Below are 134,662 nucleotides of genomic sequence, written 5' to 3' on the forward strand. Positions count from 1 at the left end.
AGAGGGTCTGTCATAACAGTAACCCAGAATCCACTTTGTTGCACAAACACCTTCCTGTCTCTCTTTCTAACTTAAATAGTGAACTTGGCCCAATCAGGGACTCTGGTGCTCCTCCAGTCATGTCCCTGGGAGTGGTACATTTAGTGGAGGGCAGGGCCGTAGGGCTCTCAATTCTCCAGTCATTACTAGAGCCATTGAGTGGTATTGCGGATGCAGCAGTGGGCCTAGATTCAAGACCTGCGGATCCTCAGAAGGTGGATATATGGAAGTCAGAACTGGTGCAGAGGTACAGGATCACTTGCAAATGGTCCTGGAATCAAATAAATCCCTTAGGATCTGCTAGGTCTGGGCAGGCCCCTTACACTTTCCCCAAGGGGGAAAAATGCTGCTCCTCAAACAGCACAATGTGGGGGAATCTCCACAAAGATCTCCTTCCATAAACTTTTATCCTGTTTCTAAACACAGGAGGGGAGAATAGGGCATTAAATCTGGAAGATTATTTGAGGCAAAACCAGAAGTTTCTGTTCAGAGTGGGAGAGGGAGACTCCTGCTATCTCTGTGATGGCAGAACATCTGAAATTATGATCTGAGTACTGACCTATTCATGTTTACAGCACTGACCCTTTCAGATTGGAAACTGCTTCCAAACTTTGACAAGAATATGGATCAGCCATGAGTGAGGATTGCCTCCTATAGCTTCAAATAAAAAGGTACACAATTTACTAGACAAATGTTAAAGGTTTCAGCTTTGCTTGTATTAAGCCAATAATATTATTTTAAACCATCGCTACCTTTAATGTTTTTTTTCAGTTCTTTTCTTAAGATTTGAAAATCAATTCCACTTTAAAATATAGTAGACTAGGGTTTAAAACAAAATAAGTCACTTTGCTGATCCTCTTTCTTACATGTGTAAATTAGTTCTTTTCTAAAACTGCCTTAAGTGAAAATTAAGACCTAATTTAAAAAAAAGCATGAGTAGAGATTATGATATCCTGTGAATTTTGTTAAAATTGAGCTATTAAAAGGAACTACTAATCTGTACTGTTCTATGAGTCTACAAAAGAGCTAATAATCCATGGTAAAAAATACCATACTTAAGTAGTTCTAATTTATATGGCATTACAAGTACTATTCAAAATGGTAGCCTCTTAATTATGAGTCATTTATACAGGGTGATCTCATAAGCCACTGAAGTGGTTTCTATTCAATCTGCAAGATATATAAGGCATAACTGGAGAACACATTAATTTACATGGGGCAGCTTTCCTAAATAATATCTGAAACCTGCTTAACTTCCATGCAAACATTAAGCAACTAAGAATGCATATTTCATCCTGCATGTTAATACTAATTTTCTCTCTCTTTTCTCAAGGTTTTTTACTTTCAGTTTCGAAGTCTATGCGAAAGGTAGACGATGATGATATGATACTAAATACACTCAATATAGGAAAAGCTCTTCGGAATGGAGGTAAAACAGAGAAGACAGGGGCTACACCTTCTCTTGAGCATTACAAGATGGAGGACAGCAGCTTTCTGGATGAAGAGGAAGACAGAAACCCAAAATTCTTAGTGAGTTTCCATTTTTATAAATTCTAAAATATGAATAAAAGCTCATTTTATAGTCTGTTTAAAAGGGTTAAAACTTACAACTTAAAAGAATGTTGTGGTGGATGATTTCAGTTACAAAAGATCATGCAATTACTGTATACTCATAGGCTAAGTTTTCAAATGTAGATACCTACTATTAGTCACCTAAATCTGAGTTTGGGAACCTAAATAAGTGACCTGATTTGCACCAGGATTCCAGGTGGTCAGAACCTGTAAGAAAATCTGAGTCTACTTTCATTTAGATATCACTGTTTGAAAATTTTGTCCATTCTGTGCTAAGAATATATTTTAGATGTCAGCAGGATTAGCCATTCATACCAAGAGGTTTTCAACCCTACTAAATAATTAAATTTAAATTAATCTGATCATCCACATTCTTTTATTAGGCATTTAGATTTTAAGGTGTTTTAGCCAAAGACTCAATGTATGACATTGTTCGCTTTTAAATGACCGTCTGTTATAATGCCTTTGTTCTGAATGGGGAAAATAAAAATAAAATTAAATAAAAAAAAAGAATTAAAAACAATGTTAACATTAAGCCTCTTTTTTTTTTTTCTTATTTCAGAATATAGGTTCTAAACATAATTTCATAAGCCATGGTCTGCCGCTGAACCTAGGTATAAAACAGCTACCTTATCTTGCATTGAAAGGATCTATGGCTTTTCCATCTGACACTGAAATTCAGAATATTGAATCAATACAGGAAAGGAGAGAGACTGGGGATGAAGAAAACTCAGCTAAATTTCCTATAGGAAGGAGAGATTTTGACAGTAAGTATGTGTATGTTTTTCCACAAAAAGATTATTTCAATTCAACTTAAAACATAAAAAGAGTAAAATGATTTTTTTCTTCAGTGCTCAGGTGTATGTTGGGAAGAGTCTATCGACCTTGTTGGCAAGTTTGAAAACTATTGGCCTCTTCTCTGAAGAAGATTAAATCATTGGTTGCCAATTTAATGAAACTTGACGTTATAGTTTTGGCATTGCTATGTGTACATCTAAATACTAATATCTGTATTTCAAAGTAGAGGGAAACATGATTGATACTTTCACTGGATAACCTAGTTGTAATAGTTACAATGTATTGTTACTGAAATTGAGAATTCTGCACAATCAAGACTTGTTGTTGTATTTGTCTAATAAATAATGTATGTAACCTACTTTCACATAATACATTTGGACACTATGAAGCCAAAATGTGTTTATGCACCTGTTATCTTGTTCTTTCAAAATGTACAATGTTTATTATGGAATAGTACATTTACTATATACATCAAAATAAAAATAAGATTCAGAGTCTAAAAAAGTCAGTTAATTTTGTCTGACCACCAATCAATTTATTCTTGGCTGTAGCCTTTTTGCTTTTTCCTGCACCATCTAGTTTGCTGTTCATTTTCTCCTGTAGTAGGTTTGATTTCTTGGGTCTCTTAATATTTGTGTACTGAGATGGTTCGTTTTCATTATTGCAGATGACCTTCTCAATATTCAAATCCATGTGTTTCCTCTTTGAGCTTTTGTTTCTTGGCTGACAACTTTTTGCTTTTTCACCTTTATTTCCATTCTGATGAACATTTCCAGAACTCGTTCCAAGTGCTGGTCTTTCAGGAGATGACTTTAGACCTTCTATTGTGTAAGAGAATATTGGGAAGGAAAAAAAAGTTACTATTCCTAAAGTAGTTAGCAGGATATTCCTACGATTTAAACAACATAAAGGTCATGTATCTGTAACAAAAGAGTGCTTTCTGAAATAAATGAATAAAAATAATTTGACTGACCATCAACTATCCAACAACAATGAACAAACCAAACCATAGACACACTTCACCATTAAATTTTAAAATGACATTATGCATGCATAAATATAACCATCAACAACTTCAGGAAATACGTTTATACGCTGATCAAAATGCTGCAAAGGATGAATATACTTATGTCCTAACAATACACATCTTGTAATGTATTATTGTTTAAAAAATAAACTTAACAACTAGCCAAAATTTTCCCATTCAAAATATAAATTTTACTCAAGCCTTAGGTCATCTCCATAAAACAGGTAAAAAGAAACCTTACGTGGGATTAAAATGTATTTGGAGGTTATGATGGCAATAAAAAATAAATCATTTAAATATATACTGCCAATTTCAAAGCACTTATCATACATAGCATAGACTAAAAAATATTTTAGATCAGTTTTTACTGACTAACTTGTTCAAAGCTTTAAACACGCAGTTTTGTTTTTTCTTGAAAAAATCCTTTACATTTGACTTTTAATAAAGATTGTAGTAGTTTGTCTAATAAAAATCAACAGGTATAATGCCTGAACAATCAGTAAAATTTTCTCATTCACTCAGACCTAATGCAGTTTACCTGTAGGAGGCTCAGCTTCAAAACAGAGAGCAAGCCTTTGTTTTGGTGCTGGATGTATGCAAGTCGGGATTTTGCTCATACTGAAAAAGTGCTGACTCTTCTTCTCAGTCATCAGGTCATCTTTGTAAGTACAAGCGAACTGAGACCTGATCAAGGGTTGTTTCATCTATGAGAAGTGAATGACATTAGTTTTAATTTTTAATGTTTGTTTAGAAAATTATTTTAAACTGCTTTATTATTGGTAAAATAAAAGGTCATGGGTATCATTATTTCCCCCTCCCTCCCAACCTTAGCTTAAAAGGTAAAATGAATAAAAAAAATTACCTAAAATACCAGGAAAATTAAAATATGCTTTCAACACAACCAAGATGAAGTAAAGTGTTTATGATTTTTGTAATTTAGATAAACTAGTTCTAGAAAACTTGAATTTAACAATAAATGGAGGCATTCTAAAATGAATATTTGTTTGATTTTTTTGATTCGTCTCTTTTTGAAAGATGCATATTTAAGCCTTTTAAAAGCCCCTCAACCTAAGCTTCCCTGTCAGAGATTTTTCTTTTGGCTTGACATTTGGTAGCATCTATTTACCATTTTGAGCTTCTATCTCAGTGAGTATTTGCCTAGAGCCAAATCATCATTTACACAGGCTATGTACAAGATGAGCCCCTCCCCCTTCCCACCATCTCCTTTGAAATGTCAAAAAGCAACCTTCATTGGGATGAGGTTCCCCACCAAAACAAACTATGTAAAAGAGTAGAAAAAAGAAACCTCAGAAAAGCATCTCCTCAAAAAGAGAGACAAATAGCGGTAGTTCAATATAAAATTTGAGTCAAATATACTAAAGACTAGTCTAACAGTAGAACATGCAATATTATTGTATACTTGTTAGATGAAAATTTGAAATTTTAAACTCCCTCATAAAACCAATCATCTCCATACAGAGTGTAAAAGGCAGGCCAGATGATTTCCCCAGGTATATTGTCCAAGTCCCAAATGTGTTAAATGCATCTGCATAGCCTGAGTTGTCAGAATTCTACAATGCCAAAGAACACTATCATATCTACCTCGGCAGTATTTTTAGAGACAATTGATCTTCTCCCCCAAGCTTCCAAAGCCAGAAACCTGGCTGATTAGTACATATCAATCAGAAAGTATGGTTCAACAATAAAAAGGGAATAAAAGTGACATTGTGGGCTGTATCTCCATATTCACTGGCATCAAAGACTCCAGATCAAATTTGTTCAGTTTACATATAAAAATATGGTTTCCCCAGCTACCAGCACTATTAAATCAATCTGGGATTTGAATAAAATATCAAGCTTTGTTCTTTCTGGACTATTTATTCCCAATAATATATGTTCTGCAGATCAAATTTTGCTTTGAGTTCTATCTGTACAATTCAGCAGACTTCGAAGTGATTGACAGGTGACCCTTGGATGTCTGATGGTTATTGTGTTGCTTGCTAAGGATAAGTGAGGGCTATTTCTGTCTTATGTGGTTTTGCACATCTGCAGGAACCAAAGTCAGTGGTTTTAGATAGCCCAATAACCAATGCTTAGCTGACAATATAAATGTCAAGGCTTTTGAGGTTCTGTCCCTGTCTCAAATAGGGTACAACATCTCCGAGCTTAGGTGAGAAGAAGAGCCTTTCAAGCTGGAAACCTTAAATCAGTAATACTCAGACTGAGGCTTGGGAACTGCATCTGGTTCTTTAACGTGGCTCCTGTGGCTCTTTGCAGCACATATTAAAACACTATGTAATTTACCTATTAACCAATCTAAGTTATTAACCAAACAAGATGCTTTTACTATGTTATTAACCAACTGTAAAATACTTGGTCAGTCATTTTGCTGTGAGAATTCTCTCTATATAACTATTGCGGCTCTTTTGGGTAATATTGATTGCTAATTTTGCTCCTGAACCACTAAGATTGGAATATCACTGCTTTAAACAAAGAACTTTAGAATTGTAAAAAAAGCAGCCCTGACAAAGAGGGAGAGGCAGGGTCTGCAGCGAAGCAGACTGTAACTTGGTCCAAGAAACAGGTGTACCTGGGATAATTTGGGTTTACTAAGTCTTGAGGGAAAAGCTAAGCTTTACGTAAGAATATTCATGTAGGCCTATAGTTGTTTTAACTTACTTCTGTCTGATTGCTATGTTCCTCTGGATAAATAAATCTTCCTTTGTTTTGAGGAAACTTTTGGGTGTGTCTGCTTCTGAAGTGTCTGGCAGGCGCCAACTGAGTTGGGCCTGCTTGTGAAACTTGTTTGGTCAACAAGGATATTGTAATATGGAGACGCAGTCTAAAAGCAGGGTGAATCCGAGGAATCGAATTTGAGTGCCCACAGACAGACTGAGAGAGGTCAAAGGTACAGCTACACTTGAACTGTGACACACTTTTATGTGTGAAGAGAAAAAGTAGAAGTGCCCAAGATGAGATCTTGTAAAGCAAATGGACATTAAAATGCAGTTCTATTCAGAAAAGTAGCTGTAAAACAGCACCTTCTTATTCAATAGATCTAGTCCCTTTGTGTATTTAATAGTATCTCCTTACTTTAGCGACAAAAATAATTTGCAATTATTTTTCCCCCTATTGTTAGTACTATAGCACCATTACAGCTAAAAGTGATTTGGATTCAGTTTTGGCTTGTATATTATCAATGGAGTTGTTAGCTGGAGATTCTAATTATAGACTAATTATCTCCCTCATTGATAGTCAAAAAAATATTACAGATCTTTCCCATGTTCTTCATGGTAATGTGGATGAGTTACAATCTGTACAGACCTGACTAAGATATTTCATTTACATGACAGTTCTAGCACATGGAACATCAAAGAAGTCAAAGAAACCACATGGGTTTCTTTTTTACTTTCACAAGCCTTAATGAGGTAAGTCAGCTCTGAAAGTTTGTAAGAACATAGTGAGTCAAATGCCCTGGGGGATGTCCATTGAGATCGCTTCAAACTTGGACACTTTAGGACTTTAACACTAAAGGCCTGACAAAAAGCCATTTGTCTATAGACTTCATTGGGTCTTGGCTCTTGGTCTCAAAGCCTAGTTTCTCTGCAGTATTACACCCTGTGTAGTCATTTCTGACTATGCAGTGTGTGCAAAACCTTAAACAAAATAAGAATTGTCCATTCACTCATACTGATGCTACTGTTTCACACCCATTTTAAATAAGTGTATATGACTGCACAAGGTCCAAGACCATGCTAATCAAGCTTTAAGAGTTTGCTGAAGCACTTGAAGCCAGCTGGTCAGGGGATGGGTATTTACTAGCAATAAGTTATGGTATATGCAGGGTGCAGCAACAACAACAAAAAATGTTTAAAGCAGAAGGCAGCAAGAGCCCAGGACTGAATTAAAGCAGAGGTATTACATGAGCTCAATAGCTTCTGGGGTCATGTGATTATATCATAATCTTGGTTTACACTTTAAGAAAGAAATAAAGACTTTAACCCTCATTGTTGCAAAGAGAGGCACGAAAATGAGACCTGAGTGTATTTGATGCAATGATAACGGTCTGAATTTGTAGTCAGCATGAAACAACAGTTCTTAGAAGTGTAAACTGCCCTTTTCATCTCAATGTGATGTTAAGTCCCAAGATCCACTGAAGCAGATATACCCCACCAGCTGAAGTAAGTACTAAAGAGTACATCTGCTGTCCCCTGAGAGGAAGGGGTCCTGCTGCTGTAGAGGAAGGGGGGATTATATTGTTTTCCCTGCCTCACTAGAAGAGGAGAGGGGTCCCCTGCCACTACCACACCAAGAGGGGAGCAGTACAATAAGCATAGACACCTCGTTTTGTGGTATACCAAAGGCAATGTGGGGTAGCATATTAGGTAGCATATGCACTTACTTGAATTTTTGTACCTTTTTTAAAAAGTGCACTTTATTTACTTTGTTTATGATATGCCAACAAGAAGCCCATATTTTCCCATGTATTAAATGTTACTAATGTATGCCCTCCTTTTTATTTCTAAAAAGTTACATCTGATAATCTACTCCAGATCTCCCTTCAACCTCTGCATACAGACAGAACTGCCAACACTTAGTCAGTAAAAATGCTCAGAGTGGGTTTTTATACACTGGAATAGCATAATAGAATTTAAAAGACTACATCAGTAACAACAAACACATGTTTTTATTTCTGGCCAACCAATCAAGATAGTCTTTGGAGAAGGAAAAGAGTGGGGAGAGAGAGAGAAAAGGAGATAAAAAGGAGGAAATATTTTTCTCTCCCTTTGTAAAAAAAATAAGAAAGGGAGGTTGAAAGAGATTTAAAAGGAAAGAGAAAGAGTGGCAAAATGTCATTTGCTTTGACCAAACCAAAGTATCACTTTATTCAACCATGAAAAATGTCCTGGCTATCCTTCAGATAATAGCAAGTTTTCCTTGTCCCAAATCCATCAAAATCTTTAGCAAGACACTATACCAGCCTTTGACTATCTCAGGTTCACTCACTATTGTTTTGAAAGCATTCAGTCTCAAATCACCACATCAATGGGATTTGAGGATGCCTTGAGACTCTCAGGATTTGGCTATAGGAAAGCTGTTTAGGTGGCTCCTGGAATCACAAATACTGGGCTCTCATATAAGCAGCGTTTATCAGATGCTAACAGAAGTTAATGGGATAGCAAAAAAGGCTAGAATTATTCTTTACTGCAAAATGTCTATCGTGTCAAAAAATAAGTAAAATTGTTTAGTACACTCCTCAGAAGTTAAAATCACTAAGCAAAGATGTTCCTCATAATTCTCCATTAAAAACAAACAAGCCAAATCTTGTTTGGTGCAGTAGATGAGACTAGTATCACAACAAGATTGCTTTTCTTAAGTCAAACGTTGGGTTTCTCTGCACAAGTGTAGTGGATACACAGAAAATCTTAATAGCTTCCTGTTGATGGTCTTCCAAAACTCTCTTTATTTATACTGGAATCACAAATAGGCAAAACAATTCTTGCTAGCAACATCTTTTGGAGAACTAAACAACTAAGAATAATACCCAGCTTCATGCATTGCTGTCAAGTCATTTTACACAGACATAATCAAGTCACACGAGAAAGGCAGATTGAAATTCTCTTCTTTGTAGAGCTTTTTCCTTGGAAGAATTTCCGTGTACAGTAAAATTACAATGAACTTCAACTTGACAAGGTTTGGTCGAGTCCTTTATCCACAATTTTTTTTAAAACCTGAAATTAGTGTTAGGTTCCTACTTGGAGAAAAATAGTACCTTGTATAGGAAAGGTTGTCTCCAGTTATATTAAGAAGAGAAATAAGCCAAACTACTGAAAATTCACTATAGTTGTTGTGGGCTAAATGTACTAACAATGAAGTACAGATTCTAAAGTCATATTACTGTACATTATAATATATATCAGCAGACCAGAAAAAAATCTCTATATAAAATAAAAGTAAGTTTGTTCATTCTCCTAGTATTTTCTGTACTCGTAGCCATCTTGCCTCCATTCCTTTCTGTTGCCCAGCTTCTCTCCCTATTCATCACTAATGGGTTAATGACTCCACCTATGAAATTCAGAGGCTATCTAATGTTGCTGCCAGAAGCTCAAGAACGAAGCCCTGTCTTTCGCTCAGATTTTTTGCTGCGATCAGTGGAACATTTTGATGGTTCAGTTTCTCCTGACCATTTTTTTTAATTAGATAATCTGCATAAAAACGTTCTTCCTCTCCTCCCCTGGATCATATATTTGGCAATGTGGTGGTTTCAACCACCCAGTCCACCATTGCAGCATCTCCTCTCCAGGACTTCTCTGCCCTCACATAGGCATGGCAGGGCTATTTTGCAAACATGGGCTAAATTTAAGTAGTGTTCCCTTTGTGAAGCAACATTTACAGGCTCTACAGAGATCAAATTATGCTGCCTGTTGAAAACCAGCTGACAATTGCACTGCCAGGGAATGGGGCTCAAAGTTGGATCAGCATGTCAGGTTCCCCCAAGAAGCTGTGACTCCAAAGCCCAAGTGGTAGCTTCTGAGCACTCAAGGAAAGAGTCCGGACAAGGAAGACAATATCCAGTCAGCTCAGGGGGTATGTCCTGAAACAGATCCAAGCAGGAGGAAGAATAAACCCTGAAAAGATCCAAATGTCCCCATCCCACAGATAAGAAGAGAGTTCTCAGTTCTTTGGACAAAGAAACAGGACTCCTGCACTGCTCCCTTTCCTCTCACTATGAAGCAGGGGATCCTCATGATCTTTAGGGGTTCATCTTGCAAAACCCAGAGACTCCAAGTCCCAAAACAGCAAAAGCAAACATCTTCAGAAGGCAGCAATTATTATAGATAATGAACAAATGGGATGAAAATCAGGAGCCTTCACCATCCTCCCCTCTGAGGAGTGTTTCATGGGGATTTTTCTCCTCTATGGAGGCTCCCAACAGTGTTCTGTAGCAGGCTCACCACACCCTGCCCACCCTACAGCATGGTTGGCCATGCAGAGAAGCCTGTCAATCCCCTGAAACCCTCCCTCAGATTGCTGTGTGATGGGAACCAGTTAATCAAGTAAAGGTTTTGAACCCAATGCAGAGAATTGCTCACCCAGGAGTCAAAGCAGGCATGTCCCTGGCCATAATTTTACTATAATAGAATCACAGGATTAGAAAGGACAGCAAGGGTCATCATGGAAAAAATTTGTAAAGATCCGAAACTTCATTGCATCAGTCATTTCCTGGCAGCGGTCTTCTGTAGTCAGTTATCTCCAGTGGCTAAAACTCTGAGTGCCATCCACTGACTTCATCCCGAGTGGGTTTTTTAAAATGAACCTGCAGAAATTTCTTCTGACAATATGGAACCACACACCTGATACAGTGCAGTTAGGCATCATCCTGAGATCACATCTTAATGTCTCTTTGTGGGCAGGTAAGTACAAACATGCTGAAAGGCAACCCAATTTTCACTCTGGATTGCTCAGACTTACTATGGAAGAAAGACTCATAACACAGGAAACATACTTGGAAGACAAATTTCCAAAATTTCAGAGAACAAATCCTTTTAGTTCACCTTGCCACTATATCAGTCATATGTTTGAACCATAACAAACAAACCCACATGTAAACATGGTCCTATGGAATTGGACCAGTGGTCCATCGAGTCCAGTATCTTGCCTATGAGAGTGACCAGATACCAGCTACTTCAGAATAAGGTCAAGAAATCACGTACCAGACAATTATGATGCTCATAAGGGATGTCTCCTTCTACCTTCCATTAGAGGTTGTCTTATGATTAGAGCATGAGTGTTTTTATTCCTTCCAAACCAGGGAGAAACCAGAGGTCAAAGTCTCCCCCTGACAATGGAAATAATGTGCTGGGCAGAGAAGAATCTGCTACCTTGCAAGACAGTTCACATAAAGGATACAAGAAAAAGGAAAGTTGAAGAGTTCCTAGTCCCTCCACTGCTCAAAACACACTATGAACTTGCTAGTTAGCCAAGGAACACATATTGTACCTAAAGAGGAGACCAGTCCTCTTGAAGCAAGGACTCTTTCATCCAGACTAGCAACACCTACAGTTAACATCCTGGACATTGGAAGAGAAGTGTACTTCAGCATGGATTCTCCATTAACCTATGATGTATTTTGGTATTCAGACAGAACTCAGAAAGGGAATTTCATTAATTGATTTGGTGAAATTTACATTTCTGATGCAAGAGGAAACAGAAAGCCCTTTGGGGCACAGACTACCTCTTTGTACAGTGCCTAGCACAACAGGGCCCTGACCACTAGGTGCTACCTTTATATAAATATAATAATAATAATCACAAACTTCTGGTGACCTCAGCCACATTAGAATTTCTCCAATACCACTGATTTGAGTCCTACAACCAAGCACCATACAAACAGGAGAACCAGCCCTGGTGGTGTTCCATATGTAGGCACATAAAACACCAGAAGCCAAGATTGGTCTATGACAGATTACACAAACCTGGATGACCTATCTAGCTGCCATTACCTCCGATAGGCAGGTTTTGGAATTAGTTTTCCTACCCATACAAGAACCAAACTGGTGCTGTTTTGAGGAGAAGGCTATTCCTATAGCTCCAAAATCTTCTCTATGCAAGGTAAATTCTTCTTTCCTGGGAAATAGTTCTACCACCATTTTATTCTAACCCTTAACATTCCTAGCACTAAGATGTATCTCAAGCATATGGAGAATACACACACCAATTGTACCCTATTCATCTCACTCTATCCAAAACACCAAGGCCCCAAGGCCTCACGGCTGCTGCAGGCAAGAGGTTAAAATCCTGCACCAGTTGGCATGCTAGGCATCTAGGAGACTATTCACAGAAGTCCCTAGAAGCATGGAGGAAAATTGTGTGGCCCGCATCTAAGGAAGATTTGCAAAGTTAAATTTCCAAAAGAGGCAGTTTTTGATTAGAAAGTGCAGCTGGGTTGGTTCCCACCTTGCTTTATCTTGCTTTATTGGGTAGGGAGAGGACTTCTGCAGCCCAACATCTCCCACAATTCTGTTACATCTGGGCAGCTACCCTTCACTGTGTCTTTCTGGAAGTAGTTTAAAGTTGTAGCACTGCTCATGGTGGCCACACCCCTTCTCCTGATGGCTGCCAAATCTTCTGCCTCTGTGGCTAGCACCAGTTCAGTGGCGGTTTGTTTTACTCCCATCCCTTCCTTTTCAATTATATTTTTTCAACAATTTTTGAGCATCGAGGAACGGTTTTCTGCTCTTCCAAGACCCCTTCTTCCAAGCACCAGGCAAAATCCAAACAATGCTCTATATGTGAGGCAGCTTTTCCAGGCTTGGCAGAAAATGAATTACGTCCTGCCTCTTCTCAGCCAGCCAACCCTCTCTCTGCTAAGAAATGGACTCTGAATCGGACAGGCATGTTGGGGCCCATACTTCTCCAAACAGCTGCAACTCCACCGCAGAAAAACCTGACCAGGAGAGACAGAGCAGAACAGAGGGAGAAATTCTGAGAATGAGGAGGACTTCATCCAACCAATCTGCGTGATAAGTCCTGGGGCGACACAGGACCACAACGGTAAGACTCTTATGGGACTACCAGTTCCCCACAAGTCATAAAATGGGTCTTAAATAGTTTTGGGAGAGAAGCAGAGTTCATATCCAGTCTTCCCCCTTGTTCCCAAATGAAGTCAGAAAACTCTGGTGATAAGACCCCCATCTCCCACTGATGGGGATCGGGGCCCTGAAGGAGAGGACTTCAAAGGAGAACTTTCTAGAAAGCTTCAGGTTCTACATAAAGGCAAGCTGCAAAAGGACTCACCCTGACCAAAGTCAGCCACCCATGCCCACAAAATGCATCAAAAAACCGCAAAAGAACAGAAAGGGAAAGGGGAAAAAAATCCACAAGGTATTTGTCCTCTAACTCAGACCTCTCCTCTTCTCCTGAGGGAGGAGAGTTTTCAGATTCCAAAGCTAAGAGGGAGTTAGAAAACATGCAACAATTTTTGTCCCTCTGAGAAATTTAAGGCAATATGCAAAAAGAGTGTGTTCACAACCCATATCCAACTCGAGCAGGCTCCTGAGGATAAAGTCTGGTCTACTAAATTTAGGTCAATGCAAGGCAGCTTACATTGACCCAGCTGTGCGTGTGTCTACACTTAAATTTGGCTCCTGCCAACATAAGTGCCCCATTATGCTGATTTAATAACACCACCTCCCTAAGTAGCCTAGAGTCATTATCAATGTACTTAGGTTGATGCAGTGTGAGTGTATTTATGTTGAGCATAACTGTCCTCCAATAGCTGGCCCACAATGGCTCACACTGACAGCTCTGGTCACCATTGTGAACTCCACTACCCAGATGTACTAGAGACCGGAAGCCCTCCCTCCTCTTTAAAGCCCCACAAATTTTTGAAATTCCTTTTCCTGATTGCCCAGCTTGGCAAGCACACTTAGCAGTTCTCCATTGTTGTGTGCAACTGCCCAGCTGACCATGCAAGCTACACAGGCTCCAGACATGCTCCTGCTGGAGTAGATAGGCAATACTGGATCTCCTGGGCCTGTGTGGAGAAGACATGGTGCAGATACAGCTACAGACAAGCCAGAGAAAAGTGGATATTTACAAACAGATTGCTTGGGGAATGCAGGAGAAAGAATACAACAGGGACTAGCAGCAGTGCCATATGAAAGCCAAGGAGCTGTGGCAGGCATACCAGATGGCCAGGAAAGCCAATAATCCATCTGCTGCCAAGCTGCATGTCTGCCACTTTTACAAAGAGCTGCATGCCATGTACAGCGGAGACCCCCCGCAACCAACAGCACAGTGGACACTTTTGAGGAGCCCAAGTCATAGGTCCCTGCTCTGAACAGCGAGGAGGATGTGGACAAGGCAGAAGAGGAGGAGTATGGGGGACAGGTGTCAAGCACTGGCAACCGTGAGTGCAGGGGAAGACAAAGTAGCAAGACATCTTTTGACTTATCATTAATTTACTCATGTTAGAAAAAGTAGTGGTACAACAAAGAGAGGTAGAGTTGCTATCTGCTTTTCATTCCCCTCCAGAGTTAGGCAGGGGGTCCATGTGGAGCAATTTGTTTATGTACATAGGGATGTCTCATGAATCCCCATGAGAAGTCTCTGTGAAACTTTCACAAAGGTACTCTGAAATCCTCTGCTAAATGTTTCGAGAGAGGGCTGTCTTATTTCTTCCTCTGTGTTAGAACACTTTCCTATGCCACTCAGGAGAACTTCAGCAGGAACCATTGCAGTACGAGCAGCATATGGCTCAGGCGGCGTCAGGATGCCAGCAGCAGCTGTATTCTCTCAGCCTTTATTATCTTCAGGAGCAAGAGGAGCTAAAATTACCACCACCTATGGAAAATGATGCCACTGTTCGGTGCCATTGCCCTATACTACTAGAATGTTATATGCCTACATATACAGCAAATCACCACACAATTCATACCAGACTGCAAAAGTCCAGGGCCTGGTAGGTAGGTAGGTAGGTACCGACCAACCGACCGAATCTTGTGAGTAAACAACAGCACCCCTTCAAACAACCAAAGGCACATTTAACTGCCATTCTGCACTTGCTGAGTCAGTAGTTGAAGCGTTCTTTGGTACTGTTGAGGTGGCTGGTGTACAGCTTCATGAGTCTGGGGGAGCAAGAGGTAGGGTGGGTCGCTCAGGATCACTACTGGATTTCAACATTACCAGTGGTAATCTACCAATCACGAAAGAAAGTCTCTGCTTACAGCTTTCTGAACAGTTCTGTAATCTTAAAGATGTAAGTTTCATACACCTTCCTTGATCAGCCCACGTTGATGTCAGTGAAATACCCTGGTGATCCACCAAGTGCTTACATAACCATAGAAACATAGCCCCTTCTGTTGATGTGGCAAGGTGGGCTGGTGCCAAATAGGGATATTGTGCTGTCTATCGTTCCATCATAATTCGGGAATCCCAACTGCTGAAAATCCATCCACTATGCCCTGCACATTCCTGAGAGTCAGAGTCCTGCGTAGCAGAAAGCAATTAATGGCCCTGCACATTTGTATAATAACAGTTGCCGCGGTAGATTTCCTAACTTCAAATTGATTCCCAACTGATTGGTGGCAATCTGGCATTGCAAGTTTCCATAGTGCAATCGCCACTCGCTTCTCCACTGTCAGTGCAGCTTTCATTCTGATGTCCCTGCACTGGAAGACTGAGGTGAGGTCAGCGCACAGATTCAGGAATGTAGCCTTGCGCATCCATTCTACAGCAAGTGCTCATCATCCCAAACCTCCATTACGATGCAATCCCACCAGTCAGTGCTTGTTTTTTAGACCAGAAGTATCACTCCGCCATCTGCAGCTGCTCAGTGAACACCAATAACAACTTTCAATTGGTTCTCGCTATGTCCCACAGCAATCTGCCCTCCAAAGAATCACCATGTTCTTTGTAGCTCTTCTTGTGACTCTACAAATACTGCAGGATTATGTGCTCTGTGCTTGAAATGCTCATGACAATAATTCAGAGCTGTGCAGATTCCATGCTTCTGTTGAAGATGGTGGACAGCAAGGAGGGTTGCACAAGTTTGTAGGATTTTGAAAAAAAGGCATGAAAATTATGGGATACAGATAACATTATGGGATGGAGATAGTTGCAAACTGGGACGTTGACCTTATGCTTACAGTCATCCCTGAGCAACTCATTTTGGCCCCATCATGAATTGTCAACACTTCCTAAAAGACAGCAGGCTGGACAATGGTGAGTTGCAGTGGGATACCTGTGCATGGTGCACCACATTCTGCATCAATAAAAGCAATCCCGGTGAGCACACGCACCTCCGACATAAGGAGCCAAGTATGCATGCGCACATGAGATGTACTAACTGCATTGGCTGTATGCCAAAGTAAGTTGAGTCAACATAAGTTTGTAATGTAGACATGGCCTCAGCCACCAAGCAAATAACTTCTCTCAAAATCCTTCCCCAAGGCAGTGATTCCTCTGCAGTCCTCCTTTCTTGGAGGATATGATCAAAAAGGAATTGGAGAAACCTGACAAAGGTAAATTAATTAACTAGCATGACCTTTGACTCCAGAAGCTGCAAAAATCAAAGAACGTTATTACTGCAGTCCCAAAGGCTGATGTCGCAGTGGCAATCCTTACCTGAAGATATAGATTTTTTTTAAAAGAGGAATTCTCTCATAAATACCCAACAGACAGGAAAGTGGAAGCTCCCCACACAAGGGATTTCAAACCTTCCTTGTTTACCCCCAGAGCATCACTAACTGCCACATGCTTTGCAAGAGTTATAATGTCCTTGCTGGAGGACTTTAGGGCTCTGAAGGACAGCGACCACGCTGGCTCCAGCCCTATACTTAAGAAAATTTCCCTAGCAACAGCATTCATGGCTGATGCCTCAATGGATGCAATGAGATTTTCTGCCAGAGCCATGGCATCCAAATCAGTAGCCACAAGTTACATATGGCTATAAGCCTGGAAGGTAGATGCCTTCCAAAACAGGGCAAACAGTGGACTCCAAAAAAGTCCTGTGCTCCTCTAAGTTCACAAGATCTCTCCTCTTTGGAGAAAGAAAGTGGCAAAAAATGCTGCAAAAATCTAAGCAGTCTCTTCCCTCTCCATTGAGTGCTCTCAGAAGGGAGTACAAATCTGCTTTCAGGCAGACAATCCTTTCATCCATCCACCTCATAAAAATATCAGAGAAAGGACAGCAGATATACCAATGGAAAGTTTTGGAACTGATGCTTGGCAGGAAAGCCCAGAGGTGGTTCTGCAGCCCACCAAACCATGTTATGATAATATGACACACAGATCTGAATCTAGGAGGCAGAGTCTCCCATTTCTCAGAGGAATGGTCCGTACTGACCACAGACAAATGGGTAGAGAGATAGTGAGTCAGGGATACTCCATTGAGCTATAAGCTCTATCCCATCCCTTCTTCTAGTCTCCAACCTTCAACAACACTACAAAGATCTGGAATGAGATCTCTAATCTCCTGGATTTAGGACCAATAGAATGACTTCCCTCAAAAGAAAGGTTCGCAGGGTTGTACTCCATCATCTTTATCATCTAGAAACACACTAGGGAGGTCAGAGCCATACTCGACCTCAAAAGGTTCAATAAATGGATGAAGAAAATGAAATTTTGGATGGAGACCCTAGCCTCTATGATGTCATTCCTGTCTCAAGGAGATCTCCTGACTTCAGTGGATCTGGTAGATGCTTATCTCCACAGTCCTATATGACCATGCCACTGCAGGCTCCTAAGATTTGCTTATTGTACACTTCATTACTAATACAAAACATTCGCATTTGGTCTCTCCTCAGCCCCCAGGACCTTTACAAAGGGCTGGCAGTGACACTGGCCAGACTCAGGTCATAAGGTACCTATATATACCCCTTTCTGGACAACATCCTGATCAGAGCCCCACCCCCAAGCTGCAGTCCACAAAGATATGATTCAGATTCTGGATCTCCTACAAGTGCATGTTTGTAATAAACATCAAGAAAAGTCCCTTGATTCCTTCGACAAGGATAACTCACTTGGGAGTTGACAAAGACACCTCAGTGGCAAAAACCTACCCATCACCTGACAGATTCCAGAAGAGCCAGGACCTTATATCCATACTGCACATGTGCAAGAGGCCAACCATCGCTCAGTGTCTTCTGCTATTGAGCCTCCTAGCGTCATGCATAGGAATCACTCAATGGACAAGTTCATACTTCAGGTGTGTTCAAACCTTCCTCCTGAAAGTATGGTACCTCTCCTCAGCACTCATGACAGATCAGGTGCTCAGTTCTCTAAGATGGTGGACAGTCCCAGTGAACATCCAAAAGAACCTCACCATACATCTTCCCAATCTGGAAAGACAGAGGACAGCTCAGTAACCTGGGTCATTACCGAGCTACCATCTGTCCTTCTGCCTTCCTTCCTTCCTTCCTGCACTTCTTTTTTTTTTTTTTTTTAGGACTGGAGCACAGCTTACTATGCTAACTTTATTGCAACATAGTTAATTTGAACTAATATCCCTGTTAACACATGGACACAGTCACTACAACTAATATCAGAGAATAGAGTTGCCCTTTATATATAAAAATAATCCTCCATATTACAATTCTCCATATTACATGGGATGGAAGAAGAAGAGCAATTCCAAAACAAGCATTACTCTTTGTAACCTATATCCAATGGTTCTATTCCTACCAAATACAACTAGACTTCAGACCACATAGCTGTTCCGAAACTGCCAGGGTAATTGCCTGCCATGAGAATTATTACAGATGAAATATCTGAAGTTGTTTTAGAAGTAGTCATCGTAAAATTATCTTATCAGAAAAATAAACAGATTTATAGGACAGGATGTGTGTATGGATCATTCTCTGTAGTCTCCTCTCCACTTTGCCTGAATTCATTTCTACTTGAAGAAATGCGTTAGCCTCTACATAGATAGCCCATTAGGGTTCATGGCAAGAGTAAGAACTACCACAGATCACTCTCATAGATACCTAGACTCTCACTCCATGTTTATTCTGTCTCTGGTAAAATCTCAGCCACAGATTTATATGATGTATGATCCACAAATAGAAGATGAGGTTTTTCTTCAATGAAAGAAGATATCCACTATGAATCTATTAAAAGAAGTCATCCAAGTACAAACCCAATTCAAAAAGCATCATACAGAATTAAGTAAAGAACTAAGTAAAGAACTACAGGTAAGTTTGTGTGACTAAGGAGAAAACCTGGCTTCACAGAGAGTTGCCCTCCCAGCCAAAGGAAACAGAGGCAAGGGTAGCCTGAGGAAGAGGTGAGCAATTTTCTGGTAAGGCTGCCTGTGGTCCTAAGTCTTTGTACACCTAATTGCATAGAAGCCAGACTGTGATCACCTTACTCACACTGATGAGCAGATATTCACACAAATAATCACACTGAAGTCAGGGAAAGTAAGGAGGGCACAATCTGGCCCAAAGACTGGAGCACCTTAACCTTTCTAAGTAACATAGCTGCACGATTCACTGCACTTCAAGAATAGGGCTGAATGAAATAGGCCAGATAAATTAATAATTCTCCTTCCCACCTGACAAAACAACTCCCATCTTTCAAACTGAACCTGAACTTTGAGACCGTTTACATATGTGATCTGCCTTCTTACCTTTTTTCTACAGGAAAATGCAGGAGACCCAAGTATCTCTTACTCTGACCTGCTCTTGCAGTCTGCTAGGGAAAATGAGCAGGAGCCTACTTTTTCCTCTTCCTTCAATGGGTCAAGAATAACAGGCATACTTCCTGACAAGATCCCCTTCTGAGGACTGTTTGGTCTTTATGTACCTCTAATAACTCTTCAGGAATGAGATATGGAAACATTTCTGGGCCTCTGTCCTGAATTGCAAGGTAGCTATGGGACTAACATGCCCCCAAATGTACTGCATTATTCTTCATGGTTTCACTTATACTTAGCTAACTCATTAAGCTGAAATTTGGAACAATGGAAACTCTCCACAGATTTTTACACTAAACTCACAAATTCACAATAGCCTACTTGCTTGCACGCATACTTACTTTGTCCCAGGTTTCAAACTTACAAATCTGCAGTTTTATGCATGACTGCCTATAGAGATGCTTTGGTAAACAACTGCTCTGGAGGGTACAAGATACACTTATAAAAATTAGTGTATGGAAACATCCCACTTTTCATTTATCAGATTTTCTTAGAGATCTTTACTATACAGTACTACATTAAAGCTCAGTAGGGAAATTTTAGTTCACCCCAGCAGGGTCTACATGGACCAAGTAATGCACATCATGTCAGTGCACTTTAGAAATCACACTATATAGACAAACCCATAGATAGAGACTTGCTTGTAGGTAATCTTTAGCCAACAAACTATTTCTGTCTGAACATTTTGCATTATAATTTATGCTTCACAAGTAGACATTGCAATTAAAGGCAAATAAAAAGTCTTCAATAATCTGGATACAGTTAAACTAATTTGAGCCATATGCATTTTTTTTCAAAGGAAAAGATCTTTACAAGTATTAGGCACTAATCCTTGCTTAGCACTGCAGGGATGGGGCAACCATAAAGGAGATAGTTATGGCTCTCTAGTCCTAGGGGAAACTAGGGGTTGGTTTTTACTGGTTGTGTAGTTTCATAGTCTTTCCCTATCCCTTGGCTCCTTCAAAAAAGGTAATCAATCCTGCGCTGTAAAAACAAGGTGGGTGGCAGTCACAGCACCACCACAAGGAGCATAGGCAAGAAAGGGTAGGATCATAGTTTTGCCTCCTCCCCAGTGTGCTCCTGCCACAGGTGTGGTGTCTGCATGCATCCTAATCAAGGTTGTAAAGATTGCAGCTATTGCTGCTGCTACATGTGCCTTTTACCACCTCAGAAGTATTTCTGCTGGCCATATTCTTCAGACTGTCTATGGAAACTGCTATGGCTTCAGTGATTCTCTACATTCTTTGTGGGCGTGGCAGTGGCTTTAAAAGTCACATAAGACTGCTGCCAAGTAATCATCCTCTGCAGCACTAAGACCAATTTTGATTACCCCATAAAACCTCCTTCAACTGAGAATAAAAAAGCCAGTCTACCATTTTTTATATTATTTTTTTGTTCTTACCCTGCTGAAAAAGTGAAAATGTTTTAGTAATCAAGAATCAGCTTCCGGAGTCATATTTTTGGTAAGTTCTGTGATGAAAGCCTTACTCCTATACATCTCTTTTAGGAGACTAGAAAAGGTTTTTTAATTATTAAGAATGATTACTTTTAATAATTAAACACTCTGGACTTTCTGATATTGAACACAAGTGTTAATTGACCCAGTCTTGAACTCTTCATTCAGGCAAGGGAGCTCCTTTGATTTCAATAAGCCCTACAATGTACTTTATTTAACATATTTTCACATTTTGATGGATCTAACCCCAGTTTAATTTGTTATCACTAAAAGCAGACTAAAATCATGGTTATCTGGACTGTCAGCTCACATATTTTTGGTATCTGTTTTAGGCTAAATTTCACTCTTTAATTTACCATGATTGTTCCTTCATTTATTTGACAGCTAAACCTATTTATATAAAATAGAAGTATATTTAGGATACACAGACATGCTTCAAATTTGATGGTTTGCTTGGTTTTAGTTCTACAAGGAATTCTATTGAAAACCCAATAAATCTATCTGGGGCTGAGGCCACTAGTAACATTATGTCACAGAGGAGTACACACACTAGGCTATACCCTGTGAATAATTAAACATTGCCCCAACATACCCAGTTCATTTATTTTGGTGCTAGGAGGGAATGATTGTTTTGTTTCTCCCACACATATCCCAAATTATTTTGTGTAAAAATTATTTCCCACTTATTAAAAGTTCCTTTTAGTTATGCTAGTCTACTGTTTGCTCTTATTGCTAAATAAGTACATTTTACCACAAATTGATAATACTATCATAGTCTTTCCTCATCTATTAAAATTCATCTGATTTATTTCCTAATCTATTTCTAGAACCCATCTGCCAGAACTAGGTGGCCAACTTTCATTTAGCTCCTAACATCCACACACAAGGGATCAGGGTCCCAATATAACCTAAATTTTGCACTCCTGCTAAAAGAGCATTCATGGAGCTTTCAGTACTGTTAGAGACATTCTCCTAAATGATGTCGTTAACAATACCCAACTCACTATTAAAAGTAATTTCTGTCTGAACAACAGAACAAGATATAGAGTTTAAGTTTTTAATTTTAAATATTTAAGTTTCTTGTCCAGAGAGATCTTGTTTTGTGACAGCTTTTTGGAAATTAGAAAAATAAGAAGATGCCCATAGAATGATAATGAAAAACTCCATTGTTCCTGTTTTACAGAGCCCAATTTAGCAGGAATGCAAAATTAAGAGTTAAGGAGCATACATTTGTAATTATTTTTGCTTTTATTATACTTCTCTTTCAATTACACAAACTATGAAAATATATAGATTAATTCAAAAGGCCTCCATTCACTAGTATGTCTTGTCCCCGGTCAAATTTTTAAGCTTCTTTTTCCTACAATCTTTGCTGTATTCATTTTTCATGTCACTCTTCTAGTCAGGCTTGTATCTGTACTGCTCCCTCTTTAAGGAGCTATAACTAATGTAATCACCAATATGCTTCTTCATTTATGCAATGCTTTTTCAATTGGGATTTTTGGTAAAATTTACCAATAAGTATTAATATTATTTACACACACACAAATTATTTATTTATTTGTGTGAGTGAGAGACTGGATGCATACACACAAAATTATTTTATATCTATTACGTTTATATAATATATATTATTATATAAAATAAACATACTACACCTTAATTTTTCTTTCACCAACGGATGTTTTAATACGTTGTCTGAGAGATTTTGGAGAAGACTCATTGGATTGTGTTGGAGATCTACATAAAAAAAGAGAAGAAAAAAAAAAGATAAATTCTTAACTAATTACACTTCAGCATTTTGTAACTAAAATTACTAAGCTTAAGAGCGCCTCAGAAATAGGGGGAATGGAGGAATCCAAGCTTCTGTTCCTCTATCCTTTCTCCTGCCCCTCTCCCCAGCCCCCACACACTGAAAAAAAAGTGTGCGTTTGAAGTAATGATGGGTAATACAATAAAATTTCTGACTTAAGGTTTCAGCAACTGGCATATCCTATTAGGGTTTAAGTATAACCACAAAGTTGTGATTCTACAGGCACATTATTTTTACTTGTGGCATTGGTGGTGCTACAGCAAGTTTCTTCCCATGGTTGTCTTCAAAGACTTCTGGTCAGTCTCCACAGTAACTATTCTCTTATATACACACACACTCACTTTGATGGAAGTTCTCACAGACAGACAAATACAGTTCTGTTTTTCAGTTTGTGCATAGTTCATTTCCATGGACACAAGACTTGGATGCATACACAAGTGGTTTTGCTTTTTGCAGTAAAAAAAATCTGTTCTTTACTTGGAAATATATGCCTAATGATTTCCTCTTTATTTATTATCATTGTCAGCCAATGTGCCTGCACTGACAAATAGCGGTTTCATTTCAGCAGAGTCAGAACCTGACTAGGTATTCCACTGAAGATCTGAATCTCTAAGACACGTTTAGCTGTGTCAAGACTTCTGCAAGATGAGGTACATATTTGGCAAGATGAATTGCCAACATTAGTAGCTTCTCTAGCTCAGTGAGCTAGTTCCTTCCACAATGCCTACGAAAAGTGGGTCTTCAGGAGATTAGTGGCTTTGCAGACCAGTTTAGGAAGGGCATTTGATGAATAGGGGAGCAACATGGAAGAAAGCACAGAAACAGTTTTGGGAGAAGGAAACAAATGGAGCGCCAAAGATGGCATCCTTGACATTATGGAGGGGACGGGAGTAGCAACATAACTGACAATAGAAAATTGGGAGGAGCAAAGATATGTAGGACCTTGAAGGCTTGTCAATGAGGCAGGGAAGCCAGAGAAGAAAGGGTTGTGTACATTTTTAAAATAAATTATGGAAATATTTAGTCTAAGTTCATTCCAAATTTACTCTAAAAACACAGATAGTAGCTTTAACTGGAGCAGTCTCCTTATTTTGATTTTAATCTTCAATGCATTTTTTCTGGTGGCTAAAAAAGAAAAGCCGAAAATGCTATGGGAAACACAGCAGGTAAGCCCTTTCTGCCATCAGTAAGACTTCACAATAATTACAACCACCCCTTATTTTTCTTAAGTATTTGCACTCCAAGAAGATATACATACAAGGTATTGTTTCAGTATTGTTTCCAGTGGAGAGCAGCAGGGATCTGTCTAATAAGCAAAGGATGAAACATCTTCTCTCAGAGTTGCAATATACACAGAAGAGATTGATTCAGTGAGAAAAATCTCACTTTGTTTGGAAAAGTTCTAAATTTTTTTGATGATTTATTGCTAATGTTGGTACTTTCAATGTCAAAAGATATATGGATGGCAGCAACAAAATCACTGTCAGTATCAGATAAAGGAGATTGTAGCCACTTCTTACAAGTACCTCTGTAGAAAGGTTTTTTCATTTTGAACTTCTTGCCAAGTTTTACGATTAAAAGGTAACATTGGAACCATCCAATCTAACCATTTAAACTGAAAGTTCTGACAAAGCCCACACTGGAGCCAGAGAGCTAGGGGAGGGATCAAGAGAAATTATCTGAATCTCTGAAAGTTTCATACATGAGACACTTTAGTTTTCTCTTCCAGCCTTGGCCCTAAAAATAAACAGTCTTCTGGAAAGTGGTCAGATCCCAGGCACAGCTGACCACAAAGTTTAAACAGATTTTTGTGGCTGTTCAGTATAAAAATAATGAAATCTCTGGACACAACAAATAAACTTGTTAAAATTCAGAAAATACTTGGAACCAAGCCTTTTGATACTGAAATCTGGAATTTTAAATTCACAAATCAGATGGTAAACTATAAGTTTAATATTTCCTGTGTTTCTGCCAGTGACCAACCTGCATTTCAAGTTTAGTGGTAGTGATACAGATTAGCAAAATACATTTTTTTTGAGGAAAAAGTGATACATTTCACCATGTAGGTAAAACATTTTTTAAAAATAAGAACCGACAAACAGTGTTATATCCCAGAAGTGCCTGTATTTAGGTGGAGAATTAAGTGATCCTTTACCTACAACACAATGTTACGAAGTTTATTGTTTGTAAAGCAGTTGAGATCCTCAAAATAAAGGTGTTACAGAAGTACACATTGTTAAGAGATTTTAGAGTCTGAAGAGAGGAAAGGAAAAAAAGGAAAGAAATGTGATTTCCAGCAAAAAGAATCCCTCAGTTTATGTAGTTTCTTACCTTTACTTAAAAGTGACCCTTTAGGTGGTAGATTCACTTCTTTGTATAAGTTACTAGTGTTAAAATTATGTTTTTGAGCTATGAACATACTTTTCTGAAATGAAGTGAAAATTAGATATACTGAATAAACAAAAGAAACTGGAAACAAAAAAGTTTACAGCAAATTGACAATACACCTCTTACTTTGCTATTAAGTAATTCGTTTTGTGTAAGCAAGATATTATTCTTGTTTGGGAGGCCATCAATTACAGGGGTTTGTTTTATTTTAAAGATTTACTAGTACTCACCTAAACAGTGTTAAAACAGAGGTGATTCCAAATGTAGTTACGTTTTCATCACCATATAATAGTTCTGCTTTGTTTTCGGTAGGAAGATTGGCAGCTTCTTCATCCAAAAGAACTAATAAGGCCTTCAAAGTTTCTCTGCCACAGTATGTAGTGCCATGGTTTATGGCATGTAATTTTGGCTGAAAGTACACAGACATTTCATCAAAATAAATATTAATAGGTGCATACAGTAAGAAATGTAACAATGTTTCAAACCAACCAATAATGAATCCATCTTCAACAGCAGCCAGATGCTTCAGAAGGTGCAAGAAATCCCACACAGACAATTACGGAATAACCAGCCCAAAGGGAATTTTCCTATTAAACCCAGGCAATTAGTGGTATTTAGCTCATTGCTAGATGGAAGCATGATCTAAATAAGATACACACCTAAATACTGGAATCTGAGCAATGAGACTGCACTACAGAAGTTAGATGGGAAGAAAATGAAGAGTTCCCCATCATGTATTCTTGAGTGCTATGGGGCGCACAAATACATTCTGGAGCAGTCTACCACCACCCCTTTTACCAAGTAACCAACTGCTTTCACAGACCTACAAAAGAAAGGACTTTGACCCAAGTGGTACATGGTACAGCAGTCTCTATATTGACATAAAATGGATCCCTCAGGATTTTCCACAAGAATGGAGAGGTTCTAAAAGGAAATAATCTACATCTGGAAATGCTCAGTTCTGCTGTGAGCAGCACGGACTTAGAACTTCATAGCCACTGTGGGACTGCAAGAATTGCAAGTTTGCTACAAAAAAAAAAAAAAAAAAAAAGTAACAATCCTGCACAGAAGTTTAGGGTTTGGTTTTTTGTTGTTGGTTTTGGGTTGGTTTTTTTTTTAAATGTGCAGTAATAGATTTTTAAAACAACAAGGTTTTTTGTTTATATGTAAAAACTCACTGCTGTATAAATCTGTTCTAAAGGATAGTACGAACAGCAACAGAGTTTATAGAATCAGTTAACTAATCTTAAACAATCCCCTTGAATAGACCAAATTCTAATTCTTCTATCTACCTGATCACACCAGTCAGTGCATCTACTTTTCAAGAAACCATAGCAATATATGTCAGACGTGTACTATAAGTTGTAATCAACTAGTAATTGGAAATAGCAACTACAGCTATGGTTGTCACCTAAAATTAAACAGAAATATCTATTTCAGTACCATTTAACTTCCCTAAAAATTTATTCTGAGCCAGTGCAGTGATTACATTACCACATAATGACTTTTGTACAATATCATGTTGTGTCATGACACATTGTTCTGTTAGGTAAACTGCAAAAAAGTGCCATCTCAACTATGACTATGCACATAGATTAAAAAAAAACTCCTCTACAAATTAAGACATTCAGACTTAAATGGAAAAAGCAGTCACATGCAAGCATCACTACTCTGATGCTTGTTAAAGCTAGGCCCATTGCCCATTTCTTCCTGCCCCCAAAATAAATTGACTGGTCTCTCATGAATGACTTTCTGATACTCCAAATCCTATATTGGTCAATCCAGGTCACATCAGCCAAATTCTGGCCAGAGTAGTAAACTTCTCAGAAAATGATGAAAAATCCCATTAGCCATCAATTCAGGTTTCACATAATTAAAATAAAGCAAAGCTTCCTCCCCTGTGGAATAATTATTTAGCTGAAGCCCAGGGATTCCCACAATACCCAGTGTGACAAAGCTCTTCCTCTACCTCAGTAAGTCTAACACTTCCTTTTAGCGGTAGGTCAGGGAACTGCTTCACCCTTTCGTGTTCTTCCACCCTCTAGTGGTGGGTGAGGGTAAAACAGCTGCTCTAAAATGGCTGCTCCCTGATGGCTCCCAGTCCTGTCTCTGGTTCTCTGTCTTTGGTTCTAGTGCCGAACCAAAAGTTCAGTTTGATTTTCCCCTACTGGCAGGATCTCTTCCCTCAGGCCTGGGAAAGGTCCTTTGCCCTCTTCAGGCAGGGTTTTTTCCTCTCCCAGTCTTTGTACCTGCTGGGTGTTCTCCTGCCAGCATTCTGCTCCTTCTCCAAAACCCTCCTGGCTTCTTGACAGCATCTTACCTACTCAAACTCTCTGGTTGCTCACCTCACTCCCACAACTCCAGCCACACCCTTTCTCTGGAGGGGAGGCTTTTAACAAGTCCTAGGCAGGATCTTGATTGGCTCCAGGTGTAGTAATTAACGTGGAGTAACCCCTGCTCAGCTACCAGGGGAAAAGGGACTTGCTGATCCTGGGGCTGATATATAGGCCTTCTAGCACTCTCCGATAACCATCTGGTCTGACCTTGTCACACCAGATATTGCAAAGAAAAATATTGTCAGGATAAAAGTTTTGTATCTGTTTGCTGTAAAGGAACTGTTTTCAGGTATGTTTTATTCAGAAGTGAATTAGACATACAGCCTTCCTAACAAGATTACATTGTGAAGGCACAAGTTGTGGCTCCATAATTAAAATGAAGTTGAATTTTGTGCTTAAGGGAGGGATTCAACCTCTATAAGATATGAAAAATAAAGCATATCCTCTCCAAAATCACAGCATGACTCTGAATAAAAAAACCCTATATATCTGAGACTTTATAATGAAACCTATTAGCGAGTCTTAAAAGAAATGGTAGCACTCGGTGTCAGGCCTTTTTTTGTCCCAAAAGATCTTCACAGAATAGACACTTCATGTCTCCCATATAGTTAAAAAACCTCACTGAATTCATAACCATAGGCTATATTTGATTTTTTTCCCCAAGGATTAATGGCTATTTTGCCCCTATTATTCTTAATAACTACATATCTTCAGCAGATACTAAAGAATAATTTTCTTCTACAGAGTGTCTCACCGCAAACAGCGCTCTCAAAATGGCTAAATCTCCCATTGTTCTCAAAGAGACTGAAATTACAGGCTGCCCTCAGGAGTCCATTTAGAGAAGGGCCTGTATTTCCCATTGTTCTCAATGGGCCCGAGTATTCCTTTCCACTTCCTCACAATATAGGATGCCACTATCTTCTCTGGCTTCTGTCCCATAGAGCACAAGGGAAATTGTGGCCATGTTGATAGGTGATATCAGCCTATGACATCAGTCCCACTAAGAACAATAGGAGATGATAGACATTTTGATATAGCAATTCTTTGAGAGTTTCTCAGAATGATAAGATTTCATGCAGAAGCCTGTTGGCATAAAAACTTTCAGTTATGAAAATCAACAGTGACAATTAATCTTAAATATTTATTTTCAAAAGCTACCTGTTGCACCAGAATATTCAGAGGGCAGGATAGAGGAGGAAAGTGTTCACATGCAGAGTCAGCGGGACGGAGAAGTAGGATGTGTATGTATGGAGAATGTGGAGGATAGAAGTAAAGGGGAAACTACGCAGGAAAATGTAGGGATGTGCATAAAGTAGAAACAGGGGGGACAGGAGATGGGAGGAAAATGGAATATACACTCTAGCAGCTTTGTGCTGCCTCAGAGTGGCATAAAGCAGCCAGTCCATACAGATGAATGTAGCCATAAAAAGTTAAAACTTTAGAAAATAATTTAAGGCATATCTTCAAATCATTAGGATATCAAATGGTAGCATTCTAACTTTGTTTAGTGCTCATGTATAAAAGCTGAATTTAAAAAAAAAGAAAATTCCCAGACAAAGCTGAAGTGAAGATGAAGTCAGGGTTGAGAGTACATATCAGTAATCTAAGGTGAAATACATTACAGAGATGTTAGAGAGATAAGGTGGATGATATATCATCTTTTACTGAACCAACTTCTGTTGGTGAGAGAGACAAGCTTTTGAGCCACACAAAGCTCTTCTTCAGACAAAATTGGTCCAATAAAAAGCTTATTACCTCACGCACATTGTCTAATATCCTGGAACCGATATGGCTAAAACTACATATTACTACACTGCAACTACACTGCATATTAAGAGATCCCAAAACAAAGCATTATAAACCAGGAAAATTCAGAGTTAATATTAAATTTAAAAGAAATCCAAATATGTTAAATTATGGAAATCACTCAGTTTCACCACCTAAGTAACCCTTTGTAGTGATCCCCTTTTTTTTTTTTTTTTTTTTTTTTGGGGGGGGGGGGGGGGAGGCAGAGAAGGGGAGGGAGAAGAGAGGGGAGAAAGGGAGAGACACAGAGAGAAAATCTAATAAGCCTGTATAAATCAGTTTAAATCACTAATATAATCTGGGACCACAAATAATCATATGATTATTGCATGGTAACTACAAAGCAGAGTTAAGGTTGTTTGGGTATGCATTTCTATACCTTAATAAGTTTGGATTTAATTCAAATTTAGACTTTAACTTAGAATGTCCTGCATTTATATTGATTGATCTTGAGATAATTATGTCATCGATGTATTTTATCCTAAATTACTCATGTGTACTCTTATGTTAACATGCAGTTAAGGTTGATTTTGTCTGAGAATTTAAATTACAATTTAACTGTATTCATATTAGTAGCAGACGAGTTATTTTACAAATATTTAATATTTAACAAACTCTGTTATACATGGGAACAATAAGTGGCATTTTAAAGGTTATTTTAATAGATTTATAATTTTAAATGTAAGAATTTTTTAGTTGAAGTACAATGGCTTTTTGAAAACCACACTATAATCCTAAAGGATTTAAAGAGTCTTTCAACAAATTTAAGTGTACTATGCTACACAGGAAATGACACTATTCTGTATTATGGGGAAAAGATTATACTATATTTCAAGTTATTAAAAAAGACATTGGCTTTCTTTTAAAGCTATATAATAGGAGAACAAAAGGAGGCCCATTACCCGGGCTGGACTGATTCCAGTGGTGCTAGCAGTCACAGCTTCATGTTGAGAATTGATAATATTTTTAATCCTCAAATCCAAATCTTGTAAAACTTCCTCTGCTGCTTGACAGAATGGATCCCCACTGTTCCGGCCTTTTATCAAGTGCATCTTGATTGTTGATAGAATTCGCCCCCCTGCAATTCTGAAAATAGGCATAGAGTCATCCCCACATTAATCTTGGCAATGCTTTAATATACCTATTCGTTCTGAACACAGAATCTTCACAGTTAATCAAAACTGTTCAAAGAACAGCTTTGATCTTTTAAATCAACAGCAGTGTGCAATTAAATACTATCCTGTAACATAATGGTTTACTAAAAAAAATTTAAAGATTAGAAAAATCAAAGGAAAAATAAAAAGGTAATGAATTCAACATTTGTCAATACTCTCTGATCTACAAGACAAGGAGGAAATATCTTGATAGCAAATAAAGGTCTGATAAAAGTATCTTCTGTAAATCCACATCTTTTCTGTTTTGCTCATAATTCATGAGTGTGTGACAAAGTTCTAGGAGAACTGAGCCATTTTATTTGGCATAACACTTTATTTCCAAATATATTTCTGCTTCACATAAGCCCTTCCAGCAACCAATCTATTTTCAATTTAACTAAAATAACAGATTGCCAAGGAGACTAGGTGAGCACTGATATTTGTTATAAAGCTGTACAGTTTCCCATTCCATGACAGAGTAGGAAACATTCCTTCAAATCAGAGGGCACATATAGCAATGCAAATTGACTATGAATTATCCATACACTTTTGACATAACAGATACATACTTTAATCTGTTAAAGTAGGGCTCCAGTCCAGCAGGGTTTTTAGAAAGACCAGAAAAGAAGGCATATTTGTTCCCAATTACACACATTAAAGTTTTGAATTCATGAAAGATGGAAAGCACTCCTTAGACTATGTGCTACAGAAGCTCTGAGGTAGGCATCATATCTTAATAGGTTTGCACAGTGCCTAGCACAATAGATTGTTTCCAATTCTCTTATCACTTCAGGTTGCATGTCCTCCAGGCCTACTGATTTGATTATGTCCCATGGTTTCTCCAAGTATTCCCTTACTCACTTTATAAAAAAATCAACTATTTATACAAAAGTATTCATTACTTCAGAGACAATTTTTAAAAAAGGGATTCAGTAGCTTGGCAACTTTAGCCATTATTTTAATCCTCTGCATTCATTAATATGCCTATTTGTTTTCTAGTCCTTTTCTCTTCAGTATTTGGTCCTCTCATCTTTTCCTTCAAGCCTCAATCAACTTATATTCCTCTTTTGTTGATTTTTTCCCTTCTCAACTTTACTGTTTCCAGTAAAGGGTTATTTTTACCCTCAGATCTTTAATTAGCTCAAAATGGAGCTGCCAGTTGGTAGTGAAGTGTGGGGACACTGGACTAAAGACCATTCCATGTTAACATGGAGCAGGCAGGATCCATTCTTTAAAAATATCTGTAGAAAAATCACTTCAAGATCTCTTGTTCTCAGGACAACACAGGGTAGAACTCCACAACTCAAATTTTTTTGATCCTTTGATGCAGTGGTAGTAGCTAGCACATGAACATCAATACCTCAGCCTCCAAAACCTTTCAGTTGGTACCTTCTCTACCAGACTCTGAAGGAGCAGGTTCGTACTCAGACTTGGTTTGGATGCTGCTCCAGCTGAGTTAATGTGTGGCTTCTCTGTCAAAGAGCTCTTTATTTTGATTTTGCCTTTAATCTGAAACTAGGGTGACCAGATAGCAAGTTTGAAAAGTCAGGACAGGGAGTGGGGGATAATAAGCGTCTGTATAAGACAAAGCTCTGAATATCAGGACTGTCCCTATAAAATCAGGACATCTAGTCAGTTTATCTGAGACTGACCTAAGTCTAAATTTAATTTGCTTTTCACAGTCTTTGATGCTCCAAGCTATGCAGCCTAAGAGTACTTATTCTGTACATAGCTTCCCCCTTTTGGTCACTCCCAACTTCTAGGTTTTGAACATATTTGTCAGTATGTTACATCATGTTGACAAGAAATTACTTTTATCAGCAGATGGGCTAACTACATCTCTGATTTTTAAAGAAAGTTTCACACGCAAATAAGCTTCTGATACATTGAACTCAGGATTCTGAAACACTGGGAAAAATGATTCTACAGAAAACCTGTCAGGATTCAGGATTATATTATCTTGAAGTCCAAGAAAGCGTACAAGTTGGCAAAACCCTCCAGACTACATTTCTTTTGTGCATTCAGTTTCAACAGGAGTTTACAAAGTCCCTGGAAGTGCCTCCATCAAGTGTAATTTAGCATAGTCAGGCTCACACCTTAAACAATAAAAATGGTAAAAAGGCTGAGAGTGAGGGGAGGTGAAGGGCAGAAAGAAAGGACTGACATTGACTAAATATATAAGACCTGATTTATTTATATTGCATGAAGGGAATATGCCCAGTGACTTTGCTGTTTTGAATTAATCCAGTTGAATGAGACTCCTGTAAATAAATTACAAACCCTAAAGAAGCTAACCTGAGTCTCCTACAGCTTCTGTCCAGCCACTCAGGCCCTACTTTGCCACACAATCCTTAGTCTCAATGTTTGTAGATTACAGATTCATTCATTTTATGGTGGTCAAAACTGTTTTATGTATTACATTAAATTGCAAACTTTAATTCAAAATGAATAAATATCTGCTTTGTGGATGTTTAAGTATAATGCTCGGATGTAGACAAAGGGAAACCCCCATGTGAAATCAGTCTCCCCATAGGGCTATTTGATTTTAGACAGAAGAGAATAAAAAAAGTCTCCCAGGTGGCGGTGACCCTTTGCTCCAAAAGCCAGTCATATCGAAGTGCAAGAAATGGAAAATTTCAAAGGAAAAACATCATCCAATGCAGTTGTCAAGAGGTAAGAGCAGAGCATTGCTGAAGAAAATTCTGTCTTTGAAGGAGATACATACTAGGAATGCCAGCCAAGTCTCCTGAAATTTCATGCCAAATTGCATATTCCTTCAGTCTTTAACTGGTATCTCCAGAAGCAATGTTTACTGTCAATGAGAAAGGTGCTATGATAATTGTAGTAACGCCCATTCCATAAATACTGTAATGAACATGGAGATCATAAGGTAGACAAACAGGTCAAGGGACCACTTAAAGTTAGCAGTCTTTATTAGCTGGACTGAGCTCTCTTTCAGAAATCCTGAATTTATGTAAAAACACTATATATTTCTCAAGCATTTAAATGAAGAGTTTGGCTAATTCAAATCAACAAAAGTCCAATATCTATGTATAGAGATACATTTATCACAGGCTGCGATGGAGTGGACTTACTCCACACAGAACAAGAAGGGGTTAACCCTGTACCCTGGGCAGAGGAAGTTATGCCCTCTCACCCATGCTGGACAAGCTCCAACTGGAGCATCACTATAAAAAGGAGCAGACTAGCTCAATCAGGGCAGACCACCAAGGAGGGAGGATGCACATTGTAAGCTCCTGCCCAGGATCAACGGAAGCCCCAGATCCCAGAAGCCAAGCATGACATGACCCAGGAGGATACCTGGCTGCCTGCAGAAGCCCAGGAGGAGACGGAGCAGTCAGGAACTGCCCCAGCCGACAACCCTGGAGACCTGTGAAGCATGGCATTACCAGATAGGGTAGAAACTAGCCCAGGGGGACTAGACATTGATCTGGTTGTATAATCGGAAGCTATTCAGTGTGTTTCGTCTAGATCCCTGCTGCTGCAGTGGCCAAATTATACCTCCTATTGAATGTCCGGGTTCTCAAGACTTCATTGTATCACCCTCAAATGGACAGGCTAGTAGAGTAGTTCAACAAGACCTTGAAGGCAATGCTGCATAAGTTTGTGGAAGACAATCACGGCATTGACAAACACTACTCCCCACGTTGCTCTTTGCCATGCAGGAGGTGCCTGAAGCATCAACTGGCTTCTCCCACTTCAAGCTCCTCTATGGGAGGCAGCCTCACAGCATCCTCAACCTCCTGATAGAAGATTGGGAGGAGCAAGAGACTCAGATCAGGAGGTCGGCCCATTATGTCTTGCAACCACGTGAGGAATTCTGGACACTCAGGGCCTTCACTCAGGAGAACTGCTGCAGGTACATCAAGGGCAGGAATGACACTACAACAAGGGGGACAAGTTACGGTTTCAAACCAGGAGACAGTCCTGCTCCTCCTATCTTCCTCCGAATCCAAACTCCTGGCCATGTGGCAGGGCCCCTTCAAGTACATCCGCCGGGTAGAGCCGGTGGATTACAAAATCTGTTTACAAGGGAGGCAGAAAGAGACCTGCATGTACCATGTCAACCTACTAAAGGCCTGGAGGGCCATGGAAGGCCTGCTCATTAACCCCTTTCTCCTCCTGGAGCCAGAATTAGAATCTCTAGCCGAGGGGCCACTGAAGTCAGGACTGGTCACAACAGGACCTGAATTTAGCCCCGAGCAGCAAGGGCAACTACAGTAGATTGTACAGGCCTTCCCAGATGTTTTATCAGCTCGCCCTGGGCAGACAACGATCACAAACCACTACATTGCTACCATCCCAAGATAGAGGGTGCATGACAACCACCAGCTTCTCCTAAGGAAAATGTGGGATGCCATCGGGACAGAATTAGAAACTATGTTGGATTTGGGAGTGATGGAAGAATCACAGAGCAAGTGGCGAAGCTCGACGATTTCAGTCCCAAAACTGGACGGGACCCCTCGCTTTTGTATCAATTTCTGGAAGGTCAATGCCATATCATGGTTTGACGCCTTCCTGATGTCAGGTGTAGAACTCCTCGAATGAGGGGGGGAGTTTCTATCTTTGCTAGACCTGCGAAAGGGTACTGTCAAATACCTCTGACACCAAACTTATGAGCAAAAACAACTGCTGTTTTGGACCTAACAAAGAAATCACAGCCCCAAAGGTCCAGTGATTCAGCAAATGTGAGATGGCCTTCCAGGCCTTAAAGAAGCAGCTGGCCCAGAAACCGGTCCTGGCACACTCCAACTTCATGAAACCCTTCATTCTACAGACAGATGCCTTGGAGGTGGGGCTCAGGGCCATACTATCGCAGGAAACCGACAGGGAGGAACATCCAATTCTCTATCTAAGCCGTAAGCTGTTCCCTAGAGAGACTCAGTACTCAACCATTGAGAAACAAGCCCTGGCTGTAAATCAGGTAGTAGATGGTCTATGATATTATCTGCAAAAAAACATCTTCCAGCTGATCAGTGATCACATGGCCCTCCGATGGCTGAAAAGTCTAAAGGCCACCAATACCTGCATTACGCGGTGGTACCTCTCCCTGCAGCCCTACAATTTCCACATGCTGCATTGATCAGATAAGGCGCATGCCAACGCAGATTTTTTCTCCAGAGTGAGCAGGGAGGAGGACAAGGGAGGAGGATCACCTACCAGGTACCCTCTTGAGGGAAAGGTAGTGTGACAGGTGGACTTACCCTGCACAGGACAAAAAGGGGTTAACCCCTTACCCTTAGCAGAGAAAGCCAAACCCCCTTGCCCCTGGCTGGGCATGCCCCAACTGGAACCTCAGTATAAAAGGGAGCAGCCCAGCTCAGTCAGGGCAGACTGCTGAGGAGGGAGGACACACATTGTAAGCCCTGAACTGGGAGCTGCTTGGGACCCGACGCCAGGTGCACTGAGGCCCAGGTGGATACCTGGCTTACCACAGAAGCCCAGAAGGAGACAGAGCTGTTGGGAGCTGTGCCAGCTGACATGCAGGAGACTCATAGAGCGTGGCACTGCCAGACAGGGTAGGAAGTATCCCAGAGGGACTAGACAATGATCTGGTTGTAGAATTGGGAGCTTGATCAGCGTGTTTCAGCCAGATCCATGCTGACCCACTAGCGAATACACTCACCTCTGACAGGGCTCTAGGCTGGGACCTGGTGGAGTAGGGAGGGCTTGGGTACCTCTACCCTGGCCACCACCCTGCTGGGTGGTGGCCCATCCTCCTCTGACCATTGGGCCTCATAGCCCTGCAATTCAGGGCAACCCTATTGCTTCTGGCCATTGGGCCACCCAGCCCCATGGCTGGGAGCTGCCCTAGTCCCTGTGGCCATTAGGTGACATGGCTCTGCAAGGAAAGCCAGCTGTGCTGACTCATGCCACTAGACCTTATCACCCTGAGGCTGTGGGTGGTCAGGTGGACTTAGCCACAGGAACACAACACCCTGTGCCCTAACCAAAGGGAAGTCAGGGTGGACTTACCCCACAACGCAGGTTTATTGATACATTTAGTTTCCCACAAATATTTACCTACTGTATCTGACCCTTAATTACTCTGCAGTTTTTCTTCTAGAAAATAAATAAAACCAAATTCAATACTTTTTTTTTTCTTAGCCTCTACCTTAAGCCAATTGAGGATATTTGCTACTTGAAGTAAAGTTCATTTAATCTTTCTGCACATATTCCTCCTTCCTTTCCAGGAAAAGAATTCCAGGTCCCCATCAGATATACACAATTCTAGCTGGAGCAATGAAAGGAAAAGTTTATTCATTCTTCAACTAGAATTTATAAAACCAGGCCAAAGTATAAAGTGTTGATCTAAAGAGTGTGTAGACTATATTAAGACACTGTGCCATAGCTTATTTCATTTTGAACCAGAATACACTATAATAGAATACTCTCTGTTGTGAGATATGGTTTAATTCAAGGCTGGAATACATTGCCCAAATGTTGATTTTACCTCAATAGTTATATTTCATGAACGGATTTAAAATTTATTACAGAAGGGCTAAACTATCAAAAGCGTTGTAGTTAGAGAATATGCCCTCTACTCAGTCCATAAAGGGAAAGGTATTATTTTAACTATAATATTTACCCATATATATATATATATATGGAAGGGGTTGATAAATAAGTTATTACAGTGGGAAGAATGAATGGGAGAATGGCAGCTTTTGCCCAAAATGACAATACACCCCATTGAGTATAACAAAGCATGGGTTAAGAAAAACTAGTTTAACAAAACTGCTCTAGTTACTTTTAATACTGAAAATTGATTTGAAATATTATCTCATAGTATTTTTTTAAAGGGCCACTATCAATAGGATAACTAATATATTTTGGAAAAGCGTGTAAATTTAATTAAGGCTTCAGTGACTGAAATGGCAGTCACACTAGAGTAAACATGTGCATTTTATATATATGACAAATTAATGCTAACAGCCAGAGAACGCTTTACAGCAGCTCCTTCTCTTTTGGTTCAGTTATGGGAGAATGAGTCCTCTGACTGTCACTCAAAGACACTTACTAGCTTCAAAAATTAGTGGTAGGGAAAGGAAAAGGAACCTGGCACTTCCCTGGAGATGCAAACTTGTGGGGCAAAGATTTTCCCCATTCTAGAGGTAAGCTGAAGGCATGATAGAGGAGAAAAAAAACTTATGTAAGAAAGCTGAGGTCAGGAGTCTGGTCACATGTCACTCTGAAAATGGAGCTTGCTATATAGCCAGGAGCCCAAGTGTTTTGAGTCAATGTTGGGAGAGAAGGATAGTCTGAGCTTTGGGTAAGAGAGGCTGCATTGACAGAAAGCTGGAATGGAGAATATGAAATGGTTGAAAGCTGCACAAAATAAAATCAAACTATACATAATACGTTGTAGTAGAAATTAGACCAAACTATGGGTTTAATGAATTTGTACGGAAGAAGTTGTTGGTTAAAGAATGTATAAATGTAAGCTGAAATTCAAATGTCTGTTTAAACAACAGTCCATAAAAAAATTCATTTACCTATCACATCTTCAAAGACGTAAGAGCAGTTCTACAGTATCAAATACCAAATACAATAGAAAATGAGTGCACATAGGTATGCAAAAAGTTCATAAGCATTTTGCCATGTTGCTGGTAAATAAGAACTAGGAAGTTGCTTCATATTTTGTAGTAAGAGAACAGTATATTTGCAAGTCATGCTGTTATTTCCAAGATTTCCCTGAGATTTTAAAAACAGCCCTACATGAATATAGTCCTAAAATCCTGGGCAGCTGACTGACTGAAGAAGACTTGCCTCCTTACCATGAAAGGGCAGTGTACAGATCACATGGAAGGTATGTTGCCAGTTCCCACACCCACCACTCACTCCTGTCTTAGCCATATGATGCTCAGAAGACCGAAGAAAAGAGCAGCTTAGACAGTACAGGGAGCAATCAGACATAGGCCTTGTACCTGCTCTGCCCATTCACTTTCTTCTCCTCACACCACCAAAAAACTCTGCCCCTGATAAGCACAACTTTCGCCATGGTTCAGTGAAAACAAATGAAGAGAAGAGACAGAAGGAGGGAAAAACAAAGCAAGGAGAAGGCAACTGGAGACAGATGCAAAAAGAGAAAGTCAGAAAGAGGTGGGACACAAATGGGGAAGACACAGAAAGGTCATGGGTGGCGAAACCTACTAGTCAGAGCCAAAGTCTGTAATCACAAGACAGGAGTCAAGGATTAGCTGGGTCGGTATTCCGGGAGGTCAGAAGCAAGAGACAAACTGGAGATCAGAACCATGAGTCAGATCAGAAGCAAGAGACAAACTGGAGATCAGAACCATGAGTCAGATGTCAGGAGTCAAGCCAGCTCAGAATACCAGGAGATCAAGCTGGGGGAGCAGAAGAAGGTAGCAGAATCAGGTATCAGGAGCAGGAACCACAAGGCATGCAATCTGGGGCAAGGTGGAGCTCAGGTGTTTGGGCCTGCTGGCTATTCTTAATCCAATCAGTCATTCTGGGACTTCACCAATCGGACCTCATGGGCAGAGCCTCACACTGGGGCTGGGCTATATGGGTCTCAAGTAAGTTATTACCAGCAGGCTGCCAGATAGAGAGTTAGAGTGTGGCTGAGACCATTAACTTTGTGGATTCAGGTTTGAGACCCTCTTCCCTATGTGCATCCTCCAGGCAACAAGGGTCCAGATTTCTCAGAGTGGTTCCTGTGGAAGGCCTGAACCAGAGTGAGAGTGTGAATGTTTTCATCTGGCTCCCAAGTCCGTTCCTCTATGCTGTAATCTTCCCAATCAACAGGTACCATAATTTGCCGTGCTTGATATTATTCAAGGACTTCATGTACAATGTATTCCTCCTGACCCTGTACTTGTGCTAGTGGAAGCAGTAATTGGGTTCCATGGGGAAATGTGTTCTCGGTGTATGGTTTTAGAAGTGAGACATGGAATACAGGGTGCATTCTAAGAGACCAAGGGAGCTGGAGCTTGAAAGTGACTGGGTTGATTTGTTGCTGAATCCAGGACTGGACAAGGAATTGATAGTCTAATTTCTGAGAGGGTCTGTCCGTGAGGATGTGTTCTGTTGAAAGCTATACCTTTTGTCCTATCATGTAGGTGGGATCCTGTTGTTTGTTTGTCCACGTGACTTTTGTAGCCCTTCGCCTTATCAAATTGTCCCTTCATCTACTCTTGGATGTGTTGTACTAGGTCTGAGGGAAATGGATTGGGAGAGGATGTGGGCAGTCACAGGTGAAATGAGGGGTGATACCCATAGTTGATAAAGAAGGGGCTTTGGCTTGTGGAGGCATAGTTTGCATTATTGTACAAGAACTCTGCACAGGGAAACAGTAAAGACTAGTCATGCTGGCAGTGGTTGATGTAGCATCATAAATATTGTTGGAGGATTGTTGGTTGATTCTTTGTTTTGCCATTTGACTGAGGAAGGTAGGCAGAGGATAGGTGTGCATGGCCTCCTAACAAACACAGGGCCTCATGCCAGAAGAGGGCAATAGACTGGGGCCCTGGTTGGAGGTGCTATGATTCAGAAGGCCATAAAGATGGACTATGTTTTCTCTGTGGAAGGTAAACCTATGCAGGGAATTAACTGAGCCATCAACCACAACCAGGATGGTCATGAAACCACTGAATTCTGGTAGTTTCACCACAAAGTCCAAGGAAATCACCTCTGAGAACCGAGATTGGGTGTCTAGAGGTTGGAGGACACTGCAAGGTTTCTGACATGGGATCTTGGTGCAGCCACACAGCTTGCAGGAAGCTACAAAGGTCTCTATCATGGGACACATTCAGAACCAGCAGAAGACACAGGACACTAACCATTGGGTTTTATATCACCCTAAATGTCCCACCAGAGAGGAATCATGGCACAGTTGGAGAATCACTGCTCTCACAGATCCGGAGGGAACACAGAAGCACTCCCTTATGAATGTGATCCCCTCCTGGCTGTTGTGCATTTCTTCGTTGATAATAGCCAACTCACTGGACACAATTCCAGAGAGAAAGGCAAAGCAGATGAGCGTGGGCAGGTCCTGGCAGCCAGTCGGATTAAGGAAATTATGAACTTGAAAATGTGGGCTGGTTCTGGACTGGGGCCTTATGGGTGGTCTTCCAGACACCAATATCTGTTGGCCTGATCATTCCTGGCTCCAAGGTTGTAGGTAAAGGTAAAGTTGAACTGCAGGAGAATAGGGCCCACTGGAACTGTTGTTGGTGTAGGATCTTGGCCCTGTTCAGGTACTCCTTGTTCTTATGGTTCGTAAACATTTGGATCAGATGGCAGGTCCCTTCCAAGTAGTATCTCCACTCTTCAGAGGTGGTTTTAATTACCAGGTTTTCCAGTCCAAGATCTTCTAATTTTGCTCAGCAGAATTTCAGGCCAAATGTTTAAAGTTTAGCAAAGTTGTAAGTAATTGCAAACAGGGTGTTATAATGGGAAATATCAGGCAGCCTTATAATATGAAGCACTACCAGCCCCAGCTATAATAAAATCACACTTTTAAAATAACAACGTAGAACTTAAGTGACAGAACTTCTATATCTACTATATTCTATAGAATCTGGTAGCCTACCTTGCAAATATTTCTTGCTAATAGCAAGGGCAGGTTATAGATATAATAATTTATTTTTATACAGCTGGGCTTTGCTCAAGCCAAGAGAACCACTTGGATAAACACCTGTGTCTACCTACAGTCCCATTGACATCAACAGTAGTCAGTCTGCATGACTCTCTTTATAGGATTTGGACCCAAGAGTATAATTTCAACATAATGGGTAACAATGTGAAAGCATGCTTTTCCATCTTTTGATTTATTGGAGAGCTCTTCCAGCAAAATAAAGAAATTACTTTCATGTTAACTCTTTTGGTCATTGGAGGGAAATATAAGAATTATCAAAACATAATGGATTGTAAGTTTGGTTTTAAAGGGTGCTTATTAGTTGATTTGATGTAAGAAAGATACTCTAATTTTTAGTAAGGCAGGGCTGCAAAAAAAAAAAAAAAAAAAAATTAAAGACTTTACTTGAAGAATTATGATACTCTAATTAGATGTATGTTATGTGACATTCATGGTCACGCTGCTCTGAAAGATACTCCAGGACCATTTCTTTTCCAATTAAAAGAGTTACTGGTGAAATAAAATGGACATAAAACAGTACATAATTTATTTAACAGATTACAACATGTACTCTTTCTGGGAATAAAGCTTTAATGGAAAAAAATTAAAGCCATGTATAGAGAAAGTTGAGGATATGGACAATATTCAAAAGCCTGATTAAAATATAAAACAGACTCCTAATGTCTATTCCAAGAACAGGAAAAAATGTCAAAATTCTATTATGGCAGGGTCAGCATTTTATATTTTATCCAATTTCCCAAACAGGAAAAAAATTATAAACTGCATTTTATGACAAATGCAATTATTTGACTATGTGGTGGGAATCAATAGTTTAAGACAGATTAATAAATGTTTATAATCATAGTGGCTATATCCATAACAGGAAAGTTTTCCCCCTTCATTATAGATTTGATAAACAACTTATTTTAATTTTTTTTAAATTAAGCTACTTTAGGTTAAGATTCTAATACTATTTTCAAATGCATGTACACATGATTTCAACGGGAGCAATGGAACCGGGGAGAAGTCAGATTTAACTTCTGTATTGTTCCTTAAATGTAAGGCACTCAAAGCTCATCCATGTTATAATACTATACATTAAAGCACACATTTAACAATTTAGCTAGGCCTGGTCTACACTAGCAATGGAGGTCAAAGTAACGTCACTTACGTCGATCTCCTAAAGCCTGCATCTACAATGGCACGTTAGTTCCGTCCACTTGAAGCGCGGCAAAAGTTGACCTAATAAAACCACCTCCGCATGTGGTGTAGCACATAATTCAAATTTCATGGGTCGATTTTGCATCAGTGTAGACAGAGTGTAACGTAAGTCGACATTAATGGCCTCCGGGAGCTATCCCATAATGCCCCGTTGTGACTGCTCTGGACATTTGCGCTCTGCTGTTACATGGCCACGCAAACAGGAAACGGCCCCGCCCCTCGTGCCCCAGGAAAATTTGAATTTTCATTTCCTGTGCAGCCAGCGTGGAGAGAGCTTTGTAGCTGAACTCCTCATGGCGACTGCAAGGCCCAAACATGGTCCAGCATGGAGTCGACCAGAGGTCTTGGATCTCATCGGTCTGTGGGGCGAGGAGTCCATTATGGCTCAGCTCAGAGCCAGGAAAAGGAATTTGGACATTTATGGGAAGATGTCCCAGAGCGTGTTGGAGAAGGGCACAACAGGGACACGCAGCAGTGCCGCGTGAAGATCAAGGAGCTACGGCAGGCATATCAAAAGGCTAGGGAAGCTAAGAGCTATTCTGGCTCCTTGCCTAAAACATGCCGCTTCTACGAGGAGCTGCATGCAATTCTCGGCGGCGACCAAACCACAGTGCCGCCACGCAGCATCGATACCTCCGCTGGATCCCACTCCAGGGAGAACAACAAGGACTCCGTGGATGAGGAGGAGGATGAGGCGAGCAGGGTGCAGGAGAGCAGTGTTCATTCTACCAGACAGCTAGGACCTATTCCTGACCCCAGAGCAGTCCAACAACACACAGGACAGCAATAATGATCCCGGGGAAAGCACATCTGGTGAGGTTTTTTTCTTAGCAGTTATGTCCTTGATACGATGTCTGAAATGGCCTTTTTAATGGGGGGAAGGGGATTTCAGGGTCTCAGTGGACTTTACTGGAGGGTTACTCCTGGAACAGATTATGCGTAGAGGTATGCTACGAGAATCATCCATTGATATCTCAAGGAAACTTTCATGTAGATAATCTGTTACCCTTTGCACAAGGTTTCGGGAGGAGCACAGACTTGTTTCTTCCACCACAGTAGGATACTTTGCCGAGTCACGCTGCCGAGTCAAGTGAGCCGGAATCATGGCAGAACACAACCTAGCAGCATAAGGGCCATGCTGGTCTCCCACTGCATGCAGCAAATCTTCCCTTTCCTCCTGTGTTACCCTAAGGAGACTGATTTCGCTCATGGGCACCTAGGAAAGACGGCACATGTTTAACGTACCCGAGCTATACCATCGATACCCTGTACTTCTCTAGTCCCCTTTCTATTGTCCTATTGAGTCAGTTCAATAATTGTCCAAAGGTATCTGACGAGACTATTTACCCATGATGTCCTCAGATCAAGTGTGGCCATCTCGTCCCAAAACGGTCATCTTAATTAAACCATGGCGCCTGATCACCCCTCTCATACAGGACTTTTGAAATGAGCTTTTTAGAGATAATTAAGCCTCTATAGCACAGTAAAGTGCCCCTGGCTTACCATCTCTGTAATGGCAGAGCGAGCCAACCCTTCTGAGATGCTTGGAATGGAATGCGGTTCTGGCTTAGCCTTTTGCACACTAAGGGGACTACTTTTAACATTCTTGCAGTTGCTTCAGTTTTCTCGGTCTGCTAACAAATGCACAACGTTACCATTCTTTCCTTTCTGTAGACACCTTGGCCTTGACTCCCCCCTCTAGAAGTGCTGCAGAAAGACTATCGCAGATCGAGGAAAAAAAATCACGGGAGGACATGTTTGGAGAGCTCATGAACGCCTACGTGGCCATTGAGACAGAGCTCCGAGCGTGGAGGTTGTCCTTGTCCCAGAAACTGGACATGAACAATTGAAGATCAATGCAGGAGCAAGATCGCAGTACACAGCAGGAGATGCTGCGAATCATACAGGATCAGGCAGACATGCTCAGGCACCTTGTAAAGCTACAGGAGAAGTGGCAGCCAGACAGAGTCCCGCTGCAGCCCCTCCACCTATCGTTTTGCTGCCCTCCCTCTCCCCCACCCCCAAGCGGTCTCAGAGGAGACCGGCCAGGCTGCAGTATGTGGTGCACTCCATCCCAATGGAGGCAAGCAGAAAGACACGGCAACCCCACTGACAACTGTCCTGCAAGCAACCACATTACCTCTTGAAACTGTGAATGAACACTTGCCCCTGCCTGCAATGACTTGAATGCTCATAAATAAAAGTTTGCAGCATTTCAATACACGTCTCTTTATTAATTCATAGTTTGTTTGAGGAGGAATTTGGAGGGTACTGATATCGATGGAAGGGGGATGGTAAGGAATGGCACAAAACATACAGAAAACAGTAATGCGTGTTATTGCAGAACCTGTTTTTCAATGCTTCCCGAAGGCGAAGTGCTCCACGGTTGACTGAGTGTATTGCTGCCATCTGACTGCTCAAACTGGGTGGCCAGTCTTTCTGCTTCTACAGCCGAACCCTGGGGGAACCTTCCCCCTTTGCTTCACACACATTATGAAGAACACAGCACGCAGATATAACTGATGGGATGTTTTTTTCACTCATGTCCAGCCTAGTAAGGAGACATCTCCATCTAGCCTTTAAACGCCCAAACGCACATTCCACCACCATTCTGCAAGTGCTTAGCCTGTTATTAAAACACTCCTTGTCGCTGTCAAGGTGCCCGGTGTATGGCTTCATTAGCCAAGGAAGCAAGGGATAAGCAGAATCCCCCAGGATCATTATTGGCATTTCCACATCCCTGATGTTAATTTTTCAATCTGGGAAGAAAGTGCCTGCCTGCATGTTCATGAACAGCCGTGAGTTCCTAAATATGCACACGTCATGCATCTTCCCAGACCACCCTACATAGATGTCGGTGAAACAACCCGTGATCCACAAGGGCCTGCAACACCATGGAAAAGTACCCCTTGTGGTTTATGTACTCTATTGCAACGTGGTCAAGTGCTAAGATAGGAATGTGCATGCCATCAATAGCCCCCTCACAGTTTGGGAAACCCATCCAAAGTCACTACCCTTCATAGAAGAAGTCTACTGATGGCCCTGCACTCTTGAATCACAGCCGCTCCCACTGTAGATTTACCGACTCCGAACTAATTCCCAACCGAGTGCTAACAGTCGGGGGTTGCCAGCTTCCACAGAGCGATGGCCACTCGCTTCTCCACAGATGCATAACAATGTGGTCCCACAGTCTGTGCTTGTTTCCCGGGACCAGAACCAGCGATCCACTGACTGCAGGTGATGCGTAATGACCTGCAGCATCCGGCCCCATGGACTTGTTCATGTCCAGCCTTTCTAAATAGTCCTGAACCTGTTCTTTCAGCACTGAGGGCTTCTCACTTCCTGCCCATTCTGTGCTGGCCACTGCAGTAGTCAACCAACGCTTACATAATAACAGAGTAGTACCCATTACTGTTTATGTACTCACATACCAGCTTCCTGATGGTTATAGCAGTTTTGCTTCTGGACCAACATGACCTCCCTCATGCATGTATCCTGGCACTGGAGGATCGGGGTAAGCTGATCACAAAACTCCAGGAATATCTGTTTCTTCATGAGAAAGTTCTGGAGCCACTGCAGGTCATCCTAGGTTCGCATGACAATCTGATCCCACCAGTCTGTGCTCGTGACCCTGCTCCAGACCTGTTGGTCCACATATGGGGAATGTGTGGTTATGGCAACAGCCATGAGCTGCATCAGCTTGGCCATGGCTGGCTTGTCAGCATCCTCCTCCAAGAGGTGCATTCAGTAGGTCAAATACTGCTGACGAAATGTCCACCAGCATCTCACAGACAGTCTACCTGATTCCTGAAACAGGAGTGAAAGCATCATCTGGAGTTTTTCCATAGTGTCGGGATCCATGCTGATGACTTCAACTGCTGGCAGCACGTGGATCCAAGAAGGCTCAGATGTGTGTGTTGGAGGACTCAAACCAGTCAAACCACTTCTGGTCAAGTCTCGTGGGATGGACGAACAAATTCTTCCACAATCCACTATGAAACAATCCCTAAAGCAGCTACAGCAGGCGAGGGTGCTGGGAACCCTGGGATACATCAGCACAATTGTGAGGCCATGTTTACAGTGTAGTGTGGATGCTCAAGTGTGGTCTTGGAAACACAGAGTCTGCAGGTGCAGGTTCTACAGACTAGGTTTATTATGAAGTGTAGACATAGCCTGAGAGACTGGGTCATGAATGTCCCTTTCAAAGGAAGGGTCTTGGAAGCTGGGAATCCATGTCTGCTCAGAGGGCTGTGCCCTGAACTTTTGCTTCCCAAATCAGAACAGTGTCTTCCCCCAGCACCTGCCTGAATCAGGAAGTTTAGATTGTTATAATTTCCTGTTCCTTTCTAAACTTAGTTAAAAACCAACAGCAACAGTATACAATTAAAGTTTTAGATATTAAACTATTTTTCTGAATTTCTGGGTCAGACCTACTCTTTAAAGCATTAAAGCATTACAATCATAATGCTTTTAAAATTAAAATAATTTACAATACTTTTTGTATTTTAGGTAAGATAGGAAATGAGGCAGTTTTGGTTGCAGAGTTTTATACAGCCTTGCACTGAATGTTTGGATCCACTTGATGGCATTCAGATGGCCACAGAGTAACAGTAACAGTTTTTCAATATTCTCTGAAGCAATTCCGATACTAAACTGGAATGAAACACAAACAACAATCATAATGGCGTCTACTAATGAATAAATCCATCAGCTTTTCCATTATAAACCTCACTTTATCTGGGGATTTAATTTTACTATAAAAGGTTGCCCATGATAAACACTTGGTATTTTTTTTTAAAGAAAACCTACATTAGCTTTGGTATTTATGTTACATGGCTCCTTTTTTAAAAAAAGGATACAAAGCAGTTTTGAGGTACTGTTTTCAAAAATCATTTAAACAGTATTTCTGTTTCAATGAATTGCAATACATTGTAAATGTTCCAAAGTAACTGAAAACAGACTTATCTGAAAGATATCCTTACAATTTTTCATATAACAGTGAAAGTTTAAAGAGTCCCTATAGTAAAGGAAGGTTTACTGAGTATATTGCTTCTGCAGATTCACACATTTAAGAGATGGACAACTCTGGCTACAAGTTTCACATCAGTACAGAATGTAGTTACTCTGTGGCCATCTGAATGCCACCAAGTGGATCCAAACATTCAGTGCAAGGCTGTATAAACCTCTGCAACCAAAACTGCCTCATTTCCTATCTTACCTAAAATACAATATCTAAGCCTTCAAATGTGGGTGTGGCTTTACAATGGCAGCACACAAAGTAAGAGAAATTGACAATCATTCCTTCTCAAAACAAAGTCTGATCCATTAAACCATACTCATGGTCAGCTTCAACCTCAGATTGGATAAACTGCATAAGCAACTGTAGGGATGATGGTTCATGGGGCTCACACAAGATCCTCTCCAGAACAGCATGCTTACCAAAAGTGTTGGATGAGAGTGCATGGAGTGGCTGCTTTAGGTGCTTATTTTTACTTCTAAGAGCTGTGCAACAGTGCCACCTAGTGGCTAGTGTTATATAGTAAAGCCAGGGCCCCACCCAGGTACAGCAACCCTGTTGCTGCTGCCAGCTTACTCATTTTACACCTTCCCAAGATGAGAGATTTATATGGCCCCAGCCAGCACAAACTCCTAGGGGGCATATAGCATGGAGCTACAGCTTAGCTACAGCTTTTAGAAGGCTGGAACCTTCATAATGGCATTCTAGAGAAAAAGTGTACAATACTGAAAGACTGAATCTTGATGTAACCAGAACTCAGGCTCATCTCCAAACTGGTCTGAAGAAACACAAGGATCTTCAGAATTGTAGATACTAGTGGATCTATGGATGTTTTTACATCAGAACAACCAGGAGAAATAGGTTCTCCAAATCCTCAAATATACAGAAAGGTGTCAATTTCACTGGCAATGCAATATTGTGTATATTTGCTTATCATATAATTGTTTAGGTTCATATACTTCACAACTAGACTAGAAGAGTGATGCATGCTGAGCTCTTTGTTACGTGGATCTTGTCCTGTAAGTCCTTTATTGCAAGAAACTGTGGACATATTTGTTAGTTCCAGGCTACATGGCCTCCTCAACCATTTCTGAGCTGCAAGGATGAAGCTTCCTTGAAACTTGGCAATTTTCTGTAGAACCCTACCCAGGCAGGGTTACTGACGAGAGGAAGACAAACTAGTTCAAAGTTCCAGGGAACATACGGGGTCAAATAATATCACATATTCCAGCAAGATTGCCCTAATATAGGACATAACCTACCTTTTTTTATTGCATTATTGTGCCATTTTTTAGCAAACCTACTTAAATGTTTTCATCAACCCCTTTTCTACATGCAAATGCTACCTTTTGGGAAAAAAGTGAAAGTTGGGCATCTTGACTGGCTGCAATCTTCTAGAACGAACACTGTATATGTGTGTTTGTATACCAGGCCATCAATGTACATGGTTGTTTACAAAGCATATTGAACAAGTTAAAAGACATGGTCCCTGCCCTGGAGAGCTTACAATCTAAATTAACCAGACATACAGAAATTAACTCTAAAGAGAGTGGGGGAGGGTTCACAGTCATTAAACCTCCTCCCACAACACAAAGAGAAAAGGTTACACAGTCATTAAGCCTTTCCCTTAACAACAAAATTATCACAGATATTAATGCCCCCATCACCACTTGTTCCACCCTCAGCTAAGCAAACAACTCACATTAAATGCCTATGTAAATAAACCCCCACTCCTCCCCTCTCAACAGATATCCCCTTCATAAACCCTTCGTCCACCTCCCCCATATAGCCCCACAGCCAAACCTTGCAGATAATGTGAAAAGTTCAATGCTAAAGATGGGGCTGTGACATCACATCTCTATTGAGGCCCCTCCTTTCCTGCTCTCTTCCTCCTTCTGCTAAAGCTTAAGAACCCATTGTGTTTGCTACAGGGAGGAGGGATTGCCTACCCTTTCTCCCTCCATGTGACATGGAATCTCTAAGCATCCTAGGAGAGACGGGGCAGCATGCCCAAAAACATTTTAATTGACCCATATCTTCTGGAACAGCAGCAGATACAAATAGAACTGAATGACTACTGGTTGATTAAAATACAAGAGATACTTCATAATCTAGAGAGCATTCCAGAAAGTAGTGAGATATTAATAACAGTGACAATAAACTATGCAGACTTGGAAAGTCAAAATCATTTGTATGGAAATTTTTTTCCTAGACATGAACATGGAAAAACTATTAAAGCTAAAGTACAAATTTTGTTCTTCTGAGTATGTGACATTAGATAGAAATGAGGAAAACTTGCATTCTTGTGATGTGTCCAGCTATGCCAAAAAGAGATTATTGCAATCAAATAGCAGGAAAAGGAAAACTGGTCTACATCAAAATTTGTAGTCTTCTGTGCTTTCTCAGTCTTTGGCAGTAGCCATTTTTTTCAGCATCATTTAGTACAGCACTCAGTTCCATCCACACTGCATAAGGCTTGTTGTACTCTATTATAAATGTCTCAAAGATCTTAAAATATGCGAGGAGACTCTTCACTCAGCTGCTGCTGAAGAAGGGATAGCTGGGTGTGCCTCCCCGTAATCCACACTAACATTCTTGACTATGCTTTAGGATGCACAACTTAAAATTAATTTCATTGCTTGAATCTGTAGCTCAGTCCATTCAGAAAATGAAAAACGATGGTTCTACACTGTCTGATGCCAAGAACAAGTTCCTGAACATTAAGAAACATATTTATGAGAATACTGAACACAGTCCACTTACAGAAGCTGAAGAAAAAAAACCAAAACAAAATAATACCACAGCAAAATCAAGTGATTATTCCTTCTTGATCCATACATCCAGGACCAAGACCTTTTTAACAATTAATTTGATCCAATTTGTGACCTCAGAGTGGCTGCTGCAAATTTTAACGGATATACAAATAAAAAAAAAAAAAAAAACACAATTCTGATGGAGGTAGCAACTTAAAAAGTAACCCGCAGACTGTTCAATCATAAAACAATGTGAAGTGAATGTGAAGAGAAGTCCCAGCAGATGAATCAAAACAGCTTGCTGCCTTCCTCATAGAAAGGGTCATCTCTTTCTAGACCTCTAGCTACAGTGGCAGAAATTCTTTTAACACTTCCGTGTACTATGGCATATGTGGAACAAAACTGGTTGATTTGGGGAATCATCCATTCCAAAACCAGAAATAGACTGAAGACCTCCAGTGCTTGGAAGTTCGTGACTGTGTATCACAATTTAAGAAAATGACAGATGAAGAGTTGATTCAATATTCAGCAAATGAAGAGGAAGGACATACTGATGAATTTGATGATGACAATAAAGATACAGATGAAACACTGAAGCTGATGAAAATAATGAAAAGCAAGACACTTGACAAGTTGGTCTGATGCCTATCTTACATAAGAGCATTTTAAAATGACTTTCCTTTTTGCTATGTGTTTATTTCTGTTTAATTTAATTTTTCTTTTATAATTGTTCAATCTTGAAAATTCACATTTAAATGCTAATCTAACATTGCTAAAAATAAGAATAATTCTTTTTAGAACCTCTTTTCATTATGTTTTACTTTTACTTTAACTCAGAAAAATGCAACTTTTTTTTAAATTAAAAAAATGTTTTGTTACTGTTCTAATAAATTAGTGCTTTAAAATATTTTACCATTTTTGACATTATTTGACCGGACAGTAGATCAATTATTTTAGGATCAGTCAAATGCCCAACTCTATTTTTCCATGTCCCTTGTAAGTTAATGGGTCCACTTAGGGTCTGTGCCATATTTGGTCAGGATTGTCCTACTCTGTGACTCAATTTCCACTCTGTAATACAACTTGATTCCACTCAGCCAATCCATCACTGAGTTCCTTTCTCATTATGTGACTGGCTCACAGACTGGAAATAGATTTTGTTTTACTCAAGACTAGCAGATCTATATTCTTAATCATGTCCGATCTTCAGGTATCCCACATGATAATTTACTTTTGTCAGTCATGACATTGTTCAATTGCCCTCTCAGATCAAATTTTGGACTCTCAAGGTAGAGTAACTAATGCCAAGCTGGGCACTCTGGTCTGTGAGCTGGCACCCATAATTGCTACGTTCCACTCCAGAGCATCCAAAGGGCTGGTTTTCAATGATTGACCAACATTTGGTATGAGTTTTTGTCTCCCAGTTCTGCTTTTCACTACGACAACATGAACAGCTGAAGTGACTCATGAGACTACTCTGATACTTCCTGCCATCAGCCATGCAGCCAACTTCATAATACTATATTTCTTCCTGTAGCATAGCAAATATGGGACCTGATTTTGCAGCTTGGTTACCTTCTACTGGAGGAGGAATACCTTTTAACCATTTTGATGCTAAATACTGCTTCCAGCTAACAGCTCCTATTGTTTGTTAGCTACCTGTGAGCTTCCAAGAAGGAACAGACTTCTGTGATCTCCTGTCTTCGAAAGGTAGAATGGTTAGCCCTTTGGAAGACTGCTGCTTCTTTTGCAAGGACCTCCTAGCTGACATAGCCTGACCTATGAAGCAGAACTAATTCTAATCACATTGTACATAATTTCAGAGATGAGAGACTTAACAGAGGAACAGCAGTGCCTTAACTAGCTTGAACTACTTGCCCTTAACCTTCCAGAAACCTGCAGAGTTTTTGAAGCTAGCAGACTGCTATTCTCAATGCATACACAGTATAATTTGAAGCCTGTTAACAACAAACTCAAGGATTTGAAGCCTTTCATCAGAGAAACCTGTTTTTCTACTCAGTGGATCCTCCAGGGCTGCTGCTTCTACTAGGGTTGCTGCTGTTCTAGCAACTATCAGAGATGGCAGCATCCACTCTTTGGTTCTCTCCATTAGATTCTGTCAATCCTGCCAAGGGCTCTCTGGCCGCAATAGATCACTTGATGCCCATTATTTTAAGTTAGAATTGTCATGTACAGTGCACTGCAACAAGTACAGAGACAAGTCCCCAGGAACTGACTCTCCTACTATCTTCCCTCCTCCAGTAGCAATAGCTATACCATCCTGGCTCTGAGTGGGAAGTTAGAATCTGCCTCTCCTGCAATTGAGAATGACCCATTAACCGATATGAGAGGCTTCTCACAGGGATCCATACCACTATAGATACAGGCCCTATGAGATCCACTGGAGCTGGAATGGTTCCTTCCTTTGCCTGACTAGGTTGTCTGCTGGAATTGGAAGTAAGCAGCACAGAAAAGATGTTGCCACTGGAACAGTTCCTTTGAACTTCCTATGCAGGGGACAGGAAGGTAGCTATTCATGTTGGCAAATCCAGCTAATGCTGGTGTCTGAGCAGACTCTGGGGGACTTCCCAAGTAGCTAGCCTATTCTCTTTCTCTCTGCCTCCCTAAACTATGATGGAGGTGGAACTGAGAGGATCTACTGTATTGCTGTTTCTGGGAGTCAGCTTAACTGCGTGAATCAAGGCATGATACAGCTTGCACATGCTCTTCTTTTCCCTCTTCCCTGAAGTAGGGGTAGCTGTGGAGCCCATGCCCTTGCAGAGGGTGAAGGCTGGAAGAAAAGGACAGAAGGAAAATATCCATGAGAGCAGGTAGCTAAAAGGTATCAATCTGGGGCTGGAATACCTGCCAAGTGCCCTTCTTGGAGCTTGCAGACATATTCTAGAGAGTCTACCCAGATCTAGCAGCCACTTCTCTGCCTCCACAAGATACAGGGGCTCCTGGACTTGAGGTTTCCCAGTTGCCCCATTTCAGGTAAGTCCTGCTTTAGCAGTTATTTCTTCTAACTCTTCCTGGACCTCAGTAACCTCCTGCTTCCTCACCTCCTTAGATATTTCTGTCACTTCAACTGCAGCTCCTCACCCTCAGATCATTCTTATCCCCTCCCATAATCCTTAGGCTTTCTGAGGTTCCAGTGATTCCTTCCTCTCTGCTCCCCATGAAAGCCACACAATTCCTGTCTCAAGGGTTTGATGCAAAGGGACCTGGTCTTCACTGCATCTTTAGAAGGTGCCAGCTCTCTCATCCTTAGAAGGTGCCTTGCTGGAGATCCATTTCCCTGTAAATCAACTGCTCTCCAAAGTCCTGCTCCTTAGCAGCCACCCAGCCTCTCCAGAGTACATGGATGCCTAGACCAAAGACTTCTTCACTGGCTCAATCCCTGATAAACTCAGTTCTTGCAAGTGTTTTCTGGTTCCTTCCCTCTCCCCCAGCCAGGTCCAACATTTGGATAATCCATGGAGCATATTGTGTTTGAAATAACTTCACTTGCTGGAAGCAGAAGATCAAATCCCAGCCCAGACTCCCTCTGTGTTGGAGGTAAACAAAGTACCCTGCAATTATTTTGTGTGCATATGCACACCTCTCAGATGAGCTGTGAAACATAAACTCCAATTGCTTATAAAAACCTCCTGTATTCCTCCTTCTATGGGCCCCCTGCAAAGTCTCTCTCTACATCTGTAGTCTGTCTCTCCTTACAAAGCTGAGAGCACAAGCCAACACTTCCATTTATCTGAGTCAGCAAAGGCGGGGGAGATGAGTGGGGTGTCCATCTGCCCTCCTTAGCAGTAGGTTTTCCTTCCATTTTTACTTCTGTGGCCTAGAAAGTCCAGGATATCTCTGGGTTCAACAGAAACATTGTTTTGTCTCTCAGGGCAGGTTTCATCTTTATGTTGCTCTGGTCCTTTTATCCAGTGTAAGTGGGAAGAGCAAGGGTGAAGTTCTCACTCTAGGGATATGTCTGCATTAGAAATGTAAGTTGACCTATATTAGGTTGCCTTACAGCCACCATAGTAATTACTGAGGTGGTGCATGTCCACTCTATTCTCCTTTAGTCAGTGGTATATGTCCTCAACAGGAGCGCTTCCACTGACCTAAGATGGGCAGAGTGGGGAGCTGAGAACCCAGTCTCTCAACTCCACTGGCAGCTCCCTGATGGGAGCCTGGCTATCCCACAGGCTCCCGGAGCTTGTGGCAGGCTGCTCTCCCTCCCCTTTCCCTGCCAGGAGCGGGGGGAAGTCACCCAGGGCTTCTCAACGCCAGGGAGTGGGATCCAGCTGCCTCAGCTTCTCGCCCACACTCCCTGCAGGGAGCCAGGCAGCCTTGTCAATTCTATGGCTCCACCTGGGCTTCTTGCCCAGCGGAGAGCAGGATCCTGCCATGAAATTGACAAGACAGCCAACAGCTGATGTAAGTAAGGCAGTGTCTATACAGACACTCTGTCGCCTAACTATACCGACAAAAGCCACCTCTCGTGTAGGTGGAGTTACGTCGGTGTAGTAGGGCACTTACACAGGCGAGTGGAAAGCTGTAGTGTAGACACTGACATAATTAGGTTGATGTAAGCTGCCTTACATTGACTTAACTGTGTAGTTTAGACCAAACCTGGGTGTTGGGCCACCTTCAGGGTTGATTGCCCACAGTAAAAATCTAGGATACCTATATATATTTTGGGAGAGCTCCTAGGATACACTTGTCAAACATCTTGTTTTCCTTAAGCCCCCCTCAGCACTTCTGGTGATTCCATCTGGATACTTGTTCTTCCTTGCTTCTCTTACTTACCCTTAAACATGGAAGAGAAGACTGAGCAAATAACACTATTTACTCCCTGTTCAATGGAAGATTCAGCCTCTAGCAACAGTGCCTTTGGGTGCTAGAAGTGCAGCCAAAGTGTCTTTCTCCTCTTTCCTTCCTTGTCTCCTCCCCATAACCTCACTCATCCTTTACACAATAGTACAGAGGGAAACCGCATTGGTTGTTTTCTGTCCAGCAGTAGTGATGACTACCAAAAAGCCCAAAGACAGAGCCTTAGTAAGGTTTTACAATAGCTAACAAAAAGAGGATTCTCCAAAGAAACACAAAACTAGACAGCTGAAATACCCCAACGCTATATGGTTATCAAGCTACATAGAAACCATGAGAATATTTTATATCTTGAGGATACTGCTGGAATGCAAAGGAAACCAGAGACCACCTACAACCCAACAGTAACTACTGGAATAAAAAAGCAGCAGGGGCAGCTAACCCTGAAAGAGACAACAAGATAAAAGACAGCAGTTAAAGGTTCCTCTGGGACCTAATGAACACACCTAAGTCTGGAATTAGAACATTTTAATCCAGAAGACAGCTGGTCCTGCTACCAACAGAGTGAACACAATAGGGACCATGAATAATAAACATTTCCAGAGTTACACAATTTAAGCTGTAAACATTTCTTCCCAGGGGGAAAAAAAAACAAACTATCAATAAGCAATAACTGAATTTAAAGCATATATATAGAATTGAAAAAGAAAACAAAAAAAATCCCTCTCCCAACAGGAAAGAGAAGAGGGAAACTCCATTACCGTGGGTCCAGGACTTCACCAACTATTTCTTCCAGCTTGTCGATAAAATTAACAAAGTCTGAAAGTCCCTTTACATGGGTTCTTAAAGGATCAAATGGTGAAGGTGCATAACCTTTTCCTCCAAGTTCTATCATTCGGATGAAAGATGTTGCCACCTATTATCAGAAAATAATTAGAGAAGTAGAACTATAATGGTAACAGAAGTGTATAGCATTAGAAAAGAGAAAATTATGAATCATTTTGAAGACGACAGTTACTTACCTTATGCAGTAATGATGGTTCTTTAGGATGTGTGTTTCTATGAGTGCTCCATTGTAGGTGTGTCTGTGTCCATGCTCTGCTGATCAGAGAACTTTGGTAGCAGTATCCTTTCAGCCTGTGCATGCTGTGCTCCTCTCCTGGCACAAGGCTAGCCACCGTGCGAAGGCAAACCCTCCTCAGTTCCTTTTCTACCACAGAGTCCATGACAAGAACTCCAAAGTAGAGGGGAGGAGGGTGGGTCATGGAGCAACCGTAGAGACACACCTCTCAAAGAACCATTGTTACTGCATAAAGTGAGTAACTTAGTCGTCTTCAAGTAGTGTCCCTAAGGGTTCTCCACTGTAGATGACTTCCGAGAAGTATCCACCACTGGAGTCGGGGGCTTCAGAGTCAAGCCCATTATAGATGATAGCACCATGACGCCGAATTTGGCATCTGCAGCTGAGTCCCCCAGGATGATATAATGTTCTGCAAAGGTATGTGCAGATGCCCATGTAGCTGCTCTGCAGATTTCCGATATAGGTCTATCCTTGGAGAAGGCAACGGAAGAGGAAATCAATCTCATTGAGTGCATGCCTATTGAAGATGGGATGCTATATTACACATCTGATAATAGAGCTTGATACAGTTCGAGACTCATTTGCAGTCTTTGGGCAGAAATCGCTGTATCCTTTTACCCTATCTGCAATGGAGAGGAAGAGACTCGGAGATTTTCTTAAAGCTCTTGTTCTATCCAAATAGAAGGCCAAGGCTTTCCTCACGTTGAGTGTATGGAGGATGGCTTCCCTGTTATCCCAATGAGTTTTAGGATAAAAAGTTAGAAGCTGAATAAGCTGGTTCATATGAAATCTGGAAGTCACCTTGAAAGTGAACTTTGGATGTGGACTATGAGTGACTTTATCAGGGAAGAACACAATGAAGGGGGGGATGCGCCATCAGGGCTGCTCTCTTCCCTATCCTTCTTGCTGAAGTAATGATGATCAAGAACTTCGCCTTCATTGAGAGGTGAGTTAGTGAACAAGTGGCCCTGGGTTCAAATGGCAGTCTAGTCAGCCCTTTTAACACTAGGTTGAGATCCCATTGAGGAATGGGAAGTCTAGATTGAGGAAAGAGTTTCGCTATGCTTTGAGAAACCTCTTCATGGTTAGATGAGAGAAAATTGAACATCCTTCTACCTGCTGGTGGAAGGTCGCAACTGCTGCTAGGTGAACCTTTAGCAAGCAGATAAAGAGATCCGACTTCTTGAGAGTCAAGCAGTAGTTAGGACTACCGATAGGGTGGCTGCATTCAGACTGATGCCTCTAGGCTGGCACCACATTTGAAATATTTTCCATTTTTGTAGGTAGGTATGACGAGTAGCTCCTTTCCTACTGTGTAATAACACCTCCTGCACCTCCTCAGAGACAATGTCTTTATGTGCTGGAACCACAAATGAGCCAGGCTTTGAGTCACAGAATCCACAGGTTGGGATGGAGAGTGTGTGTCTCATTCTGTGTTAGAAGGTAAGAAGTGATTGGAAGAGTCATTGGTGAATGTAGTGTCAGCTGTGACAGGTAAGGGTAGTACGTCTGTCTGGGCCAGGTGGGAGCAAGCAGTATGATGTTTGCTTTCTCTTTTTTCACTTTCAACAGGACTTTCAGAATTAGAGTGAATGGGGGAAAGGGGACAAGAAGACCCTTGTCACATAGGAGAAGGAAAGTGTCCCTCATGGAGTGTTGTCTGATCCCCGCTCTGGAGCAGTACTAAGGACATTTCTTGTTCTGATATGTAGCAAACAGGTCTACTGCCGGTGTCCCCCAGTGCTAGGCTATGTCTTATAGGATCACCAAATTTATTTCCCATTCATAGTTGAGAGGGAATTTGCAGGTGAGATTGTCTGCAGTTGTTGTGCACTCCTGCAAGATTATGTCACTGAAATTATGACATTGTGGGAAATGCACCAATTGCACAGTTTTAGTGCTTCCAGGAACAGGGAGTGTGATCTGGCACCTCCCTGTCGGTTTATGTAATACATGCAGGTCACACTGTCTATCATGACTTTGGTGTGTGATATCAGCGGGAGGAAGTGAGCACATGTGTTTATGACTTCTCTGAGTTCAAGCAGGTTAAGGACACATCTTGGACGGAAACCATTTGCCCTGCACAATGAGACCATTGAGATGCGCACCCCATCCTATGAGGGATGCAGCAGTGGTCAGGAGTATCAATGGGGAAGGCTGAATAAATGGGATTCCTGTACATACATTTATTGAGTTTTTCCACCAGTCTAAGGATGGCTTGACCTTGGTAGGTACTGATAGTAGTTTGTTTATGCTATCTCTTTTTAGCCTGTAAACTGAACCAAACCAGGCCTGGAGGCATCTCATGCATAGTCTGGCATCAGCTATAACCAATGTGCCCATGGCCATACACCCCAGCAGCTGGAGGAAGCGTCTGGCTGAAAATTGGGGTCTGGATTGTACTGTCTCTACCAACGTGGAGAGGCTGAAAAATCTGATATGGGAGGACTGCCTTAACCTAAATGGAGTCAAGGTCAGCTCCTATGAATTCTAGTCTTTGTACCACTGTTAATGTCGATTTTTGTGTGTTGATTTGCAGGCTCAGATTCTGGAACAGGTTCAGCGTAGTCTGGGTAATTCACTTGGCTTTGGCGAAGGAACACATCCTGAGAAGGCCATCATCCAGGTAGGGATAAATCATGATATCCAGAGAGCATAAGTGGGCTGCCAGTACTGAGAGGACCTTGGAGAATACCCTGGGGGCTAATGAGAGGCCGAAAGGGAGTACTCTGTACTGGTAGTGATCTTGGCCTAGCATGAACCTGAGGTATTGTTTGTGACTTGGTATGATGGAAATGTGGAAGTATGCATCTTGTAGGTCATGAACTGAGAACCAATTACCTTTCTCTAATGCTAGAATAATTGCTGACAGAATGACCATCTTAAATTTCTGCACCTTGACATACCTGTTGAGTGCTTTAAGGTCCAGTATGAGTCTCCAACCTCCCTTTTTCTTAGGAAGTAGCAAGAAGTGAAGTCTTTGCCTCTTAGATGTGAAGGCACAGACTCTATGGCTCCTACTCTGAGGAAATGTTTTGTCCCCGATATAACAGACTCACGTGAGAAGGGTCCCTGAAGAGGGGCAGGGAAGGATGTTTGGTGGGGGCGGGCGTATCCATTCTGGATGATCTCCAGCACCCATTTGTCAGAGGTTATTCATTCCCAGGTGCTGCAGAATGGGGTAAAACGGTCTCCAAAGGGATGGGTAGTGTTTTCCAATGTGAGATGATTAAGAGAATGTTCTATGCAGTGGTCCCCAAACTTTTGGGGTCACACCTCCCTTACTTGATCTGCACCCTCCCCCCTTCAGAAACTGCACTAGGAAGCCAGGACCAGAGTTGAGGCTCGGAGCTGAGGGCCAGTGTGGAGGCTGGGGCTGGAGCTGCAGCTAGGGATCTGGAAATGGGGCCAGGAGCTGGGACCAGCCAGGAGCAAGGCGTGGGGCACGGGGCCCTGGCACTGGACATGGCCAGGAGCAGGGCCCCTTTAAAAGGAAGGTCCTCCACTGTACTTTGGACCTCTTGGGGAAGCCAGATAAATGAAGCCCATCTCTTGACAATGGTTGTGGAAACAGAACATGCCAGCCTGTCAGCTGCATCGAGGGTGGACTGGAGGGACGTTTTAGTTACCAGTTGGCCCTCACTGATTATGGGCTTGAACTGGTCCTTGTGAGAGTCAGGTAGTTGCTCAATAAAGGAACACAGTTTTGTGTAGTTGTGGTAGTCATGTTTTGCCAACAAAGCTTGGTAGTTCACTACAGAGAACTGGAGAGTGGCTGATGAAGATACCTTCCTGCCAAATAGACCTGAAAGTTTCCAGTCCCAGTCATAAGGGATTTGAACTGGTGGTGGTAGCCCCTAGAGTTAACTGCATTCACCATGATGGAATTGGGAGGAGGGTGAAAAAAGAGAAATTCTGTGTCCTTTGCTGGCACATAACACTTTTTGTCTGTCCACGTGCATGTTGGTGGGACAGACGCAGAGGCCTGCCATATGACTTAGGCTGGGTCCAGGAGCGCCTCATTAATAGGGAGGACCAGTCTGGAGGAGGTAGAGGAATTTAAAATGTCTACCAGGCTGTAGTGAGACTGTCACCTCCTGTAATGGTATTTGCCACCCTGGGATTTAGATGGCTTCGGTGCCGTTGGTACCAATGATACCAGTGGAGCTGGATATTGCTTTCAGTTCAATCAGAGCTCACTACAGGGACTCACAGACCTTTTCTTAGAGGCTGTGTGTGAATAGCTCATGGCTCTGGGCTTACCTCCTTTCAAAGTACAGGGTCACGGTGAGAGCTCACACTGGGACTCTGAGGTTGAAGAACCGACTCCATGAGTAGGAATTTGAGTCTTAGCTCTTGGTCTTTCCTGGATCTGGGCTTCAGTTGCTGACACACTCCACGTTTTTGTGGAATATGCTTCTCTCCTAGGCACCGATCACATTGTAAGTGTCCATCAGTCACTGGGATAGATTCCTTGCCCCTGAGGCACTTTTTGAAGCCTGGGGAGCCAGGCATACCCTTGTCCAAGGGGGTTCCCTCCACCAGGGTTGTCAGGAGACAAGCACTTTCTTCTTTTCTCTCTCTCTCTTTGGCATGATCAAATAAAATACAAACAAAGTAATAAAGAAAAAAGGCTTCAAGGGAAACTAAAATTTACAGTTCTAAAAGAGTTAATGATCCACTATAGAGACAGCTATAGTTTCATCTCTAGCCAGAGGTGATTGAGAAGGAACTGAGGGAGGTTTGCCCACGCAGGATGGCTATCCTCACAGCAGAAGAGCAGCGCAGGCTGAACAGACATGGCTATCAAAATTCTCCAATCAGCAGCACAGGGACACAGACACACGTACAGTGGAGAACCCCTATGAACACTACTTGAAGAATTAATCCTCTCCCACCACAAAAGGCAGCTGATTGCTACTACGAACAGTCCTAGTGAAGTCAATGGGATTACTCATGCTGGTAAGCATTATAACTGGTGACAACCATTTGAAAGATCAAGACTTAATAGTGCAGCATTATATGAGGTCTTCAAATAAAATATAAAATTAGGTCCAAGTAATTCAGTATAGATTAGCCTTTTGCCTAATTAAAGTACATTTCAAAATAATATTGTGCATTATTTTATAGATATATGTATGTATGTAACTTTTTGCATGCAAGCTGAACTCATTAGGACTACTCCTGGATATAAGTAGGATCTAGGACATACTGTGCTTTATGAACATTTTCTAAAGTGAGAGTGACTAAAAATTAGTCACTTAAGTGGCTTAATTTTCCAGACACCCACAACTTTCCTTGGGGGGGGGGGGGGGGGGGGGGGGGGAGCTAAAAGGGGGAGAGAAAAATCAGATGAAAACTCAGGATGTGCATCATTGCTGAAAATCAAATCAGTTTGGATGCCTAACTTTTAGGCACCCATATTTGAATATTTTCATATATTCATATAGTAGATAAAAATATTAAAAAACTCATTCAAGCAGAACACTTACAATTTTACAGTAGCTTTCAGAAGAATTAGTTTTCTACTGCTACCTTTTTAGGAAAACAAAACTTTTGACAGTCCTATCTGTTTGCAAGGATGCAACAGTAATTATATATATAGTTTTTAACTTCAGATTGTACAGCGCTCAAGAGCTCTTAGGACTGGAATAACTGGAGTACAACTGGAATAATTCTAGCAAAGAAAGAAAGCAGACCTACCAACATTCATGTCTTTGCTCTGTTAAAGATTTGCTGTGGATTGCGTGTGGTTCATAGGACCTTGCCTCCTCAATGGAAAATATTTTGGCTTCATATAACTTCTCTAGACAAAGATGCCAAAAAGAGAAGGCTTCTTTATACAGTAGAGAAGTTTCCCCTTTGGCAACTCAGAAAGAGAGGGTAATGAATCCAGACCAAACATCTTTTTTTATAGAACATTAATACTACATTAGGAGCTGAAATAATTAATCCTAGAACTGAGGTTTCACAATTTTTTCCATATTTATTCAACCATAAGATCATGGGAGTTCGGCTGCTTCAGCATAAATAAAGAATGGTTACTTACTCTACAGAAACAGTGGTTTTTCACTGGATCAATATATCCCTTTATGGCTGCACATGCACCTCTTGTACACAAGATCAGATTCTTTCAAATAGCAGTATTTGTCGGAGCTACATACGCACACACTATGCCTACTTGTGCTCCCACACAAGGGCCTAAAGGGCAGAGCTGCTGCAACCATCCCTGTTTCTTTGCAGTGTGAAATCCATGGTAGCAGAGGACTCTGAAAAGCAAGGATAGAGGGCAGGTCATGGGGTCCACATTAAAGAACCAGTTACTGTAAGGTACGTAACTCTTCTCTCTTAGTAGGTGTCAGTGTGGTTCCCATCATAGGTGACTGGCAAGCAGTACTCTCCTGGATAATAGAATGAGTAGTATCAGCTGCCTCAGTCAAAACAAATTGTAGTACTGCTCTCCTGAATCTGTCATCTGCTCTAGCAGCTAAGTCAAATGCATATTTGGGGGGTGTAAGTGGGTTTGCAGATCTCAGAAATTGGCACATTTCTGAAGCAGGCAGAGGATGTCATTTGATGGAGTAAGCCTTGATGTTCGGTGGGAGAGGCACAACAGCCAATGGGTAACAGAGACACAGTCAAATATCCACTTAAATATTCTTTGTAATGAGATGGCCTGGCCTTTGGAACAGCTGGCTACAGACAGAAAAAAAGGGAGATCGTCTGAACAGTTTGGTTCTGTCAATGTAGTAGAGTAAGGCTCAGGAAACCTCCAGTGTATAAAACTTCTCTCCTGTCAGCGAGTGGGTTTCAGGAGGAAGACAGGCAGATTGGTTGGTTGATTCAGATGGAATTCCAAGCCCACCTTGGGGATAAACTTGGATTAAGGTTTGAGCACCACCATAATCCTATGAAACATTTTGGGAGGGTCTGCTATAAGTGCTTGGAACTCCCTTATTCTCCTTTGCATCTCCCCTAGACCCAATTGCAACTAAGACGACAGTCTGGAGTAAGAAGTATTCTGAAAGAAGCTCAAAGGGTGGTCCTAAGAGTCTCGATAGGACAAAGTTGAGGTCCCAGGAATAAGCAGGGCCTTGAGGAAATCAGATACCATTGAGTGATGGAGACCAAGCATAACTGTACAGGCAAATGGCAAGCAGAAATTCATTTACCACAGTGAAGCTGAATGTAGGTTAAGTGGAACTTTATTAAAACTTGTGCACTGCTCTGTCCATGTGGCTGACTTGCTTCCAGCCTAAATCTGTGTTCCTGTTCCCCTGGTGTCCCCTCAGTAACAGCCCCTACAGAGAACATGGTCCTTCTGACTCCAGTTCCACTGATCATGATACAAGGTGGACCTCAACAGAGATGAGCAAAAGGCCAATGCATAGTAAATGAGAGAAGTAGTAGAAGATCTGCAGTACTGAAACCTGAATAGAGTCCAGGCCTCACTGGGCAGGCCAAATAAAGAACTTCTTCCAATTTGACAAATAAGTTCTTTTAGTGGACATCTTTCGGCTCTCTATCAGTATATCCTGGACTTATCTAGAGCAGTCCCTCTCTCTGACACTAAATCAGACAACATCAAGACTATCAGAAGCAGGTTCTCAATGAAGTGTCTGACTATAATGCTGCCTTTGCCAGTGTGGAGCTACAAGAACAATCATGTCTGTCTCTTAATTTTGGAAATCACCCTGGGTATCGGGGGAGTCAGTGGAAAGGTATAAAGGAGGCCTGCATTCCACTGCAGAAGGAAAGAGTTAGGCAATGATCCCAGGCCCATGACCCCACTAGAACAGAAATTCTGACAACTGGCATTGTCTGGGTGGCAGATATGTCTATATGTTCACCACAGGACCCACCCAAGCTACAGAATACTGGAGGTATGATGGACCACCACAGAGAGAACCTGTGATTGGCAATGTACTGCCTGTTCAGGAAATCCAACAGGTTGTTGCTGATTCCTGGGAGATGAAGAGACATTGGGGTTATCCCAGGTCAATGGTATCACGTCCATAACTTGAGGGTCCCCCAACAGAGAAGAGAGGAGTAGGAACCTCTTTCCTTGTTGATGTAATGCATAACCGAGATATTGGCCATCAGGATCAGCACCATGGGATTTTGAAGAACAGGTAGTAAAGGCCATGCAGGATAACTTGATGTCCCGGAGTTTCAGGGCATTGATGTGAAGCTGCAAGTTTCCAGGGACCTGATTTAACTAATAATTCCCCATGTAGAACCGTATCAAATGTCTTACTGAAATCTAGGTAAATGAGATCCATAGCATTCCCTTTGTCTAAAAACTCTTATCTTCTCAAAAAAGGAGATCAGTTGATCTGGCATGATCTACCTTTTGTAAAACCATGTTGTATTTTGTCCCAATTACCGTTAACCTCGACGTCCTTAACCACTTTCTCTTTCAAAATTTTTTCCAAAACCTTGCATACTACTGAGGTCAAACTAACAAGCCTGTAGTTACCCAGATCACTTTTTTCCCCTTTTCTTAAAAATAGGAACTATGTTAGCAATTCTGAAGTTATATGGCACAACCCCTGAGTTTACAGATTCATTAAAATGCCTTGCTACTGGCTTGCAATTTCATGTGCTAGTTTCTTTAATATTCTTGGATTGAGAGCTACAAAAAAATAGTTCATTTCACCACACTGATTAGTGTTTGTAGAAGCCTTGATCAATTCTAGATCTGAGAGAGTGTACCTTCCCAGTAACCAATTCCTCTCAATGCAATTGCTATTACGTGGAATAAAAACCAAGCCAATAACAACAGTATGAGTGTGCCTGGGATTGCTGGGCTCTATGTTGGCATGCATGTATGTGACACTGCTTGCCAGACTTCACCTGTGGCCACTCTGATTCTGGCTCAGGTCATATTATTTCCCAGCAAAACACCCACATAAACAAGAATGTTGTGGTTCTGCCTCCTGTCATTGCAAAACAGAGATGGCAGTTCTAGGCTCCACCCCATGACAAGAACTTTTATTACTAATGCATCAGAAACAGGTTAGGCACCCATGTGGATCATCGGGATATCATACAAGAAGATCTGAATGACCTTGTAAACTGGAGTAATAGAAATAGGATGAAATTGAATAGTGGAAAGTGCAACGTCGTGCATTTAGAAACTAAAGAATTTTTGCTATAAGCTGGGGATGCATCAATTGGAAGTGACAGAGGAGGAGAAGGACCTAAGCGTATTGGTTGATCAAAGGATGACTATGAGCCCCCCATGTGATGTGGCTGTGAAAAAAGCTAATGTGGTCCTAGGATGCATCAGACGAGTACTTCCACTAGAGATAGGGAGGTGTTAATACCGTTATACAAGGTGCTAGTGAGACCTCATCTGGGATATTGTGTGCAGTTCTGGTCCCCCCACATTTAAGAAAGATGAATTCAAACTGGAACAGATGCAGAGAACAGCTAGTAGGATGATCAGATGAATGGAAAACCTGCCTTATGAGAGGAGACTCAAAGAGCTTCGCTTGTTTAGCTTAACCAAAAGAAGGTTGAGAGGAGATATGACTGCTCTCTATAAATACATCAGAGGGATAAATACCAGGGAGGGAGAGGAGTCATTTAAGTTCAGCGCCAATGTGGACACAAGAACAAATGGATATAAACTGGCCATCAGGAAGTTCAGACTTGAAATTAGATACAAGTTTCTAACTATCAGAAGAGTGAAGTTCTGGAATAGCTTTCCAAGGGGAGCAGTGGGGGCAAAAATTCTAGCTGGCTTCAAAACTGAGCTTGATTAATTTATGGAGGGGATGGTCTGATGGAACAGCCTAGTTTGGCAATTAACTGATCTTTGACTATTGGTGGTAGATATGTCAATAGCCTGTGATGGGACATTTGATGGGGTGGGTTCTGAGTTATTACAGACAATTCTTTCTTGGGTGTCTGGCTGGTGAGTCTTGTCCATATGCTCAGGGTTTAACTGATCACTATACTTGGGGTCAGGAAGGAATTTTTCCCCAGGACAGATTGGCAAAGGCTCTGGGGAGGGTTTGCCTTTTTCTGGGGCATGGCTCACTTGCTGGTGGTTTCTCTGTACCTTAAAGTCTTTCAACCATGATTTGAGGACTTTAAGATTCCACTCATAGGTTAGAGGTTTATTACAGGAGTGGGTGGTGAGGTTCTGTGACTTGCATTGTGCAGGAGGTCAGATAGATGATCACGTTGGTCCCTTCTGACCTTGGAGTCTAGGAGTCTTCACAATGTGGGTCAGGAAGCCCTGAAAATCTTTAAAGTCAATCATTGGCACTGGAGTCAGTGCCTATTTTGACAATAAGGAAGACTCCATGGGTAGGGACAGGAATTGTTGTGATCTCTCTGTCACTTTTTGCTCTTAGGAGCCATGTCTGGTTCTGGAGACCTGGCTAATGATGCAATCAGGGCTCTCCCCCCATTTCTGTAAACATGGTGGACAGAGGGAAAGGAATCTACTCCTGAATGCATGAGATGACCATCTCCAGTAAGGGCAATATGGCCAAGGTATCATGTCATATGGGAACTGGCCTGACTGGGGCTATCCCAGTGCCACTCATCTGGGGAAGTGCTCTTAATAAGGACTCCCAGGTGCCGTCCTTAGGGTCACACTCTAAAGGCAGAGAAGAGGCTCTCTGCTCAACACCAGCAACAATGAGTACATCAATGATGGCAAGAAAGAGCATATCTTCTCTTTGAATGGCAGTGCCATGAGTTGATAGAGCAGTCACTTCCCATTGCAGGGAACAACTCTGGAGATTATTCAGATTCCTCCAGAGTATTTCTCAGATCTTTGTTGGGTTCCAAAGATAGCAAGGTCAGCATCAGATGTCTCATTCCCTCTGCCATTCCTGGTCTGGTTGAGGACTCATACTCTTGTCCTTTGAGGAATCATGTTTTGTTTCCTCCTTACGGGACTTCCCTTCACATTTGCAGCTATATTTGGGCTTCATTCAGCTCCATGAATGAGCCTCATTTTTATGTACAGGCACAGGTGCTGTCTTTCCTGCCTGGGGCAGGTGCCAAGGCTGATCGTTTTTGGTGCCAAGGCTGCTTTCAGTGCCAAGGACTTTGCCAGCGTTGAAGGGGTTAGCATCAAAGTCACCAGTGCTCTGCTGGTGCTGTCTTCAGATTCTTTCCTGTGCTCCATCTCTAAGTATGATGTATTCTTGAGGAAGTGCTGGCAGATACTGACTTATCTGGCCTTGCTCTAGTAGTGACCGTCTTCTGTAGGTCCAAAGTGACACACATGGACTGCTCCAATAGATGTAGCTTAAGCCAAGTGTCCCTAGATGAAAAGGACTTCTATATAGAGCACCTGCCCAGGCTATATCTTAGTCTAGGCAAAAGATGCATTGATTGTCCATCCTTGATAGGGATCAGTCTGTCACAGGATGGGCAGGGTTTAAACCTTGACAGTTTGGATTCCCCCTTCCTTTTCTGAGGGAGTGTGGGGGGGAGGGAACATCCAAATGAAGGGAGTGTTAAGATGAAGATTTCTTCACAAATCTGATTAAAACATTTTTTTAAAGTATCAGAGAAGAGCTGCACATTCACTAGGTTCCATTTTGCTGTCATGAGCAGAAAGAGGGAAGTGAAGGGGATCACAGTTGCTCCATAAGCCCTTGTAAAGGAGCATAAGAAGGCACAGGGTGCATGCATGGCCTGCAACAGACACTGCTATTCAAAAGAATCTGATCTTGCATGCATGAGGCACATGCCCACCTAGGGTTGAAGACCTTTAAACAAAGTTCTTATCTACTTATCAATCATGTAGAATTAAGGCAGTATCCCTGACAGTGACACCTTATGAGAAAGGACCTCTATATTCATGCCTTTGACAATTATTGTAAGCAGAATACGCTCCAAAACCCTTCCTTCACTACCTCTTTTTAGAGGCAGAAGGTTTTTTCGCTGCTCTGGGATGGTCTGCATGAAATTCCCAGAGAGCCTAAAACATAAAGCTTGTAGTAAAACAATTTTTTTTTAAATAAAAGAGTTAAAACCAAATAAAAGGCATGCATAATATATTTAGCATTAAACTGCAGAACTTAATCCAGTGCCACTGGTGTAGTTACAGGAAAATGAGCAATACCTTATATTTCTGATGCAAGTATTCTCTCTACCCAGCTTGTCACTTTCTGACATACTTGGCTGGAAGCATCTCAGGGACAGAACCTCTAGTCTTGTGCGTCACAGGTCCCTCAGATATACCTTTCAGGCTAATTTAATTTCTTCCCCCATGACCTTACCACAAAGATATTTACCCAATGTACTCTCCAAGGATGAGATGAGTCTCTTATGTGTTCCTGGTATGAATACCAGACTTGTTCAGGATTCTAGGCATTACTTTGGACAGATAGTTTGGTTTCTGTTGTTTCCATATCCTTTATACAACTTTAAAAGTATACACAAACACAATTGTTTCCCTGCCCACATTTTCATCTGATGTCCAAATAGGCATCCACCCTACTCTGCAAGCCCTTTGCTCTGGCCTAAGATGTGCTTTTCCAGGTTATTTGTTTTGACTGGATGTGTTAGTCTGAATTTGTTCTCTGCCTTACATCTGAGTTTAAAGACACAGAACTGACATTTTTATAATTGTTTCATTACTTCTGATCTATTTCATATATGTATTATTGAGACATTAATGCTGATTTGACACATACCAGGAAAATGGACATCTGTCTCTCCTGTGCAGCATGCTTTAGGTCAGTGAAGGCTTCTCTTCCAAGTCCTCGATCAGGAATATTTAGAATATGAGCTAAAGCCAGATCATTCTTAGAATTCACCAACAGACTTAAATATGCATAAACGAACTTCTTCACAATCAATAGCAACTGCATAAGAAAGTGTCAAGATAGTTTATGTTTCCAAAAAAAATTAAAATTAAAAAAAAATTTTAAAATGAATTAGGTACATACCTTAAGAGTTTTTGTACATAATGCTACATTATCCACATGAGATTAAAGCATTCTCATTTCCCTCTCTCTTAACACTTTGATAGGCATCAGTTTCTATTTGACATTAGCTAGGGCTTCCTCCATCTCAACACCACCTGGGACCCCCCTGAAGTCAATGAAAGTTTTGCACTCAGAGTTGCACAGGGCCTAGCACACTTAAAGAAGGCAGTCCTGACCTGAAGAATTTACAAACTAAGCAAAAACAGAAACTAAAAGGAAAACAAAATAGATCAGTGAAGAAGGTAAATAAGATCATATGGTTACTAAGGAAGTTATGCACATCTGAGGGTTTTTTGTTTTTTTTCAATGGGGCACCTGGAATGGAGATGTAGGGAGGAGAATCATGAGAAAGGGAGGATACACTGAAGACAAGAGGAAAAAGTGGTTGAAGACTGAGGTATAAAAGAGGGAAAAAAGAAAGGGTGAGAAATATATTTGTGAAGGAGACCAAGGAAGACTTGTGCTGGTAGCGGAGAGGTAGAATTAGGGGAGAACAAAAGAATCCAAGTTTTAAACATTCAAGAAGTCTGATGTCAGGAAGTTGAGAAGGTAGTTCTGGGGAAGGAAGCAAACATGTTAGACTTGTCCACAAATGCCATGCTGGAGCTGCCTCTTATGGTGATCTTCCAAATACTGGAGGGGGCAAGAGCGCTGGGACTCGAGACTCCTACTAGCTGTTCAGTCTCCCCACAGTACGAGTCAGGAGGAGAAGGGACAGGGGGACATGGGGACCCAGAATTCCAAGGAAGCCCATGCTGGTTCGACTGAGGACAAGCAAACACCAACTTATGCCACTTTGATCTGCTGGAGCTGCCAACACTGCTGTGGGTGAGAGAGTTTCTCTAATGAGTAAGTAGGCTAAGGGAATGGGAGCTAAATAAAATCTGAGATGCAAAGCCTTGTGGAGCCATTACCTCACTGTGTAACTTTGAGCAAATCTCTAGACCACTAGTCAAGGCAACATCTGAGCTGAGTATAAAAGGAGGAGAAAAGAGAAGTAATGGCCCACAACTGCTGCCTTGACTATGCATAAGGAAGGTCAACTTTTCCTGCCGCTTGAACGGGGACCTAACCTTCCACCCCCAAAAAAGGGCTCACTCAGAAGTCTGGTCCTGCTCTTCAGGATTGCAGAATAGGCCTGTGTTCCTGCAAGGGAGTGCTGCATATAGCATGTTTTCTACTCCTATAAACAGGCATGGCCTATCAACAAACTCAGGTGTGATACTGGGGGGTCATCATGTATTCCCTACTCCCACAATTTTGACTAGCAATAATTGAGGAAGAGCAAATTGTGTTGCATTTCATCTATTCACTTTTGCATACAGCTTGAATATTTTTTAGAAGTTGTAATGAAGAAAAAATAAGTTTTACCTTCACATTATCTTGGCTGTGTCCGATTGGTGTTGAGGGTATGGAAAGACTAGGACCATTCTCTTCTGATAACCCAGAGATAAATTCTAATAGTTGAACCTTCAATAAAATATATAGAGTAGGATTAAATATGAAGGTAATTGAAACTTGAAAAAATTAGTAATTTCAGCACTGTAAATAGCCTTATCTCAACAATGGTCTCCGCCGATATTTAAAAGAGGAAGCAGCCTGAAGAGACTTCTACTCTGAAAGTTTTGTATCTTCAAGGGTAGAGGACTGTATAAGCAGGTAACTGAAGTGCACGCCTGAAAAACTAGTTTATAGGAAGAGCTTTTATATGGCTATGCTGAGCAGCAGCACACTCAGGCTTGTGTTGAAAGGTATGTTGTCAGTGTTTCAGCCAATGCCCCCAAATTGAGAATGTAGGACTTCTGGAAACATTTAACCAAAAAAGGAAGCCACAGCGAAAGAAGAAAAGACAAATAAAAAAAAAAAAAACAACCTAGCACACTGGAGGCAGAGTCAACCCCATGCCTAATGATGTGAGGAGGAAAGGTGAGGACAGGGCCGGATTTCTAGTTAGACACAGTAGGCATGTGCCTAAGGATGCCAGTGTTCTAGGGGCACCTAAACAGTGGATGATTACCGCACGGGCCAATGGAACCTGTGCCCAGGGACCCTGGCCAATTTGGGGGCCCTGTTCAATTTGGGGGCCTCCTCACGCGTGCCAGAACTCTGGCCCCACCCTCTATTCCTCCTCTTACTCTTGAGGCTCTGCCCTGGCCATATTTTTGGAGTTTAATGTACCCTCATACCTATCTTGATATATCATTTGAAAGCTCATTTTATGTATGTTTAGATAAGATATGATGTAGAGCGGTCAAGTGGTAGCATAAGCCTAAAGGCAAGGTGAAACAATGGTATCCAAAATGAGAAATTTTTGCACAGTTCCAGAAATACTGAAACATAACTTAAACAGCAAAAAAACTGTAGTCAAAATTAACAGCTTAATGTGGTGTTTATTGGTTAAAAACTATCAAAGAACAGTGTATTCAAAGATGTGTATTGGTTTTGCATGGGTAAGTATTTTTTTCAGATATGATGAAGTTGTTTAGCACGTAGCAAAAAACGGCAAATATCAAAATTATGCAATATAGTAACATGAAATATTTTCACATCACACATTCTTAATTCACAAAGTTTTCATTAGAAAGAATAGTTTTCTATATCTCAATTGAAATTCACTGACCAAATCAGTCTCAGGCTTGGTCTACACCAAAAGGTGTTGTCAACTCAAATGATAGCGCTTTTTGATCAAGGCTATAATTATACTTGTGCCTGTTTACACAGCACTCATTATGTCGTCCAAGTGCGTTCACAGTTTGTGCTCTATCATTGACAGTGAGAGCAGTGCACTGTGGGCAGCTATTCCACACTGGAATTCACCACCTTTGTGCCACTAGGACTTGTGGGAAGGCAGAGTGGATCACAGTGCATCATGGGTGCGGGCTCAATGTCCCATGATGCAATGATTTCCATCTCATCATTCCATGGGTTCCGATCACGTTTCACGACATTTTTCAACAGCCCAATTTCCTGTGCTCCTGCCATCTCTATCTGAAAGGATGGATCCTGCACTGCTTTTCACTGTTGTTGTCAGGGTTCTGAACACACTGCAGCTGCTCATCCAGTATATCATGAGCTCCCAATCAAAAGAGGAATCCAAGGCACCTGACCTTCTGTATGCCATTCAAACAACACTGGATTACTACTGGCATTCATGGAGCATTTGCACAAGGTGCACTGCCGCTTTTGGGCATGTGAAACATGCCCTGAGTGGTGGGATCGCATTGTTATACAGATCTGGGATGATGAGCAGTGGCTGCAGAACTTTTGAATACGCAAAGCCACCTATTTAATATTGAGTGGGGGGAGGGGGGAGGAAATCTGATCTTAATGTCAAAACAAAGACAACTTACTGCTAGAGATCTTGCCAAATTGGAAGACAGCAACGGACACCGCAATTTCTGCAGCAAAAAGTTGGTAGCAATGCTGTATGACCAGAGTAAGAAAAAAGGAGACCCATAGACACTAGAATTGCTTGCTCTCAAATCTAGCCATCAAAAAGGACAAGCCACTGGGCAAACACCCACCCTGTGAAGACAGTTTTGAAGAGCACGTCAAAAGATCATCTTAGCAAACAAAGATTTGGATGTCTTCACACATAGGTAAACCAGATATTGGATCACCATTGCAACATGGATGGGAAAATGTGGATGATGAATTACTTCCTGTATTCTTCAAGAGTCCAAGGCAACTGAGCTTCTATAAGAAGCTTATTTGTGCTTGTACCAGTAGGAGTCACTGCACAATCAACTGTGTCTGTAGTCAGAACAATATTCCCTGCACAGAACTGTGTACATGCCAGTGCCATGAAGACTGTGGTAACCCACGGTGATGCTTTCTTGGGCTTTCCACAAATTGTAAGTCACCCTGTTACTCCCCTGCCACAGCATGAAAGGAATTTGTTGGTGCAAAACTGTGTGACAGCTCCCGTCTATCCAGTCTGTTACCAGCCAAACTCATTAGGACTCATCAGCCCTTACTTGCCTTGCAGGTAACAGTTAGTACCCACAGTTCCCAAACCCCTGGAAGAGTGTTCTTCTGCAGTATCCAGCCCCTGTAACTGTACACTCACTGAAGTTACCAATTCCACTGTCTCCAGAGAAAGACTACACATCAGCCTGTTGACTCAGCTGAGGATCATAGGCATGCGCACGGTGTGTGCCCAGGCACACCCTAATGCAGGGGTGTCACATAGCAAGGTACAGGGAGGCGCCGCCGAAATGTGTGGACCAGCGTGATTTTTCGGCAGTGGACAAGAGGCAGCAGGAAATAGTGACATGAAATTGACAAGCTGCCACCGAAATTGAAGGATTGGGGAATTTTTTGGGGGAGAGAAAGACTTCATGGGAAATTGAAATGTGAAACTGACAAGCTGCTGCAGAAATTGACCTAAATTTAACAAGTTACAATCCTTGTCTAAGGCAGTTTTCTTACCTACAGCCACTTCTTAGCATCATGCAAGCCACATGACTGAGGATCCACTGTTCATGAATTCAAAGAACACTGACCTCTTTTTATCCCTCACTGAGGGAACACCAAAATGTCTTTTTCCTTCTCCTTATATCCAGAGTTTATCATCTGCATCACCAGTCACGATGAACCCTTGGAATTCAGACACCAGTGCCTTTCCATACTGATTTCACATCCACATGTTAATTTGTTCCTCCTATTTATCTTCGATGCAAATGAACTGCCTGTTGTCTCTTGCATTATCATGCTCAATTTACATTAGAGACAGTGAGACAGCTATCCTCCTTGTCTGGAAGAAAACATTTTTCTCTTTTTGTTTGGTTACAGACTTTAATTATGGACACTTTTACTGTTATGCTTTAATTATACAGTATTAATATATATATTTCAAAATTATATTAATGACTAATGAGTCATCACATTTCATTTGATATCTTACATAACATTCTTTATAGATAAATATGATAAAAACCATGTTGGGTGCAATGAGTTTGTCAGGCTTGACAGAAGTTGCTGTTACGTGACATTGAACGGCTATTAGGTTCACACCCACATACTCTCGACAGTGGTAATGATGAACAAGATGATGATGATGTTGACTAGAAAAGTCACCAGTGGTACTGCATTTCAAGGATACCTATATTTTGTAATAGCCTTTAGATTGTAGTTAAGATGCTTTGTGGACACAAAGAAATCCAATTTTATGTCTTGAAATTATACACAGAATCATTAAACTAACAGGAGCAAAAGCAAATATTTAAAAGTGGTCTTTTTAATGTGTTAATGGTGTCATTGTTTATCCCATTTCTATGGTAACGGGACCACTTGACAGCTCCACATCATACTTCATCTTAAAGTAGACATAATAACCTTTCAAATGGTTTATGATGTGCATGTGTGTAGAGAGGGTACATTAAGTCGACCAACTTGGTGGTGTCTGCCACTCATCTATTACATTTCAGTCAGGTGTGTTTTCGGGCCTCCAAGGACTATCAGACCCTTAGCGGGACAATGGTTTCCACGAGACAGGAAGGTGGAGGGGGGAGAGAGGAAATGTCTAGATCACAAAAGTTTAATATTTTAAAACAGTTTAAAATTTACAAAATTAAACTCTCTTTTCCATAGAAAAACTAAGCAACAAGTATGAACAATTCAGGGCTTCCAAACAGATCTTAATATAATAATATTGCATTTCTGAACTGGAGTTAAAGATATTGGTACACAATTTCAAACAAAAAAAGACATACTTACAGGAAACATCTCTTCAATTTCAGATTCGGGTGTTAGTGTCTGACACTTCTGGCATATATCTATTAGATCTAACATATTGCTGCTCCTTAAGAAGGTATCATAAGCTTTTTTGATGTCAGCATAATTTTCAGGTGTTTCCATATTCTCACATGTCAATCCCAGTTTATCATGTAGCAAGTATTTCCAGGTTACAATCACATCACTAAGAGATACCGTGAATTCTCCATGGAGCTAATATAAAAGGGAAAAGGAAAAGAAAAAGCATTATGCTTTGCTGGTAGTGTAGATATCACAAACTTTAATAAAACAATTTTCATATATTAAGACACTGTATATACTGAAGTATTTTAAACACTGATTCAGTTATATTAAACCCAAAGAAAAAAATGTTAGTTGTAACTAGAGGTCTAAAAGTGAACTGTATAGTCAATACAACATCTTAGAATATGCAACCTCTTAGTCTCTGATTCTTTAGATGATCAAAATGGTCCCTTATGGCTTTAAAATCTATTAATTTTTAAAGACCTATGCACATGCATAACTGTATTTATGAGTAATCTCAGACTTAAACAGGAGTATTCCCATGCAGAAAGTTCAACATGTGTATAAGTATTTATAGTATCAGTTTGCAGCAGGGAGGCCATGTGCATCCAAGTGGGAATCTGCGCTAACAATTTTCGGAGGAAAACCCTACCATTAAAGTATCTATTAACAGAATACTTGAAACAAAGTACTCCATGTAGGAAAGAGCATGGATGCCCAAAGAGGTAAACTATTTTGTATATTAGCTACATTGTAGAAAAATAAAAGTCTTCAATGTGAAGCTGTTTGCAAGGGGGGGGAGGGGAAAAGAGAGAGAAAAGGGTAGCAATCCTAACAAACAGACAAAAGCAATAAAACGAAAAGTTAAATCAACTGTGATGAGGTATAGAAACCCCACACTGGGCAATCAAGAGTTAAGGAACTGCTCTGGGCTTAGCCAGATACACTTGTAGGAAATGTTCCAACTGGAGGAGGAGTTAAAAGGCAGGTGAGCAGCTCATTTGGTGGCAGACCAGGGAAGAGAATAGACCTTCAACTCTAGCAGAGGCAAGCTGAAGGAAAGGCAGACTCTCTTCCTATGAGAGCTCAGAGCAAGGCAGAATCTCTCCCCAAGGTCCTTCCCTGAGGGAAGGAAGGACCTGCTACAACTCGAGGGGGAAACATTCCCCTTTCCCTCTCATATGGGCTCCAAGTTTTGTTAATTCCCTTTTACGTTGTTTGGACTACCCTGGCAGTTGCTGCCCAAGAGAGGAAGAGAGCTACCACACTATACATAGCTGCTGGAATGTGCCTTGTGGTGAGTGGACACCCTTCATGCTGCCGAGACCCAGGCAGTGACTTTGGGACAATCGCTGGGGGATTGGGGGTGGGTGATGGGAAGTGGCCCAGGGAGGACAGCCTTAATCAGCCCCTGGCTGTCAGATCGATAGCCCTCAAGCAGCACTGGCTCGGAGCCCAGCAGAATGGGAGTGCCCAGGATCTGCTACCAGCAACCCCCTGCAAGCCCCAGGCCTAAGCCCTGATCACGAGATGCTACCCTACCAATCAATTCCAAAGTAAGAGCTGTCACACCACCTAACACCCTCTACTCCACTGCCCACAAACAAAACACATATGCCGTAGATGATAAATTAAATAAAAGCAGCTTCTTCTATGAAAAAAGTATAAGCACATTTTCTAAAATATTCATTTTAATTTTCCATGTAAACCCCTTCATAAGGCAAGTAACTATGAAACCTTTACCCAATTTAAACAGCAGTAGACAGTGTTTTCTCACTTTGTTTTTAAACAAATTCCTTCAAATGTAACTAGTTAAAATAAGACCTCAATATGATAACTCAGCCAAAACCTTTTCTCACAAGATCAAGAACTTACAGAGATTAACAGTGTTTATATTGCTGTTCTAAAAACATTTTAAATCCAAATAAAAATGCACTTCAGATATCCATTTTCATGATCAGGTGCCCACCATGACCGTATATTCTATTATTCATACAACCGATTGTGAGAGTCTGTGGTAAAAATCAGAAAATGTTTTGCTAGGAGCACATGCCAGCTGGCTAACGTCTGAAGGAAGTTCAAAAAGTTCAGTGCCTTCATTCTGTGATAGACATCAGGAAGATTGTATTTCACAAGCATAAAACTAGGAAAGCAAGGTTTACACATTTTAAAAGCACTTCAGTTGTACTTTTTACTAGTATATTATCACGCGTGCTCTCTTTGGATTTTTATTACAGAGTCTTTGCTCATTCTAGGATTAAATCTTAATTTTTTTGATGTTAGAGTTTTGTTTTGTTTTTGTAAAGAGATTTCACAGATACTGCAGGTTCTTTCTAGGGCTAACTAGTTAGGAAGGCAACTGCTATTATTGTCAAAGTTGTTTAAAGATGGAAAGAGATGCATGTTGCAGCCCTGTCCCTGGCTTAGTCCCCCAAGTAGATGGTCACCACTCTGCTGTATTGGACCCAACCTTTGGATCCCCCATAGTTTCAAGATAATGATGTCTGAGCAGAAGCTAAGATCTGTGTCTAGTTTGGGCCTCTCAGTTACACCACCAAGGTGCAAACTTACCGTCTGGCACCCCACTATAGCATGAAGACTGCAAAATCCCAATTTCCCTCCACTGTGAGACCCATCCCAAACCTCCTTAACCAATACAGTATCTTATTCACTCTCCTACAGTCCACTTCTACAGGCACTCTGGATTATAGTTTAACTTTTGGGGGATCACGTGACATTAAAGCAAGGAACACAAGTTCCTTTGCAAAGCCTCAAACACACAAACACGTTTTACCCAGACAGCCAATGAGTTAGAGATAGGCAAAACAAAACTTCTAAACACAGTGCCACTTAGACTGGTTTCACCCCTGCTGTGATTCTCTGGGTTTGGTTCAAGCCCTTAAGGGAGGCCAGGTCCCTCCTGGCTCAATTCCTTCTGCTGGGACTTCTGGTTCTGGCAATGACATGGCTCCCCTTGCTTAAAGGGCATGTCATTTTTAGACAAAGTGACAATTTTTCTTTGCTCCTGTCCTTCTGCTGGGATTTTCCATGCTGTAACCCTGTATGGGATTGCTGGCAAAGAGTTGTTAGCAGTGAAGAGATCTGCCTCTAACTCCAGGGTAGAGCTATTCAAAGTTGATGACTTGTTATGGCCATGGTTCAATTTCTCAGCCATTGCCCGGTTTCTGCTACAAAAATGGAAGTTAAATTCATTCTGAAGGTTACGGTTAAATGCTATAAAACAGAGGAATTCATATTTGGACACACACACGTTCCCCAAGCTGTCTCATTGCATGATCTTTGAGCTTCATTAAAACACTGCTTTTTAATATTTATTTGTGTTCAGAATATTTCATACCATACTAAGTAATTAAATTATGTACCAATAAAACAAATACAAACATCTATTAAATACATGTTGTAGGATCACACTTTGTGTTTTGGCCCTCATGAAGATACTTAAAAGAAAAAAAGATGAATCCCTAAGCAAGACAAAGTACAGCTCTCCAAGTTCCTTAATGGGAATTCAGCTTACACAATAGCTCTGATGGAAAGGTATAGATTGCAAGAGGATTTACTTCCTTAGCGTAAGAGTGAGGGCACAACAGGTCACCCACACTAATATCATTTAACTAGGCAGTAAAAAAATAAATCAGGAAGACAGACAATATTAGCGGATGGACTGGTCACTCACCTCAGCCAACAAACAGACACCCTTTGGTGAGGAGACAGCTACAGTCCATCCACTCAGCATGAGTGACATTCCCTGGTCAGACTGACCTACAGTGGATTAGGCCAATGAACCATCATTCAGGATACAGTCCTGGCCACAGCAGTAGCAAAGTTCTGACCTCTCTACTGAGGTTCAAATCTGGGGCTTCATGAGGAAAAGTGGTGAAAAGAGGAACAGGAGAAGAGGACAGCAAGTGAAACAAATGCAGTGCAGTCTCCCTTTTAGCATCCAGACCCTTAAGCCTCAGAGTAAGACCTGGTCTACACTACAGAGTTAGGTCGACAAAAAACAGCCGACATCGACCTAATTCTCTAAGTGTCTACACTATAATGTTGCTCCCATCGATGTAAGTAGCCCACTACACCAACCTAATAACTCCACCTCCACAAGAGGTGTAGCACTTAAGTCGATGTAGTAGGGTCACAGTGTCCATGTACACACTGCGTTGCTTACATTGCCTCTTGATGCCTTTTGACAGCTTGAGCCCCGCCGCCTGGGAAGGCAGGGCTCCAGCTGTCAATGCACCCACTAAAATCAGTGCAAGCGCTCCTGGTGAGGACGTGCACTGCCAACAGAAGGAGCACAAAGTGGACAAGAAGAGCTGATTCAATTACTGCAGTGGCTGAAGGTCAACCTAATTTAAATAGACTTAATTTTGTATTGTAAACATCTCCTACCTAATACATGAACTGGGGGAAGACAGGTAGGTGTTCCTCCACCTAACTCTCCTGTGGGGCCAGATCCAGGAAGTGTATTCAGACCTCATCAAAGCATGGGGTGGGGGTGAGGGGAGAAAGAAAGAAGAGGACCTTCCTTATAACTTTTAGACCAGAAGTTAAGTACTCATCTGGGATGTGGGAGACCGCCCAGTTCAAGCCCCCCCTCTAACTGAGGGGTAGAAGGGTTGTGAACAGAAATCTGCTCTCTCAGGTGAAGTGCCCTAACCATTGGCAGCTCCAGGATATTCTGATATGGAGCTCCTTCATTCTCACCTGTTGAAGCGGTTCCAGTTTGGATAAATAATTTTGAAAAATGTTATTGGAGCAGGGGGACTAGATTCTGGGTCTCCCACCTCCTTGGTGAGTGCTCTATCCATCAAGCTAAAGAGTCACTCTTATGCCTGTGCGCTTTCTGTGCGCCTCTGGCCCAATGATACTTTCATTATTTAATGTACATGGGGAGAGGGGACTTGAACTGGGGGTGACCCACATCCCAGGTAAGCACCCTAACTACAGGCTAAAAGATGAGAGAAGCCCTCCTGTTTTCATACTCACTCCAGCTTCTTGCTAAAACAGCATAGGTACCTCACACCAAGAAAGGGTTTGCCACTGAAAATCCCAAGCAGAGATAGGCACTTATCTCCCAGAGAGGAGCAGAGCTTAGCACACACTGCTCAGCTTGGCATCTCAGGAATGAGCCACCTCCCATACTAGCTTTTGTGAATCCCAGTGATTTATTTCTGAGTGTTAGGTGTGGCAACACTCCTCATCACCACAACCAAGCTCCTTTGTGAATCTACCCCCTAGTGGCTAGATGAAACACTGAAGGAAAAGGCAGAAATTGAGAAGTTACATGGAAAAAAAGCAAACCTCAGAAATATTATTTCAATATTGAAGATGAGAAATTAGGCATACAAAAGTCAGAAAATCAAGTCCAATATTTTCAAGTGTGTCTAAAGTTAAACTCCTAAAATCTATATTTAGGCACTAACAAACAGCCTAATTTTCATAAGTGCTGAGCAACCTTTCATTGACAGAGCACTAACCTGTTTATTGACTTCAGCCATTGATAGCTGTAAAGCCATCACCATGCAGTCTGCACCACACACAGTAGTTCTTTCTGAGTCTGAAAATAAGCACCATTGTCTTCTAAAACATTTGATCATATTTAAGATCTTTTTCTGAAAGACAGCCATATTCCTGAAGTGGAACAGAGAGAGTGAATTAAGTCCATAAATATAAATTCAGTGATAAAACCATAATTTTCTAAGTAACAGTTTGGGAAAAGAAAACCCACATTTATCAATCTCTCTCCATTCTCCTTAACTCTATGCAATTGCTGTGGTTTCTTCCTCCGACTTGGCTCCACATAGTGCCCCCTCCCCAACAAGAAATTAGAATACATAGTTTATGCAAACAAAAGACTCTAAGACAGCAGTTTTCAAACTTTTTGAGCTGAGCCACTCCTCTCTTTGAGTTACAATTTTTGGTTGCACCCCAACAGACAAAAAAAAAAAAAAAGAGGTGAGCCAGGAAGTGAAGGTGACACCCCCCTCTCCAAGCCCCACCGCACTAGGCTGAAGCCTGAGCCACATGGCATCACCATTAGGTCCCTCGAATGTTCCTGAGAATCCCCTCTTAGTGGGGTGCATCCCACAGTTTGAAAATCTTTGCTCTAAGGGTAACCACTCATTGTGGCAGGCTAAGTTGTATTTCCTCTCTTCTCCCATCCCCAGAAGAGAATTACTCCTGTTGACAAGGCACAGTACGGTATCATTTATCACCACTCCTAGTTCTGCTGTACAAAATCATCACAGGAACATAGGAACTGCCAGACTGATCAAGTATATCTAATTCAGTATCCTGTCACTGACTGCAGCCAGCACCAGATGCTTCAGAATGTGTAAGAACTCTGTAGTAGGCAGAAATGCACACCACATTAGGTCTCCTCCTGATCTAAATAGTTATCAGCTTAAACAAATCATGGAAGGGATATTAATTATGCTAACTCCACTATTCTTGTTATCCATATAAATAGCCAAACTATTTTTGAAGCTTGCTAAATTCTTGGCCTCAATGATTTCCTGTGGCAATGTGTTCTACAGTCTAACTACACATTGTGTGAAAACAATTTCCTTTTCTCAGTTTTGAATTTACCACCTTTTAATTTTATTCAATGTTCCCCTTTTCTTGTATTATGGATCAAGATATGATTCTTTAACAGAGGTCACAGATTCCATATTTTCCAGGACTTCTTCTAGGACAAGGCTGGAGCAGCTGGCAGCCCCAAGGCCACAAGAGCAGCAGCCCATTGCTGAAAGCAGCAGCATGGGTTTGTTCAGCTCCCTTACCACCAGAGCAGCGGCCGCCTGGGCAGCAGTCCCTGGGCTGAAGCAGCAACCAGAGTTGGGTCAGCCCCCCTGGGGATGGAATAACAGTGGTAAGAGCAGCTGCCAGAGATCGGCACCCAGCAGCACGCACACTGTTAGTTCCCCCTCCCCTCCCTGGATAAATATACACAGGGTATTTTTAATAAAAGTTAGGGACAGGCCTTCTGTGAATTTTTGTTTACTGCCTACAACCTGTCCCTGACTTTTACTAAAATTACTCTTGACAGATCTTAACGTTAATTATGAGACAGGGAAAACAGAGGTTCCTCTACCATTCATTTTTTTAAATATGCTTTTATCATGTCCCCTCTCATTTCTCTCCTTTCTAAGGCTGACGATCCCAATCTTTTCAATCTATCTTCATTAGTATTTCCAGGCCCTTGACCAGGCTCATGCTTCTCTGAACCCACCTCTAATTCTATAATATCTTTTTTGAGAGGGTATGATCAGACCTGCCCACCGTCTTCCAGACAAGGCAGCAGCACTGATTTGTATTATGGCACTATACTATACTCCAAATTATTCACCCTCCCCTTCCTTGTGCATCTCAACATTTTTGCTTTTTTTGAGGGCAGATGAGGAGCCCGTTCACAGCTGATGTCAGGTGCACAAATCAAGCTGCTTTCAGAAACCAATTCACCAGGCAGGTCGGGGCCCATTTACTGGGCAGTTATTCTTTCACACTGGCATAAAGGAGTCATAGAACCCCCCTGAGAAATGAAGAGAGACCAACCAGGGGCGCTGGAACAATTTGCATAAAGGGGGTCCTCAGAGCCATTAAACCAATCGGTAAACCAAGGATATGATGGAAACCACTTCAAACCAGCGGGTGCGGCACCACCGCCCCGCACACCCACTTCCAGCACCGAGGAGTCCCACGTGTGTGGCGGTGGCAAGGGCGGTTCCAGGCCACCCACTGCCTGCAGGAGTCACCGGGGAACTTTCCTGGGGCATGTCAGGAAGAGGACGGAGACGTGTCTGGGACCTTGCTAAAAGTTAGCACAGCCCAAGGGGGGGAGGGGAGGGAGCGGGGAGATCACTGGTGGCCCCACGTCATGTAGAGCGGCCCCTGCAGACTCACAGCCCCCAGGCGAATGAGCCCCGGCCAGCTGGGCCCGCACGAACCCCTAGAAGCCAGACTCCGGGCAGAGACTCGCCTCACTGGGCCCGAGCCAGCAGCCGCGGGGACTGACTAGCCCCGGGGGCAACTCGAGCCCTCAGCCCAGCCCCGGGAGCGCGCCATGCTCACGGCCACCTCCCTAGGGCGGCGGGGATAGGGGCCGCTGGCGGCCGGGAGCAGCGGCACCAGGCCGAGGGAGACGCCAGCCCCGGACGCCCCTTGTCCCGGGGACCCCCCTCCCGCGTCCCTATGGTGGGCCACACCAGCGCCCAGGCTCTATGCGGAGCTGGGGGGTGAGGACGTTACCTGCGTGGCTAGGGCCGCGCGCACAATCCCGAGCCGGCCCGGAGAGGAGGAGAACGGGTGAAGAAAGGGGAGCGGTTGGTTGCTTAGCTACACGCGCACGCCTCCCCTCCCCCTCGGCGCCGGCGGTTTAAATTTAAATCTCCCGCAGCTGCCCAATCGGGGGGGGGGGGGGGGGAAGGAGTTCCTGACCCGGAAGCGCCAGGCGTTGGGACCGGAAGTGCCGGCGAGCTACAAACTCTTCGCGGGAGTGAGGAAGAGGGTAACCGACCGACTGCGCGCTGCAGTGAGTGGGGCGGAGACGCAGGTACTCGTAGGTGCTGCTGGCGGGGGCGCCCCTGGGCGTGCGCTGCTCGGTTGCAGCCAGGGGTCGCCTGCCGGCGCCAGTGGAGAGGCCTCATAGAATCGGCCCCTCTCTGGGCGGCGGCAGCAGCAGCAGCAGCAGCAGCCCTGGGCCTTGTGTGACTCGTGTGTCGTCTATCCATCCCCCCCATCTCTGCTGCTTGTTTCCATCGCCTCCTAAGCGGAGGGCAGGGAAGGGGCAAGGGCCATACAAGCTCCCGGAGGCTGCCGCCGGCCCAGCCCCAGCCAGGCAACCGGGTGTCACCGCCACGCTTCGTCCCTTTTCTCGCTGTGTTTAAAACAGAGCCAGCTGCGTGTCCGCCCCTGCGTGTCCTCCGTGGTGGCCGGGGAGCGAAGGAATCCGCCCTGCTGCCAGCCCCCCACCGTGAACAAATCACGAGTTAGGCCCCAGATCGCCAGCTTGCGGGAGAGTCTTTAAATTCGCCCTCTGGGTTTGGAGTCTCTCCCATGCGTTTGGTTCATGGGTTTTCAATTGTCTCTCTGCAACCAACAGAAACTTGCTTTGGATGATAAAGCCAAGCTTTTTTGTTTGACTCCAGGATCTGGGACCTTAAGAAGAATACCAGATATGACAAGAACAATGAGAATTTTGTAGCACTTGTAAAGACTAACAGCAGAAATTAAATTGGTTAGTCTTTAAAGTGCTACAGAATTCTCGTTGTTTTTGCTGTATACAGACTAACACGGCTACCCCTCTGGAACTCTTCAAATATGACAAGATTTGTCATAAATCACAAGCGGTAGCAACATTGTCCTGCTGCCACTTCCTGTCTCACTGAGATGATGGGTTCCCCATTCTGATAAGGGTAAGAAATGGTATCACCTATAGCTGAGGAAAATAAAGTAGAGGTGACTGAATAAACAACTGAATTGAGCCAAACGTTATTCATAGATTTCTCTCCCAAAGGGTGACTCCTTTACTTGAAGTCAGTGCTTTAAATCTTCTTTCCTTATTAATTTGTTTGCCCTTCTAAATTATGAGATGCTTGTTTTTACTTAGGCTTTGTTTACGCTAGCACTTATGCAAGCAAAACTTATGTTGCTCACGGGTGGGTTTTTTTTCACACCCCTGAGCAACATAAGTTTTGCTGGAATAGGTGTTTGTGTGGACAGCACTATGTCAGTGGGAGACACACTCCCACTGACATAGATACCACCGCTCATTTAGGTGGTTTTATTATGTCGGCAGGAGAGCTTTCTCCCGTTGATGTAACGCAGCTACACAAGCGCTTTTACAGTGGCACAGCTCATGTATTAGCATTTGCCTTTTTCCCTGGGGATAGCGGAGGGGAGCTCGTTAGGCCGACTATAACTCTGTCATTCAGGAAGGTGGTTTAACTGCATTGACATAATAGTGCATTTATGTCTGCCAGAGACAAATTTAAGTGTAGACAGATGCACAGATATGTTAATGCAAGGCAACTTAGGGATAGACTACACTTAAAATTTACAGCGGCACAGCTGTATTCGTTAGCTGTGCCACTGGAAAAGCCCTTGTGTAGCTGCGTTATGTCAATGGGAGAGAGCTCTCCCACCAACATATTCCTTAATAAAACCACCTAAAAAAGTGGCAGTAGCTATGTTGGCAAAATTTGTCACTTGCTGGGGGTATTTTTCCACAGCCCGGAGCGACAAAAGTTTTGTCAGTATAAGTGCTAGTGTAGATAAGGCCTGACATCAGTCTCACTTCATAGTGTAGACTAGGCCTTGCAATTCTGTTTTCTGACATTTATTTTGCATTTCTACAGTATCTTTAATCCAAAGGTGTTCGTAAAATCACACATAAGCAGCAACACTAAAATGCAGTAGTCATCCTCTGCACAGTGGGCTACACAAGAGTGGAGGCAGGAAAGATTTTGTCCTTTATTCCTGTGAAAAGCTCCCTGAGATCTCGAATATCCATTTGTGTGCTTTACTTAGGGATCTGAATATGCTGGAGATGTAAGCATTCTTCCACATCAGTGTTAATTGTCAAATGCCAATGAACTGAGTAAAGAAAACTGTATTGTGAGCCCCCTACAACCACCAGTTCCAAAGCAGGTCTGAACTGGTCACACACACAGAATTCAGTGGACATTTTGATTTCATCTGTTTTTAGAGCTTTATATTTAGGGAGTATCTTGACTGATTTATTGAGGGGTGGAGGTGGAGAGAGTGTTAAAATGTGACTCTGTTCTGAAAAGTGACTCCTGAAAAATTACCATAAATTTTCAAATGTAGTATTAAAAACAAACAAAAAATAAGCAAAATGTTTACATTGATACTGCAGTCATTATTGCCAACACCAGAAGTAAAAGATACAAACATAAGTCTGGGTTGTGCGTATGTGCCAATGACTTTCACATCAAGTTTGCCCAGTTCTTAAGTGAAAAAAATTAATGCTGGGACCTTCAAACTACCAACCTAGCAAAGTCAGCCTGGGAACTAAAATTAAAGCTGAAATTAAAGTCTATGAGTTTATCAATCATCATTGTCAATAATAAAGATTCCGCAGGCCAAGCACCCTCATTTACATCTGGTCCCAACTGTCTTCATGTTCTATCTTTATTTATAGATGTGCAACCTTATTGCCTTTAAAAGGGTTACAGAAGCATAAAGGAGAGCAGAAATTGGAAAACCATGAGGTGGCACAGGTGGCCCTCCAGTTGGAAGTGAACAATTCTCTCAGTGCACAAACCAGAAAAGAATGTGGGGAAGGCATCATCTTAGATAATAATTTCAAGAGTAGAACTGCATTCTAACCTTTAAAATATTGATTCTAAAGACAACTTCATCTGCTTTGTTGTTGTATCTACTGATAAACTGATGTTGTATTTTGATACACTACTGTGGCAAGTTTTCTCAAATATATATATATATATATATATATATTTGTTTGTTTTAATATATAACTCCTTGTCCTACAGACGAAGTTACCTCTGTGCTAACTTGATTTTTACCATTGAAGATGAAGCAAGACTCTTCTCGAAATGCTACCTACACCGTGGATTGTGAGGATTATGTGCATGTGGTGGAATTTAATCCATTTGATAGTGGAGATGTAGGTTCCCTAATTGCATATGGTGGCAATAATTATGTAGTTATTGGGACTTGCAGATTTCAGGTTAGTATGTGTGTTTGTCAAAGATTGTATTAAGTATCAGGAATGAAATGATGATGAATTAAGAGGCACTGATAAAATGGTACATTGGAATCAAAACACTTTTACTCTTTTTATAACGGGCCTGTCTTCTACATTTCATAATATTTGTTTCCCAAGTAGCTCTGCTTTACACAGAAGTTCATTATAACTGAAATTACACATAGTTTACTGTGAGGCTTTCATTCTGCTACTACAAAGTTTCACAATGTCATAGTTCAGAGTGAACAAGATTTACACTGAAGCAATTGTTCTTTTATTGGAAAGCAATCTGTTGCAGCATCTCTTGGAAGGTACAGAACTGGAGATGTGAACTTAAAATTGCATAACTTTCCAGGGAGTAATTACTTACATCGTTCTTTGTGTAACTGGATATCTGCTGTGCGTTTTACCAAGTGGTGTATGTTTTATCACATTCTATTCAACCTTTTCTTTAAGACCAAACTGAACTCTGATCTGTCTTTTGTGTATCTATTATTAATGTTTTATGTTCATATTAAGACTGGCGAGCCCCCAAAATGCCAGAGATTAAATAAATTATTTTTACTTCTAAATAAGTTATATTAATTGCTGCAGTAAATCAGAAAATAATATTATGAAGACAAGAATGAGCTATTATCCTGTATGGTAAAAGTATTTTGCTTTTGTGATTTTTCTTTTGTTAGGCTTTTGCTTAAGAAAGTCCTGAAATCAGGGCCTAATTTTGTGATAAGTCGTGTATTGTTCTTAAGATACAATTTTTGTCACTGAGTCAATGGTCATGAAAAAAAGGCATCATAAACTAGTGATTACTTGCAAAAGGCTCCCGGATAAGAGGGAAAAATTACTAAAGCATTCCTACTAACCGTGTGATAAAACTCCGCAAAATACATCAAATGCATGGCACTCATGTTTAAAATTATCTTATAGTGATTTATCTGCTTTGACATACAGAATTTTACAAATAGAAACAATTTTATTTGACTATCCTCATTCTGGACATCTCTGCATAATTTCTGTTGGCAAATAGGTGGGTAAAATGATAAAACGTTCTGTGAACTCATAAGTATGTAAATAATCAAATAATACAAATGGTTTTTAAAAGGGCACACGGTTTCTTATAGTGTTGCGTTTGTTTTCAGTTTACGTGCTTGAAAACCTATGAGGAAGCTTTTTGTCCTTGAATCAAATTTCTAAAATCCTTGCTGCACTTGTCTGTGTGATAGAACATTGGAAAAGTTGTTAGATCTTCAAATGCATAACAGCAATGTATTCATAGGATTTTTTTTTCTGCTATTAACTGAAACAGTACAATAATACATTTTTGTCAGTTTTTGTAGTTAATTTAGATGTTCTTTACTGCGTGGTTCAGGATTTACCTTTATTTTATCTGCCACGTGATAGCAATTCTCCACACATTTAACAACATTCAGTAATTAACTTGGAAACAAGTTAGCTTGGAAGACATATTGTATTCTATTGACCTTATGCTGCTTTGACTTCTTTCTTAGCTCTTGTCAAAAGTCCTAAATGGACAGCACTTGGAAAAAAAAATCCTATATTTACTTAAAGATCAAATGCAGTGCAGACTTTTCCATATCATTCAGATAATGTGCCTGAAGTCTCTGAAGTTACTATCTCTGAGAGTTACAGGCTCAATGTTTTTGCCCATTCAGAGTTTGTACCTTTCTGCTTAGTCTATTAACAAAGATACCAGTTGTGGTGTTGGTTTTGTGAGAGGCATACTTGTTTACTGGAAACTGGAATGAGACCAACAACTCCCTTTATGTATCCCAAGTCACTGAATGTTGTTATTTATATTGTGGAATCACCCAAAGTGTGATTTTTGTCACTCTACAAGCGTATCAAAAAACATGGTCCCTATCGTGAGGAGCTTACAAGAAAAGAAATTAAATAGTAGACTTTGGTCACCACAAGCCTGGACTTAATTCAAACTAATTTAGAATTGAAAGGCTTGTATCCTATTATTTATCTTCCAAACCAATTTTTAACTTAGCTTATTACAGTGTTTTATGTATTTTAGGAGGAGGATGCAGAAGTGGAAGGAATACAGTATAAGACACTAAGAACGTTTCATCATGGGATCAGAGTTGATGCCATAGCATGGAGTCCAGAAACCAGACTGGATGCTTTACCTCCCCAGATAAGGTATTTTAAAAACATTTAAGTACACTAATAACTTTTTTCTTTTATCTGCCTATATTTTATACCTTAATATAAAGTTAGACTCTTGGGATGAAGTCCTAGTTCCGTTGGAGTCAATGGCAAAACTCCCATTGACTTCAGTGTGGCCAGAATTCCAACTTTTGACTTTAGTTAATTTTTACTTTTTTTTTTTCCATAGAATGATTCAGGTTTGAATTAGTCAAAATAACATGAAAGTGGGTGTAAATAAAATGTAATTAACCTTCTCTGTAGTCTGTCTAGAAGGAACTCTTCTAAACCTCTGTAGACTAGGGCATTATACAACAATCAAATTTGCATTAGGTCTAGATGAAATATTCTCTGATACAAGCCCGTGTCAGGCACGATTCAGATGTTTGTGAAACCACAGAACTGTGGGACAGTAGTAAAAGAGAATAAAAGCATAAAACCAGGTTTTTATAAAGTCTGAAGAGACTGCTGACACTTAAATAATAGTACCTGTTTAACAATTCAAAGTACTTTTAATGTTCCAACCGTGTTTCAAACATGGTATACAAATGCCAAATCTGACATGTTTGTTAAAAATAAAATGTTTAGTGTTAATACTGTTTTTCTGTTTTAGGCATACTGAAACTGCTTTATGAACTAACATTAGGGTCTTCTTCAATTGCTATTATAAATGTTTTAACTTCTCTAGCCTTTTGACCACCACTGGTAACAATAAGTGCAGATGCTAATTATAATTATAATTCCAAAGATTTCACAGTTGATTCATTGTGACTTATTTGGTTGGGCAAAATGGATAGTTTTCATTCAATATAAAGTATCCCTGCCACTTGACATGCAGCTACAATACACTGCAATCCAATTATCGCTGTTAAAACTTATTGGCAAAGGGAATAATAATATTTAGAAGTATTTCCATTTTCAAAAGCATAATCTGAATTTCCTTCTGAAAAATGAAGTGCATCTTTAACTTAAATTGGGATGGAAATATGGCAGGTGGGCCAACTATATTAATGATAAATGATTGAAAGGCTTTTTTTTGGGGGGGGGGTTGTCTGATTATTCTAGATTTTGTACTGCAGCTGCTGATAAGAAGTTAAGGCTATTCACTTCAGATCTCCAGGATAAGAACGAATATAAGGTAAGAAACAAAAATGAATTCTAATAATGTGTCTCTTTTTAGCCCCTAGTGGAATTCAGTCTTTTTTCTGTTTTGTTCCATAACCTGCATACTGTATTTGAAAACTAGCAAACTGTAATTGTACTGTAAAAGAAATATCTATTATCATTTGCTATATTGAGTGTGTCCTAATACCTGAAAGCATTTAATCAACACATTAAAGAAGGAAAGGTATGCATACAGCAAGTAATTGCAGTTTATTCTGATTTCGTACTTCTTAATAGAAAGAAAAATGACTGTATAACTGAATTTAACAGAACTCTAGAACAGCAAGTAGGTAATTATTTATGCTTGACTAAAAATGAGGCAAGGATTGTCAATATGTGAGCTTGAAATGGGAAGTGAAAAGATTCTATTACATACTGAAAGCTGGGGGCAAAAGTTCATATTAATGTTTTTAATATCTAGGCTTTCTTTAGGAATGTTCTATAAGGGAAAGTGTTAGCGAGTGAGTATAAACTACAGCTTTAGCATAAACATTTATTTAAGAATGGTTGAAAAATCATTGCTAATATGTTTTCATTGCAACTTTTAAGCTTCTCCTCTCATCATCAACTGAAAACATTAATACTGAAACCAGTGCAGTCACTTATACCATAATTGCATTTCTCAGAATTCTCTACATTCTTAAATCAGCAATAGCTTTTTTGTGAAGCCATATGAAAACGAACACCTATTTCAAAGCATGTTTACAAATATATTAGTCTCTCCACTCTGCCTTCAGAACTGGGTGGCGGCATTTGTACTTGTGTGGTGGTAGCAGGGGGTGACATAAATTACTATAGACTAAGGGTATGTCTACACTGCAAAGTGAAGTCAATTTAATTTCAGTCGACCGTCACCCGCTGAACTAATGAAGTCAGTCGGGTGTGATTACACCATGCTGATTGCATTGCAAGGGCATCCCCATCAGCTGCGCTTGCGTCGATGGACGAGCGATGTACCGTGGGTAGCAATCCCACAGTACAACTAGCTGCAGGGGCTTTTGGGAAGATCTTCGGACTCCCATGATGCAATGTCCTCCCTTCCTCCTCTGATGTCAACAGCAAACAAACATTTTTTCGCACCGCTTTTTGAAACCCTGCTTCAGCCATGCGTACGCTGTTGCCCTGGAAGCATGGAGCCCACTCAGTTCTGCACTATCGTGAACATCACAAACACCTTGCGACTTATCCTGCAGTATTTCTAAAGCCGAGAGAGGAGCTGCAATGCCAAAAATTGCAACATTACTTAAGCCGCCATGCTACAAGCCATGGAACGAAACAATCCACGGTTGCTGCTGGCTGAATTCTATGGAGAGCCATTTCTGGTTCTGGGAAACAAGCACTGACTGGTGGGATTGCATCGTTATGAAGGTCTGGAATGACAAGCAGAACTTTTGGATGCATAAGGCCACTTTCCTGTAACTTTGCGCAGAGCTGTCCCCAGCCTTGAAGTGCAGAAATACTCACTTGAGACCTGTTCTGACAATGGAGAAGCGAGTGGCCATTGCTCTGTGGAAGCTGGCAATGCCAGACTGCTACCAGTCATTTGGGAATCAATTTGGAGTCAGTAAATCCACTGTGGGAGCTGCTGTGATACAAGTGTGCAGGGCCATTTACAGCCTTTTGCTAAGAAGGGCAGTGAGTTTGGGAAATATGCAGGACATAGTGGATGGGTTCCCGATGGGGTCCCTAACTCTGGTGGAGCCGATAGATGGCATGCATATCACTATATTAGCACCAGACCACCTTGCCACAGAGTACATAAACCCAAAAGGATTACTTTTCCATGGTGTTGCAAGCACTGGTGGATCACAGGGGTCATTTCACCAACATCAACGTTGGGTAGTCTGGAAAAGTGCATGATGCGTGCATCTTTAGGAATTCAGGTCTGTTCAGAAAGATGCAAGCGGGGACTTTTTTCCCAGACCAAAAAATAACTATTTATGATGTTGAAATGTAAATAGTGATCCTGGGAGATTCAGGACCCTTGCTTCCATGGCTTATAAAGCCGGACACTGACACCTGGACAGTGATGAGGAGCAGTTAAATAATAGGCTGAGTAAGTACTGAATAGTGGTGGAATGTGCCTTTGGACGTTTAAAGTCTCGCTGGCGCAGTTTGCTAACTAGGTTAGACCTTAGTGAAAGCAATATCCCCATAGTTATCTCTGCCTGCTGTGTGCTCCATAATGTCTGCGAGACAAAAGGAGAGAAATTTCCACTGGATTGGGTCATGGAAGCAGATCGGCTGGCCGCAAACTTTGAGCAGCCAGATAAGCGCAACACAGAGAGCCCAATGAGGAGCTCTGTGCCTCAGGGAGGCTTTGAAAACCCATTTTTGTAATGAACCATAGCACTGAGCGCCACTTACCTGTGCTTTGCCTTGCCATACCATCCCCTCCATTGCTGTACTGTCATAGCACCTCCCCTTCCCCTACCACCTGCGTGAATTTAATAAATAAAGAGTACTTATTTACAAAGAAGTTGACTTTTATGGCACATATGTAACAGTAGAGGGAAAGAAAAATAATTTACCTGTTAACAACCATTCACGTGGAATTGGGGGGGAGAACACTGCTTGTCTGTGCAAGCACAAAAGCCTGCAGGTTGACAGTTCTTAGAAGGTCTTCCTACTCCCCTCTTCCGGTGTGGAGTGGAGCACATGCTGCACCCTTCCCATCCTTCTCCTGGAACACTTGGGGATGAGGGCTTGGGAAGAGGTCAGTTATTGCTGCAAGTTCTACAGGGGCTGCAGAGTGAATCTATCCTCCCGCTGCTGTTCCTGAAGCTCAACAAGATGCCTCAACATGTCTGATTGGTCCTTCATTATCCGCAGCATCTTGTCCTGTGTTGCATGCTCTTGTTCCTGGACTGCTCTCCTGCTCTCCATGTCCAGATCCAGTTTTTTGGACAAGGAAATCCTCCAGGCTCTGAACTCTGTGTCAGCTGCCCCAGAGGCGTTCATTATCTCCTTGAACATGTCATCCCAAGTTCTCTTTTTCCACCTTCTAATCTGCGACAGCCTCTCCGCAGAAGTGGAGGATGCACTGAAGGCCACACTTTTCACTGCAAGGCACACAAAGCACAATACAACCGTTGTTAATGCACACCATGAGTGAAATGCAAGGTGGCAATGTAAAAATCACTCCTTTTATTATTCTCAAGTGAACAGAAGCCCAGAATCACGATCTCTTCCATGGGTCTGTGTGGTGTGGCAGCCATGGTGAGTAAGGGGCTCGTGCCTCGAGTTTTTGGAAATCCCTGGAGCACAGAATGTGTTTGGGACATTTTCCTCCTTCCCCCAGGAACATGACCAGGGAACATTGTTTAGCCACCCAAAATTCGATTTTTGAAGGATGCTGTCCTAGAGGAAGTGGGGGGAAGAGAAATGGGGCAAGAAAAAACACATTAATATGCAATCCTTGATCCCTGCCATCCAGAACAACCTCAGGTTAGGGAAACTTCAGTTGAAGGAGCCAGAAACCAGCCCGAGGGTGAAATCACACACTATTGTTTTCAGTAAAAGCACATGTATTGTAAACTTGCACCATCTACCCTAGGTGACCCTATGTGATATTAGTCTCCTGAGGGTGACACAGGTGGAAAGAGAGCAGTTACTGCAGGTGTCTGGATACAGACTTGGTCCTTATGCTGCTATGCTGTATTCAGCCATGATGCCAGAAAATTTAATAATGGAGTGGCATGGCAAAGTGTCATATCATGGTGGAAGAAATGAGGCTGCCCTCCCAAGTAACCTGCAAAGAATTGCAGAGTACCTCCATGAAAGTTTCCTGGCGATAACCATGGAGAATTCTGAGCCTTCTCTGTGCACATAAACTGAAATTCCACACTCACCAGAGGTGCCTTCCCTGGCACCTCAGTCAGCCAACATGCTGTCCTGTGTCTGGCTGGGCTGCCCTGGGGTTAAAAACAGCTCCTGACTCTCAGGGAGAATGGATATCCCGCTCGCCTGCCCCCTCTTCTGCTCTTCCTCCTCCTCATCCAGTCTCATCATCAATGGCCCTGGACTCAGATTCCCCAAAGCATCAGTGCTGTGTCTGGGGGCAGTGGTGAGGGTCAGTGCCAAGAATTGCATGCAGCTCATCGTAGAAGCGGCATGTCTTGGTGATGAACCAGAACAACTGTTTGCCTCCCTTGTCTTTTGATACGCCTGCCTGAGTTCTTTGATTGTAACTCGGCACTGCTGTGTGTCCCTGTTGTGCCCCTTCTCCAACAGCCCCACAATATCTTTTCGTAGATAGCGATGTTTCTGCTGCTGTGCCTGAACAGACTCTTTTTCCCACAGACGGAGGAGATCCAACACCTGAGGTCTACTGCAGGCTGGAGCATGTGTGGGGCACTCAGTCGCCATGATCAGTTTACCACTCTGACCAAACAGGAAATAAGAATTCAAAATTTCTTGAGGCTTGAGCAGGGATGGGGCTTTTTTCTGTGCACACTGCTGCGGGGCAGCAGAGTTAAAAAAACATGCCCAGAGCGCTCACAGCGGAGCATTGTGGGACACCTTACGGAGGCCAATGATGTTGATTTATGCATCACTCTGCCTACACTACCTCTCATTCGACCTATCCACTTCGATTTTAGCGCCACGCCTCTCGTGGAGGTTGATTTATTGAGTCGATGTTTCTGCCAAGTTAGGTCAGCAGATCGGACCTGGCAGTGGAGACACATACATTTATGTGGTCAGCAGAAGCCTAAATTCACATTGTAGACCAGAGTCTACTGAATGGAGTCATGATCAAATAAGTTTGAGAACCAATGGAGTAAGGGACCCAAACATCAGTACTGCTATAAGGTGAAGGAACAAGAACTTGTATATCTGCATTAGAAACTTGTCTTGTGAAAATTTTATCTACAGTCTTTTTTTTTTTTTAAATGCCTATGTGTCTTAGGCTCCTAAAGTCCAATTTTAAAAGTGACTTAAGTACATCAGGCTTCTGAAAATTCTACTTTGCATCTTGATGCATAATAGCATTCCATTTCCTGCACTTGTGTAATAAACTGCGCATAATGGTTAGTGCATATAAATGTTCAATTGAAATTCGAGAAAAATTTGCTAGGAAAATCGATACTGCTGAGAACACTTATTTTTTTTTCTCATCAGCATTTTCATTTGTGGTGTATTAACTTGTCAGTCAGTTTTTTAAAATATTTTTTTAAATACGTTATGCATTTTTGCTTTATATTTTTCTTTCATTTTTATTTACTGTATTGCACCTTAATGAGGCGATATCTTCAGCTCATCTATCTTATGTATGATGTTTGTCTGATATTTTTTAAAAAACATAATACTCCAGTTTTCTAATGATACTTGACTGAAAACTGTCGCATACAATAGTATTGAAATTTACAGTGAACATATGGAGGACTTGGATTCAGCATAGCACATGCTTTACATAACAAGGGACTCTGCAGAGATATAAAACATGCAGAAGCAATTAAAGAATGTGATTAGTCTTACTGTAACCACTAAGCAATTTTTGTTTCTTAATAGTAAACTTCATTTGCATTTGGCACTCTTGGAAGGATTTCATAGACTATATTCTAACATTATGGTCTTAGTGGAAAACCTGATTTGATCTAATTGTCAGCAAAGAACTGAAGGCACATACTTGTTAATCTTTCAAACAAGCACCTTTGGGCTTTCTCCTATGCTGCCCCAAGCCCTTGGGAGGAGCTCCCTGTAAACGTCTGCTAAGATACTTCATTATCCTCCTTCACGATCCTAGTTTACTCTCCTTTGCCATGATGCCCATACAAAAAAAAAAACTTAGAACAACTAGACTGCTGGTGTGTGAGACCACTGTCTACCGTGCTGAACACTGTCTCTCTTTTTTCCTTGTTCTCCCCCATCCATGTAGATGTGTTGTATCTTGTTTTATAATTAGATTGTAAACTCTTTGGACCAGAGATTATCTTTCTGTTCTGTATTTATAGAGCACCTAGTACAATGGGGCTCTGGACCGTGACTGGAGCTTGTAGGCACTATGGTAATACAAATAATTAATAATGGCAACAAAAAGTGATGCACAGAAGCTTTACATTACTTTGCATTTTGAATTAGTCAAGCTGGCTAAGGTCAGAGGTTGAGCCCAGAAGAGGATGTAGAGGGAGAAATGTGTGTGATGAAATACGAGCCTGAGTTCGTTTGTTCTTTACGAGCATTTGAAGGTATTTCCCCCCCTCCAAATCTGTTTACATAAAAAGTATATCACAATTCATAGCATCAAAATGTTGGGAAATTGTGGACATAAAACCACAAAAAAAAGTGAATTCAGAATTTTGTCAGTTTTCAAAAGACTGTCCAAACTATTCAGCATCATTTGAGTGTGGTTTTAGCATATGCAGTTTGTTTTGGTCAAAGTAACATAGTATGAGGTGCTGGAAAAAGCAAATAAGTTAGTAAAAATATAACTGTTAGGCGCAGATACAAATTAGTGGTAGGCCTAACTACTAGAGTAGTACTCAACAGTTGTGCTCTAATGGTTTTACATACACAGTTGCAAGCTTTCCCTTTTGGGCAATCGTGTAGCATATTGTATTTGAGGAATAAATATGCTTATGGAATGAATGTAATGGTTTTTGTTATAAACCCTTTGTGGGTTTTTGTTTTTCCCTCTATGCCACCCATATAGTGATCTCCTTTCTCCCGTCTCCCCCAAGGTTCGGGGAGTTTGCAGCATCCCTGTTTTATGAGCTCTTGGGCACAAAAGTGAAGGCAAGGGCAGTGAACGTAAAATCTAGATACACACCAAATATTTATCCCATGATATTCTTTTTCAGAAATGTTATATCAGATTTTAGTTAAAAGATCATAAGTTTAGTTAATGATACATAATTTTAATATTAATCAGATTTTGAGATGAGGCGATCTCCATCATTTAGAACCCAATCACAGAGTTTGAAGCTTATCCATACTAGTTCATATAGCTGCTAGATAGAATTAAACTGTCTCCTCTTACTTTGAAAACCCTGCATCTAAGACTCCAATCATATAAAGATTTATGCATGTGCTTAAAGTTAAGCTTGTGTTTAAGTCTTTGCAAGATCAGAGACTTGTTTAGTATTTGTAAATATTGATATCTCTTTATAGAACAGTACTGCATGTGAAAGTCCTAAAATGAAGCATTTGTGCAGAATTGATCCTGGAAATGAATCTGACTGCTGTGTATGTGATACATAGGATTTTTTGGCCATTCAGCTAACTTTTTATTAATGCCAGAAGTTGTGATTGGGTTTGTTTTTTGTTCACAAATGCTCTGCTGCTAAACAACCAGTATCCTGTGTGGATAAATTACTCTTGTTGTTTTGAAATAAAAATATTAAAACTAATCAGTTACAGACAGGAACAATGGTCTAGTAACACAAAAATAAGCTCAGGATTCATTTATACAATCGTAAGTTTATATTCCTAACTGTAGATCCCCAACTTCTCTTTAAACTTGTGTGCTTTTCCTGTAGCAATTCTTGAACACATTGCAGAAGCTTCTGGAATGCTCAAATATTACTGTTTATCAGAATTATTAATTTTAAGACTTCAGTATGAAAATATTTCTTTGTTCTGATTGACAGATTTTTGATGGCCACTCAGATTACATTAATGATCTGGTATTTGCCCCTAAAGAAGGTCAGGATATTGCAAGTGTTGGTGATGATCACACCTGCAGGTATGTATTCTGTTCACAGCGCGATTGAAATCCTGGATTGCCTTGGATAGCTGCATTGAAGAGGGTAGCTATCCCTTGCTAGCAATTCCTATAGGCTTAAGCAAAGAGCGTGAGTCAAGCTCCTATTCTTCTGTCCCAGGAGTTGCAATAGTACTGCAGATGGAGCAGCCAGAGCTACTCTTCCTCTGTCCCCTGCAATGCAGCAGGCAGACCTCAGGACTGCTGAGCAGCTGCAAGAGGGAAGGGACAGTAGCTGCTCAGAATTCCTCCTGGACTGCAGAAGAAATGATGGCAAACTTATCAGAAGGCAGTGCCTTTACTTTTTCCCTTGAGTGTCAGGGCTGACTCAAACACTTACAGTCAAAAATCCCAGGGGAAGACTCGGGAAACATATTTTTAATGGAAAATCAAATGGTTAGAGCCTCAAGGGCCAGAAGTGACCCCAAAACCACAGGTTGATGCCACTGCACTAATGGTTCAGTGATAAGTGATGCAGTAGAAACTCTTCAAGTGTACATGACAAGGAGTGATGGAGTAGAGCATTCCATGAGGGGGAGGAAAGCCCAAGAAAATGGTGACCCCCAAAGTAGAGGGGAAGATGTCAGAACAGAGGTGATTTGTGTAGTTTAAGATGACTGTGTTGTGTTTTTTAGTTACTGATATAACGATCACTCTTAAATAGATTAGTAGCCAAATAAACCCTACCCCTGATTTCTCCATTTAAAAGAATCAGAGTGAGTTTCCACCTGCTCAGCTAGAAACAAATAAAATTAAAGCTAGGCACACTATATGTGATGTGCATACTCTGGGACAGATCATCATTGCTCCAGTAATTTAAACTGAACTACACTGATTTACACCAGCTGAGGATTTGGCCTATAGAACCCTTGATAAAAAGTTCAGAAAAAAATAAAAAATTAAGCAAAAAATTCATGGAATGCTATATTATACCTGATCCAGCTTTCTCTCACACACAATTAGTCTTTACCAAAAGTTCAGTGTAACATATTTTTAAAATCAGCCATATTGGAAAAGCATTACTCTTTTAAATGGCAAAATAAGACACTTGTAGGGTTTATAAACCTAGAATGGGAGCTGTAAACTTAGGAGAATTTTGTTAAACATGACTATTTAAACAGCTAGGCAATCCCTTTCCTAATGGAATTGGTTTTTTTTTTAATCTTTCACTTTTATTCATAATAGCTGGACTTCCTAATAACATCATTTTGGATGAGATTTTAGTCTTTTAGGGGAAAAAAAACTGAAGAGAAAATTTAATAAATACAGCTCAAAGAATATGAACTCCTTATCTCTGCAAGTAAGACAGATATTTCATATAGAAGGCCATGTTAAGTTAATGCCCATTGGGAATTCAGAGGTGGGTGTGGGTTTTATTTCCAAGCATACAACAAAAGTCTTTGAAGAACGAGTGATAAAATGCAAGAAATACTAAGAGCATTTTCTGGTGCAATGGATGTCCTTGATTTCTTCATTAAAATAGACTAGTACTATGTATTTCTTCAGGAGAGAGTTGTTTAAAAATGTAAATACTGAGTATTTAGGGATGAAAGAAAGAATTGTTTAAACTGTAGTAATCCACTTGACACCAAGAGAATAAAAGATAAGATTTTTTTAAAATGAAAGTATAATACCACTGAAATTTGAACTCAATAGCTGTGAAATATAAGGCAGCCACTTTATCCACTGTGGACTATAAAGTCTGGCTGACAGCCATGGCAAGAAGTAGGATATATGAGAGAGTTCTCATATTTTTCCGTTTATGGGACAGAAATGTGGAGACTGAAGATAATATTTTCATTTAAAAATTGAATATAGAAGCTATACTTTAAAAACCAAAGGAGTGCAATTCCCAGGTCTTGTAAAGGCCATGTAAAAATTAATGGAAATTGTAGTTAATTTGCTATATAATTTGCCTCTTCAACAAAAATGTGAAAACAGCTATCAGTTGAAATGGTTATGGTATGCAATCCTAGAGCAATTAGTACAAGAACACAAAAAGTATAAAGTTTCCAGCATTTGCGGGTATTGTCCGGACATTGCTAGATTTCTCAGTTATGTTCTATATAGATACGAACAGTGCTCTTATTCCAATTTGCCTGTAGTAAATACAGTAACTCTCAGAATTCAGCTTTCATGGACTTTATAGAGCTGTCTCTAGGTTTTTTTTCCTATTTTCATCCCTACAGCACTGGATTTAATGCAGTTTTAAAGTAGTGATTTAAAGGCACTGAGTAATATTATTACATGATGGGAAATACTTGTTAATTCTGTAGAATTATAGAAATATTTTATACACTTAAGACATATTGCTATGATGCTGTCAGAATATCTGGGGTGGACCAGATCAGTTCTTGGAAGGAGGACCTTCAGTAAAAGTCTAGGTGCTGCAGGAAGAGGCTTTGGTGGTTCATTAGGTGGTACTCTTCCTTGTGAGTGAGGGTGGAATAAGTTTTGTAGTTCCACAATTCCTAAACTGTAGCACTTCCTGGAAGTCCGTGATGCAGGCATCCTCTTATTTCCAGCTGCAAAATTGAAAAGAGAGTTAATATACTAATTTTCCTTGAAAGAAATTGAACAAAAGTCATGAACAAAATGAGAGGTGTCTGAGACCGTTTCTTTGTTGAAATATGGTCCGCACTATTTAAAATGTTGAAAATTTCTGATCTAGTAAAGTATTAGGAGGCAATATTCTGCTGGAGGTGCCATCTTTCAGTAAAAATGGGAAACCTGATGGATCGTGGCCATCTGCCTACCTAAAATTCCACCTGCAGATTAAATTGAATTTTTTTTAACTTCCTCTCCTAAACATTTGTATATTACAGTTGATTCATTTCATTCCAGAGGTGCATTTCATTGGTGGATGAATTGATTCATGAGTATAGTTTGTATATCAACTTAAAGGGATGCTGTCAATTTTCAAAATCTCACTTATGTTCTTTTTTTTTTTAACCTAAGATATAGGAAAATAAGATATCTTAGAGTGTGCAGGGAGGTGCACACTGGATTTTTCCAGTTTTACTTTGTGCATTTGGCAGCACGGTTTTCTCTTTATAATATGTCAGGCAATTTCCCATATCCTTTATGTGAGTCTTTCTTTCACAGAACAAGATGAGAGAAAACAATAATTGTTAAAAATTTTGAAAATATAATAGCAAAATCACAACAATGAACAGAGGGCCACAGAGGCAGGTGTCATACCTGGAACAACTACTCATCATAATTATTACATTAATCAAACTTTAAAAATCATTTCATTTCAGTGGTAAACCATGCACATTAATGTAGACGATATCGGAACAAAGTACAATCAAAGTAATTGTGCACAGCTTTTTAAAATTTTATCTCTCTTCAAAGAATATTCAAGTTAAGGTATTGACACGTGCATTTGAAAGCCACATACTGTTGTTCTAATAGAAAATAAAACTGCAGAATTTGATTTTGAATGTGATCTCACTGCTTCACTTGAGTATCATTTGGTTTTTCATGCTACAGCTGCAACTCAAATATATCATAAGGTTCTGACTACACTGTCAGCACCAATTTGCTGGGACAGGATCTGATACCCCCAGGTATCATCAGAACTCTTGCTGGCCAATGGCAGGCCCCCCTTGTAAGAAGGCCTTCAGTTGTTCTGTACTGATGTCTTTGTCATGTGTTAGGATTGGCTGTTGCCATCCAAAGCTGGAGTCACACTCATCACCTTCCTACTCCACCATGCACAGCAGCACCAACTCGTCTTTATTTTTTCTATTATAGCAAAAGATATATATGTAGCAGACTCATTTCCCCTATTTTGTATGTGTATGGTTTTGCTTTGTTGCTATGAATCATAATTTCTCACTTTCATTCATTTTGAAGTATTCATGCCAACATGCAGGCTGTTTCATTGACATGGACTCTTGGAATTTGTGGGTCACAATCAGGTTCAATCTTTTTTCTTTTTGTTTCACGTGAACACAAATTTTGCTAGTACATCCTGACAGCAGGGGTTAGATTACTTTCCAGAATGGAGATATGTGGGAGAAGGATTGACATCAGAAAGATGTGTAGCATTGTTAGAGATTGGATGTGCTGAAATGCCAAAATTTAGTGCAGTGTTCAGTGGTTTCCCATTGCAGTATCATGCACAACACTATGAATCTTGGTAGATCTACTTGGTCTTTGAACAGTTAAGTTGCTCAGCATTATAAGAACCAAAATGAAGGAAAGCCAGTGACTGTTCTTTCTTTCCCTTGCCCTTCACTTTTTCAAACCACTGCCAGGACATGTTATTCCTGGGTGTCATCTTGTTAATTCAATAAACATTGCAGGCTCTTGGCCATAGTGTACACATAATTGCTGCCTGTCCTCATTTGTTCCTGCCTCCTACAACGTTGTACATCTTTGTGTCACCACTCTTATTTAGTCTTTGTACACATGTACAAAGTTACTTTTTTTTTGCCAGAATTAAAAAATGAGCAGACTTTCATTGTACTCTGTATTATTTTATCCTTACCCTATTTAATCTGGCAGAACACCACCTCCAGTATCTGGAATGCATTGATACCTCTCTTTATAATGCTACCTAAACATTTCTTCTTTAAGGACTGAGGCTTTTCAAATCCAAGGCTTGTTGAGCTCATTCACCAAGATAGCTATTATGCATTGTAATGGGTTACAATGGAGAAGGACTTGGAATAAGATTAAAGATTGTGACATAATGAGAATATTTCCTGATTTTTGGATTCCAGAGTCTTATACTCTGCCCATTTTTGTTGTTGTATGCATCCTAATATGTCCCCCAGATGTGATTCTATTTAACTTCTATTGCACTGTTTATGGTCATTATGCAAGTTTAAGCCTGTCTCCTATATACAGTATCTGATAATCCTGTAAAAAGTAAAAGCACTTTCTGAAAATTCTTAAATAAGCTTTAATTATGAAGCTTGAAGAAATATTTTAGGTTCATTTTGTCTTATTAATTGTAATACTAAGTAACTGGTTTTTGTTTGGGTTTTTTGGTTTTTGTTTTTTTTTTGTAAATGAAATGTGAACTATTTTCTGTGTGGCATTGTGATTTATATTGAGGATCATGTAGTAGTGAGAACTTTTATTCTGGACTGTAAATTCCTTAATAATGAAATCACCACATTTGATCCGTTTGAAAACTACTCTGGACTTTTTTCTAAGGTCACTGGCAGAAACAAAGTTCAGTTTCTCAGTATGATCATCTTTCAAAAATAGTTTATTTAAAAGTTTTGAGGATTTTTTTTAGTTCACATTAGGAAGGAAATAGGTTAATATTAGAGCCATCAAAGGATTAAAAAAATAATCGCAATTGTGAGATTTTAACAAAAAGTCATGGTTAATCACTGTTTTAATCGCACTGTTAAACAATAATAGAGTACCAATTTAAATTTATTATAAATATTTTTGGATGTTTTTCTACTTTTTCAAATATATTATTTCAATTACAACACAGAATATAAAGTGAGGATTGTACATACTTTGCATTATTTTTTATTACAAATATTTGCACTGTAAAAAATATAAATAAAATAAATAGTATTTTTCATTTCACCTCATACAAGTACTGTAATGCAATCTCTTTATTGGGAAAGTGCATCTTACAATGTAGAATTATTTTTGGGGTTTTTTTTTTTACATAACTGCGCTCAAAAACAAAACAATTTAAAACTTTTGAGCCAACAAGTCAAAGCATGAAGGGGCATACAAATATTTAGCTTATCTGGCATGTAAATATCTTGCAAAGCCAGCCATAACAATGCCATGCAAATGTCTGTTCTCACATTCAGGTGACATTGTAAATAAGAAATTGGCAGCATTATCTTCTGTAAATGCAAACACAGTTGTTTGTCTTAGCAATTGGCTGAACAAGAAGTAGGACTGAGTGACTTTTATGAGGTGAATTGAAAAATACTATTTCTTTTGTTTACTAATATTTGCACTGTAAAAAAATAATAAAATAGTATAAAGTGAGCACTGTGCACTTTGTATTCTGTGTTGTAATAGAAATCAATATATTTGAAAATGTAGAAAAACATCCAAAAATATTTATAACAAACTTAAATTGGTATTCTATTATTGTTTAACAGTGTGATTAAAACAGTGCTTAATTGTGACTTTTTTTTTTAAATCTAGTTAATTTGTTTTGCATTAATCGCATGCATTAATTACAATTAATTGACATACCTAGTTAATATTTAAGAAGCTCAGATAATATAGCCCCAGCCAATTTCTTGCTTTCTAATGAAAGAAAACGAGTATTCCAAGGATTTTATCCTTGCAAAAGATTTTCTTTTTAATCTTTCAAGTAACTTACTATATTTGAGGTATTCAGTATAGCTGTAGTCGTGTCGGTCCCAGGATATCAGAGAGAGAAGGAGGGTGAGGCAATATATTTTATTGGATTAACTTCTGTTGGTGAGAGAGACAAGCTTTTGAACCACACAAAGCTCATCTTCATGTCTGGAAAAGGTACTCTAAGCATCACAGCTAAATGCAAGATCTGGCCACAGCGCTCATAGAAACCATCCTCAAATCACTCACACAAAGGGCCAGCTTCCTCCTGGACACAACTGACTTACTCCACAACATTAACAACCTCCCTCAGAATACCATCCTCGCCACTATGTATGTCACTTCCCTACACACCACCATCCTTCACAAAGACTGTATAGCTACCTGCCTCACATATTTACAAGACAATGGACAACCCTCAGATATCCACCCCAAACACATGGCCAAGCTCATCAATTTCATCCTCACCCATAACATTTTTACATTCAATAACAAACATTTTGTCCAAACCATGGAAACAGCCATGGGTATTAGGATGGCTCCCCAATGTGCCAACCTTTTCATGAGCCACCTTGAAGAATTTCTGGACAAATGCACCACAAATCCAATGATAAACCTGAGATACATGGATGATATTTGAATCCTCTGTACAGATGTCTTAAGCTGCTTCATAGATTTTCACTGTAACTTCAAAACTGCCACCTGACCACTAAACTCTCTCTGGAATACTCCCACACTAACATCAGCTTCCTGGCCACCACAATCCAATTCAACAATGGAACCCTATAGACAACCATATACAAGGAACCCACAGATCACCACATCTACCTTCATAGATCCATTAACTATCCCTAACACACCAAGAAATCTGTTATTTACAGCCATGCACTCAGACACCACAGAATATGTTCTGAGGAGAAAGTCCAGGATGTACACCATAACTCATTCAAAAGTGCCTTCACAAAACAAGGACATTCCAGCAGAGACGTAGATCAGAATGGCCTACCCAAATCTCCCAAGACAACTTGCTTCAATACAGACCTAAAACCCCCTCTCACTGCACACCCGTAGTTGTCGCCTGCCACCCCAAACTGAAACCCATATGGAGTATCATCAAACAACTACAACCCATACTCGCTGAGGACCCCATCCTGAAAGAAATTTTTCCTGAACCCCCCTACTTCTGGCCATCAAACAATCCCCCAAACTTCTCAAGCTTATCATCAGAAGCAAGCTTTTTCCCCCAAGACACACCAACTCAAAGTGGCACTAGACCCTGTCAGAACAACAGATGCAAAACCTGCAGACATATCTCTGCTGCTACAAGGATCACAGCACAACTTTCAAGATCCATGGATTCTACACGTGCCTGTAACAACATTTTGAATACCTCAACCAATGCACTAAATGCCCCAATGACAACTTTAGGTGAAACCAGAAAATAACTACACTCTCGAATAAACTCACAAGGAAAATAAGACAAAAACACCAAACCAATCACTCTATATCTGATCTCTGTCATCATCCTCAAAGGAAACTTGCACAATACTTTTAAAAGATGAGCCTTGGAGCTTAAATTTTATAACTCCGCTAGACACTAAAAAATATGGACTGAACAGAAAAGCTGGATTTGTGACTTTTCCTTATTATAACAGTTTATAACCCACTACCCCTTCCCTTTTTGTTTTATGACTACAGCTGTGTTAACTCTACCATGAATGGTCCTTTAGAATATGTGCTAACTATTTATGCCAGTAGTTTTCAACCTGGGGGTCCACAGACTGTCTAAGATTTCCGTGGGGTCTGCACCTCCATTTGAAATTTTTTTAGGGATCCACAAATAAAAAAAGGTTGTAAACCACTGGCTTATGCTAAACAATTTGTTCCACATTGTAGTTAGCTGTGACACTCGGAGTACCTTTCCCAGAGTTGAAGTGGTCTGTGTGGCCTGAAAGCTTGTCTCTATCACCAATAGAAGTGGGCCAATAAAAGATATTACCTCACCCACCTTGTCTCTCTGTACTTGAGGTAGTAATTTTATAATGCCCGGACGTTCTTAGAATTATGTTTTAATAGTTTCTTGCTTTTTGCTTTCTCAGAGATCATGATGTCTTTGAAATGCTTATTAGCAAAGAACAGTCAGGTGAGAAATTCAGATTTCTGTTGCTGTAGTCATATGTTGTTGTACTTTCCCTCCATTTCTCACCTCTACACACATCCTTCCTCCCTCCCCTTTTCTCCAAGAGAAATCAGAAATATTAATGGTGGTTAGTGAAGAACAATTTCAGACTTGTATGTAAAATAGATATTGTACCTATAAGCTCTTAATAGTCTAAAAGGAACTGTTTTATTTTCAAGAATTATGTTATCCACCACTTCTGACTTCCCTGTCTGCTTTTGTCAGGCAGAACTTCAACCAAATAAGGAAACAGACTAACATTCATTGATGTCTGCCATGTTTCCTGGTCTTAGTTGGGCTTCTTTCTGTTAGACTAATAGTCACTTAATAGTCAGGTCTGCTCTGCTGACCTGAAAACAAAGTGGTATACATAAGGCAGTTTCTTAATGCCCAGTACTGCACCTTTACTGGTATTTCAGGCAGTTAAGAGTCAGAATTCTCTTCTCCACAACAGATTTTGATTAAATAGTCCCGTGGCAACTGCAATAAGAAAGCACAGAGAATAAGGGGTCAGGCTTTTATTCATGTTACTTCTTGGTACAGGAAAAGTATGAGGGAGGTGTTTGTCCAATACTACACTAATATTAATTAGACTTAACAAATCTGAGCAAGTACATTTGGAAGCTTATGTTCTGTATGTTGACTGGCCTCCATAATCCCTTTGCTGTTGGTCATGGATTGGTTCTTGTCTCTTCATTTAAAGGATGCATATTTTCATACATTGATTCATCACAATCTTCACAAGTACCTTGAGTTTGTGATGGCTGGGCAGTATTTCCAGTACAAGGTGCTCCCATTTGGCCTCCCCAGAGCACCCAGAGTTTTTACAAAGTGCTCTTTTGTGATACCCTGATTCCTTAGGTGCATGGCTATTTTTGTTTACCCCTACTTGGATGATTGGCTACTGAAGGCTTCTGTGCACAAAGACCTATTATACCATATTACCTTGACAATCCATCTATTTTTGGACTTAGGACAGTTGAGAAGGAGCCCAAAGTCAATTCAACTCCTACTCAAAGGATTCCCTTTCTGGGCTACATACTAGACTTTCTGGAACAGAGACCCTTACTACCATAGGACAGATATCTCAAGAGGAGCCTGTATCTATTAAAAATTCAATAGTGTCCCATTCAGAGTAAAATTCTTTTTTGATCGGGGGGGGAGGGGGTCTGTGTCAGCTGCTACTTATGTGACTCCATTTGCGCATCTAAGAATGAGACCTATACAGAACTGGATGTCTCAGGTATACAGTCCAAGTTGGGACAGTCTTCCTGGGTGGAGCACCATGCCTCAGAACATCACAGTCTTTCCAGAATGGTGGTCAGTCAGAGTGAATGCTCAGAGGTGTACAAGTCAATCCCCCGGATCCATCTCTGACAGTAACTTTCCAGGCAGTAAACATGGGTTGAGGGATGCATCTGAATCATTTGACAGTTCGAGGGCACTGATCTCATCAGGAAAGAATCTTACACATCAGTGTGTTGGATGCCCGGACTTTGACTGTCCGCTCCTGAGCAGTCAAGTTCTTCATCTGTGCAGTACATACTAACTAAGAAAACAGCCCTCTAGAAGCTTTTCCTGTTATCAAGTGGACCAGATTTCAGGTATTGGTGAAAGGAAAACCTGATTCCCCTGTATCTGTGTTCTGGAATACTTAATCCCTGAGACAGTAAGTACATTATCTAATTTACATTAAAAGTTAATTGGCATTTATCTCCGGGTATCATATGTTAGTTGATGTTAGATCACTGCTTGCTCATTGTTCGATCAAAAGGTTGAAAGTTTTTTATCAAATGTGTGTCCCCTTGTTAGAGATCCTGTCCCTTGAGTTCTCAATTAGGTTTTCGCCCTGCTGGTGAAACTACCTTGTGAACCCTTCACTGAGTGTTTTTTCTATCAGGTGTCTATCAAAACAGCTTTTATTGTTGCCATCACGTCAGCCAGAAGAATGAGTGACTTGAATGCCCTTATGGGCGATCCACTTTTCACTTTTTTTCATAAAGGCAGGGTAGTTCTCAGAACTGATACCAGGTTCTTACCTAAGGTTGTGTCTGATTTTCACATCAACCCATACACTTAATTTTTCAGGTTTTTTCCCTAACTGCACTTTAAGAAGGGGATATCTGTCCTACACACTCTTGATACCAGAAGATCTCTCACCTACAATTTAGTGAGAACTAAAGGTTTTTCTAAATCATCTAGATTGTTTGTGTCTTATGCTAAATGTCTCATGGATTTTATAGTTTCTTCTCAGATTCTCTTGATGATTAAACAGTGTATTCCTGACTGACACAGTAGCAAAAGTTCCTCTCCCTGCTTCAATTCAATCACATTCCACAAGAGTTATGTCTCCTTCCTTCACTTGTCTTAGGCAGATGCCAGTCCCTGAGACTTGCAGACCTGCAACTTCAACTTTGATGCACACTTTCACTAAACACTATGCTTTGGACTTTGCTGTCTAGGGCAAATGCTGGATTTGGTAAAACATTGCTTCAGTCTCTATTCAGTTAGGATTCTGGTCCTCCTTCTGTTAGTTTCAGTACCACTTATTAGTCTATACTATAAGTGGGACTATGCTGAGACACTCAAAGAAAATGAGTTTCTTACTTGTAACTTGAGTTCTTTAATATATCTTGCCATATTCACATTTCCCACCTGCCTTCCCTTCTCTGTCCGAGTCTTTGTTTGTTCTGTCTCTCTGACTTTGTGGTGGAAGGAACTGAGGTGGTGAGTGCCCCCTATATAGCCTCACTCTCAGGGCCTCAGAAGTCAGTGACACTGAGGGGAGGGGCAAGGAGCGCAAGAGTGCCGTAGCTGACCCTGATCATCATAGCAATGGAGATAGACAAGGACACACCAACTCAACATAGCACCAGACCCTGCCAGGCCAGATGTAAAACCTATGTAGACCTATCTCCACCACTGCAATGACCAACATCCTTCCCACAACACACCTTTCAGCATCCATGGGTCTTACACGTCCCTATCACAACATGTGGTGTACCTCATCCAGTGCACTAAATGCCCTAATAACGAGTGTGTGGGTGAAATGAGACAATCATTATGCTGTCCAATGAACTCGCACAGAAAAATTATAAAAGACTAAAACGCCATATTATCTGTGGATAAACACTTTTTTCACAAAGCAATTACTCTATATCTGACCTCTCAGTCCTCATCTTCAAAGGAAATCTGCATATAAGACCTTCAAAAGATGAGTCTGGGTGCTTAAATACATAACTTTTCTAGATACTAAAATTTATGGACTGAAAAGAAACACTGGGATTATGGTTTATTACAATAATTGGTAAGCCACTTAACCCCACTCCATCCCCATCTTGTTTTTGCTTCCCCCCCCCCCATTGGAGATATGTTATCAGGCCTCTTCAGATTTAATGGTCTCTTGAAATTTGTTAACTACTTAAGCTAAACAATCTGTTACACCTTTTATTTAGCTGTGACACTCAGTGCATTTCCCAGACCTGAAGAAGAGTTTTTGTGTAAGCTCTAAAGCTCGTGTCTCTCACCAACGGAAATTGGTCTAATAAAAGGTATTACATCACCCACTTTATCTTTATAGGGTCAGGTACAAAACCAAAGCCAAGATTGTTGAACTCAATAGAAAGACTTGTACTGAAGAATGGAAAAAAATCAGGAGATGTGGAGAAAACAGTAAAGGGAGAGGAAAAATTTTGTTCTTTAGTATCTGCTGCCAGTTTGGTTGTGATAACTGATTAATTGACTGCAATCCAGTCTGGCCAAAACTTTGAATTTTACATATTTGTTACTTCCATTACTGAACCAAAGAGAACTAATAAATAAGTTTGTAATTGTAAATGGTCATGAATTATCTTGTCCCAATCTTTTTAGTCAAAAGGAACTGTTCTAGTACATGCTGCCTATTTGAGGGTAAATCCTTTCAGATTAAATATGATGGTCCTTATTGTTATGCAGAAGAGATGGCGGTATTGTTCTTCCATAGGACTATTGGCAGATAACATGACTAATCCTACCCTTTCAACATAGAATAAACCAGATACAAGCACAGCACTTTGTTGTTTACAGAATAAAGGGGAGAGCATAAATTTGTCTCTACACCTAATAACCTCATTCACAGCTGGAAAGAAGACACGATGGCATGCTCCCTTAGCCAAAATGATTCACCATCCTCCGTTATATCATAATTCTCTCCGACACAGTAAATATACATGAGAAGTGTTGATTTGACTTGGAAGATCTACAAGGCACAATTTCTGGCAGTGGAAGAAAGTACTGTACATTTTTAAATTACCTAATCAAGTAGATATTCAATTTTTTAAAACACTTGTTAGTTTTTTAAATAAGGACACTGATCCTTCAAGATTGGAAACCCATGATTTCTACAGGGAAAACAAATATTTGGTCTGCTGTGGTTTGGCACTGGAAGCTAACATTGTTCACTAAATGTATTTTCTTTACTTAGTATCTATTTTGTCTAGACTTGTGATGTATTATTTGAGAGTGTGTTGAAATCTCTTAAATTTTAAATGTTAAGCATCCTGGAAATCAGTGAAAGTTGCCCTAGAATAAATAATAGAACTGTAACTACTCAACTCTAAAGACTACATAGAGCATTTTACTTAAAACCTTATTAACTGCCAGATACATAAGGCTATAAAAATATGTAAAGAATATACATAACCATGCAGTACGAACTTGCAGTTTTAATCAGTATAGTTTACAATGTGATGTCACCCCCATATAATTGAACAATTGATTTTGAAGAAAAAGAGTTTGCTGGGCAGGAGCTTTAGATATCAGCCTGTTTTGTGATTTTTATTGGGTCTCCTAAACTAAGAAGGTTATTATTTAGTTAATATTTGGATGGGATACATCCAAAGAAAACCAGTTGCTGCAGGAGTTGTGTTGGAGATTCAGTAATTTTCACTCTTCCCTTTCAGTCAGTACTGATCCAGTACTCCACTACCTCATTATTTTGTACCTGGTAAAGCCCACTTATCTGTTCTAGAATATTTTATCCTTTTCCTTTATTATGGAAGCAGATATTGCTCTTCCTCTGCCAGTTTCTTGTAAGAAGCTCCATTACCCCTGTGTCTGCTGCTGGGATTTATCCATTGCCAACAGGGACTGAATATACGGGCTTGCTGGGCAGATATCTTTTTGTTTCCCTGACGATTAACCCATCAGGCACAATATGCCAAAGGTGAATAGCCATAGGAAATCAAAGACAAGCCAGTGAGCCTGCAGTAAGGATCCTAGACCAGATAACAGGGAGGGATAATTTTTCTACGGCTTGGATTGTTTCCTGTATAAAAACTGCTGCTGTTTAAGAACCATAGCAGACACCTGCCCTGGTATTCTAGGTTGTGTGGCCTTCTGGTTGTTTTGTAATTGTTCTGTTCAGGGCCTTTGTTAATCAGTGTTAACTGTTTCTTTGATGTAGGGTGAACTCTTGATATACCTTTACTTCCAAATATGAGGTAGACACAAAGTGTGCATTTATACTAAGAAGTTACTTACCAATTTTTAAAAAATGGTGCAGCTGCACTGGTGCTGCCAACAAAATAAACTCCAGTGTAGACAGGGCGCATTTGTTCTTACACATTTTACTGAAAAAAGGTGAGAAATTTAGACAAGCCTCTGCTAAGACTTTTTCATCCAATATATTAGCCATTATTTGTTTTATACTTTCCATTTTGAGAGACTCACATTTCACTGTACAGTATATGTATTCCTATCCCAATGTTGCCTATAGAAATTATATAACTATTTTGATTTCATTTCTTCCCAAGAGGTGGTAGGTGCTTCCCAAACATAGAGAAGAGTACAGTCTGGGGCCTAGCCCCTGAAGAAAGTAAGCCAAGACACATAGTTTATTAGTTACAAGGTTGGTTAAGCATTTTGTTGGCTAGGTTTTGGTTTAAAATTCGTTATGTGCCCTCCCACATCCTCAGTTATTCATCCGTCTTGTTTATCTCTCCTTCAATCGTCAGCTTCATTTTTAGTTTCTTTATACCCCTTCTTCCCAATAGTCAACCCCTTCTCGCCGCAAAAAAGGGCAATTCACTTAAAAAGTAAATAAACTAAACATAAGTGGAAGTCTTTGTGAGCTAGTTTTTAGTAGCATGGGTGATCGAGCAATATGTTATTTCACCATGTATTGGTTATGCTCACCAAATCAACAGTTTTCATCCTGCATTATGGTTCTTATTCTTGTTTGTAATGTAGTAGTCTGCAGTGTTGTTGACAGAGTTATGGGTAAGGTGAAAGTAAAAGCAGCATCTATGTTTCAATGTAGCAATATGAAGCTGTTGCATAGAGTGGCTCCCAAATTATAGTTCAGGGTGGATGAGGGTCAAGTGGCCACTGATGATGAGATAACACTTCTTTGTTTCCATTCCCTAGTTGTTTGTGGCAGGAGAGTGGTTGACTATAAGAGTAGAAATTAATAATGTACTACTTTTGTGTGTCCTAAAAATTACATTTTGACACCTGGGTCTGAACCATTGAAGTACTCAGCACTCACAACTCCCTTCACCCTGAGTGAGATTTGTAGGTGTTCAACACCTCTCAGTATCAGGCCTTCTGATAGATACCTTTGGGTTCAAAAGGTGGACCATAGATACCAGATCTCATCTGGTTCTGGCCACCTCTGTAGTTAACAGCTGTCAAAGGGCTGAGGGTTGAAATTAACAGTTTTTGTAAACAGCAGTAAATACTTTTTTTTCCCCATTTTTTTAGGGTTTGGGACTTGGAAGGAAATCAAAAGGCTTATTTTGTTCTACGTTCCCCTGGAATGAGTGTGTGCTGGCATCCTGAGGAGACTTTTAAGGTTGTACTTTTGCAGCTTATTTTTCTTAAAGCAGTATGTAGATGTGTGTTGCTTTTCTAAACCATAAAATTTTGAAACTATCGTAAGACTAGAATTTGTTGTAGAAGTACATTCTGTATTATTCATTATCAGCAGATTCTATAAATTCACTGGTTTTGCAAATGCATACTATCATTAACAGGATTCATTGCTGTGTATAACTTCTTATGAAGTAACAAGAAATTTAAAACAAATGGATTTTTTTTTGTACTAGTGATCTAGTATGTCTCTTTGCCATGCATGGAGGCAGATTCTAAATTGGATTTACCTCTAAATCTTGTAAGGTTAGATACCCTGGTTCTGAGTGACTGAAAGGTATCTCTGTATTTTATTAATTTGGATCTCTTTCCCTATTGTAAATAATAGATGGTTTGGTTTATTGCACCCTTCTTGCTGCTTGGCAAGATATTACCAAAAGTTTGCAGTTTGGGCTGCATCTAATGTAAACCCTCTTCACGTATCCAACACACAAACTTCTGGATTATCTTTTTTAAATCTATCTTTGTCTAGATTTCAAATATCCTTCCTTCCTTTTTTGAGTGCTTGCTCATGTCCATTCCATGTTAGGCGTGCGCGCACTACGTGCACAGTAGCTGGAGACTTTTCCCTTAGTGGCACCCATAGGGCTGGCTCTAGCACATTCTGGAATTGCACACACATTCCCTGGTATAATGGGCACTGCAGGCCCCACACCTCCACAGTTCCTTATTACCACCCATGATGGTTGCTAGAATGACTCCTCTCTTGTTTTGGCAAGTCTCCTTCCTAGTGGTTATTCGATCTCTTCCTCGTTTACTTAATAGTTTTAGTGTATATAGTTAGTGTAGATAATAGCAGGTAAGTCCCTGTCATTGAGGGACTTATCGCCCCTGGAGCCGGACATGCCCCATTCCCCGGGTTTCAAACCCTGTGGCAAGCACATGCCCATGAGCAACCCACATGTCGACTGTGTAAAGTGCCTGGGAGAGTCTCACGTGAGGGGTAAGTATAAGATTAGTCAGGGCTTCAATCCCTGCACTAGGACAGACCAGGATATAAGACTGAAGAATATTCTTGTAGAAGCCGCTTTCCACCATCTCAGAGCCCAGCTGGTCCAATTCCTCGCTGAGCACGTCAATCTCAGTGCAAAGTACACCACTGGCACCGAACTCCTCCTGGCACTGTTCTCCATCTCCAGTGTGGAGGAAGAAACACAAAAAGCAGTGTGCCAACAGAGGGTGCAACAGAGGGCTCTCACCGGTGCAGAAAAAGGACAAGTGGCAGAAGACGTGAGACCTGTGTGGGGCCACTCTGCTACCCCGGGACCCAGGTCGGCACTATCAACTCCAGTGCAGGACTCCCTGCCTACTCAGGTGCTTCCAGCAGTTTGGCAATCCCCTCAACACCAGAGACCTTTCAGGCAGCTAGGGACCTGTTGTCCCTGACAGTTCCCCCAACTCCATTGGGGCACTGGGTGCTGACAGCCTCCTCAAGCAGGAAAGAGCTGGAGGCACCCAGCACCTTCCTGGCACTGGGCCCTATGGCACCCTCCAGGGGGAAGCCCCAGATGACTGGCATCCCAATCTCAGTGCAGCACTGGAACCCTAGCACCCTACAGAGGCAGAAGGTGGCATTGCTGTGCCATGGTTGCAGGGGAAGGATCTGAGGGAGACTCAGATGTGCCAGCAAGAGGCTACCAGAAGCAAGGGCGGAGACTGTACTGGGGCTGTGGGGAAGTGGCCTAGGGAAATCCACTGAAAAGTTGGGGGACATTCAGTGGAAGGCTTCCACACACACAGGGTCCCTGGCCCAGGCTCCAGAGTAGCGGGTGGGCCCAGGTCCACTCCTTTCCCCTCCACTCCATTTGCCATTGGAGTGGTGGCAGGACTGCAGGGGTCAAAGTGGTAGAGCAGAAACTGTGTGCAAATCATCCATTGCTGCCCTGTGATCCCTTGGTATGGGACACAAGGATTGCTAAGGCACATGTGTGAGCCAAATAAGCACCACTGGTGAAAATCTTCAAAGGCGCATGTGCACTTCAAGTGGAGCACCCACAGAGATGTACATCTTGAATGTCAGTTACTGTACAAGGTAAGTAACCTCTGCTTTTTGAGCTCTGATCACATTTCTCTTAAGTCCAGCCTCAGTTCCTACACAGAATGATTTTGGTATTCCCTGATCATTATGAAGCAGATCCCAGCTTATAATACAAATCACTGTATTATTATTATTTATTACTATTTCAACATAATTAAACCATTGCTGTATGTACATGAAAAGCCTACAGTGCACCATGTGTAGCATGTGAATTGATAGATGTCAGTTCATATAACTTTCTCCAATACTCACCCATCTCACAAAAAAAATGAAACACCAGTGACTAGGTTGTCTTTTTGTTGTGTATTAATTGTTGCCAGAATGTTAACATGCATGACCGATTTTCTAGCTCAAAAAGCTAGGTATCAGGCCTTCCATTCCTGTCAATGCTTTGTTGCAGGAGCACTTGGTTTGCTGTGCAGGAATAAAGATTTAAATTGTGGCCAATTACAAAGAATGCAGCGTACAAAGTTTGAGTAAAACCCATGTGTTGTTTTCTCTTATAGTTGATGGTAGCAGAGAAAAATGGAACAATACGATTCTACGATCTCATTACCCAGCAGGCCATTCTGTCTCTCGAGTCTGAACAAATGCCATTGATGTCAGCACATTGGTGTTTAAGAAACACCCTTAAAATTGGAGCAGTTGCTGGAAATGATTGGTTAATCTGGGATATTACTCGCTCCAGGTATCATCATCAAACTGGGGAAGACTTCCCTGCCCCCATCTTTTCCATTTGCATGATTAGAGTTGATATTTTTGCTAGTGTTTTACTTAGCCTAGTTAGAACTTCATTCTAGTTATAGCCAGTGCTTAAAGCCCCAGTTCAGCAAAGTTTTTAAGCACATGCCCAGTGCTTTGCTAAATGAAAATGAACTGGGGCTTTAGTATCTAGTATTTCTATAGTAAACTGCTCCCACCCCCTTCTCCAGGAGATTTATGATTTTACCATTATCATTCTTAAACAAATTCTTATAATTTCATTTTAAATAGTTTATAATGCACTATAATTTCTGTCACTTCAGCTAAATTACTGTTACAGTTGAAATTTCGGTGGAATTGAATTTAGCCTAGTGCCTTTTGATGATTTGAGGGAGAAAGTAATGGTTTAGTAAGGATTAAAGAAGTTGCCTCAGGATCCCCTTCCTCCCCCTGCTTTTTTTCCATCTCCCACTTCCTTAATATGTTTTCCCTTTCTTTCCTTCCTCTTCTCAACGGAGACTCAGCATCTGGCCTTTCCGTCCTTTCCGCTGAGGAGGGCGTGACCTAATTTGTTCCCTGGGCCTGTCTGATCTCAACAATGATATAAGCCTCGCCCTCTCCAGCCATTCCGTACATTCACACTCTATTTTTTAAACATATATTTTACTGGAAGAGTTAGGACTGTAGCGATTTCTGGTGATTGTATGAAAAGCAAAATTCTTTTACACAATTAAAATTCTGAAAATACAGAAAAAATGGCAAACTTATGTTTAAGATTTAGAAGATGACAATTCCTATTGAACTTTTATTTGAAAATTGAACTTCATGGGCCAAATCATGCCACCCTTATTCAGGATGGTGAATGTTTACTTCAGTGGGACTGCTTGTGCAAGTAAGACTGTGATCAGTTAAATGGGACAATTTACAGATCGCCAAGTTAAACATATGAATTCGTCTTTGCAGAATCAGGGCCCAAGTTGTTAGGATTCAGGAGTGTGCTGTACTTTTGACCTCTCCATAAGCACCTTTTTCAAGTGATAGGCCTACACTTGCACATTTAGAATGAAACGCTGCAATTTGCCCCACTTTTAGACTAGATCACCAGTCTTGTTCATCCATTGCATTATCTCACCAGAATCAACTGGCTTTGGTCCCTGCTATTAACTTCTCTCCAGGAGCTGTAACCAGCTGGTAAACACAGTGACAGAGAACAGCTACTTCAAAACCAAGTATTGTTTATTAATCCATAGGACTATGACAAGCAGAGAGAAAAGGATTAAATCAACAAATGCCTAAACACATATTGTTAGAGCCCTGCAAATCCACAGATATCTGCTTTATATCCACGGACCAATTTTTGCGGATGGTGGATCAGATGCAGATCTCAAAGGTGGGGAAGCAGCTGTCTGCAGTTCATAGCCTTTGAGGCTGCTTCCCCATCTTTGAGATCCGGGGGTGGGGCTGACCGCCCATCAGCTGTTCAGCAGCTGCAGCAAGGCTGGCCTGCAAACAGCTGATTGGATGGCCCAGCGCTGTGGGTGCAGATGCCGTAGAAGTGAGACACTGCAGATAGTGGGTCGGATATAAATTGGTTAACATGGATCGGATGCAGATCCACTTTTTGTATACACATAGGCCTCTACATATTGTCTTACCTAAATATAATATTTGCTTCACACAAGTCAGTAGATCTTGAGTTCTCCTCCCTCGCCTCCCCCCTGCCCTCCCTACCATACTCCTGAGTAGCACATTACAGTCTGCTTTTCTGCAAATCCTTAGTCTCTCCAGAGGCTCAGCTTTTAAACAAAGGACTTGAAAGCAGTTAACATCTCCCATTTTAGTTTGTGTGGTCTTAGATTCAATTGATTTATTTTTTTTAGATACATTAGATTTTCCCCATCTCATGCTGTCATTGCAGGGTATAATTATGGCCTCTCAAGGGATGCCACCATTCTTTCACCCTCTTTTAATCAACCTTTTGCACTCCACCTTTTATCAAACTACCCTCTCCCAACACAACCGACTACTCTATGAAACATCCACAGCCATCTGTGTGTGTTGGAGGGGGGAAATAATCTGGTTAAAGAGGAGTATGCAGAAATGGTAACTGAGCAGCAGAATTAAGGTTGCAGTGCATGGTAATTGTGGTAATGGGCTGTGCCTTTGTGTTGAGGGATACAGGATATGTACTCTTAGGTGGCTTAACTTTTCACTTCTTTGCTTATCTAGTTTTGTGTCAGGAATGATGTACATATAGCAACCCTAACTCGTTCACGGCATATTTTTGTACATTAATCATACTGAGGCGTCTTCTAGGGTGTAGGCACTAGTATGTCCTGAACAGAGAACTGGGGAAATCTTTTCATTTCTGTGACAAACTACAACCACCATCAACACAACAAATTCTGTAAGGCCCAGGCCTGAAGAAAATTTTTAAGAACTAAAATCTCTTACTTGTGGGTTTTTGCAGCTTCCCTCTTTTTCCCCCCTTCCTCTCATTCAGCTGTACTACTTAACCTGTCAAGACTCTCATGTGGAAAACAATGAGAGACACGGCCTGATTGTCAAAAGAATTTTTGTCTGTCAGTAGACATCTTCCCATCCCACAACTTGAACCTGCCATTCTTAAATGGTCTGTACTTTTTTGTCTGTGTGATGTGAAGTGCAGTGTATCATTTGCTACAGTTTGTAGAATGGATGCTTACTCAAAATGTCTTTCTTATAGTTATCCACAAGATAAGAGACCTGTCCACGTGGATCGAGCCAGATTATTCAGGTATAGGTTTGTTTTTGTTTTATAGTAAATTTATTTGAAGCAAAAATTATAATAGTAATCTGTTAGTTTTAAAAACTTCATTTTAGTAAGTGTTGGTTGTTTCCAGTAATGCCTACAGTGTGTTACATCTTGTAGTAGTACAGCAATGCTAGAAAGTGATAGAATGTGGCAATTTGTATGTTGGTAATCAGTGGAGCTCCACACCAGTGCAGGGGTCTGCCTGCATGTACACAACTGTGGGATTGGGATCCCTATTCCTTTCAGCATCCATGTCTTCTTTCCATCAATAGACTGCTAGCTTTTAGAGGCCACATCCTGCAAGATTCTGATCTCAGTGGGAATTGGTGATTGGGACTTGACAGGGTAGGGTCCTTAATGAAGTCATTTTTTAAGTCTTGTAGATAGGACTGAATGGGGTGTGTCTTTAAAAAGAAAGCATCTCTGTGCATGTATTTCACATGCATGGTAGCTTCAGACAATAGTTAACTGCAGACAAAAAATCAGATTTGCATAAGCTAGTGATGGTTTAACATGTATTTAAAAGCACCTTGGTTTTATTCATAGGTGGTCCAGAGTGAATGAAAACTTGTTTGCAACCACTGGCTATCCAGGAAAGATGACTAGTCAGCTTCTAGTTCATCATTTAGGACACCCTCAGGTAAAATTGTACAATTCTATGTTTTGGGTTGGATCAGTCCATTCTCTTTAAATCCATGTATAGACATCTATACCTTTAAAAGTTCATCAAGATCATGTAGAAACTTACTACTTCATCTTTTTTTGTGCCAAAAGTTACCAGAGAAAAATCTTCAGAATAATCTCAACTCTGGGTTTAACATTTTTTCCACGTTTTTAGTTTTAATTATAATAAGGCTAAATCAGGGGTTCTGATACTTTATTATGTTTAACATAAGCTTATTAAAAATTCTTGGTGTTCTGGAAATGTGTTCAAATAAAATATTTATAAGGTACAAGGAGGGACTTCCTTTTTTTGTCTTTGTGATTAATGTATGGAATTCTCTGCTCCAAATGATACTGACCGAATCATCTTTAGTGATACTAAAGGCTCAGGAACAAATTGGACAATCATAGTTTATAAATACAATCAGATGATTAACTGTGGTGGCTTTTTGTCACATCCATGCTATTGGACTGGTTACCTAGTTGAGGCTTGAGAAATAATATCCCAGGGCATAATGTTGGGAAGGACCTTAGGAGAAGAATAAGTCATGTGCCTTTGAAGCTCTGAGCAAGAATCATCAGTCAAAATCAAGTGGGCGTATGCCGCATGTTACTTTTTGTACACTTGCAAGAGGATTGAGAATCTGTTGATCTTTGTTCTTTCCATCATTTGTCTCTATTTTCACATGCAAGCATTGTCCGTTCAGAATCTTAGAAAATACCAATCTATATCTGCTTTATTAATGCATCTTGAATCACACCACTTTTGAGTGGTACCTTGCAGAATGCAAATAAAAACTAACTAACCTATAAGAAATGATATCATATTTTGTAATTCATATGTATTCCAATTAAATTCTCCAATAGCACAGAGGAAAGGAACTTTTATATTATGCAGATTTTCATTATCTTGGGCACAAAAAGCATGCTATTTCCAAGCATGCTAACTGTAACCTTGAATAACAGCAGATTTTACTAAAATATCTGGGGTGTACAGACAACCTTTGTAGATATTCTGCAAAGATTCCGTTCTATCACATGTAGAATGTTTTGCAGTATCTTATTTTAACAATATGCATACAATAACTGTCAGAAATAGATAGCAGGCAATGAGATTTTTAATTTAAAAACACTTTTTTAAAGGTAATGGGGCTTTTTGGTTTTCTGATTTGTTTGGGTGTTTTTTCAAAAGTCTCACATTTCAGTTGCCCATTGAACTTGTGATTGCATATTTAGCTCTGGTTTACTAACTGATATGATATGTTGAAAAAATGTCTGTTTATCTCTCTTTTTGTAGCCCATTCTTATTGGCTCTGCAGCTGTAGGATCTGGTTTGACCTGGCATAGGACTCTTCCATTATGTGCAGTTGGCGGAGATCATAAACTTTTATTTTGGGTGACAGAAATGTAAAATAAATGTCTGCTCTGATTATTAAATTCTCAAATACTGTCCCTTTTTGTAGTAAAAAGTGAAGAAATCTGGTCATTCTTGTATATTATATTTATTGGAACAAGAATAAAATAACCAAAGCACACAAAAGAAACTAAGCTTAATCCTCTATCCTTTTCTTAGATGACAATTATAACAAGATTTGTTTAGACAGATATTATGTTTCAGATATTGGTGTAACTTTTGTAATAAAACATAAGTATCTCTTTGCAGTATTTGTTGGTGATTTTTTTTGCCTCCTTTAGACCATTTAATTGACAATCTCAGTTAGAAGAGGCTTATTACTAGAGGAATTTGTGTATTATTTGTCAATATGAGCAGCATTAGCAGAGCTGTTTAAAATTCTCTGCATTGCACCTGCAACCAACATGCCTGGCTCTATTCAGTGTTAATCTTTAACTTTCATGGACAACAATATTCTAAAAAGATAAACAGTTTTATCAAGTTACTGTGGTGAGCTCATTTGCTGGATATACTTGGGATGGATAATACTGAAGTGGATAATCATGATTCTAAACAAAGTAATCATTTTTTACTTTCTACAGCAAAATCAAAGCTGTTTCCCCACAGTTATGCCTATGAGGAATCCAGAAAATTGTCATATTTTCATTGTATTAATGCATGCAAGGAGATGAACAATTATTCTGACCACTATTCAATTAGAAATGCTTGACACTTTATATTAGTAGATAATAGACACACTTGTTTTGCTTTTCAGAGTTAGTTTAAACAAATCTTCTCTTACATTAGGAGGTCTGACCTGGTAAAAACTGACATGAAGTTTACCATCATGGATTTCCTGCTGTTCATACAGCACTCTTCTCCCAGGCTACAGCAGGGACAGTTAAGACTGTACAACAACATTATGGCTCCACCTAAGGAGGCAAGGGGCCCTTTGCCTGACAATTCAACCCTAATTATGAGGCCTCAATCTAATCCACTTTCCTCCAGTTTTTCCTATATGTCTGGTCCCTAGAAGCACAGAATCTGTATCTTGGCCCTCTAACCCAAAACAAGGCTAAGGACAGTGAGAAGAAAAGATGTAGAAAAGCAGAAAGATTGGGCAGCAGAGACAGTTTTCTGTCCTCAGCTGCATTCCATCTCCTTTACACAGCTCCATCAATGTACAGGAGCCTTGCCTATCCAGGCAGTGGGAGGTTCACCCCAGAGTGTAAGGGATCATCATGTAGGTAGAGCTGATGTAACACCACCTATACCAATACCTTTTGTGGCAGGCAGAATGGGGGATATAGGCTGGGAAAAAGGGACATAATGATCACTGCTATAATGGTCAGTTGACGCCATTAGCAGCAGCTATCGTTTACAGCAGCATTCAGGCTGTTCTAATTTATGCTGGGGACCAGCCAGGTGTACAACTAGTCCAGTCTCAGGGGAGCACAAAGTTGGCTTAAAACCACCTTTTAAAATTCAGCCAAGATCTGTATTACTTTCTATCCTTATATCTTCAGTTATTTCCTGAAAAGATGGGTTTCTAGTCTTCCACCAGAATTCATCCAGGAGGCGAATGTGAAATTCCTCACAAATTATCTTAATATTCTCCCCCACTCTGTCTGAAAACTGCTTCTCTTCAGGACAGAATAATTTAATTCACTGAATGTGAGGAAGTTCTGTTTATCTTGTTCAGAAAGGTTCGATAGCTGTTTGTCTTTTTTGAGAGACTACCAGCAATTTGTCCCGTATTCAGAGACAACCAAAGTTTGAGCAGTTGTTTTCCTCCCTTATCCCTCTTTTTCCAGGCACAGCCACCTTTTGTAAATTCTAGTCCATTTATATTCTTATGTCTCATCCCTTGCAGTGATATTTGAGTACCAGTGTCCTATGTACAGTATACTTTTTACATTGTGTTAAGTTGTTGAGCTTTCAATTATTTTGTCCCATCAATTTACAACATGAGCGTCTAACAGAGGCTTTGAAATCTTCATGGGTTCTAGGTCTAGCGTATAAAAAAAATCACTACCACAACTATATTTGGGGATAAACTAATATTAAAAGTCTTTATATGCCAATTGTTGGGCAAATATTGCACACTTATTTATTCCCCCCAAGCTGTTACAAGCAAACACCAATCTGTTTAGAGTCTACTATGCCACATTGTTTCAAACAGTTTCATTTTAATTATTAATAAAAGAAAAATGTTTCTTACAAATTCAATTGATATGTCTACAAACCAGATAGTCATTTTAACCATATGAATTGTCATGTGCTTTCAATTAAGTTTAAAATTGTCCTCTTCTAAACAGGAAAGTCATATGTCAGTGTGTCATCACCATTTTGTTATGCATTCAAATTCTGATTGTATTACTTGCTTGACTCCTTGCCCCCAAAAAAGGTTATGATATCTTAAGTATTGTGCATCTAACTTAGATTGGGAACACTCATTTATACAGCTGTTAATTTTCCTTGCCACCATGAACAGTCCTAAAATTAGACTATTCTAAATTATTTGGAAGACCTTTTAACTTTCTCTCATAGGGTTACCATCTGCTGCAGCTTGAGTTCCAGTTATCCTTACTAAAGAAACAAAAGCTGATGTTATCACAAAGCTTCCTTCTACAAAGCTTGGATGTGAACAATTCCAAAACACAAATTAAAGCAACTTGTCAATATAGAAATTGGAGGAGTTTAAAATGCTGAAATATTAAAAACAGCTCATTTTGCTAGGCTTCCAATGAAAGGGATAATTATTGAAAGGATATCTGAGATCCTTGTGTGGAAAGCAAGGAAATTATTAGCAACAACAGCTGGCGGCCACAAAGAAAGGGTAAAGAGAGTTGGTGTGAGAATAGCTGATAACTAAATATAGATCCCTATTTTGGTAGAACAGTGCTGTCCTGTTAGGATCTGGGCCCCACTATGTCTGGACCCTATAGGGACCCACCCTTTAAAAACAGTCTCTGCCTTGAACAGTTTACAAATTAAAGACAAGATGCCAACAAACAATTGGAGGGAAAAGGATGAGGATTAGGTATAAGAGTAACAGCAACAGGAACTCATGGATACATAGACTAGCCAGGTACATAAGTAGGACCCATTCTTGCAAAGAGTTATGCACATGAATAGTCCCATTTTGGTACTTGCATGCATAACTCTATAAGAATGAGGCCTTCCTTACATGGTTTCTAGTCGTTTAGGGGGTCTAGATCTAGAATGCATTGCACTCCTGAGCTTTAAGTTAACTGACAGGAAACTGACAGGAAGTCTTGGATGGCAATGTGCTGTAAATCAGGCAATTATGAGAGAGAAGTAAATGTACCTGTTTAAAAATTGTGTGTATTTGATTGTATCCCTCTTTCCCACATCACTCTTCATATGTCACTTGCCTTGTTCAATTGTAAGGTATTTTGGGGTAGAGACCATGTTCTTTGTATACATTTGGACAGTCCCTGATTGGGATCTCTGGATGCTACCATAAATTAGATTTGCCATTTTCTGTTAATTATCTATTTTTTCACTGTCTGTCTATGCTAGACAAAACATTGAGCACAATAGGTGAACATCTGAGAGATAAGTATCTAATCAACAAATATGCTAATGGATAGAGCCTCGGTGTAAATTGTGAGAGCTCCATTGATTTCTGTGGAGTTATGACAATTTACAGCAGCTGAGAATCTGCCCCATAAATTTAGTAGGGGAAGAGAGTGTTGTCCAATGATTAGAGGACAGGATTGCAAGGCAAGTGTTCTTTGGCCCAGACAAGTCCAGAGATCCTTACTGTGGGTCTTAAGGGTGTTTGCAGCTTCAAGGGCAGAGTCAAACCAGTCAATCATAAGCAAGGACTACGTTTCTCCTGATATTGGTGGACACACTTCAACAAATGGACTAATGTTATCAGCGGTGTGTGCCTAGGGGGTATTTGCTGAGCTAGCACTTTCCTGTTTTGAGGTACTGCATCATGTGTTTACCTTGCAACTCCAGCAAGTCTCTATCTCGAGCATGGGAGGCAAACCAAAAATCTGTTCCACATATGCATTTCCTCTCATTGAAACAGATATGTCCATTTTTCATCTCCAAGACATAGTCATACCATTTCTCTGCAAGGTCAGGAAGGGGTCATCTAAGATCCACCCACTCTATAGGTCAGAAGAGAAGCAAAGACAATTGGGGGCCTCTGCCAAGAACAGCTCATATAGATTAGCACTGACAGGACCGTGCCTCTAAGTGAAATCGTATACCACCTAAGCCTGTGCATCCTAAACACTGATAAAGTGAGGAGCAGTATAGAAGTGCATAGACAGAGAAATGTCTTGCTGTCCTAGAAATAAATACCATTTTTATTTCACTTCTATATTATGAGCATTTTTATATTGCACTTCTACATGCAGTTGGCAATATCTCTCTCTCGCAATCCAATTTGCTTTGAGAATTTGTTACCACCAAAGTATTGTGGTGTTCCTGGTGCTGCTCAAATCCCATACTACTGGAGAAGAAATTACATTTTACTTTGAATGCTTAAGTATTTAAGTTTTGAAGCCAAGAATTTTTTTATAATTTTCCCTTTCTTTTAAGGACTATCTCAGAACTGCTTTCCGGGATTTGGAGGGGTATTGCCAAGTCTGCTTTTCTTGGTACTATTTGTTTCCTCTACAAAGTATTCGTTTTAAAAAAAAATGAGCAGTCAATATTTGTTCCCATGTTTCTTGTATTCTTTTCTATAAAACAAAATCATTGGGGTTTTTTTTTTAACATAGTTCAGACTGCAGCACTTTTGCTATTTCAGTTTTCATTAGCACAGTCATAGCTCAGATGAAGATAACTACAGTATTTCAATAAATGTTGCAATAATAAAAGGGCTTAAAAAGTCCGCTTGTTCAAGCATGTCTCAATCAAATTGTCAATGTCCAGGAAAAAGAATAGGAGGAGGATTCTATGAGGTTTCCTTAGTATAATACTTGGTGGATTTAAAAACATAACAGGCATATCCAAAGAATTTCAAACCTGCTAATATTCGTTTTTCATTATGTCTTTTCAAAAAGAGATTACATTTGAAATTTGCTTTTGTGAATGTACTTAACTGTGAAGGACTGATATGCCAGGAATCTTTTATTTGTCAAAGCAGTGCATATTAACACATAGCTAAGTCATTGGGATATCAACATTTTTTTATTTGCTTCGGACTACAAAAAAAAATCTGTTGAGAACATATCCATTTCTTACATGTAGTTTTGCCAGAGTTTCCTTTGTAAGCATAGACTTATAGGACTTCATGGGGGGAAAAATTAATCTGCTTGCTGACCTTTTCAGCTTGTCCATTGGACCACCTTAGTAAAAACAACTGTTGCCCCTATGGAGGATCAGGTGACACTATGTCTGGGAAATTTCCTTGGATCAGCTTTTTATTTCTGTTTAATTTACTTCTTAGTTGTATAGCTATTTTATTTCTATGCTGATTATTAACAGAGTACTGTACCTTGGGAACATAACAGTTGTATAACCTTATAAAATATATATGAACAATTGTAAGTTACAGTAGTATTTGCCAGTTTACTAAGAGTGTGCAATTTGAATTACTGATTTTTCATTCTGCTGTTGATTAGAAATTCTATTTTTGTGCAATATAAGCATTTCAGTGCCAACTTAGTTTTTCATATTGTGATTAAGGCATGTAAATCACAATCATTTTTAAAACAGCTGTCCTGAACCTGGACAGCACTTCACACATGGGTGAAGTGATTCTTGTGCATGTGTGTATATAGGGCCATGTTCTGCTTTTAGTTGTCCCGCACATTATTTACTTTAATTTGACCCATAGCTTGTATCAGTTTATAATCATCCAATAAAGGGGATGGTAAAAAGCAATAATTCAAACCATTTACTGTGTAAACTTGGCTGTTATCCCACACTTATTTATTATAAACCTTCCCACTGAAGTTTACTCATTCTTTACTTACAGTATTAATAAGGAAATAATATTTTCAGTTTGACCTAGGGATGAATGAACTAGTTCAGATAAAATAAAAAACACCTTTTTAACAGGTTTTGGAAAAGTTTGGATAATTTTCCTGCTGCTCCAATGTTTATTTCATTTTCATTCCCCTCTGCACTTCCTGGTTCCAGCTGGGAGCAGAAGTACTGTTGAGACAGCTTTTTGTGCAATGTTTTTGGCCTGATCAAAAGCAGGAAGTACTAGAAATCTCACAAGAAAGTCTATTCTTGCAAGATCTTGTCCAATTTTGCAGACCAAAAAGGTTCAGATAAGGTTTGACTAAGCATCTAAAGCTTTGGAAGCTCAATCATTACTAGTTTCCCCAACGCTGCCTGAAAACATTAAACTACAGACATTTCTTTGTTAAGGAGATTCATTCTTCTTCCATATAATACACTATTAAGGTAGTTAAAAAGAGTTCTTTTAGGCATCTTCTACATAACATCGTCCCCAAAAAACACAGTGGTTGCATAAGCTGTATTTAAGATTGACTTCCAACTATTACAAGCAATTGAAAGCCAGGGATTGTAAATGACTGTGAAACATATTCCTTTGGGGCTGAAATTTTCCTGGGTTTGGCTTTTCACAGTGGAATTTTTTTTAACTTTAAACAAAATAAACTATCCTTGTGTTTATATTATATTAAACTCAACGCCAGCTTGCTTCTATCTTCTAATGAAAATGTGCATGCAGAACTCAAAAATGGCATAACTAATTTCTCATTGAGATCTAGGAAATAAGTAAAATGTGTTTAAACACATTAAATAGAATTTGTTGTTAGAATTTGATTGATAAAAAGCTAGAAAGGTCCAGGACTTTGGGGATGATGTGAGGCACTTCATCTTTTGATCTCTCTAAATCCTGGTTTAGATTTAGGGCTTGTCTAGATTCGGTACATTCACACTAGTGTAATAAGGCAGTGTAGTTCCTCTGGTGCCAAAACCTTAATGGCTTAATGGTTCATTGATGCAAGCCTCATTTTGTATGGGCAGAATGTATCTGCAGGGGTTTGCTCTGGTAAAATGACCTTGACGTAGTTATGCTTCTCCAAATTTCCCTAATATAAACAAGTCCTAAGAATTTTTGAGTGGGCTGAATCCAAAAAAAAACCCAATAAAAAACTAAAGTTGTGACTTTATCAAACTGTGAGTTTTTCAACTTTAAATGTTTACAATTTAATGAAGAATGAAAGAATTTTGTTAATATTTCTTTTCCCAGTATGTGAGACTCATTTTACCCACTGACTTTGTATTGCTAGCCACTAGGTATATAGGGGTTATTGGCTTCCCCTGCACAGCGATATGGGCTAGGTTATCTGATTCAGCAGCCTGTCTGAGTTGGTAAGAACGTATCTCCAAGAACTGAATGGAATCACCAAATATGAATGGAAGTCTCAAAGCTCAGGACATTAGCGGACCCCTCTGTCAGTCCCGCCAACGTGCAAGCGGGTGGACAAAAAATGTGTGCAAAAGACAGTTTCTCTTCTTCCACTTGCCTTCCAATTCAATCATTGTGGATGCAGTCAATTCTAAGGGCCGCCAACACCAGTTCAAATCCACTCCTTCTGACTAGGACTGGAAACGCCTAGATCTTTTCAGCAGGAAAACATAGGGAGGACCAGGAACTGCACATAAATATCAGGGAGCTCAGGGTGATTTGTTTGGCATGAGGAATGTTTCTTCCCTTCCTGAGAGGCAAGTAGTTCAGGCCTGATGGACAACACCACCACAATGTACTATATCAACAGGCAGGGTGGGACCCACTCCCCCGCCCTCTGTCAGGAGACGGTGAGTCTGTGGAACCTGGCAATAGGCCATGATCGTCACCTGGTAGCTTCACACTCCCTGGTATCAAGAACGCCACAGTGGACCATCTCAGCAGGACCTTCTAACCTTTCCATGAGTAGTCTCTCCACCTGTCAGTAGCTGACATGATCTTCCAGAGGTGGGGGTTTCCCCAGTGGATCTCTTCACCTCCAAGGTCAACAAGAAGTGCAGTCAGTTCTGCTCCCTTTGGGGGCTAGATAAGAGAGCACTGTCAGATGCCTTCCTACTTCCCTGGTCGGAGAGACTTCTGTACACTTTCCCTCCCATTCCGTTGGTTCACAGGGTCCTGTTAAAAATCAAGAGAGACAAGGCGAGGGTCGTTCTCATTGCGCCCGCATAGCCCAGGCAACACTGGTTCACAATGTTCCTGAAGCTGTCAGTCGCCCCCCACCCTCTCGGAGTTGCCACGGTGGCACGACCAGCTTTTTCAGGATCAGGTTCCCCTCCTGCACCCAGACCTGGAGTCCCTACACCTGATGGCATGGAGGCTGAATGGCTGAGCTTGGAGGAATGAGCTTGCTCGTCACAGGTGCAGGCCATACTAACGGGTAGCAGGAAGCCTTCCACAAGGTCATCGTACTTAGCCAAGTGGAACAGATTCACTTGCTGGGCCACAGCGCAGGCACTCACGCCCCACCAGCTGCCAATCCAGGTGGTTTTGGCTTACCTGTTGCACTTTAAGCTTCAGGGCTTAGCTACTGCATCATTGGAGGTGCATCTGGCCATCATCTCAGCCTTCCACCCCCCAGGTTAGAGGAGGTCAGTTTTTTCTCACACCATGGCAGCTAGGTTCCTGAAGGGTATAGAAAGGCGCCCAAAGGAATGATCTATTTCTTTTTTAACACCAGGGAAAACAGCATACTGTGCTTTCCTGCATTGAGCCAAAGGCCTCTGCACAAACACAATGGTGCTGAACAACACAGAAGATGTACTTCAGAAGTTCTGAAGATATCTGTGAGGATATTAGCTCTACAGCTTTTACTACCTTTCATAATTTCACTGTGGATAAAATGTGAAGGAATCCAGCTGTTAAAATTTGAATGACCATGGCATTTCAATTTATATACATGATCACATAAATAGCACCTTGTTAGAAGAACAGTAAGGTTGTAAAATCAAGCACTCAAAAGTTTGGGAAATTGCAGAAGTCAGGTTATTGTGTGCAACCTCAGTTTGCCTCCCTTGTGCATAAGCACTGTGTTACAATCTTTTATTTACACAGTCACCTAGTATTTTTTTCACAAGACCCCTGCCACATTCAGTAAATGGGTAGTTATTCAATATTTGTTTTTTCTCCACATTCAGTATGTGGCCACGGGCCATATTATACACACACACACTTTCCAAAATCTTCCCTAAATACACAATGATTAATGTGCTCATGGATATTTCTGTGGTGCTCATCACTTTAGTTGACTGCTGCACAAATATTAATCAATATATCTTCACAACTCCCTTCTGAAGTGAGATAATATCCCTACTGTACAGCTGGGCATCTGAGTCACAAGAAAAATAAGGCTGAAATTGCCTAGTGTCCATTCCTTTTAGATGCTCAACTTGAAATACCAAGTGCCTTCTTTTTCAGAGTACTTATATAGCACTTTATATGTTCAGAACAGAACCTTCTGCAAAACAAACCCCAGCTATCTCACATTGAGCACCCAGAAAATGAAGAACATACAATTAGCGACCACATGTGAAAGTTTAGGTTTAAGGGATTGGCCTAATATCACAAAGGAACATTGTTGCAGAGGCAGGGATAGAATCCAGTTCTTCAAGACAGCAGTCAATTGCCTTAATCATGAGACCTTCCTTTCTCTTCCTGCAATCCCCTGACTCATTACCCACCTTCCAATGGGGTTGCACAGGTGTAACTGAAAGCAGAATTTGGCCTGCAAAATCTGTTACTGGGGAAGAGACGCGGAAAGAAACACAAGTTGAGCTTGTATCTTTAATACTTGGAATAATCACTTTTTCCTTATAACTGAGCAAACTTGATATGGAAGTTATTGAGATAATACAGATGGGAATTTCATAATGCCATTTTTACAGTCATTTTATAAAAATATAACTGCCTTTTAAGGCCATAGTTTACCAGTATTCCAATCCCACATACAACAGATGTCTATGTAATGTAAATGTGAGGCATAGATTTGTTATGTAACACACAAACATTATTTTCAGCCACAATCGATATTATGTTCACATCAGAGACCTTTCCTATTTCACATGGGATGGATCAAGGTATGGAGAATGAAGACGCTCCCTACAAAACATATGATAAATGTTCAAAATAGGTGTGTAACTGTTCAAAGAAAGCAAGAAGGGTTCTGATGTCATAAATAAATACAGTTATTTCAGTTTTATTTATTTGTTTTCCTAGTCTATCTTTTCATTTAGCACCTGCCTTCTCCCTTCCCTTTCATGCTATCTTGCCATTGGTATCTGAGAACTTTATTCCCTTCAGCTCCTTGCAACAGAAACAACCTTCCTCTATTTCTCCATTCCGTTGACTCTCCACATTTTTTCAAACCTCATCTGAAAGATATTTTTTTTTCTTTGCTTTTGTCTCTCTCCCTCTCTTGCTGATCACTCTAAAGGAGTTTGGAAAGATGGGAGTCAGTGACCACAAAGCCATTAGTTTAGCATATTCAGGCAAACAGCCATCATCTTAGGAGCCAAGATCAAGAAACAAAAGGAGACAGGTAGAGCTAAAATGAAGTAGAGATTGGAGAGGATTATTTAATTAAATTTAATGTATAGTCCACAAGTTTCCAAGACCAGACGGGATATATGTGTGGGTAATTAAGGAATTGGATTAATAAACTGAGATTATAATAGTATTTTGGAGAAATACACTGGGAAATGAGCACTAATGAAAATTAGGGGGGTCAGAGGTCATATTTTTCACAGTTTAAGGGACGACATGAGGGCTCACAGATCTCCCACTGGACCTGATTTAAACCTCATTTTTAAGCCATAGATTCTTCCAGTTTGTAAAAACTGAGCAGATAATATTTCTCAGAATGTCTCTGCAGAATTTCTGACCTGGAGTTAGTGAAATTAATATGAAAAGTGGAGGAAAAAAGAAATAGCAGATCACTGTACAAGTGGAAGGAGAAAATACGAAGGACGCAGCTCTTTGTGCCATGATGGTATAAAGTCTGATGGCTGATATCTCTGCTACTCTCAGCTATTTTAGATGCCAATTTTTCTAGCCTAGAACATGAAATGAGGTGTAATACAAAAAAATGGGAGAGGGGAAGGAATCTGGGTCTATTCAAGAAATTAGAAAGCAACTATCTCACACAAGTTGAGAACTTGATAATGCCCACAGCACTACACAACTGTAATAGACTGTGATGAAGTTACAGGACCAGATCAAAGATTTAACGAGGAATAGAGGAGGAAAAAATGCATCATCGGATAACTAAAAAATACGGAGGACAAAGGCCTCGTTTGCTCTGATGAAACATAAATCCCTGAAATTTTACATTTATTTGAAAAAAATAAAATTAAAACAAGCTGAGTGGCAGGACAATTCCCAGAATATGAGAGTAATAAAAGTTCACTTCTGTAAACTCGAAAACTAACAGACAGTGCTGCATACTGCTTGGAAGATGGGCATAAATAAATATCAGGACAGGAGAATTTTATTTTTTCAAGACTTTTCACAAGGAATTCAACAGCAAAAATTCAGATATTCTGAGACCAGAATGGGTCATTATGATAAACTAGTCTTATCTCCTGTATAACAGAGGCCATAGAATTTCACCAGGAGTTCCTGCATGACGCCTATAGTTTCTGATTGAGCTAGACCAGTGTTTCTCAAACTGGGGGTCTCAACCTAAAAGGCGGGGCCAAGACTTTTGTAGTGTGATTGCGAGAGCAGTGGCTGCTGGCTGGGTGCCCAGCTCTGAAGGCAATGTCGCCACCAGCAGCAGCACAAAAGTAAGGGTGGTATGATGTGCGGCGGAGTCACTTTTTGGAGCTGGATTGTCATAACCTGAAATATTTTCAAAGGGGTTCCCAGCAAAAAAAAGCTAGACCATGTTTCTCAAACCTTTCAGTGTGGCAACCCCTTATTTGATGTTAAACATCATTGTGATCTCCTTACATTTACTATAAAAGTAAGAATAAAAATGTAGCAATGATTATTGTAATAAGTCTATATAATGTATTTTAGTTTGAGAGGCTGACAGAAGCGTAAGTGACAAGAAGGGTGGACATTGAAGGGTAAGGGTACAAGAAGGGGCGGGGAGTAAGATTTTCTTTGCTTTAGATTGTATTAAAATTTTCAGTGCCTTGTGATCTCCTTCACTGTAATTCTTGACCTCTATGGGGGTCATGGCCCACCAGTTGAGAAACAGTGAGCAAGAATACATCTTTTAAAGAGACATTAAATCCTGATTTCAAGTGATGGAAGAGCTACTGCATTCTTAGGTAAATTGTTCCAATGGTTAGTTAACGCCACTGTTTAAAATTTGTTCCTTATTTCCAGTTTGAATTTGTCTAATTTTAGCTTCCAGCCATTGGATTTTAGTATGATTTGCTGGATTAAAAAGCCATCCTCTATCAGAAATCGCTTACCTATTTAGGTATTGGTAGACCAAAATGAAGTCATTTCTTAGCCATCTTTTGGATAAGCTAAACAGATCGAGTTCCTTAAGTCTCTTATTGTACGAGAGGTTTTCCAGACTTCAGATCATTCTTATTGCTTTTTTCTGAACCTTTTTCAATATTCTTATGTAGACACCAAAATTGGATGGAATTTTCCAGCAAAGGTCTCACCAATGCCTTATATAGAGGTAATGCCTCCTCTCTACTCCTACTCAATACTCCCTTGTTCAAATATAGAAGGATTGTGTTAGTCCTGTTAGCCACAGCATGATGCTATGAGCTCACCTTCAGCTGGGCATCTACCATTGTCCTTTACAAATTCACTGCTTTTCACCATCTATCCTGAATCCTCTTTGCTCCAGTTATGCAGAAGCTCTATGGAAAAAAAATTAGTCACTTTTTTAATATCTATCATTTTAAGCATCCAGCATTTGGAGGTGCCAAACCCTTGAGAATTCAGTCATTTTTGAAAGGCACATTGGGCAGCTAGGGTAGCCCAGTATATTTGACAAATATAGACCCTGGGTGACTAGTCTTGTGTGAAGAAAAAATTGTCCAGGGTGATTATTTTTTAAATCTGTAGAGTCTTATAACTGTTTCTAGGAGTGGGGTCTGCTAACTTGAATATCACACACTGTGTATCATTTAACAAGCTTGAGATAGTAAAACCAATCTTCTGGATTTGTGGGTCTGGTCAGAGGCAAAGAGCTTGTATAGAGCTGTGGTTCTCAACCGTTCCAGACTACCGTACCCCGAACTTCTTTCAGGAGTCTGAGGCCCAAGCCCCATTGCCTGGGGCTGAAGCATGTAATTAATTGAGCTTTACGGGGCCTCCTGTGGCATGGGGCCCTGGGCAATTGCCCTGCTTGCCATCCCTTATCACTGGCTCTGCACTTGCAACCCCCCTAGGGGGTCACAACCCCCTGGTTAAGAAATACTGATTTAGATGAGTTGATGTACCCCATGGAAGAACTCTGCCCTTGGTTGAGAGCCAGTGGTATAGAGATATGCTGCCTAGCTCCCCAATGCAGCGAAGCATTTACATGTGTGTTAAGTCCATTTGTATTCAGCAAAGCAATTGAGCAAATGCTTAATCTTAAAAGTCTGCTTGAATCCCGTTGAGGTCAATGGGACTTAAACATGGGCCTAAAGTTTATCATGTGTTTAAGTGCTTTGCTGACTAGGGATGGACTCCTGAATTGGGGCCTGCGTGCCTTCTCCCCTGCCCTTTACTTACAAAAACTCTACTGTGTAGAATTAAGAGCCCCTTGTACTTGTATGGTGTTTACAGAACTGGAGTTATAGCTCTGTGAAGAATGGTGGGATTTTCTTTTGGTGTTTACAGAACTGGAGTTATAGCTCTGTGAAGAACGGGGGGATTTTCTTTTGGTGTTTACAGAACTGGAGCTATAGCTCTGTGAAGAACGGTGGGATTTTCTCTTTCGTTTATGCTCTTAATGTTATTATGGCTTCTAAAAAAATATTGTTCAGTCCGGATCAGTAACGCTTCTTGGAATGGCCTCAGTGGCGGGCGGAGGAGGTGCCACGTCACGTATTTCTGATCCGTCCCAGATTTCAGATAAATGCTGAGGAGATCCAGTCTGGACTGTCCAAGGGTTAA

At 40.7% G+C, this 134,662-nt stretch overlaps 3 protein-coding genes across 6 annotated transcripts; 2 read left to right on the top strand and 1 right to left on the bottom strand.

Moving 5' to 3' along the window:
- The first annotated feature begins 1,320 nt into the window (after positions 1 to 1,320).
- On the top strand, positions 1,321 to 2,512 carry PMCH (pro-melanin concentrating hormone). The gene is made up of 3 exons (XM_067536141.1): positions 1,321 to 1,569; positions 2,174 to 2,378; positions 2,463 to 2,512. The coding sequence occupies exons 1-3, from the start codon at positions 1,321 to 1,323 to the stop codon at positions 2,510 to 2,512; spliced, it is 504 nt and encodes a 167-aa protein (XP_067392242.1).
- Positions 2,513 to 2,804: 292 nt separating this feature from the next.
- PARPBP (PARP1 binding protein) lies at positions 2,805 to 83,207 on the bottom strand. Of its 4 annotated transcripts, XM_067536137.1 has the most exons (11): positions 83,095 to 83,207; positions 80,325 to 80,478; positions 74,785 to 75,015; positions 70,438 to 70,536; positions 68,773 to 68,943; positions 55,782 to 55,936; positions 30,336 to 30,519; positions 25,522 to 25,700; positions 22,749 to 22,830; positions 3,975 to 4,140; positions 2,805 to 3,230 (listed from the first exon to the last, which is right to left on the bottom strand). In XM_067536137.1, exons 2-11 carry the CDS (start codon positions 80,472 to 80,474, stop codon positions 2,899 to 2,901), a joined length of 1,749 nt encoding a protein of 582 aa, XP_067392238.1. In that variant the 5' UTR covers positions 80,475 to 80,478; positions 83,095 to 83,207; the 3' UTR covers positions 2,805 to 2,898. The 4 variants fall into 4 exon arrangements, with proteins under 4 accessions (XP_067392238.1, XP_067392239.1, XP_067392241.1 ...); XM_067536138.1 differs by lacking the exons at positions 80,325 to 80,478; positions 83,095 to 83,207 and adding an exon at positions 76,702 to 76,717; XM_067536140.1 differs by lacking the exons at positions 2,805 to 3,230; positions 3,975 to 4,140; positions 22,749 to 22,830; ... (1 more) ...; positions 30,336 to 30,519; positions 55,782 to 55,936 and adding an exon at positions 59,419 to 60,687.
- Positions 83,208 to 83,265: 58 nt separating this feature from the next.
- NUP37 (nucleoporin 37) lies at positions 83,266 to 120,863 on the top strand. Its single transcript, XM_067536034.1, has 10 exons — positions 83,266 to 83,398; positions 86,361 to 86,557; positions 88,617 to 88,741; positions 89,813 to 89,885; positions 97,501 to 97,595; positions 112,837 to 112,927; positions 115,549 to 115,730; positions 118,470 to 118,520; positions 119,085 to 119,178; positions 120,499 to 120,863. Exons 2-10 carry the CDS (start codon positions 86,402 to 86,404, stop codon positions 120,610 to 120,612), a joined length of 981 nt encoding a protein of 326 aa, XP_067392135.1. The 5' UTR covers positions 83,266 to 83,398; positions 86,361 to 86,401; the 3' UTR covers positions 120,613 to 120,863.
- The last annotated feature ends 13,799 nt before the right edge of the window (positions 120,864 to 134,662 follow it).

Source organism: Emydura macquarii, unplaced genomic scaffold (assembly GCF_026122565.2).
Source record: "Emydura macquarii macquarii isolate MOO-44397 ecotype Brisbane River unplaced genomic scaffold, CSIRO-AGI_Emac_v2 contig_3530, whole genome shotgun sequence".
Lineage (NCBI taxonomy): Eukaryota > Metazoa > Chordata > Testudines > Chelidae > Emydura > Emydura macquarii.

Coding starts and splice junctions, on each gene's coding strand:
- PMCH (XM_067536141.1), top strand. CDS start 1,321: ATGCATATTTCATCCTGCATGTTAATACTAATTTTCTCTCTCTTTTCT. Junction 1,570..2,173: donor ACAGAAACCCAAAATTCTTA/GTGAGTTTCCAT, acceptor TTCTTATTTCAG/AATATAGGTTCTAAACATAA. Junction 2,379..2,462: donor AGGAAGGAGAGATTTTGACA/GTAAGTATGTGT, acceptor TTTTTTCTTCAG/TGCTCAGGTGTATGTTGGGA.
- PARPBP (XM_067536137.1), bottom strand. CDS start 80,474: ATGGCTGTCTTTCAGAAAAAGATCTTAAATATGATCAAATGTTTTAGA. Junction 70,537..74,784: donor AAATTGAAGAGATGTTTCCT/GTAAGTATGTCT, acceptor ATTTTATTGAAG/GTTCAACTATTAGAATTTAT. Junction 22,831..25,521: donor TCTGTTTTAACACTGTTTAG/GTGAGTACTAGT, acceptor TTTTTTATGTAG/ATCTCCAACACAATCCAATG.
- NUP37 (XM_067536034.1), top strand. CDS start 86,402: ATGAAGCAAGACTCTTCTCGAAATGCTACCTACACCGTGGATTGTGAG. Junction 88,742..89,812: donor GCTTTACCTCCCCAGATAAG/GTATTTTAAAAA, acceptor TGATTATTCTAG/ATTTTGTACTGCAGCTGCTG. Junction 89,886..97,500: donor AGGATAAGAACGAATATAAG/GTAAGAAACAAA, acceptor TCTGATTGACAG/ATTTTTGATGGCCACTCAGA.